The sequence below is a fragment of the Rhinopithecus roxellana genome, chromosome 15, assembly GCF_007565055.1.
Source record: "Rhinopithecus roxellana isolate Shanxi Qingling chromosome 15, ASM756505v1, whole genome shotgun sequence".
NCBI lineage: Eukaryota > Metazoa > Chordata > Mammalia > Primates > Cercopithecidae > Rhinopithecus > Rhinopithecus roxellana.
This window is the reverse complement of record NC_044563.1, coordinates 2,978,114-3,118,961: the sequence shown is the minus strand read 5'-3', so window position 1 is coordinate 3,118,961 and position 140,848 is coordinate 2,978,114. Positions and strand designations below refer to the sequence as shown.

At 50.9% G+C, this 140,848-nt stretch overlaps 2 protein-coding genes and 2 long non-coding RNA genes across 7 annotated transcripts; 2 read left to right on the top strand and 2 right to left on the bottom strand.

The window, feature by feature from the left end:
- Nucleotides 1-46,758: 46,758 nt before the first annotated feature.
- On the bottom strand, nucleotides 46,759-64,438 carry LOC104677123. Its single transcript, XR_750008.2, has 3 exons — nucleotides 64,418-64,438; nucleotides 63,016-63,119; nucleotides 46,759-48,767 (listed from the first exon to the last, which is right to left on the bottom strand). It is a non-coding gene; the product is annotated as an uncharacterized LOC104677123 (long non-coding RNA).
- Nucleotides 64,439-76,519: 12,081 nt separating this feature from the next.
- On the bottom strand, nucleotides 76,520-90,917 carry DHCR7 (7-dehydrocholesterol reductase). Of its 3 annotated transcripts, none has more exons than XM_010382093.2 (9): nucleotides 90,756-90,917; nucleotides 90,047-90,171; nucleotides 87,306-87,409; nucleotides 86,447-86,669; nucleotides 84,482-84,572; nucleotides 83,443-83,656; nucleotides 81,031-81,235; nucleotides 79,982-80,113; nucleotides 76,520-77,978 (listed from the first exon to the last, which is right to left on the bottom strand). In XM_010382093.2, exons 3-9 carry the CDS (start codon nucleotides 87,401-87,403, stop codon nucleotides 77,514-77,516), a joined length of 1,428 nt encoding a protein of 475 aa, XP_010380395.2. In that variant the 5' UTR covers nucleotides 87,404-87,409; nucleotides 90,047-90,171; nucleotides 90,756-90,917; the 3' UTR covers nucleotides 76,520-77,513. The 3 variants fall into 3 exon arrangements, with proteins under 3 accessions (XP_010380395.2, XP_010380397.2, XP_010380396.2); XM_010382095.2 differs by having other exon boundaries at nucleotides 76,527-77,978; nucleotides 90,805-90,907; XM_010382094.2 differs by having other exon boundaries at nucleotides 76,527-77,978; nucleotides 90,733-90,869.
- Nucleotides 90,918-91,095: 178 nt separating this feature from the next.
- On the top strand, nucleotides 91,096-94,553 carry LOC115893591. Its single transcript, XR_004053649.1, has 3 exons — nucleotides 91,096-91,351; nucleotides 93,515-93,602; nucleotides 94,135-94,553. It is a non-coding gene; the product is annotated as an uncharacterized LOC115893591 (long non-coding RNA).
- A 964-nt stretch (nucleotides 94,554-95,517) lies between these two features.
- Nucleotides 95,518-140,616, top strand: NADSYN1 (NAD synthetase 1). 2 transcript variants are annotated; one of them, XM_010382092.2, is made up of 21 exons: nucleotides 95,518-95,781; nucleotides 97,469-97,529; nucleotides 100,758-100,874; nucleotides 106,311-106,364; nucleotides 106,913-107,002; nucleotides 112,574-112,625; nucleotides 113,405-113,493; nucleotides 113,681-113,798; nucleotides 114,511-114,642; nucleotides 118,403-118,477; nucleotides 120,735-120,859; nucleotides 121,332-121,380; nucleotides 121,905-122,007; nucleotides 122,688-122,856; nucleotides 124,153-124,288; nucleotides 125,520-125,626; nucleotides 130,869-131,000; nucleotides 131,854-131,923; nucleotides 137,418-137,546; nucleotides 138,655-138,831; nucleotides 140,384-140,616. In XM_010382092.2, exons 1-21 carry the CDS (start codon nucleotides 95,544-95,546, stop codon nucleotides 140,432-140,434), a joined length of 2,274 nt encoding a protein of 757 aa, XP_010380394.2. In that variant the 5' UTR covers nucleotides 95,518-95,543; the 3' UTR covers nucleotides 140,435-140,616. The 2 variants fall into 2 exon arrangements, with proteins under 2 accessions (XP_010380394.2, XP_030773719.1); XM_030917859.1 differs by lacking the exons at nucleotides 95,518-95,781; nucleotides 97,469-97,529; nucleotides 100,758-100,874 and having other exon boundaries at nucleotides 106,846-107,002.
- Nucleotides 140,617-140,848: the final 232 nt, after the last annotated feature.

Sequence of the window (140,848 nt, the reverse complement as noted above, 5' to 3'; positions counted from 1 at the left end):
GTGAGTAGTTGAATGGATGAATGGATGATTGGTTGAATATATGAGTGGTTGATTATATGAATGGATGAGTGGATGACTCCACACATGAAAGCTAAGTCAGTGTCCACTAACTTCTCATCATCTTCCCAAGATACTACAGAGCTTGTGCCTCACCCCAGGAGACTTTGGCTTTACCTGGAGAGCCCAGATGTCTCTACATTTACTTGGAAGAAGGTCATAGAGTAGAAAGTGAGGCCACTTGCCCAGGCAGGTGGAGACCCTGATGTCTGGACTGTAAAGAATAGTGACCTTAATGAAGGGGATATAAACACACCCAAGCTGCTGTTCCCAGAAAAGTGTGCTCAGGGAGCCTTAGAAGTGTGTTTCCATGGGTTATCTAAGTCGAACCCAGAGAATGAAAAGGAACCTGATTCTGTGCGCAGGTTTGGACGCTGTCCCTTGATGGGCACTCTTCCTCCATGAACCCACTGAGTGGGTTTTACAGGAGATTGTCCCTCTGCCTCTATTTCCACACTTGTGCCTGCATCACCTGCCAAGGAGAGGAACTGCCTGAGCCAGTCATTGTGGGGGGGCCGTTCTAAGGTCACCAAGGCCTCAGAGACTGCAGAGCCCAACCTGAGATGCCACTCAGCTGACGCAACCTGGGTTCCTCACTGGCTCAAGTCCTCCAGTCCTGGGAGACCCAAAGCTCTTCACCTTCCAGCCAGGCTCAGTGGGCCAGGAAGGGGCTCTTGCAGGCCCTGGGTCTCTCCATCCTAGCCCAGAGGGACTGCTCTGGCTGTCAGCCCAGGGAATAGGAAGGAGCCTTGGCCTCTGATGTCCTGAGTGAGGCCCAGCTGTAAGATGAGGGCAGATGACGGCGCATATCGAAGGACTAGGCCGACCAGCCAAGGGGACATGGCCTGGCCCCGGTCCTTCCCCAGGGACCCTGTCCCTTCCTCACTCCAGCCTTCCTGGTTTTTCTCTCTGGAAAAGGCAGAAAGAAGAAAGGGCGGAAGGATAGGTTGAGCGAGGAAGGCGGCTTTAAAAGAGCAGAAAGGCGGTATGGGTCGCGGTGGCTCAAGCCTGTAATCCAGCACTTTGGGAGGCTTGGTGTGAGACGGGCGGATCACGAGGTCCGGAGATCGAGACCATCCTGACTAACACGCGTGAAAACCCCGTCTCTACTAAAAAATACAAAAAAAACTAGCTGGGCGACGAGGGGTGCGCGGGCGCCTGTAGGCCAGCTACTAGGGAGGTGAGGCAGGAGAATGGTGGAAACCCAGGAGGCGGAGCTTGCAGTGAGATGAGAAGGCCACTGCAGTCCACCTGGGAGGGACAGAGCTAGACTCTGTCTCAAAAAAAAAAAAAAAAAAAAGATAGACATACAGTCTGTGCAATGCACATGGGCACTGCTGTCACCTGGCTTTGATGAGGAGCGTGTCCCAGCAGGCAGGAGTCCAGCATCTTCAAGGGTACCACTTTCTAATGTGAGTGGTGACACCTTGTCCTGCCTTCATCTCACTGCAGATTCTGTTTTCCTGCCAACAGCTGCTTTAGTCACATTGTCTCATTCATTCATTCATCCATCCATCTGCTAAATATTTAAGATAACCATGGTTTGGCCTCCGTAGGTCTCATCTGCCCTGCATTGATATGCTCTGGGCCAGCCCTCACTGAATAGGACTTGTGTCCTTTTTCACATTTTATTTCTTAATTTAAAAAGTTCTCTAGACAGGGGTCTCTTAGAACTTGTGGAAAAAGGCAAAAATAAAATAAAATATAAAAATAAAATAAAATATAAAATAAAATAAAATAAAATAAAATACAGGGTCTCACTCTGTCACCCAGGCTGGAGTGCAATGGTGCAATCACAGCTCACTGCAGCCTTGGCCTCCCAGGCTCAAGTGATCCTCCTGCCTCAGCCTCCCAGAGTGCTGGGACTAAAGGCGCATGCCACTGTGCCCAGCTGGGCTAGTGTTCTTAATGGCAAGGGCTAGACCTGTCCTCAGGACCAGACGCCCTGCTGGTGATTTGAGAGCCTTGATTTCTACACACTGTCCCCAACTTGCAGATGAGGACACTGAGCCCTTTCAAGGCTCAGGTGCCTAAGTACCTGGCCCTCAGCACAGGAGGCCATGATTCAAATGCAGGGAGCTGGGTTCAAGGCCTCTGCTTCTCCTGCCCATGACAGAGAACATGCTTCCTCTATTTGGAAAGGGCTCCTGACTTTGGATTGTCGCATCAGACTGGAAGTATCTGTGCTCCAGACTGCAGAGTGACCCAGGCTTTGTCACTGGATGGCCAGACGTGGCTACCAGGATGCTTCAGAGCTCAGCCTTTCTTGCTGGGCAAGGGTGAGCCCTCCTGGCTGTAGTGCCTGGCTCCTTGCACCGTGATGGCCAGGGCTCCCAAGAGAGCAACCAGCTGCTGAGTCCAGGGCAGTTTCTGCGGGGTAGAGGTGAGAGGCCTGCAGCAGGTCCAGGGCCAGCAGAAGGGCATGTGGTGTAGGGGCACACCTGTTCCCGAGGTCCCCGACTGTCTTGGGATTTCCTATTAGAAAATGAATTATGTCAAGCATTTGGTGAACAAGCAACTGACCTCTGCTTTCTTTAGGGAGAGACTCTGAGCTGCAGGAACATTCTAGGCAGCAAAACGTGCTGAGCTTGCTGGTGTGTTTCCTTCCTGGGTTCTAAAAATGTTGACCAGACCGGGCGCGGTGGCTCACACCTGTCATCCCAGCACTTTGGGAGGCCGAGGCAGTCGGATCACCTGAGGTCAGGAGTTCGAGACCAGTCTGGTCAACATGGCGAAACCCCATCTCTACTAAAAATACAAAAAATTGACCGGGTGTGGTGGCTCACACTTGTAATCCCAGCTACTCACAAGGATGAGGCAGGAGAACCCCTGGAACTTGAGAGGCAGAGTTATAGGTTTAAGTGAGCCAAAGATATGCCCAATGCACTCCAGGCTGGGCGAAAGAGGGCGACCAGGCTGGAGTTCAAAACATGGTTGAAACCCCTGTTTTCTACTAAAACATACAAAAAAAATGCCAGGCATTGATGGTGCGGCCCTGTAATCCCAGCTACTTGAGAGGCGAGGCAGAAGAATCGCTCAAACCCAGGAGGCAGAGGTTGCAGTGAGCTGAGATCACGCCGTTGCACTCCAGCTTGGGCAACAAGAGCAAAACTCCATCTCAAAAAAAAATGTTGACCAGACCCACAAAGTGGGACAAACACACTCCAGGGCTTCTGCCCAGGCCCTGCACTGCTCAGGGTGGCTGCCCAGCTTGCTGCACCCGTCTCCAGACCCTTGTTTTCCGACCTCCGTCGTGCCCGCAACACGTCCTCCAAACTGTTGCTGCTGGGGAAGTTGTTCTAAAGTGCAAATTAGACAATTACCTGCCACCTCTCTCAGGGCCCTCAAAGGAAACAGAATTGACCCTGAAATGGTTCACCCTCCTATAAGGAGTGTGGGTGTGAATTCTTACACCCTCTGTGGGGTAAAAAAATTCACAACCCCACTCCCAACAGGAAGGCTCTGAGCAGGGCACGAGTCTGGAGAAACACCCAGGACTGCTAACAGGGCTTGCTGTCACCACGCCAGCGGGTGTCTGGTAAAGTCTGAGCCCCTGGAGTCTGGAATGCCTTCCCAGAGCCCCCAAGTTGCCGCCCCAGCCTCTTGCTTCCCTGCTGCTGCACTGAGCCTCTTCCCTGCTCACCCACGCTCAGCACCAGGGCCAGCGTCAGTCTCCAACTCCGCACCCCACAGAGCGCCTGGAGCTTCAGAGGTGCTCACTGAAGTTTGCTGAATGTCAGATGCCAGCAGCAGCAGAACCACCAGAATTCGTGAGCACCACCCAGGCTCCCCAGGGCGATGCCAACGCTCCAATGCATCCTTCCCAGCTGGTCCGCATGGCGCTGTGATGGGGCCACAGCCCCTGCCCGGGCGAGGTGAGGAAACCAGGCATTAACAGGGCGGTGCCTCCCATCCAAGCACGTGGCTAGCAGCCCAGGTCACAACGTGTGCTGAGTCTGTCTTGGGAATCCTAGCTCAGCACTCGCTCCTCTCGGTGGCCCTCTCCTGTGCTCTCTGACCTCAGGACGTTCGTCGGGGATGGCCTTGAGTAGCTCCATTCGCCCTAAATGCTCAAACACACACAGACCCACCCTCTTCCCGCTCAGGACCAGATGATCCCCAGGCAGGCAGCCGAGCACACCTGCCACCCTTCTCCAGCTGTGCAGCCAGGATGAGGAGACTGGTCTGCCACCTGCACCAGGACAACATCTACTGGTCAGCGCCAAAACACGGGAACTCTCCCCAATGGTGCCAAGGGTGGGCAGGGTCCCTGAGGCTGATCATGACGCATCCCGGCCCCTCCCAAAGGAGTCCCCAGTGGCAGGGTGAGCACGGGGCCAAGAATCTGCCTTTCTGACAATCCCAGGGAACGTTGATACTGCTGGCCTGGGACCCCCTGCTGATCTCAATGGACATTCAGCAAGCACGAAGATTTGCCTGGAGACCACTCAGAGCCAGGCACAGGTCTAGGGACAGGGACCACAACAGGAGGCCTCACAGTGTCTGCAGGGCTATGGACAGCAAGGGTGCGGGTTGGGTGGGAGTGCCGCCGGGAGGAGAGTGGTCCCAGGTGCAGCCCCAGCTTGTTCACCTTCGCAGCATCCCAAGCAGCAGGCCTCAGAGCCCTGTTTCATTGTCTGAAAGTGAAGAGTGGGAGGCATGGAATACATCCGCCGTTCTAGTCCCGATAGGTAAGCAGTGGGAGCTCTGAATTCAGATCTGTAGGCACCAAAGCCTGTGCTCTGTAGACCTCACCTAACCACCCCCAGAGCTGGGGACCGCAGCGAGACCACCATGGAGTGCAAACTCCCGGGGCAGCATGTGGTGGCCACTCTTTGAATACTTGTGAATGAAGAGTGGCAGGGCAGCCAAGAGCATTGGCTGATGCGGCTTGGCGGGGGAAGCCCTGGTGGCAGGCTGCTGCTCCAGGGCTCATCCGTAAGGTTAAGTGGGGCATCTGGCAAGCAGGTGTTTCAGCAGGAGCTGTAACACAGCCTTTCCTGATGTCCGAGGCAGGGGGGCCTTCCACAGCCAAGCGCTATGGATGCACTGACCGAAAAGTGTCCCCACGGAGGCCAGGGAGCAGGGTGGGTGCCCGGGGCCCTCTGTGGTGTGAAAGAATTCACAACCACACTCCTCAGCGTTCTTGCTTGAGCAGGAGGGCCCGACTGTAAAAGTGGCCCCCAGGGGAGGCTCCTGCTGTGGGATCAGATCCCTGCAAGGGCACAGGTGCCAGAGAGCACACAGAGCCACAGCAGCCAGAGGTGGGAGTGGACATGCACTCTACTCATCTACCCCTGCATCCACCGTGGTGTACAGGCAACAACTAGCCTCTCACATCCACTGCTGCACAGGCCCTTACCAAAGGGACCCTCCTGCCCACTTTACAGATGAGGAAGGTGAGATTCAGAGGATAAGCATGAGGCAGAGCCAGGAGTGGAAACCAGTCCTTCAGAGCCTAGACCAGGTGCTGGGTGGTTTGTGGTCTACACCAGAGCTGGCTCCTGAAGGGCCACAGTGAGACCACAGCTGGGCAGCGACCACGTGGTGCCTGTTGCAGGCACTGAGGGTAAAGACAGAGGACTCCCCCGAACTGCCCTTGTGTGGGGTACTCCCAGGAGGCTTCCTGGAGGAGGGGAGCATGAGCAGGTCTGCGATCTAGGCAGGTCCACTGCTGGAACACACAATCCCCACGTCTCAATTCTCAGACACATTTCTCTGTCATGTCCAATCTGATGCCAGCTGACTGCCTTCTGAGTGATGCTTTGAGTTCTGTCCACTGGTGCCTCTAGCCTTCAGGGCTGGGAATCTGTTCAGGAGAGACCCTGGGCCAGAACTGGGACTAATAGATGTTTGTTGTCTTAAGCTGCTAAGATTTGGGGCAATTTGTTATGTAGCAATACCTCCCATAGCCAAGACAGACCGGTGTGGGATACCAGCAGTCTCTCCACCATATCTGCTCTGAACTCTGCACTCTGAAAACAAAAGACAGTGGCAGCAGCACAGACGGAGGGGCCTGTGGAGCTGTGCTGTTGCAGGAGCCACAGTGGTGCAGAGCAGGGCGGGAAACACTATTAGCCTCTCATCGCTAGCCAGCCTGGACAGGGGCATCAGCTGGAGCTGCAGCTTCTGGCAGGACCAGAGCTTCCTAGGCTGCTCACTAGCCTCTCTGATGGTGGGCTCAGGCCCAAAAATGACTGAGGAGACCCAGACCAAGCACTGCAAGGTGAAGCAGCAGGCCTGGCTGCAAGAAGGTCTGCTGGGCAGAGCCCTGACCTTGCAGACAACCCTAAGTGCACTCCAGCACAGTGCTCCTTGGCTCAGTACTCCTTAGTGCAGTACTCCTTGGCTCAGTACTCCTTGGCACAGTACTCTTTGGTGCAGTACTCTTTGGCACAGTACTTTTTGGCTCAGTACTTCTTGGCTCAGTACTCCTTGGCAGAGTGCTCCTGGCCCGGCACTCTTCACCTGGTGCTCCCAGGAACAGTAAGTGCCTCTAGCGTGGAGCTCCCTGTATTGATGGCCCTGGCCTGATGTTCCTTAGCCCAGTGCTCCCTGTCTGGTGCTCTTTGCACAGTGCTTCCTGCCTGGTGCTTCCTGGTCTGCTGCTCCCCAGAGGGGTTCCCCATCTTGCCACTGTCCTCTAGGTTCACTTATGTGTTTTGCAGGTCTCACTGCCCAGTCTCCCCACTCACTCGGCAGCCCCCAGCCCTGGCTGGAGGAGGGAGAAGTTTCCATGTCACAGAAAAATCAAGGAAAAGCACGGAGGGGAAACAAGCTGGTGGTCTGCAACCACTGCCCTTGATATGATGCACCTGAATTTTGCATCAGCTTCTCTGGGAGGCTGCTGCACCCTCCTTCAGGGTCGAATCAGCCTCTTGCAAAAGGGAAAAGGAAAATATCTCCAGACGGGTCTGTCGGCCAGCGGTCAGCTCGCACTCAGCCCTGGCACGGGTGCTGGCAAGATGAACCTGCACACGAGGCCTCTGAGTGGCCGCTTCGTCCTTCCAAGCAGAGCCACCTGCTGCATTCAGATCAATCGCAGGCCTACAAAAACATGACCTTGAGAACTTCTGTTTTCTCCAACCATGCAGCAGGGGCGAGCCTGCTTCCCGAGCCCAGCCACATTCTCAGACGAGAAGAGAAGTGAGAAGAAACACAGTGACCATGAAAAACACACTCCCCACACTGCAGGCCATTCACGTTTCCAATCCTCTGCCCAAACAAACAAAAAATTCCTACAATTCCAGAGACGTCACCTAGTCTCTCTCTGATACCTGCACCAGCACAAAACTCTCTGCTTGACATTGGTTTTGAAAAACATACACTCAGCACAACTTAGACGCGGCTATTGTGTGTCTGAGTTGGATGGGCCATTCGGGGCTGCTCTCCTGCTGCTCTAAGATGGAAGACCTCTGACCTGGGCATACCTGGCAGGGGCCTGAACTTGCAGGACACTGGGGCATAGCTGCCCATATGTCAATTTCCTCCAACTCTTCTTTTAGAGGAAGAGTTAGATAATTTAATCGGTAAGTAACTTAAAACATTTAACCATAAAACCAACAGCTCTGCTATAGAGAGGAGTATCAACCTGCAAACATTTTAAAGAGAGGACAAGAGATCTAAAAGACACGTCTATGCTGTAGCAGCTGCTTTGTGCTCTCTGCTCTCAGATCCCATGGAGGGGAGCAAGGCCTCCCGCTCTGCCATTTGTGTCCTGACCCCATAGGGCAGCTCGTGGAACAGCAGGAGCTGTGTTCCCAGTGTGAGTGTGGGTCCTAGAATGGCCCAGCACCAGCAAGCTGGGTACAGAATTCAGGTCTCTTGGTTCCTGGTTCTCTGTCCTATACCCTGCACTACCCTGCTGGCCTCATTAGGGGTGGCTTTGCAGAGCTTCCCATCCCCCCTGAGTTTGCTGCTTCACCGGAGGGAGATCCAGCTATTTCCAGTAGGCTGAGCCCCATCCTGCAACCATCAGCTTGTAAGAGAGGGAAGCTGCTTGCCCCAGAGCTCTGGCCTTTACTGGCCTCATTTGGCCGGCTCTGTCCCAACCCTACTAGTGGGGCCCCGCTAGACTCGGTGGGGGCTGGGATGAGAGTGTGGCATTGCAAGGAGGCCCAGGGCCCCAGGCGAGCAGGACACTCTCCCCAGAAGCAGTGAAGACAGGCACAAATGAAGGAGGATGAGAGGAGTCTACGAGGAGACCCAGGGGATCAAGAGGAGGGAGGTTGGAGCCTGATGGGGAGAGAGCCAGGCCTCGCAGGCACCAAACGATCCACTCTGACTGAACCTTCCAGTTACCAGAGCTGTCTGCGGCATAAATGACCACTGGGGTTATGAGGAGTCTAGGGCCACTTCCCTGCCCTTTTGCAGGGTCAGTGAGAGAGCAGAGGCAGTGGGTGTGCACGTGCTGAACCCTCCACTCATGTCTACACATCTGCCCCTCCAACACCCTGGGATTTGGTGTTGTCAGCCCACGTGGCTGAAGAGGAAACAGGTCCTGGAGGGCGAAGTGATTTGCCTAAGAGCTTGTCCATACTGAGTGGAGTTGAAATTCACACCCGGGCTACCTAACAAATAGCCAGCGTCCTTTCAATCCCCAGCCTCAGCCACACTGGCAAGAAGGACAATGGGGATTGCTGCTACCGGCATAGCTGCCTCATTGCCATAGTCTCTTACCACCATCCTCGTTCCTTGACCATGATGGAAAAGTTGATTCTCAACCTCCTTTGGAGAATGGATTTTTAAACCAAAAGCACTTGGAGCATTAGCAACTACTGACCTCTTCTGGACTGAGAAGGCAGACCCAGAAGCCTGATACCATGTCGTAGTCAGTCCCCTATGCCAAAGGCACATTTCAGATGTGAAGCCTTAGTTCCTTGAAAACAGGGAATATTTCTTCTATATCTCCTGAAACCCTGCCTGGAGGCCGAGTAGAAATCTAGGCACAGAGTAGGTGTATCAGTCCCACCAGTTGGTGGCTTAAAAGAACAATTATTTATCAGGTAATGATTCTGTGGCCCAGTGACTTGGGCTGGGCCTCGCTGGTCCCTCTGCTCGTTTTGGCTGGGTTCACTCCTTCATGTGTGGGCAGCTGGTGGTCAGGTAGTTTCACACCTGCATTTGGCAGTTGGCTGCTGATTGGCTGAGGGTCAGATAGAGTTAATGGGGGTTACTGGGGTACGTGTCTTTCATGACCCCAAGTACATCCACCAGTTTGCATGGTGGTGGCTGCAGAATTTCCAAGAACAGCAAGAGAGGAACCCCAATGCACAGTTACTTTTTACCCCTTAGTCCATGGAACATTGCATCATGTTTGCTAATGTCCCATTGACTAAAGCTAGTCACATGACCAACCCATATTCTAGGGATGAAGAAGCAGTCTCCAGTTCCTGATGGAAGGGGAAGAATTTGTGGCCCTTTTTGCCATCGCCACAGTTGGTGCTCACAAATGTTTCCTAGGACATTGTTGCCTCATTCTCTCTCCCCTCTCACCACCTAATATATAACTTCTGCTGTGGCCATAATAGGCTTAAAATGCAGAGGTTTTATTTCTAAGCTTTCTCCTCCTTATGCAGCGACTGAGCTGCCCCAGGCAGGAATTACAGCAGGTGTATCTCTTTCCCCATCTCCTAGCCTAGGATCTGGTGAATGCTTACTCATTAAACAAGTCATTGAATTTGTTGAATTGACTATAAAGTGAAAATGGCTTCAGGTGAGCAATGTGTTCATTAGACCCAGGATCTGAAACTCCAGATGGGCAGAACGCAAATTAGCAGAGCTTTTTTGAAGCACTATCTGTACCGCAAGTTCAGCGTGATGTGATTCCCCTCAAGTATTCTAGGACACCTGCGCAAGCCCACCAGAACTTCCTGTGGATCACAAGTGGGTGAGGTTCTTAGCCTCTCTCGGATATTCACCCTTTCAGGAAGCTAGTGGAAATGATGGAGCATCTCCCTAGAATAATGCATACCTGCCCTGTATCACTGGGGCTCAGTCTCAGAGCAGGATGCACTGCAGCTAGTTTAGCCAGGAAGGAATTAGTTCCAGGATACAGCAGGGCAAATAGAATCACTGGAGAGGCTGAAGAAATGGATGTGGAGCTGAATGTTCAGGAACGACTTTGAAAACAAAACTGAGCCAGCAAAGGAGCTGCTTCCTCTTTGCCAACGGGAAGCCACCTGCTCAACTGGGAAGCGGTAGCTCCTCCTTCAGCTCCAGAGTCAGGCTGCCATGAGAGTCAGGAGACAGCCACTGCAGACGCCACCCAGATAGGGAAGCTGCTGGAGGAAGGGCAACACCTCTGTGCAGGGGCTTGCCTGCAGGAACGCCAGGCAGCGCTGGCGGAGCCTCCGTCTTGCAGGAGCGTTCAATTCGATGCAGGTGCGTTCAATTCGATGCAGGTGCGTTCAATTCGATGCAGGTGCGTTCAATTCGATGCAGGTGCGTTCAATTCGATGCAGGTGCGTTCAATTCGATGCAGGTGCTTCCGTTTGGCGCTTGCTGCAAGGGATTCTGGGAAATGCAGAACAGGAAGACACTGGGAAGGTTAGGATAGAAGGTGAGTACCCTGATCTCCACCCTCGCTCACCCACAATTTCCCAATCTTGGCCCCCCACTATCCATTACAGTACATGGTATTCCCTTCATGAACCCCAAGTTAACAACTTTTAGTTTTAGATATGTGGCAGAAAAATAACTTTTTCAAATACTTATGTATTCCTAGTGAGAACATTTAAAATCTCTGTTAACAATGTTCAAGTGTATAAGACATTGTTATTAACTGTAGTCATTGTGTTGTACAGTAGATCTCTTGAACTCATTCCTCCTAACTGAAACGCGTCCTTTGACCAACGTCTCCCGAATCCTCCTCCCCTACCCTAGCTCCTGGTAACTACCATTTTCCTCTCTATTTCGATGCGTTTGACATTTTTAGATATCACATCCAGTATTTGGCTTTCTGTGCCCGTTTATTTCACTGAATGTAGTGTCATTCAGGTTTGGTCATGTTGCAAATGACAAGACTTCTTTCTTAGGGCTGAATAGTACTCCATTATTTATGTCTATACCACATTCATCTGTTGATTGACACTGACGTTTACTTCATAATTTGGCTACTGTGAACAGTGGAGCAATGAGCGTGGGAGTGCAGACATCTCTTTGCCAAGTTGACAACTTCATTAGTTCTTATGAGTTAAAAATCAATTTGAAATATTTTGTTAGAGAAAAACAGGCAGTATAGTGAGAATATGATCATTTATTCTGAATTACGGAACTTGGTAGTGCATTAAAGAGAATGGAGTCAGGATTATGATTTCTGTTGTTTGTTTGTTTTGAGAAACAAGTTCCAGTTATCTTTCCATAGCGTCCCCTCCTGCAGATGCCTGGGCTCCTGTTCACAGCCTTGGCGGAGAACATGGCATACAATGTGAATTATAGCAGATGCCAGTATTTGTATTTGTCCAAATTTACCCAGGAGGAGGGAGGCAGCAGGAAGAGACGGAACGAGGGCCCACTTTCAGACAAGTGTCAGGGATACTAATCAGGGTGCAGCCACAGGGCTTTTGCAAACAGGGACTTGCCAAGGCTTGCCGCTGGCCAAGGATCACTGTGGTAGGGTTCAAACAGAGATAGGGCATGCTCCCAAGGGAGCCCCTGGTTTGGGTCAGTTCTTGGGAAAGACCAGGTTGGAGGAAGGCAGTTCTAGAACTTTCTACCCTATCTCTGAGCACCTTAAAAATATTTTTACTCAGGTTCATCGGTTAAATAAATACAGTACCTTTTTCGTAGCATAATCATGATGATTAATAAACACATCTTTAAAAAACCTGTAGGTCCTAACAAAGTATATCCTACTTTTGTGGTGGAGAGTACCAGAAAGTATTTGCCTGTCCCAGTATAACCTATAAAGACCACCTTAGAGATCCACAAGAAATGCTGGTCCCCTGATCAGCAGTGGCACCAACACCTGAGAGCTTATTAGAAATAAATTCTTGCTGATTGAAAAATGCTGCGGTGGGGCCCAGCCAACTGCTTTCAATCACCCTCCAGGTGATTCTGATGCACATTAAGTTTGGGAACCATTGGTTTATGCCAACACCCCCCTCCCTGAGTTTGCTGAGAACTTGACAAACACAAGACAAGCTTACAAAGTGTCTTGTGTTTGCTGTTTCACGCTCATATGTGTAACAGCCCTGCTGATAGAAATTAAGATAAGGATAGAGAGAGATAGAGATAGAGATAGAGATAGAGATAGAGATAGAGATAGAGGTAAGGATACAGACAGAGACAGGGAGAGGGATAGGGTTAGTGATGGGTATAGGAATGAGATGAGGATAGAGTTAGGGATAAGATAGAAATAGGGATAGGGATTATCTTAGTCCATTTTCTGCTGCTATAACAGAATACCACAGACTGGGCAATTTATTATATGAAGAACAAAGGTTTATTTGGCTCATGATTCTGGAGGCTGAGCAGTCTGAGAGCATGGTGCTTGGATCTGGTGAGTGTCATCCCATGATGTAAGAGTGAAGGCAGGAAACAAGCACACAAAACAGAGAGAGCAAATGGGGGATGAACTTATCCTGTATCAGGAGCCTACTCCCACAATAACTAACCCACTTCCAAGATAACAGCATTAACCCATTTATGAGGACAGAGCCCTGATGACCTAATCACTTCTTAAAGGCTCCACCTCTTAATGCTACTATTACAATGGAAATTACATTTCAACATGAATTTTAGCAAGGGCATTCAGACCACAACAGGAATAAAGATAGAAATAGGAATACGGTTCAAGATAGATGTAGAGATAGGTGTGGACATAGAGATAGAGACTGGGATAGGGATAGAGAGCAAATTGTCACCTCATGACTGATGAGCAGAGGGGGCCTCAGAGTGGTGGTGTGACCTGCCTGAAATCACACATCACATAATGAGCCAGGACTGGCAGTTCCCCTTTCCCCATTATTTCAACCTCAGGAAGATAGAAATTGTTTGAAAGGAGGATTAAACCAATGGCTTCTCTGTGTTGTACAGAATTTTAAATGAAAATACAGGCTTCCATCCCACAATGAGTGCAGCAAAGTGGCTGCCATGAGCCTGAGATCATAACTTCCACCATAACTGTGATGACTGGCTGCTCCCTGCTCAGGGTGGACCAGCACTTCCTTCTCCTCCTCTCTTCTGGCTGCTGAGTTCCATGGCCAGAGCCAACCATGTGGGTTGGCAGACAACAAACTTGAGGGCTTCAATACTACTTACTAAGTCAGTTCACCCATTACATTGGATCATTTTAATTTGTAAATGATCATTTTTCCTCTTAAGCTATGCCCCTCTTTCTAAAGAACACACACAGTGGATTCAGTCATAGATTCAATAATCTTCTATACATAAGCAAGCTCTGATACTGGAAAGATGTGCATGCAGAATAACTTTGGCCAGAGTTGGAAGCCATCTTGAAGATTATCTGGACTGATTCTTTTTGGAGACATAAAAATTGAGAGTTGGGTTGTTCACTAACTTTCAGGAAATCAATAGGTTTTGTATTGAAGCTTTCAATACGAAACTTCAACTAAAGAAGTCGTCTTATCTAAGACTTCTTTAGTTTAACATTGTGTCATGCTTTGTTTAAAAAAATTACCAAGTCTAAGCAATGACTTGAACAGAAATTAAATATATGGGTAAGATCACAGTATTGTCCTTATTTTTAAGTAGTATTTTAAGAAAGATTCCTCTGGAAATGTTTAATTACCAGGTTCCAAAGTTAAGCTCCTCTTCTCCTGAAATCTGAAAAAAAAATTTAGTATTGTATGATCCCTGAACATGCTGCCAGCTCCTTGACACCTTTCCCAATAGCTTCTCTGAATTCCAGAACTTTTTTTATATATTTCTTTAAAACTATACCATCCTGGCTGACAATAAATCTTGGTGAATTTTAATAATTATGATAATGATAACAGTTAACATTTGTTAAGCACTTATTTTTCCCAAAACACTTTTCTAAGCCCCTTACAGGGATTAACTCTTTGACTCCCCCATTTTACAGATTATTATTGTTCCCCCTCATTTTATAGATGAGGAAACTGCACCATATAGAAATATAAGAAACTTGCTTCAGTTGCTCAAACACTGGGCCAATCCCTTTTAAACTTTCAATGCCCTTAATGTTTTAAGGCATACATATTTGAAATCAAATGGGTTGAAATCACATTCATAGAGCTTCAACAAGAACAGTGGATTATTGTTTACGTAAACATGTCATGCATGAGAGTTTAATTGTGTGTCTTCCATACTGATCTTCCAACTCAATTTAGTCAGCACTAGACTCCATTATTCCATGTACCACACAATTGCCAGGAAAAACAATGCCAATGTCACCTTCACAGCAGGCATTTATAGCAGACAACAGATCACTACAGAACTAGAAAACAACACATTTGCAAATAAACACCCTGATAGGCTTTGGATCTGTGTTCCCACCCAAATCTCATGTTCAATTGTAATCCCCTATGTTGGAGATGGGGCTTGGTAGGAAGTGCTTGGATCATGGGGGCGGTTTCTAATGGTTTAGCACAATCCCTCTAGTGTTGCTCTCATGATACAGTTCTCACGAGATATGATTGTTTAAAAGTGTGTAGTACCTCCCCTCTCTCTCCCTCCCCCCTGCTTCAGCCATGTAAGATGTACTTACTTTCCCTTCACCTTCTGCCATGGTTGTAAGTTTCCTGAGGCCTCCCCTGCCATGTTTTCTGTACCTGTGTAGAACTGTGAGCCAAATAAACCTTTTTGTCTTCAAAAATAATTTTTTTTTTTTTTTTTTTTTTTTTTTTGAGGCAGAGTCTCGCTCTGCCGCCCAGGCTGGAGTGTAGTGGCCGGATCTCAGCTCACTGCAAGCTCCGCCTCCCGGGTTCACGCCATTCTCCTGCCTCAGCCTCCCGAGTAGCTGGGACTACAGGTGCCCGCCACCTCACCCGGCTAGTTTTTTGTATTTTTTTTTTTTTTTTTTTTTTTTTTTTTTTTTTTTTTTTTTTTTTTTTTTTTTTTTTTTTTTTTTTTTTTTTGAGACGGAAGTCTCGCTCTGTCGCCCAGGCTGGAGTGCAGTGGCCGGATCTCAGCTCACTGCAAGCTCCGCCTCCCGGGTTCATGCCATTCTCCTGCCTCAGCCTCCCGAGTAGCTGGGACTGACAGGCGCCCGCCACTCGCCCGGCTAGTTTTTTTTTTTTTTTTTTTGTATTTTTTTTTTTTAGTAGAGACGGGGTTTCACCGTGTTAGCAGGATGGTCTCGATCTCCTGACCTCGTGATCCACCTGTCTTGGGCCCCCAAAGTGCTGGGATTACAGGCTTGAGCCACCGCGCCCGGCCAGTTTTTTGTATTTTTTAGTAGAGACGGGGTTTCACCGTGTTAGCCAGGATGGTCTCGATCTCCTGACCTCGTGATCCGCCCGTCTCGGCCTCCCAAAGTGCTGGGATTACAGGCAAAAATAAATTTTTTAAAAAAGAAACTTGCTGGAGGTCACACACAGTTAATTAATAATAGAACTAGACTTCAAGTACAGATGATTTGACTAAAAAGAACCTGTTCACTTAATGCAGTATAACCTTGGTATTTAATGAATGAGTGAGGAATGGATGAAGGAGTGAATTGTTGGTTGGTTGGATGGATGGATGGATGGATGCATGAATAGATGGGTGGGTGGGTGGATGGATGGATGGATGGATGGACTGATGGATAGCTGAATGGATGGATGTTTATATGTATGGTTGGATGGATGGATGGATAGTTGTAGAGTTGTATGTATAGTTGGATGCATAGTTGAAGAGATGATGGAAGGATGGATGGGGCGATGGATGGATGAATGATGGAGGGCTGAGCAAATGGAGAGATGGACATGGATGAATGGTAAAAATAAAGAACAGAAAGCAGTACACTTGAGTCATCTCTAGCCTGGCCTCTATGTTCCTGAGCAGCCAGCACTGAAGTGCATGGATACAGGCTGGGCTTGCACAAGGGGTTGTACCCAGAGCTGCATCCTGTGTGGGTTGGAGAGGATTGCTGCAGTTGAACCAACAATTGCAGGATTGACCTGGGGATGACAGAATGGCCGCAGCTGACCCTTTTACCACCCCCTCTACTGCTGTTGTGTAGGGTTGGGGGATAATGAGTCCCATAATTTGAGACATGAGAACAAAATGGCCTCTTGAGGAATGATTATCCCTGAGGTCTGAGCTGCCCGTAGGCTGCTACACCTTGGACTGGGATTGAAACTCAGCCAAGGGTAAGAACCAACTCTCCAGGAACAGAGAGATCATCTGGGGGCTGGGTTTACAGTTATTCACCCCAGTCTCTCAACTGGCTTTTAATGGAGTGATTTTCAGCATCAGATTAAGTGTAATGGACTATTATGATCACTAATTGTTGTGTTTTTAATAGGAGAAACTCACTCTGGAGTAGTTAGTATAAATCACTTGCTGAATGCTGGTAATTACACTCCTTTGGAGAAACCAGGCAAGCCAGGTTTCTGCGTGCATGTGTGTGGGCCCCAGTTATTGAGTACTCTTGATTTACTGGGATATAAACATGGATGCTTTTCTCAATTGCTTCTAGTTGTGCTGACCCCTTCTCTCACCCCTGCTCTTCTCATCAGGCAGCAGGCAACCTGAGTGATAGCTGATGGTTCACTCTGATTCTGTCACTGTTTACAGATTTCTGGTTCTACTGGGAAGCAGGCTAAGGTCTATACCTGCCTGGGGTTGAGACCCAGCCCCCCACTTTCTTAACTGTGTGATGATGGGTGCTTCCACTTGTGTTCTCTAGAATGGGGATAACCATAGCCCCTACTTTTACCATCCTTGTGGTGAGGAATGAGGTAGGTAACCTATGCACACCACTTAGAACAGGGCTGGTGTAAGGCAAGTTGTGCTTTTGTTAGGGGTGGGGCAGTCTCATTAATATTTTCTACAGCTTGGTCCTATTTGTTTTAAAATGTTAATGTCATATTTGATTCAAGGACTTTCTCCTTCTACGCTTCCCCCCACCACCACTGCTCTAGCCTTGACTTCTGCTCTGGAAAAGTGAGGAACGGATGGATGGATGAGTGAGTGGGTGGGTGGGTGGATGGAAGGAAGAATGGATGGGTGGAGATACGGTTGGATGGATGGAGGAGAGGGTGGATGGGTGATGGGTGGATGAGTAGATGGATGGATGAATGGATTGTTGAATGAGTGGGTGGGTGGATAGATGAATAAATTTTGTATTTGATGAAAGGTCTTTCTTTCTCTCTATTTCCCTCCTACTGCCCCAGCCCTGACTCCTGCAGCTGAGTGAGGAGTGCTGGAGTGCCTGTTCATCTCGGGTCTCTCCCTCTTCCCTTCACTGGGTGCTCCAGTGTGGGTAGGGAGGAAAGAGGAAGAAAAGACAGCTCCTCACCTGACTGTCTAGAGTGAGGACACCATCCTTTCCTTGGTCGTCCTTGCTGCTGTGGTCTGTGGCCTGCATGTGGGCAGGTGTGACTTCTCTGAGCTCCCACCCTCAAGAGCTCCCTGCCAGGCAGCTCCCCTGGGACCCAGAGGTCCCTTATGAGACTCCACATTCCATCACCCCTTGTTCCGAGTGACATCCAACTAGAGAAACAAAACGATACCTCCAAATCATGTATGGTTTGAGGGTGCAAGGGTCCCTGGCTTCAGGGAGGAGAAGAGCTCCCTGTCCCTGGGGGTGAAAAGGGAGGTTGGCCTCTCCTCTCCTACACCGCTCTCCTGAGTGGGTGACCCCATGCCCAGCTGGAGTCAGGGAGGCTGGGGTGGGGGAGGTCTTAGTCTTTCCTGGAGCCCCCTGCCCATGGTAGTCCAGCAGCCTGGAACTTAGCTCCTTTCCCTCTCAATCATCTTAGTTCAGGCCCTGAGACCCCCAACTCCTGCCCACTATAAACAGAGTCATTGTCTAGACACTGCTGGGGAAAATACCTTCCACCACCCCACTACAACCCCTAAACGATTCTAGCATCACCACTGGAAATCGAGCTGAGAAGTGCCGCTGCAAAATCCAGAGGCAGGCAATGGTGCCATTGCCCAGGGGGATGGCAGTCACTTGGAGACAGGTAGCTGGATTCTAGATGTAGTTTGAAGGTATATTCCATCAGATTTGCTAAAATTGTATGTGGGCCATGAAGTAGAGGGTCAAGAATCACCTTCAGGATTTTGGCTGAGCAATGGAGTGAGTGGCCTTGCCCTGTACTGAGACTGCAGGTGTGTACTTGTGGGAGGGGCCCACAGGAAGAGTTTGATTTGGGCATGTTCACCCAGACTTGAAGGAGTTCCTGGTATGTTCTATATATTATACCCTTGGCTGATATGTTTGGAAGCAACATGCACCTTAAAGAGGTAAAAAGATTTGACACATTCTTGATGGTTGTCATCTCCCCTTGGTAAATGAATCTCTCTCATTTTAACTTTTTTGCTTTGATTCTTATTTATGTCACATCTACTTATTTTTGTTCTTGTTTTTCTGGCATATCCTCTTCTGCTACTTTGTTTCAAACTTTGCTTTCTAATTTCACTTTATATACGTCCCACTTACTGCTTTTTTCCCATTGGTTACTGGTATGGTTTGGATCTGTGTCCTCACCCGGATCTCATGTTGAATTTTAATCCCCAGTGTTGGAGGAGGGGCCTGGTGGGAGGTGATCAGATCATGGGAGTGGATTTCCCCCTTGCTGTTCTCATGATACTGAGTGAGTTCTCGCGATATCTAATGGTTTAAAAGTGTGTGGCACCTCCCCCTTCACTCTCTTTCCTGTCGCCATGTGAAGAAGGCACTTGCTTCCCCTTTGCCTTCTGCCATGATTGAAAGCTTCCTGAGGCCTCCCAGCCATGCTTCCTGTACAGCCTGCAGAACTGTGAGTCAATTAAACCTCTTTTCTTCATAAATTACCAAGTCTCAGGTAGTTCTTTACAGCACTGTGAAAACAGACTAGTACAGTTATCTTTAAGTTATTTTAAAAAAAAAAATTCTTTAGAGATGGGGTCTCACTTTGTCACCCAGGCTGGAGTGCAGTAGCACAATCATAGCTCACAGCCACCTCAAATTCCTGGACTCAAGTGATCTTCCCACCTCAACCTTCAGAGTAGCTGGGATTATAGCTGTACACCACCACACTCAGCTAATTTCAATTTTTTTTGTACAGATGGGCCCTCACTGTGTTTCCCAGGCTAGTCTCAAATTCCTGGGCTCAAGCAATCCTCCTGCCTTAGCCTCCTATAGTGCTGGGATTACAGGCATGAGCCACCAAGCCTGGCCTCCTTAAGTTATTCTTAAAAAATTACTTAAAGTTCAATGCATGTAGGACAAAACTCAGAATATTAACTCTTTAGATTAGGCTCATCTAATTTAAATTTCAATGCCCACCTATAAGTAATTGCTATAGTTTGGATGTTTGTCATACCTCATGTTGAAATCTGATCCCTGATGTTGGAGGTGTGGTCTGATGGGAGGTATTTGCATCCTGGGGATGGATCCCTCATGAATGGTTTGATGCCATCCTTGTGGTAATGAGTGAGTTCTCACTCTATTAATTCCTGCTGGAGCTGGCTGTTCAAAAGAGCCTGACGCCTCCACTGCACCTTGCCCCTTCTCTCCCCATGGGATCTCGGCACACACTGGCTCTCCTTCACCTTCTTCCATGAGTAGGAGCTTCCTGAGGCCCTCCCCAGCAGCAGATGCTGGTGTCATGCTTCTTGTATAGCCTGCAGAACTGTGAGCCAAATAAACCTCTTTTCTTTATAAATTACCCAGTCTCAGGTATTCCTTTATAGCCACACAGACTAAGACAGTAATAAAAGCATTAGAGGTTTACTACCTTAAAATAATCCTGATTTACATGTTTGACTACTGCCACCCTGATACAGATTGGCTCTGTGTCCCCACCCAAATCTCATCTTGAATTGTAATTCCCATGTGTTGAAGGAGGTACCTGTAATCCCCAAAGTGTCAAGGGGAAAAGGTGATTGGATCATGGGGGCAGTTCCCCCATGCTGTTCTCATGATAGTGAATGAGTTCTCGTGAGATCTGATGGTTCTATAAGTGTTTGACCATTCCACCTTCACATGCTCTCTCTCCTGCCACCTTGTGAAGAAGGTGCCTGGTTGTCCTTCTGTCATGATTATAAGTTTCCTGAGGCCTCTCCAGACATGTGGAACTATGATTCAATTAAACCTCTTTCTGTTATAAATTACCCAGTCTCAGGGAAGTTCTTAATAGCAGTGTGAGAATGGACCAATACCCACCCAGGGTGAAACTATACCTCCAGAATCTGCATGTCTGCATGGTTTTCAGCCTGCAGATCCATGGGTGCCATTGCTTGCTGGCTGCATCATACCATGTTGCCAATGTAAAGACAATGGCAAGCAACCAACTTTTCCAAATGTATTGGAATAAAAATACTTGTTCTCAGGCCAGAAAAAAGTTAGAACTATCTGATAACTGAAGGAAAACAATCCCAATGTTTGACATCTGAAATGACAACCCATTGATTAAAATGTTACTTTTAAATACAGCCAGAGCTGCTAGAATTGTATCTTTCACCTACCCAAATCACCTGGGCCAGGTAGAGGGTTGGGGGAGAACTGTACAGGCCAACAATACATGCTGAGGACAGTAAACAAACCTGGAAGATGTGGACTAGGTCTGTGTGTGCAGTCTCCTGCTATTCTCAAATTAGAAACATACATGCCTAAATTTAATATCTTCTATCAATCTCTAGAGTTAATGAACACCCATATAACACACATATTTTCCACAATTTCACTTTCTGCTTACCCCTCGTTTTGAGATCATCTTAGATTTTTGTTCCATACTGTTATTAATTTTTTAAAAATCTATAATAATAATTATTTAGATTTAACTCTAAGTTTGGTCTGCTTTCTTAACTCACCACTGTTTCTTTTTCTTGGTTTATTTGTTTATCCATCTTGTAGATAATCTTTGATTCTGTTTTTAGAGAGAGCATATAGGTGGTAAATTTTCAGAGTGTTTGCCTGTCCCCAAGTTATTTTTTATCATTTCCACCTATTGGAAAAGGTATGAGATGTTAGGTTCAAAATAATCCTTCCTCTTCACTTGATAGTTTTCTTCTCTTGTCTTCTACAACAGTTTGCAGTCAAGAACTCTGATAATAATAACTGGAGTCACTTTCCCTTGTGATGGTGGTACCAGATTTAGCAAGTTGAGATAATACACAACATTTGGGATGTGCTTATACTAAAAATTTGTTACATTTCTGAAATTCAAAATTTAACTGGGTAACCTGGGTTTTTTTCCAGTCACCCCACTTTAAGTTAACCTGCACTTGTTTATTTCTCTCAAAGCCTCTAAATGTCATTATTTTTGATATTCTGAAATTCCACTAGTGTCTGCATTCAGGACCCTTCCTTGGGTCTGTGCAGCCCTCCATGGCCCCTCTACACTGAAAATATATGTCTTCTATTTGTTTGGTTGGTTTCTTCCTCTCCTTAGTTCTCTCTGTTCTCCCCTGACACTCTTACTAGATGCTATTTGCTGATTTAAACTGCCTGTTACTATCTAAATAACCTTGATCTAGTTAATTGACCTCTCTTAGCACCAGTTTCTGCTTCATGAAATCAACTTTAATGAAACCAACCTCACAGTAACGACATGAGGATTAAGTTCATTGGAGGATGTAATGCCCCTTGCATGGTGAGTGCTATGGGTACTGCCCCAATCGTGCCTTCATGAGGCAAGAGCATCCATGCTGTTCTGCTCATGTGGGTACATCAGGCCTGTGGTAGGATGACACTTCCTGCCTCTTGTGGTTGGGTAGGGCCATGTGACTTGTTGTGGTTAATTAATCATGACTGTGTGCCCTGTGATTTTTCTGAATTGATGGATTTAGTTGCCAATGTAAGACCTAGCAGCACACTCTTCTGCTCATCCACAATGAATGACAGTGTCTCTGATGCTCTACTCTGTCACTGGATTCTGAGTGAGGATGATGTAGGAGGCAGCCCCTGTTGACCTTCAGTGGACATGCATGAGCGAGATACTGACTTTAGTTTCATGGCACTGAGATTTGGGGGATGCTTGTTACTGCAGCACAACTTCACCATCCTGACTGATACACAGAAAGAGCCAGGATTTCCCTCTCCTCAACTACTCTGCATTCATGCAGCTGGTGTCCTGTGACACTGCGTAGTGTCCCGTGCTGTTGCCAGCCCAGCCTAGACAAAAAGACAGAGTCCATCCTTTATTGACATTCTTTATTGAAGTCTGGGGGAGGAAGTGCCTTTGCCCTTGAGCTGGTTCTAAGCTCTGATCAATTCAGCCACAAGGCTCATCCTGCAGTTGGTATCGAAGGCACAGGCGACATGATCCTGAAAGCCATACATCAGAAGCTTTTTCTACTGATGACGGAAGAGCCCATCTCCTTGTACTCCTTGCCGGTGACCCACATGTCCTTGAATGTGGAGAGTGAGCACAAGATGGAGCCACCTACCCAAGCTCCATAGATGGAATATGGACAGGTGGCCACCTGGATGGGGTTAAGGAGGCAGAGGAGAGTGGAGGGCAAAGGAGGGAAGGGGAGGTGGGGAGAGGGCAGGAGAAAAGAGAAGAAAGCAAAATCAAAATACTACTCTAAAGTGGGGACACAAAACGTCCGCCCCTGAGAGAACTTCATGGACAGTCATCTCTCTCTCCTGGCAAATACTATCTATGATTTGCCATTAAAGATATCGAACAGTTCATGCCTGCTTCCTGTAGCTTTATTTTTTATTTTTATTTGAGACAGGGTCTCGCTCTGTTGCCCAGGTTGGAGTACAGTAGCACAATCACAGTTCACTGCAACCTTCACCTCCCAGGATCAAGCAATCTTCCAACCTCAGCCTCCCAAGTAGCTGAGTCCACAGGTGCACAGTACCACGCCTGGCTAATATTTTAATTTTTTTGTAGAGATGAGGTCTTGCTATGTTGCCCATGCTGGCCTCAAATTCATGGCCTCAAGTGATCCTTCTGCCTCAGCCTCCCAAAATGCTGAGATTACAGGTGTGAGTCACCATGCCCGGCTTGTAGCTTTAAACTATTAGATAAAATGAATAAGAGCACAGAGGACTCGTGCCCTTGGCATTTTAAAACATGTAACACATTTTATCCATATAGAATGACAGTGCCTAAGGCATAGGTATTTTGTAGAAAAAACTGGAAAATACAGATAAGCAAAATCAACCAATCACCAGTCACCGAACCCCCTAGAGAAATCCTTCTGGACTGCGATGGGGAGATTTCAAGACTTCCTCTCACTCTTGCTAGGCTCCTCTTTTCATGACAACACCTATAAAGTGTATATTTCTTTCCATTTCTGTTTTAGGAGAGAGAGTAATGTTTCTTATACCCAGTCAGGTCACCTCTGGGCTGGGAAGAAGTGAAGGGCTCTATAGCCATTTGTCACTGATCCAGGTGACAGCCCTTCAGTGGAAGAGGCTCCTGGGTGCCTGGCGTTGGACCTTTCTCTGCCTGATGCAGGGGGCTAGGCATGGTGGTGTGCACCCGTGGACCCAGCTTCTTGAGAGGCTGAGGCTGGAGGATTGCTTGATCCTGGGAGGTCGAGGCTGCAATGAACTGTGATTGTGCCACTGTACTCCAGCCTGGGCAACACAGTGAGAACCTGTCTCAAAAAATGAAAATAAAGGCCAGGCATGGTGGCTCACACCTGTAATCCCAGCACTTTGGGAAGCCGAGGTGGGCAGATCACCTGAGGTCGGGAGTTTGAGACCACCCTGGCCAACATGGTGAAACCCCGTCTCTACTAAAAATACAAAAAATTAGCCAGGCATGGTGGTGCGTGCCTGTAGTCCCAGCTACTCGGGAGGCTGAGGCAGGAGAATAGCTTGAGTCTGGGAGGTGGAGGTTGCAGTGAGCTGAGATGGCACCATTGCACTCCAGCCTGGGTGACAAGAGTGAAACTCCATCTCTAAATAAATAAATAATAAATAAATAAAAACTAAAAAGAGGCCCCTGGGGCTCAGGAAGGTTAAGGTCACTTGCTCCAGGTCAGACACTTGTCATTTTCACACGTTCACTAACTTTCCTTAAGTCACTTAGGTAGATAATAACAGGACATGCTTAGGATTCTAAGACACAGGGAGCAAATGCCTCGCTGCGGGGATCTTCAGGCAGGAAGCGCTGAACAGAGATTTGGGAAACCCGAGGCGTAGGTGAGAGGGAGGGAAGAGGGGTTCCCTGACTCAGCTGCCCAGTGTCTCCCGGCTCTGTCGCACCACAGAACGGCCCTTGGCTTGGAAACCACTTGCTGGCATTGGTTAAGAAAAGATTTATCATAGCTATAACAAGAAAAAGGAAGAGTCAGGAGGGGGAAAAAAAGCGTGATTAGGATCAGGGCATCAGGCAGAGAAAGGGCTGACGCCAGGCACCCGGGAGCCTCTTCCACGGATTCCACGGAGGGGATGTCACCTTGATCAGTTGGTGACCTCATCTGTGTCTTATCTAAACAAACACACAAAAGCAAATGGAGACTGGGATGGTGTGTGTGTTAAGAAGAAAGTAAATTGATCAGAGTGGCTCATGCCTATAATCCCAACACTTTGGGAGGCTGAGGCAGGTGGATCACCTGAGGTCAGGAGTTCTAGACCAGCCTGGCCAACATGGCGAAATTCCATCTCTACTAAAAATACAAAGATTAGCTGGGCGTGGTGGTGGGCGCCTGTAATCCCTGCAACTTGGGAGGCTGAAGCAGGGAGAATCGCCTGAACTGGGAGGCGGAGGTTGCAGTGAGCCAAGATTGTGCCACTGTACTCCAGCCACTGTACTCCTGCCACTGTACTCTCCTCCTGAGACTCTGTCTCAAAAAAATAAATAAATAAAAAGAAAAGAAAAGAAGAAGATAGCAAATCACTAACAGAAGATGGCCAAAGGATTGGATTGAACAATTACGAGAAATATGTTTAAAAAAATTTTTTTAAATAAAACAGAAAAGAACAACAAGCATTTCTTCTCCATCTACCCAGGTGCCCAGGGGTTTTGAGAACAAAGCACCCTGTGCTGGTGTGGACGTGGTCCAGAGCTGGCTCAGCCCTCGCCGGGACAGATGGGAGGCTCAGTGTTTCTGTGGGCAATTGGGTTATCCATTCCAAAAACCTCGAATTGTGCATGATTCTGACTCCAAAATCCACATCTAGAAATGGATCTAAGGGTATGACAACATTCTGAAGAAATGAGGGGAAATATTGGGCAGAGTTTTAGCTCCAGAACATTCATGACAGCAGATGTAGGTTGCTGGGAGAAACAATTATTTGAAAAGTTGGCCCCATGGAAACTAGCTGTTCTCTCAAGGTGGATGATGAGCTTATTTCAGGGAGAGGATTTTCTTTAGGCAACAATGTAAGGAGCTTTATGGATGATTACAGGAGAAGCTACCACGGTACCTCTTTCAGAGATGGCTCAGACAGGACAGAAATGAGGCAGAGAAGAGCTAAATCACAGCCAAGTAATGGGAAATGGGCGATGTCATCACCAAGCTTCATGCAGAGTTTTTGGCGGGAGGAGGCTGTGGAGGGCACCTCGAGGACTCAGAAGGATGAAAGGGCTTGGACCAAATGCAGCCCAGCCACCTGCTGGCAGGACAGAGATGGCCCAAAGATCCCCTTTGCAAATGCGGTCAAGAAACCTATAAATGTATGCCAGGCGTGGTGGCTCACACTTACAATAACAGCACTTTGGGAGGATGAGGTAACTGGATCACTTGAGCCTGGAGTCCAAGACCTGAACCAAAAAAATGAGCCGGGCGTGGAGGCACACGCCTGTAGTCCCAGCTACTTGGGAGGCTGAGTGGGAGGTCACCTGAGCCTGCAGTGAGCCGTGACCATGCCACTGTACTCCAGCCTGGGTGACAGTGAGACCTTGTCTTATTTAAAAAAAAAAAAAAAAAAAAAGGAAAGAGAAAAAAAGTTATAAAAGTATGACATTCAATTTTAATGTGTTTTCCACGCTGGGCTAAGCAGTAGACTTCTGTTCTGATTCAGTCAAAGTTAATTACACACGAGCCTGGAGTGGTCCAGAAAGCTGAGAGGAGGGAGACCAGAAACAGGCTATGAAGTGAGAGCCAAGGGCTTTGGAGTGAGAAGGTGGGAGGGGTGATGGTTTTAACAGAATGTAAATGCCTGTGATCTAACATAAGATGGTCTGACGAGAGCTGCAGACTTAGGGCGGAAGGAAACCAATAACAGTTTTACAGCATCCCATGAATGTTTATGATGTTTATGGCCTGTAGGAAGAGGGCTGAAGACTTGGGAAGTGGCAAGGCAGTGGGAAGATATTTCTGTGTAATCCTGGCTGATGCATTTGTAATTCCTGATGCTTCTCTGTTGCTACGGAGGAAGGATAGGGACCACCTGGGACAGGCATCACTGCTGTGCATTCTCTTTCAAATCTCACCCTGGTCTACAGAGCAAGGACAGGAAGGGTGCAGGGAACACCGTCAGATGTGCAAGGAGAGTCTCAGAGGCAGCCAAAGATGCTCTGAGGACACGTGCCAGACCCTTCCTCTGAGTGCATCTGCCTGCAACCAGACCTGAGGCCCCTAGGGTGGGGGTGAGGGTGATGGGTGATAGGGTGATAGAATCCTCCAGAAAAGTTTGGGTGGCTGGGGGCAAAAGGGAGTAAGTCCATGCCTCCTGCCTCCAGACTCTGGAGGAAATCACCTTGCAGTGTCCTGTTTCAAAGCTGGCAGCTGGAGCGGAGGGGACAAAGGCAGTAAGATAGGTCTAGGGAGGACAAGAAGTGCTGAGATGGCCACTCACGCTCCTGCCCACCCTGGTGTCTGAAAGATCCCGCCCCTGCCCCACCCCCACAGAGCATACAAAGGGTGGCCGTGAACCCTGGTGACAGGCGTGAGTTGGGTGGGGGTATCGCTCTGGTGACAGTCTCCTGTGCACCTGCAGGAGACCCCATCACAGAGTTCCCTACAGTTGGCCAGTGGGATTTGCAGCCAGCTCCAGGGCCAGCTGGTGATATGGGAAGGATTCAGGGCCAGCTTGACAGGGACGCCTTGCAGTGACAGCTCCCAGAGACCCCACAGCAGAGGCTGTGAGGCCAGACGCGGACACAGAGGAAGCCAGAGAAAGTGTCCACTGGGGACAACCCTGGGTGGGGCACCCACGGGGGAAGAGTGCTTTCATTTAACCAAAGGAAGCTGCATTCATGGGGCAGCTGCTGAGCCCAGCTGGAAGTGACTGAGTGACCTTGCCCCTCCTGCCCCAGCCAGGCCAGGTGTGTCCCACATCCCTGCAGTCCCGACATCCTGACAGTCCCACATCCCAACAGTCCCAACATCCTGACAGTCCCAACATCCTGACAGTCCCAACAGCCCAACAGCCCCAACATCCCAACAGTCCCAACATCCTGACAGTCCCAACATCCCAACATTCCTAACATTCCAACAGTCCCAACATCCCAACATTCCTAACATTCTGACAGTCCCCAACATCCCAACATCCCAACATTCCCAACATCCCAACAGTCCCAACATCCCAACATTCCTAACATTCTGACAGTCCCCAACATCCCAACATGCCCAACATCCTGACAGTCCCAACATTCTGATAGCCCCACATCCCAACAGCCCCAATATCCCAACAGTCCCAACATCCTGACAGTCCCAACATTCCTAACATTCCAACAGTCCCAACATCCCAACAGTCCCAGCATCCCAACATTCCTAACATTCTGACAGTCCCCAACATCCCAACATTCCTAACATTCCTAACATTCTGACAGTCCCCAACATCCCAACATTCCCAACTTCCTGACAGTCCCAACATTCTGACAGTCCCACATCCCAACAGCCCCAACATCCCAACAGCCCCAACATCCCAACATCCTGACAGTCCCAACATCCCAACAGCCCCAACATCCCAACAGCCCCAACATCCCAACAGTCCCAACATCCCAACAGTCCCAACATCCCGACAGTCCCAACATCCCAACAGTCCCAACATTCCCAACATCCTGACAGTCCCAACATCCCAACAGTCCCAACATTCTGACAGTCCCCAACATCCCAACAGTCCCAACATCCCAACAGTCCCAACATCCTGACAGTCCCAACATTCCAGTAGTCCCAACATCCCAACAGTCCCTACATTCCAATAGTCCCAACATCCCAACAGTCCCAACATCCCAACAGTCCCAACATTCCAATAGTCCCAACATCCCAACAGTCCCAACATCCCAACAGTCCCAACATTCCAATAGTCCCAACATCCCAACAGTCCCAACATCCTGACAGTCCTGACATCTCAGCAGTCCCCAAATCCTGGCAGTCCCAACATTCCAACAGTCTCAATGTCCTGATAGTCCCGACATCCCAACAGTCCTAATGTCCTGACTGTCCATTTTGTGTCCCTATGACGTCTACTCTCTGCACAGGAGCCTGATCAGTTCTCCAGAGCCTATTTGGACAATGTCACTCCTCGGCTGAACCCGCCGGGGGGTTTCCAGCCCCTCTTGGAGTGGATGTCCTTCTGCGGCATCTCTGACCTCACTTTCCCATTGCCTTTGCTCACTCGGCCCCGGCCAACCCTTCCTTGCCCTTCCTCCAGGAAGCAAGCCTCTGAGCGGCTGCATGGGCTGTTCCACCCTGGCTGAACGGTGCTCCCCAGATATCCACATGGCTCACCCTTACCTCAAGTGCTTACTCAATGTCCCCTTCTTAAGGAGGCCCACTCTGGCCCACCCTGTATTCAGCACCCCCAGCCCTGCCTGCACTCCCTCCCATCCCTTCCTTTGCTGCATTTTCCTGACATGCCACTCATGTCCCCTTCATGTTTATTCATGACGTTTCCTGCCTCCGCCTCCCCGCCAACTAGAGTGAAAGCTCCAAGGACTTCCCAGGTGCCAGGAGCCATGCCCAGCCTATCTGAGGCATTGCAGATACATCTGTGGAATGAATTGGAGGCGCTCCCAGAGGGAATGGGTTGGGGAAGCCTCACCTTCACATAAACTGTAGGGGACACCAGCTCAGATATTTCTCTCTGCATCCGGAATCTCAGGCCGGGGCAGGAGCCCGTCCCTCCCGACAGCAGCATATGGCCGAAGAGGACATTTTGGAGGTCAGGGCTGCAGGAAGTGATGCTCTGGATGGCCATCGTGTGGATGCCAGGGGTGTCTCTCCCTGTCAGGACAGGCAGAGGGAGAAAGAATGTTGGAAGCCAGAGGCTCGGCAGCTGCGCACCTGGGCCCCTGCCTGCCAGCGGAAGGCCTTGGGTGCTGGAAACCTCCCTGAGCCTTAGTTAGCTCCAGTGTGGCGGGCAAACCTTAGCTTAGCTGGGCTCCCACCAGGGAATGCAGGGAGCCACCCGGCCAGACGACAGGACTCAGCTGCTCCTGGTTGAGGAAATAAATAGGAATTCTCTGCTCTCCTCCAGGAGAATTTACATTCAACTGTTATTGACAGTTATTAATATGTAATGCTCTGGTATCAATTGTATAAAAATTCCTGTCGAGGCAGCATCCTTCTTCCGGCAGCCTTTGAGAAATGACACTGATCCCTCCTTTCTTGGCTCATCATTTGGCCACATGAATAAACTCAAATATAATGAGAACCGTCCTGAAGAGATATGTGCCTTGTATTACTAGGTTGGTGCAAATGTCATCGATTACTTTTGCACCGACCTGATATTTTCTGTTCAATATTGTGAGCCCCTGGGAGGAAGAGGTGGTGCCGTCCATGCCTCATGTCTCTTGCCTGGGAGGAAAAGCTGCCGAATAACCTTGGACCCATGAAAAAAGACTAATCTCAGGGGGCATTTAAGAGGGGCCCGGCAGGAAGGCCCTGCTAGCTTCACCGTTCTGGGGTGGTGCTCCCATTCACGGGGACCCAGCCAGACCCCAGGGAGAACTTCCCCACGGTGGGTGAAGAATCTCAATTGCTTCTCCACTTCACATCGGTGGGGCACGTGACCACGCCATCCCCTGCACAGTCTAACAGGGGAACACAGAGACAAACCAACTAACTAACTTACAGGGGATTCTAAACACCAGGTACTCACTGGTCCTCATCCCGGGGAATTGGTTACTTCCCCGCCTTTAATGCCCCTTTGTTCTTTACGAAGGTAACAAATGAAGAATTGGACTCTGGGGAACACCTGCTTTTCCATGTCGACCCGGGAGATTCCATCTTTCCCATCAGGAGGGATTTCACCCTCTGTCATTTTTGCCATTCCATCAGGAACAAAGGTACTAGCCGGAGCATTTAGGCAGCTCCATGCTCACTCCAAGTCTCTAGATCAGCCACATTTGTAAAAAGCTCCCTCCAAATCCAGGGTGATTACACGTCTGTCTTAAATTGTCTTGATTTTTAAATTTCAGATTCTTTTGTAAGTAGGCAGAGTATAAACAGTACATCATTAAAGAGAAGGCCTCTTTGGTGAGTTTCCTTCTCTGTAAATTGGGATGATTTTACAGAGGCAGATTTGGGGGTAGATTCAAGGATATAACACATGCGATGGTCAGCGAAGCGACAGGCAGACTGTAAGTGTTAGCTGGAGTCAGAGGAGCTTTTGGAATAACGTACTTGTTTGCTACTCAAACCAGACTCCCTCCCGGCAGCCCTAGTCCCTCCCTCCCTTTTTTCTTTCTTTTCTTTCTTTTCTTTCTTTCTTTCTTTTTTCAGATGGAGTCTCACTCTGTTGCCCAGGCTGGAGTACAGTGGTGTGATCTCAGCTCACTGCAACCCCCACCTCCCAGGTTCAAGTGATTCCCCTGCCTCAGCCTCCAGAGTAGCTGGGACTACAGGCAATGTGCCACCCTGCCTGGCTAATTTTTGTATTTTTAGTAGAGACGAGGTTTCACCATGTTGGCCAGGCTTGTCTCAAACTCCTGAGCTCAGGTGATCCACCCACCTCAGCTTCCCAAAGTGCTGGGATTACAGGCATAAGCCACTACGCCCGGCCCCTTCTTTCTTACAGGGTGCTCACTTGCTCATGTCCAGGCTAATTTCTATACCCTTCCTGCGGATTCACCTATGAGTTTTGTCTGGAAGAGCGCCTCGGGGCAGAAGAAGCTCTCCTGCCCAATGGTGATCTCCTGGCCATCAGGTAGCTGATATTTCTGATGGTGAGAAGGTGAATCGGTTTTCTCCTTTTCCTTGTCAAAGTCCAAAGCCACATAGCAGCATTTCTCCTTCATGTCCCGGAAGTACTCTCGATCCCCTGTGGGACAAAGGAAAAGTGCCAAACAGAAAAAGGCATGAAAAGGAGATGAGTTCACAGAAGCGCCTTTGGTGAGGTTGAGGCTGCACCACTGGAGCTGCCGTTTCCATTTCCATCTCACACCCCAGGTGCTCTTGTTCATGCTGCACGTTGAGCCTGAATTTGTGGAAGTGTAGAATAAGTATGTCTTGAACTCAGATGAAAGGGGTTAGGAAATTTCAGCTTTTGAGAAGTTGAGATCCTTCTATATGTGGTGTATGTTTGGGAGAGGGTGGGAGGAGCTGGAAAACCAAACCCAACTTTCTTATCTACTGCTATGAGCGGTGCTGTTGGTGCCCCATCCCCCAGCTGCCACCTGCTCACAGTTGCCACCTGCTCACAGCTGCCCTCTTCTTCTCTGGAGAATTGCCCACAGTGGATCAAAGTCCACACCCAGAAATATCTGGAAGCTTACATACATTCCTTCTCTTTCGGGACGACTGACAACAGGTTTTAAACCCAGCTGCGTCTTCTTGTGTTAGGGTTTTATGCTTTGTCTATCACTGCCTTTGAGTTGGATCAGGGAACTCTGCACTGCCCACCTGGAAATGTCACTTGCTCTTCAGCCCCTGACGTCTGCCTTCTACCTTCACTTGCTCCACCTAACCTGCTCTTGCCTGGGTCTGTTCTGTACTCCTAGGTCCGAAAACCTGAGGACATGCTTTGATTCTTTCCTGCCCTCTTTCCCTCGGCAGCTGAGGCTGTTGATAACTCCCTTCTCTTTCCTTGACTCCTGGGATGCTGCACTCTCCTAATATTTGTTCCTTTCTTCACGTAGTTGGGGCTTTGGTGAGGCAAATTTGGGCTCGAATCCCATCTCTGCCATTGACCCAATACCTGGCTTTAGGCAACTTCATCAACCTCTTAAACCTTCCCTTTCCTTATCTGCAAGAATGGGATTAATGGTCACTCGCAGGACTGTTGGAAGGACAAGAGGCAACGATGCTCACCAAGAGCTCACCAAGTGTGAGGCGTCAATAACATGCTATGACTTTGCCCTGCAATCCTTCTCACTTTCCCTCTAATTGCTGTTATTCTTTAGGGTTCCATGCTTTGCATCGCTTTTGACACAGACCTCTTGGTCTGCAAGGAAGACCCTGAGATGCAGGATTATAGACTCACTGGGAATGGGTGTCATGCAGGTTTTACAGGCTGGGAATCTAGTCCAGGAACTGGGTGCAGAGAGGGACAGACACCTTGCCTGGAGCCTTGGGTTCATATCCCAGCTGCTATGCCATTTATCATTTATGGAGTGTTGGGCAAATCTTCTAATAACCTTCCTAAGCCTCTTCCTATTTTTTTTAAGAGATAGGGTGTTGCTTTACTCTGTTACTCAGGCTGGCATGCAGTAGTGCCATCATAGCTCACTATACTTCTGGGTTCAAGTAGTCCTCTTGCCTCAGCCTCCTAAGTAGCTGGGACTACAGGTTGCTTATCACCACACCCTGCTAATTTTTTAATTTTTGTGTAGAGACTGGGTCTTGCCATGTTGCCCAGGCTGATCGCAAACTCCTAGACTCAAGTGGTCCTCCCACCCCAGCCTCCCAAATTGCTGGGATTACAGACATGAGGCATTGCACCCAGCTCCATTGTCTTCTTGTAATGGAAATAATTGTTCCCTGTCATGGGGTTACAGTGAGAAGCAATGAGAAAATGCATGTAAAATGTTTACTTGGCCCAGTGCTTTGCACAGGATAAATTCTCTATAAAGCTTAGCTCACCATCATCATAACAATTGCCAATCATAACTATCATCACCATCACCATCATTACTACCACCACCATCACAATCATTGTTACCATTACTATCACTGTCATCGTCACCATCACCATCATCATCACCATCACCATCATCACCACCATCATCATTGCCATCACCACCAATCACCATATGACCATCACCATCATCACCATCACCATTATCACCATCAATCACCATATGACCATCACCATCACCATCATCAGCATCATCATCATCACCATCACTATCACCATCATCGTCACCACCATAATCATTATCATCATTATCATTGCCCTTATCATCATCATCAATCCACTAAATGTCCCTAAATATAGATAAGGTTGTTTTTTAGAACTTCAATGATGGTCATGAAGTCTTAGCTTTACACACTGAGGGCCGTAGGATGAGCTAGCAAAGAAGGCTATTACACCCCAGAGACTAGTTTACCCAGCCAAGAATAGCAGTTTCCTACCTGTGCCCAACAATAATTGCCCATTGTCTTTCAACAGTTGCAGGAGGTGCAAGGTTAGGTCCTGGCCCGCTATGTCCAGCTGGAAGGTTGACAGATGCAAAGGGCAGCCATCAGCGATGGGCACAAAGTGTGTCATTCCTTCTCCAGATTCAATAGCCAAGCCTAGACAAGAGAACATGCTGGTATCATAATGAAGGGCCAATGACATCCCCTTATAACTGTTATATCTGCAGGGAGAGAAGGCAGAGGGGAGCTAATGGAGGAGAAGACAAAGATTCTCAGGAGCCAGCTTTCTTCCCCTAAAGGGAAGTGCCCAAGGAGGAACAAAAGGACTGGCTGTTTTGGATGGCAGCCCACAAGTTTTCTTATGCCACCACATAGGCAGGTTTCACAGTAGTGGTCCGAAAGGTAAAAGAGGAAAAATTATACCAGGATTTTTTTCCTTTTATTGTTTTAATTGACAAATAATACTTGTACAGTGTTTGTACTGTACACAAATAGCAGCTTTTTTTTTTTTTTCCTGAGACGGAGTCTTGCTCTGTCGCCCAGGCTGGAGTGCAGTGGTGCGATCTCGGCTCACTGCAAACTCCACCTCCTGGGTTCACGCCATTTTCCTGCCTCAGCCTCCTGAGTAGCTGGGACTACAAGCGCCCGCCACCACGCCCGGCTAATTTTTTGTACTTTTAGTAGAAACAGGGTTTCACCGTGTTAACCAGGATGGTCTCGATCTCCTGACCTCGTGATCTGCCCGCCTCGGCCTCCCAAAGTGCTGGGATTACAGGCGTGAGCCACCGCGCCCAGCCCATAACAGCTTTATTTACAATAGCCCCAAACTGACTACTCAAATATTCGTTCACAAGTGGATAAAGTACAATGTATTCATATGATGGGCTACTATCCAGCAATGGGAAGACATGAACTCTCAACCCACACACAAGGATAAATCTTCAAGTAATTATGCTGTGTGAAAAAAAAAAAAATAAAGAATCCCAAAAAAGAGTGCTGCCCTCCCAGTCCATTCACACAAAATTCTAGAAAATGCAAACCTCAAGGCAGCTGGTGGCTGTCTGGGGACAGACTGGAGGGGCAGAGTGTGCGGTGCCAGGGAAGTGATTAGGGGTGACAGATACATTCATTATCTGGTTCTGAAGGCTTCAAGAGCGGACCCATGTGTCAAAACTTAGCAAATTCTACACTTTAAACATGTGCAGTTTATTGTATATATACACCTCAAGAAATCTATTAAGAAAAAAAAGTGAACAAACTGTTAAAACCTGGGAGTGAATCGTTTAACCAGGAGGGATGAAAGGGGCTGGAGAGTGCGAGCTGTGTGGGTCTTTGTTTTTCATTACCGGTCAGGGAGGGAGTGGGCTGTGCACAGTGGTGAGCGTCTCAGCCGGAGGGATGGGGAGGGTGTGGGGGGCTCCCACAGGGTCACTCACCAGAGGTCTGGCCAGAGGCGTACAGAGAAAGGACTCCTTGGTTAGCTAAATACAGGGCAGGTATGTTGAAAGTCTCAAACAGCACCTGGGGAGAAACATCAGCCACTCCTGGCAGCCAGGTCCGCAGATGAGGAGGCGGCGGGCTTCTCCTTAACTACTCAGGCAGCATGAGTCCCGCCTGCAAGAGGCACTTGGTTCCCCGCACCACCCAAGAGAGAGCCAGACCACGGGCACAGAAACACGTTCCTCCTTATCCCAGCTTTGCTCCAATGAGCTCTGGGACACTCAGTTTCCCAGTCTGTAAAATGGGCTCACATCCATCCCAGACACCTCTTAGGACTGTGGGGAGACTTGGATTAGATGGTGGACTCCCTACAGATGGGCTCCTGGGCATAGGGGCTGTCCGTTGATGTCTGGTACCTGGCTCAGGGTGGATTAGGACAGGTGCACAGTGGCCCCAGGGTGTGAAGTGTTGGGGTGTGGACACTGGGAGCAGCCCAGAGTTCAGGGCAGGGCCTGGTCTGGCATTGGGACCCCTGGGTTCTAGGCCTGGCTCTTCCAGCATGTGTGACCTTGGGAGATGACTGCTCCTCACTGTGCCTCAGTTTCTTCATCAGAAGGATAATAGTGGTACCTCCCTGGGGATGGTGCTGAGGACATGAGTTAACACCCGTAAAGCCCATGCCATAGTGCTTAGTGTATACTGGGCATTCTGCAAATGCCATCACTTGCTGGTCCCAGGCCTCAGTTTTCTCATCTGTAAAATGGGAAGTGGACCACAGGGAAGGACCCTGAAGACCATGTGGGCTCTGTAACCTTACGGCCCCACAGCAGGCCAGTGGGAGCCAAGGCCGGCTTTTGTCTTTGTGGGGAGTTTTTGAGGCCTGCTGGGGCTGGGTGCAGGATGGAGAGGTCAAAATAGAGCCCACAGATGTGGAAGTATCCCTTTGCCAACAGCGAGGAGAAGCCCCACACGGGTGGGCTGGCGGTTGCCTGTGGCCTGCAGAAGCCCCCACCTTCCTCGTGATGTCTGCCCTGGGCTCCTCTTTCTTGGGTCGCCCATCAGGTTCTGCCCACAGGGCTCCAGAAGGAGACCCAGGGAGGGGAGGAGAAGGGTTTGCTGGTGTCCCAGCTCCCTCCCTGCTGGGTCCCTCTTCTGAAGGCCACAGTGCCTGGGCGGCAGCCCTCCCTAGGAGCTGATAACCATCCACTGCTCTTTCAGGCAAAGGTGTGGTAGCAGCTGCCCTGGGACAGCCCCGGATACTGCAGCCCCTCATGGGACTTTTTTCTAACACTCACGCTCACCTTTGTGTATAATCTCTTTGTGACACTCCCACTAAATATGCCCCATGTGAGTGTACCTTTGACTTCCTGCTGGGTCCCTGATACAGTTAGAGGGTGAATTTGGAGAGGACCAGGGCAGAAAGGCAGGCAGTGTACCTAGCGGGTGGGAAGCTGCAGAGGCAGGCTGGAGGCCAAACCCACAGCTGGAGCCCTGGCTCATCTCACAGGCCAACTGAACTGGGCCGCAGGGCACCTGGGCTTTGGCCAAGTGTTCTTCAGTGTGTGTCTGAGGGGTGTCACTGAGTGAGACCAACACGTGGATCAGGGGCTACGTAAAGCAGACGGCCCTCCTGGGTGTGGGTGGGCCTCATCCAGTCAGTCGCAGACTTGATTCGATCAAAAGAACGGAGTAAGAGGTAGCCCCTCCAGCCTGACTGCCTGCACCCAGACGCCAACCCTTTCCTGCCTTCAGACTGGGAGTGAACGTTGGCTCTTCCTGGGACTAGAGCCCGCCAGCCTCCGAACTGGAGCCACAGCATGGGCCCTCCTGGGGCTCCAGCTTCCCGACGGCAGAGCCTGGAACTCGCTGGCCTCTGTCACTGTGTGAACCAGGCCCTCATCCTGAACCCCTCTCCGTGTCTACGCTCATCCCTCTGTTCTGTGTCTCTGGAGAATTCTGCCGCCCCCGCCGGGAAGCGAGATGGCCCCTGCGGAGGGGGCTGTCCTGCTCCTTCTCCAGCTCCCCACCGCTTCATGGGCACTCGACAGTCTGAAAGTGGGAGTCTGCTGCACCCCGTCCAGGCAGCCCAGCTGTGGCCCACTCCTGTGATCCACCTGTCCACAAGCTAAGGAGGACTCAAGGGTGTGCTCAGGGCTTTGGCTTAAATGAGGCAGCAGCTTATGCCTGCACCGTGACAGATGGAGCTGCCGTTTCTGGGCTGCCGTGTGTGCCTCTGCAGCAAGCAAGTGGTGCCTCGAGCCCTGGCCCTGTCTGTGGGTCATGGCTCACCTCGGGAGAAACCGCTGGGCTCCAGGGACTCTGGGCCAGGTGGTGGAACCATGCTGCTTGCTTAATGAGCTCACCGATGTCCTCATTAGGAGCAGCTAATGATGTGATGGGAGCACGGTGGCCAGTGGCGGCCCTGCAGCCCCCACCCCAGCCTTAAGGAGAGTGCCACACCTTCCTCTCTTCTCTAGCCCAGGCCCCTGCCGGGCCCCACTGCCCAGTCCCATCAGGGCCACCCTGTCAGCACACACCAGCACTTCCTCTCTGGTGGGCAGGCCCAAAAGGAAGCTCAGATAAGAGACCTGGGAGGTTTTAAACCAGAATCAGAGGCCGGAGTCAGACCTGCACATAGGACAATTGAATTGTGGCTGAGAGTAGAGTTGCAGGGCAAGACCACCGGGGTCTAGATAAGCCCACCGGCGACACTCCGCATGACCTTAGCCAAATTGCTTAAGCTCCCTGCTGCCTCAGGCTCTTCATATGTACAAAGGGGAGGATGGTCAACTGCCCCGTGGCTGGTTGGAAGGCCTGCATGAAGTCACGTGTATGCAGTGCCTGGCCCCTAGCCAGCGCCCTGGTGGAGGCCAGCGTGCTTGGCATGAGTGTTGAGGGGGCGTCTCCTGCCCAGCGTCCTCCTCTTGCCAAGCAAGGGGCAGGTGAGGCTGAGGTTGCCCCCAGCTCGGGGGAGACCAGACGCTGACCCCGCCCTGAGGCCCTCACCCCCACTGGCCCTGGTACCTGTGTGACTTTCTGTTTGCTGGGTGTTGGGTTCAAAGGCGGCTCCGTCACCAACACGGGGTGCTGCTCTGGGGCGACGTGGAGCACCTGGTAGAAGGAGTGATGCCAAATCTAGGAGGAGACAGGATGCAGTCAGTGGCTTCCTGGGGCCAAGGCCAGGCTTCTGCAAACGGGGCAGGGCACGGCTGCAGGACCAGGCAGGGCTTCATGTTTTGTTATTTCATGTTATGTTATGTTATGTTATTTGACAAAGCAGTGTTTTATTTTTATTTTATTATTTCTACTTTTTGAGACAGTGTCTTGCTCTGTCATCCAGGCTGGAGTGCAGTGGTGCAATCTCGGCTCACTGCAACCTCCACCTCCCGGGTTGCAGTGATTCTCCTGCCTCAGCCTCCCGAGTAGCTGGGACTACAGGCGCCCACCACCACGCCTGTAGAGACAGGGTTTTGCCATGTTGGCCAGGCTGGTCTTGAACTCCTGACCTCAGGTGATCCACCCACCTCAGCCTCCCAAAGTGCTGGGATTACAGGTGTGAGCCACTGCGCCCGGCCATCAAAGCAGCATTTTAAATAGCACTTGCGATGGCTGAGTGACAGCGAGGTCAACCTGATCTGAGGGAGCAGCAGGGAGACAGCATGGCTTCAGCAAGACGCAGAACCTCTGCTCAGTCACCAGGCCTGGGGCTAGGAGGTGGGGCTGAGACCAGTGAGGCCTGGAGATTGGCTAGAGCATCTTGTGGTCTGATGAGGACAGATACCACCACCAGGACTTCAAGGGTGTGACACAGACTGGGACTCAGATGGGTGGATGCCACACAGGGACAGAGCGCAGGTGTGAGCCCAGCACGAACGGTAGCTCCACCACACACCAGGCCAGCCCTGGACAAGCGACCTGACTCTGTGAACCTCATTCCTCATGCTCCAAACAGGAAATGTTCCCTGCCTCACAGAGGAGTATAACAGTGAAATCGTGACCTCACCGTGAAGCTTGGAGCATTCATGTCCCACAGTTGCCATCACAGAGCTCCAGAGACGGGGTGCCTCGCACCGCAGACACTCATTGTCTCCCATTCTGGAGGCTGGAGTCCCAGATGAAGGCACTGCAGGGCGGGTTCCTCCCCAGGCCTCATTCCTCGGCTTGCAGCAGGCACTGACTTCTCCTGGTGGCGTCCTCACGGGTCCTCCACTGTGTGTCTGCATCTAACCTCCTCTTCTGATAAGGCCTCAATCACATTGGATTAGAGCCCACTCTAATCATCTCTTCTTAACCTAGTTGCCCGCTTTAAAGCTGCTATCTCCAAGCACGGTCACACTCCGAGGCATTGGAGGCTAGCGTTTCACATGTAAATGTTGGGGACACAGTTCAGCCCCTCACATCTGGTACAGTAGGTTCAGCCCCTCACATCCGGTAGAGTAGGTTCAGCCCTTCACATCCAGTACAGTAGGCTCAGCCCTTCACATCCGGTACAGTAGGCTCAGCCCCTCACATCCGGTACAGTAGGTTCAGCCCCTCACAGCTGGTACAGTAGGCTCAGCCCTTCACATCCGGTACAGTAGGCTCAGCCCCTCACATCCGGTACAGTAGGCTCAGCCCCTCACATCCGGTACAGTAGGCTCAGCCCCTCACATCCAGTACAGTAGGTTCAGCCCCTCACATCCAGTACAGTAGGCTCAGCCCTTCACATCCAGTACAGTAGGCTCAGCCCCTCACATCCGGTACAGTAGGCTCAGCCCTTCACATCCGGTACAGTCGGCTCAGCCCCTCACATCCAGTACAGTAGGCTCAGCCCTTCACATCCGGTACAGTAGGTTCAGCCCCTCACATCCAGTACAGTAGGCTTAGCCCTTCACATCCGGTACAGTCGGCTCAGCCCCTCACATCCAGTACAGTAGGCTCAGCCCCTCACATCCAGTACAGTAGGCTTAGCCCTTCACATCCGGTACAGTCGGCTCAGCCCCTCACATCCAGTACAGTAGGCTCAGCCCCTCACATCCGGTACAGTCGGCTCAGCCCTTCACATCCGGTACAGTAGGCTTAGCCCTTCACATCCGGTACAGTCGGCTCAGCCCCTCACATCCGGTACAGTAGGCTCAGCCCTTCACATCCGGTACAGTCGGCTCAGCCCCTCACATCCAGTACAGTAGGCTCAGCCCTTCACATCCGTACAGTCGGCTCAGCCCCTCACATCCAGTACAGTAGGCTCAGCCCCTCACATCTGGTACAGTCGGCTCAGCCCTTCACATCCGGTACAGTAGGCTTAGCCCTTCACATCCGGTACAGTCGGCTCAGCCCCTCACATCCGGTACAGTAGGCTCAGCCCTTCACATCCGGTACAGTCGGCTCAGCCCCTCACATCCGGTACAGTAGGCTTAGCCCTTCACATCCGGTACAGTCGGCTCAGCCCCTCACATCCAGTACAGTAGGCTCAGCCCCTCACATCCGGTACAGTAGGCTCACCTTCACATCCGGTACAGTCGGCTCAGCCCCTCAATCCAGTACAGTAGGCTCAGCCCTTCACATCGGTACAGTAGGTTCAGCCCCTCACATCCGTAACAGTAGGCTTAGCCCTTCACATCCGGTACAGTCGGCTCAGCCCCTCACATCCAGTACAGTAGGCTCAGCCCTCACATCAGTACAGTAGGCTCAGCCCCTACAGTAGGCTCAGCCCTTCACATCCGGTACAGTCGGCTCAGCCCCTCACATCCAGTACAGTAGGCTCAGCCCCTCACATCCGGTACAGTCGGCTCAGCCCTTCACATCCGGTACAGTAGGCTTAGCCCTTCACATCCGGTACAGTCGGCTCAGCCCCTCACATCCGGTACAGTAGGCTCAGCCCTTCACATCCGGTACAGTCGGCTCAGCCCCTCACATCCGGTACAGTAGGCTCAGCCCTTCACATCCGGTACAGTCGGCTCAGCCCCTCACATCCAGTACAGTAGGCTCAGCCCCTCACATCCGGTACAGTCGGCTCAGCCCTTCACATCCGGTACAGTAGGCTTAGCCCTTCACATCCGGTACAGTCGGCTCAGCCCCTCACATCCGGTACAGTAGGCTCAGCCCTTCACATCCGGTACAGTCGGCTCAGCCCCTCACATCCGGTACAGTAGGCTTAGCCCTTCACATCCGGTACAGTCGGCTCAGCCCCTCACATCCGGTACAGTAGGCTCAGCCCTTCACATCCGGTACAGTAGGCTCAGCCCTTCACATCCAGTACAGTAGGCTCAGCCCCTCACATCCGGTACAGTAGGCTCAGCCCCTCACATCCGGTACAGTAGGCTCAGCCCCTCACATCCGGTACAGTAGGCTCAGCCCTTCACATCCGGTACAGTAGGCTCAGCCCTTCACATCCAGTACAGTAGGCTCAGCCCTTCACATCCAGTACAGTAGGCTCAGCCCTTCACATCCGGTACAGTAGGCTCAGCCCTTCACATCCGGTACAGTAGGCTCAGCCCTTCACATCCGGTACAGTCGGCTCAGCCCCTCACATCCGGTACAGTAGGCTCAGCCCTTCACATCCGGTACAGTAGGCTCAGCCCTTCACATCCGGTACAGTCGGCTCAGCCCCTCACATCCGGTACAGTAGGCTCAGCCCCTCACATCCGGTACAGTCGGCTCAGCCCTTCACATCCGGTACAGTCGGCTCAGCCCCTCACATCCGGTACAGTAGGCTCAGCCCTTCACATCCGGTACAGTCGGCTCAGCCCCTCACATCCGGTACAGTAGGCTCAGCCCCTCACATCCGGTACAGTAGGCTCAGCCCCTCACATCCGGTACAGTAGGCTCAGCCCTTCACATCCGGTACAGTAGGCTCAGCCCTTCACATCCGGTACAGTAGGCTCAGCCCTTCACATCCGGTACAGTAGGCTCAGCCCTTCACATCCGGTACAGTAGGTTTAGCCCTTCACATCCGGTACAGTAGGCTCAGCCCCTCACAGCTGATACAGTAGGCTCAGCCCCTCACATCCAGTACAGTAGGTTCAGCCCCTCACATCCAGTACAGTAGGCTCAGCCCCTCACAGCCAGTACAGTAGGGGCTCAGTACACCACGGTTGGTTACCAGGTGTGAATCTGCTACCTGTCCCCATGTGGGGACGTGCCCCTGGGGAAGGGCAGTGTGGAGGGGCAGCCTCCTGCAGGCAGGCACAGAACCCAGAAGCATGAGGCCACGATCCCCATGAAAGAGTAAGAGCCAGGTGTCAGCGGCAGGTGTGGCCCATCGCGGATGACCAGCCTGAGGCAGGGAAGGGACACAGCCAGATATGAGCTTGGAAGAGTCTCCTGAAGATGGGGCGGGGTGATGAGAGGGAGGAGGTGGGAGGCCTGGGCACAGCGGAGGGTCACTGCGTGACACTGGCAATTCAGGGAAGATGGTGAAGCCAAGAGCCAGGACCCCTGAAGCCACGCAGAAGTCAGTGCCTTGGGCTCCCTCAGGCAGGTGAGCTCCACCCAAGGCAGCAGAGGGTGGGGGGCTGCTGGGGCCCATAGCTGAAGCCGTGCTCTCCAAGACCTGTCTACACGGCCCGTGTTTCTGCATTCCCTGTCACACCGGGAGCCACTTGTGAACAGTGCTCCCCTCAGCCCTCAGAGCAGAGTCTGGGTTAGGAAGGCCTGCACCCCCGTCTCATAGCCGGGCATGGCGAGGGAGGCCTATGAACACGTCCCGCCTGGCAGAAGCTGTGCCCACCTTCTCCATGTTGTCCCAGTTGGTCACCGTTGCTCGAGAAACGGGATACTGCAGGATGAGTTTCCCTCGTTTTTTCTGAACCTCCTCTCCGATGAACCAGTCTTCCTCTTCCATCCCCACCAATACGTTCTGAAAGACACAGGCAAAGATAGATCAGCTTCTAGGGGTGACTGGGGTTGGACTCCCCTGTGGCTGGCTTTCGTTTGTGGAGACCCAGTGAGCCGTGGCTGGGAGGCCACAGTGGCCTTCGTGGGAGACTCCAACTCACAGCACCGGCATCCACGACCTCCCCAAGCCCTGTGAGCTGTTTCAGAAACGGCCGCTAAGAGGTTTTAGCAAAGTACCTGCAAGGTAAGAGTGCACCCGGGGAGTCATTCCTAGGAACTTCATCCTGTCCAATTTGTAGATGAGGAAACCGGGGACAGCAAGGTGAGAGGCTGCTGAGGAAGGAGAGGTGTGGGGAGATGCACCAGAATGCCACGGTACTGCTGGAGGGTCAAGTCGATGAAGCCCACTGGCAGGAATGCATTTCATAAGCTGACATCGTGGTAGGAGGGATCATCACTGCTTCCACATTTGCTTTGGAAGGTTGACCGGGAAAGGGTCTGTGATGTAATTCAACTGCTGTTATTTTTTAGGAAGATAAACTTGGCTACTTTCATGGCAGATTAAGCTATCCATTCCATCATTCAGAGGTGATTTTACTCGATGGCCCATGTGTTCATCTGGATCCACTGAGAAACCGACACCAGGATGGAATGAAAGGTGCAAGGATGTGATTGGGGAATGCGCACACAAGGGGGACAGTGGGGTGAGAGCAGGATGAAGATCGAAGAGACAACAGGCTGCTGTCCAAGTCTGAGCCTGGGTGCAGGAAACAGGGAAGCAGATTGGGTGGGTGACCTTAGCCACCATGCTGTCTAAGGGAAGGCTTTGCAAGGTTGTTGGAGAGTTCTTGAGCCAGGCTTATTTATCACAGGAGTGCTGGGTTTCCCAGAAATGGGCTTGACCTGCCTTGGTGTCACTGCCGTCCTCAGTTGTTGGCTGGGAGCAGCAAGTAGGAAGGATGGCCTTAGTGCAATGGTGCTGTGCCACAGTGACATAATGGTGCCATGCTGCAATGACCTCATGGTGCCACGGTGCAGTGACATCATAGTGCCATGGTGCAATGATATCATGGTGCCACGGTGCAATGGTGCATGCAGTGGAACAACCATGCCATGGTGCAGTGGGTCAGTGGTGCCATGATGCCGGGTGCAAGAGTGCAATGGTGCAGAGATGCAATGGAGCAGTGATTTCAGAGTGAGGCCCCGTCTCCAGGCTGCCACAGCTCACCTGCACAGAGCTTTTCTGTCTTAGGAATTTGTCTCTTCAGCAGAAGAGGTTTGGACTTGGGATGAGAATCACCAGCTATGAGACCTGGGTAAAGTCGTGTCCCTTCTCTGAGTCTCCATCTTCTTGGAGCCTCCATCTCCTTCTCTGAGCCTCCCTCTTCTTCTCTGAGCCTCCATCTCCTTCTCTGAGCCTCCATCTCCTTCTCTGAGCCTCTACCTCCTTCTCTGAGTCTCCATCTTCTTCTCAGAGCCTCCATCTCCTTCTCTGAGCCTCCATCTTCTTCTCAGAGCCTCCATCTTCTTCTCTGAGCCTCCATCCCCTTCTCTGAGCCTCCATCTCCTTCTCTGAGCCTCCAACTTCTTCTCTGAGCCTCCATCTTCTTCTCAGAGCCTCCATCTCCTTCTCTGAGCCTCCATCTTCTTCTTGGAGCCTCCATCTCCTTCTCTGAGCCTCTACCTCCTTCTCGGAGCCTCCATCTCCTTCTCTGAGCCTCTACCTCCTTCTCTGAGCCTCCATCTCCTTCTCTGAGCCTCCATCTTCTTCTCGGAGCCTCCATCTTCTTCTCTGAGCCTCCATCCCCTTCTCTGAGCCTCCATCTCCTTCTCTGAGCCTCTACCTCCTTCTCTGAGCCGCCATCTTCTTCTCGGAGCCTCCATCTCCTTCTCTGAGCCTCTACCTCCTTCTCTGAGCCTCTATCTCCTTCTCTGAGCCTCCATCTTCTTCTCAGAGCCTCCATCTTCTTCTCAGAGCCTCCATCTCCTTCTCTGAGCCTCCATCTCCTTCTCTGAGCCTCTACCTCCTTCTCTGGGCCTCCATCCCCCTCTCTGAGCCTCCATCTTCTTCTCTGTTCAATGGGAACAATGACCTCTCTTCCTCACACCTCGCCATGGCGCTGCTGGAGGATCAAGTCGATTAAGCCCACCAGCAGGAATGTGTTTCATAAGCTGGCTTCATGGTAGGAGGGATTGTCACTGCGGCCACCTCCTCGAACGTTTCTCAGCCACCCACATCTAAGTGCGGTGGGTGGTGGTGGGGGAGGGACAAAGTCATGGGTGTGCAGAAGGAACAATGTTTTTCCGGTTCGAAGTTGCTGTTTGAAATAAAAGAGGGACAGTGCTGGGCCTCATGTCCTTTCGCCAGGAGGCCTGTGGGTCAGAGCGGCTGCTCTACTCGAAGGGACCCAATGACTTTGGGCAACGCCTTCAGCCTGCCTCTCTGTTCTCACAAGTCCTCCTACGAGGGGCCTCACTGCCATCTTGGCTGCCAGACTCAAGCCCTGGAAGGGGCGTGGGGGTGGGGGAGCCCCAGGGGACACCCTGGGTCTCTGTGGCTGTGACTTCTTGACTTGGGAGTTAAGGGCACTGCGTCGAGCTTGTGGGAAGGACCATGGAGCTTACATCTAGGACGAAAGGTGACCCCTCTCGGAGATAGAAACTTACTCCCACCTGCCCATGAAAATAAATCCAGATCAAGAGCCAGTCTGCTGTGGTTCCGCAGAGCAGTCTGCTGCTCCATAATTCATCTTGGTCACTCATTCTGTTTTGGCGAAGAATCTTCCTCTTGCTGTGATCTTGTTTCGCCATCTAGGTCAGCGTTCCCCAACCTTTTTGGCACCAGGGACCAGTTTCATGGAAGACAATTTTTGCACTGAGCAGGGCAGGGGATGGTTTTGGGATGATTCAAGTGTGTTACATTTATTGTGTGCTTTATTTCTACTATTATTACATTGTAACATACAACGAAATAATTATATAACTCACCACAACATAGAATCAGCGGGATCCCTGAGCTTGTTTTCCTGCAACTAGGACAGTCTCATCCGGGGGTGATGGGAGACAGTGACCGTGCCTACAGCCTAGCTGGGTTGGATTCGGAGGGGAGAGCCTCGCTCTCAGCAGACGCTCCCTAATGCACCCCCTCTAAGTCAATTCATATCCCAAGGTTCATACCCCAAGGATAAGGCCCCTTCCCTGGAGGAGGGGCTGAGAGCTGAGATGAAATTCCACATTGTAACTGCAGTGGGTTGAATGATGCCCCCCCTCCCCCGCCACCATTATGTCCACCTGGAGTCTCAGGTGACCTTATCTGGATAAAGCGACTTTGCAGAAGTGATAGTTAAGAATCTCAAGATGAGCATCGCCTTGGATTACCTGGATGGGCCCCAAATCCAATGACAAGTGTCCTTCTAAGAGAGAGGCAGGAGGAGATTTGAGACAGAAAAGGAAAAAGAGAAGGAGGCCATGTGAAGACAGAGGCAGCCAAGGGATGCCTGGAGCCCCCAGGAGCTGGAAGAGGCAGGAAAGATCCCCCAGCTAGAGCCTTGGGAGGAAGCCAGCCCTACTGACACCTTGCTTTCAGACTCCAGGTCCCAGAACTATAAGAAAATACATTTCTGTTGTTCTTTTTTTTTTTTTTTTTTTTTTTGAGACGGAGTCTCACTCTGCCGCCCAGGCTGGAGTGCAGTGGCCGGATCTCAGCTCACTGCAAGCTCCGCCTCCCGGGTTTACACCATTCTCCTGCCTCGGCCTCCCAAGTAGCTGGGACTACAGGCGCCCGCCACCTCGCCTGGCTAGTTTTTTTGTATTTTTTTTAGTAGAGACGGGGTTTCACAGTGTTAGCCAGGATGGTCTCGATCTCCTGACCTCGTGATCCGCCCGTCTCGGCCTCCCAAAGTGCTGGGATTACAGGCTTGAGCCACCGCACCCGGCCTTTTTTTTTTTTTTAGATGAATTCTCACTCTGCCGCCCAGGCTGGAGTGCAGTGGTGTGATCTCAGCTCACTGCAGCCTCTGCCTCCCGGGTTCAAGCGATTCTCCTGCCTCAGCCTCCAGAGTAGCTGGAATTACAGGTGCACACCACCACGCCCAGCTAATTTTTGTATTTTCAGTAGAGACAGGGTTTTGCCATGTTGGCCAGGCTGGTCTCAAACTCCTGACCTCAGGTGATCCACCCACCTCAGCCTCCCAAAGTGCTGGGATTACAGGCGTGACCCACTGCGTCTGGCCACATTTCTGTTGTTCTAAGCAAATACACGAATATGCTAGTCATTATTCTCATCACTGCCATCGTTGTCATTGCTAAACCTTCCCCATGGGCCAGAAACTGCGCCAAACATGTATTCACTCATCTCATTTAACCTTCAGGCTGAATCTAGGAGATACATCTATGAGGACAATCATATTATGCAAAAGAGATGCCTCTGCCACAGCAGCACCGTTGCCCTGAGTATGCATGTGCTGAGGACAGGACTGAGATTGGAGCCTTAGTCTCCCCGGCCCTGCAGCCCCAGCTCTTAACCACTGAGCACCACAATCTCCAAGCGGTAAGCTGGTTGTCTAGCTCGAGTGCAGGCACCTGCGATTTGCCAGGGCGGTCGCTGCTATGATGCCTGCCACTTGGACAGCAAGGAGGAAATCCACTGGTTCCCAGGAGCCATGTGCATTTCATCCTCTTAGAGAGGGAGATGGGATTTTCTCCTCTGTCACAGCTCTGGGAGCCAGTGCATCTTGGATAATTAGAAACATTGCCAATAATTTGCTCCAAGTGCTCCAAAATGCAAGAGTGATCGCCATGAGGTCCTGTGACATCTGAGATCTTCCGTGTCATGACGCTCCTCCCTAGCACGGACGACGGGATCTTCCGGAGGATGAGCTCCATGATCCAGAGCATGGGCTGGGAACGCAGGTGCACTGGGGGTCTTGTCACCACCACTTTGTCACCACGTGGATTCCAGAAGTCACCTCTCGGAGCAAGCGGTTCCTCTTCGGGGAGAAGGGGCATCTCCCTCCCTACCGGGAATGTGGCCAGGCTCAGGCCCATTCGCCGAGTTTCGTTTACGATGCGACTGTGTTGTCTGGGGAAGGGGATGAGCAGCTGGTTTTTAATGGGGCCAGAGCTTCTGTTTGGGAGGATGAGAACGTTCTGGAGATAGATGGTGGTGAATGTTCTTGATGCCACTGAACTGTGCAGTTAACACATCTTTACATTGTGTTTACTTTACCACAATAGAAACACCTGGCATTTCTAAATTCCCTTGAAACGCAGGAAGATCTGGCAATGTCAGACACGGACCTCTTGGAGGGCGTGTACCCCGGTCCCCACCCGCCCTCCTACTGCCTTCCTGTCGCAGAGGCTGAGTGTCCATTGCCGCTCACCCTAATGGACTCCCATTTATCCTAAAGGCGAATTGCTCCTTCTCTGCGTCCATACCTCTCTGAAGGTGGGAAGAGCCAGAGATGGGAGACGGGCAGTAAGACTGATTTTTCACAACGTGTCCACTTTACTGATTTACACATCACTGCTCCCTCTAAGCCTGTGGTTCTCAGAGCGGGCCGCATGCTGGGAGCCGTGAGAGGGGCAAGGCCTTTCCCACCCCATCCCCAACCCCGGACCGGCTGAGGTAGAGACCCTAGGTGGCCCGGCCATCTGTGTGGTACCAAGCCTGGTGCTCCCAACTTGGATTCGTGGAGGCACGTTCGCACCCACCATGCCCTGCTCAGGGGATTGCCTTGGCCACCCTGTGGGAGAGGCGATGGGACCGACCGGGCCGGCAGGCCACCTCTGGATGAGCAGCACCCCACAGGGAGGAGACCCCGACATCACTCACATCGTGCCGAAGTTTCCCGAGGACAGTGGGGAACACGCCCATTGGGCTTTCCATTCCTGCGAATCCCACCTTGCTGAAGCCAGAGCCGTAGTCACAGACGAGGGGCACGCGGTCCATGGCGGTGAGGCTGTGGAAGAGAACACATGGTTACCCACGCCACTGCATGTCACTGGTCCCTGGGGCAGGCGCTGTGCTGGGCGTTAGGCTCAGGGTTCATAGCGCCCGGGGGCCCAGGGCAGTGTGGGTGGCCCCCCACACCCAGAGCTGGGCCCTGGGCGGGCAAGAGCCACTTCCAGGATGCTGTGTGCACTTTGCTGGAAGGGGGTCCTTTCCGATGACCATTTGCACATGGCTGCCCTGGAGAAGGGAGGATTGGGGGGCCCTGCACTAAGGCTTTGGCCTCCACCTGTTTCTAGCAAACTCTGAGACCTGTTTCGCAGCCACTTCTCTGAAGCAGCCCTTCTCCCCTTCGTGGGAGGGGAGACCCCAAGGGGAGAAGGGCCCCGGGTGGTCTGCAAGCTGTGGTCCCAGCCAGATTCCTGACTTCCAGCTTCAACACCACCTCATCCCGGAGGCTTCACTGGCCTCCTGGCCCTGGTTGAGACCATTCTCTCCCTCTGCTTTGCTTCTAGAGAACGTTCTCCATATTTTTGCAAGTTTAGAAAACATGCAGAAAGGTACAGAGCATCAGAACTCACCTGAGGTCCCTGCCCGTGGTCACCCCTCTGATATTTTGGCATTTCTGTTTTCAACCTACTTTTCCTTAGACAAAGTCTCCCTCTGTCGCCCAGGCTGGAGTGCAGTGGCATGATCTTGGCTCACTGTAACCTCCGCCTCTCAAGTTCAAGGGATTCTCCTGCTTCAGCCTCCTGAGTAGCTGGGATTACAAGTGTGAGCCACCACACTGGGTCAATTTTTTGTATTTTTAGTAGAGACAGGGTTTCGCCATGTTGACCAGCCTGGTCTCAAACTCCTGACCTCAGGTGATCCGCCCACCTCAGCCTCCCAAAGTTCCAGGATTACAGGCGTGAGTCACTGTGCCCAGCCTGTTTTCAACCTACTTTTATGCAGTGTATAGGTTTTTAAAAAATCGACTACCCTCAAAAATGAATGAGTCAATTTTCTTTTTTGAATATTGCATTGTGACTAAATATTTGTCATGACAAATGTTTTCTTCATTTTATAAGTGACTTTTGGATCTTTTCTTGATAAACAAAGAATACAGGCTCATTGTAGAAAATAGAGAAAACCATGAAGAAAAACAAAACCCTTTCTAAATCCTGCTAATCAGAGGTAACCTTTATCAATATTCAGCTATCTACCCTGATAGTTGGCACAGAAAACAGAGGGGTCTCCCTTCATCTAGTGCCTCTGTGAACAGCTGTGTGAGGTACAACTCAGTGGGGCACCAGGGCGTCTCTCACTAAGTTGCTAAGGTATACACACTACATATATTACAGTATATATGATTTTGTGTTAGACTTTTCAGTGGAACCTTATAGCCATTTGCGTGTTATGGAGTATTCGATGGAAACGTTTTCCTTCTAATATCATCTGCCACACCTGCTATGAATCCTCTGTGGAGTCTGTAGGTCCTATTATTTTTGGCACCATCAGCAACCCTGGGATAATCTCCTTCGTCATCCCTCTTTTTCCTGCATTTTGGATCAGCCCCTTTCCATCACCTCCTTCGAATGACTAGTTGGAAGAGCAAGAATTTTTAAAGGCTCCTTAAACATTTTGCCAAATTGCTGTCCAGAAACGTCAGTCAGTTTGCCGCACCATGTCAGGCCCTCGTCACATGGAGCTGCCGTCATCTCTGCAGGCCCCTGTTTCACGTCTCCACGTCAGGCCCACACTCCCCCTCTGAGTACTGCATGCTCAGCTGATATGGCTGGATGGCTTTTGAACCCACCTGCTCTCTCATGTGGGGGGCTTCATAACCTTCCTCCCTGGAATATTTGCTGGTGTCCCGTCTGTCTGCATGCTGACTGTGTATCTGCAGCCAGCCTGTTACTTCTGGAAGTCCAGGCATCAGCTGCCTGTTCATTTCTGTTCATCCTCGACATGCAGGGATGGAAGAGGCGCTGGTTACTACAGTTTTGTAGTATATTTTGAAGTGTCATAATGCCAGCTTTGTGCTTTTGCTCAGGATTGTTTTGGCTATTCAGAGTTTTTTCTGGTTCTGTACAAAATTAAAGATTTTTCTAATTCTGTGAAGAATGTCCTTGGTATTTTGGTAGAGGTTGTGTTTAATCTATAGATTACTTTAGGTACTATGATCATTTTAACAATATTTTTGGATCCATGAGTATGGGATGTCATTCCATTTGTTTTTCTCCTCTTCAATTTTTTGTCAGTCACTTCTTACATTTATTCCTAGGTATTTCATTTTCTGTAGCTATTGTAAATGGCATTATCTTCTTGATTTCCCTTTTAGCTATTTCATTGTTCATGTATAGCAATGCTACTGATCTTATATGTTAATTTTTTATCTTTACTAAATTCATACATCAATTCTAAAAGATTTTTGGTAGAGTCTTTAGGATTTTCTGTATATAAGATCATATTGTCTGTAAATAAGAATAATTTGACTTTTTACTTTCTAATTTGCAACAGAGCCTGAGACATGAGGGGCACTTGACAGCACAGGAAACCCTTGGGTGCATTTCCTGACCTGACCCTCACTGTGGTGACAGGTGTGATGGCCTCGATGATGTTGATGATAGTGATGATGATGACAATGATGACGATGGCTATGACAATGATGATGACAACAATGGTGATGATGATGACTATAACAATGATGATGACATTGACAATGATGACAATAACAATGATGATAATGACAACAATGACAATGATGATGAAAATAATGACAATAATGACTATGACAATGATGATGATGACATTGACAATGATGACAACAATGATGATGATGTCAATGATGATAACAGTAATGACAACAATGACAATGGTGATGATGCAAATAATGATAACAATGACAATTATGATGACTATGACAATGATGATGACAACAATGACAGATAATGATGATGACAATGACAATGATGGTGACAATGATGACATTGATGATGACAATGATAATGATAACAATGATGACACTGATAATGATGACGATAATGATAACAATGACAGTGACGACGACGATGATGATGGATTGTCTTGATATGCAAGGCATTTCCCCCACGTAAATCAGCAAATAGCCACTGTGGGAGCAGACATCCAAATACCTTGCTCTTTCTACCAAGTGCTATGCATTGGGGGCACAGAAATAAATTAATTCCAGGGCTGGTCAATCTGTTTTCATTTTTTCTTTGGTACAATAGCATTTACATTCAGGGAAATTAGCCCTGATGTCAAAAATGTGGTTTTTCCTTTGCTTTGTTTTAAATCATCTGATGTTGCCTTCCACTCCCACAGAAGGAGGGAAATGAGGCCATGAGTAATTGCACTGCTCTCCTGAGCCAAAATATTTTCATCTGGGGTGTGTTGAGTGGAATAAAAACTGGTTCAGTGCAGGGAAGGCTTTTGCCTCCAATGGGCTAAATCCCTGAGCTTGCCCCAGAATGATGTGGCCAACCAAGCAGCACGTTTCTACTTTACTCCAAATCCTCATTGATCTGAAACTTACTTGTGAATCCACGTATTGACTATCAATGCACAGAAGTAAAAACCTGAAGAAAGCATAACAGAAATTGGGAGAGGCCAGCTGCAGTGGCTCACACCTATAATTCCAGCACTTCAGGAGGCCAAGGCAGGAGGATTGCCTGAGCCCAGGAGTTCGAAACCAACCTGGGCAACATAGAAAGACCCTATCTCTGCAAAAAATTTACAAATTAGTCAGGCATGGTGGTGGCACACATCTGTAGTCCCAGCTACTTGAGAGGCAGAGGCAGGAGGATTGCTCGAACACAGTTCGAGGCTGCTGTGAGCCAACATCGCACCACTGCACTCCAGCCTAGGCAACAGAGCAAAACCCTGTCCTAAAAAAAAAAAAAAAAAAAAAAAAAAAAAAAAAAAAAAAAAGAAAAGAAATCAGAAAAGAGTGTTCAGCTACTGAGAAAAGAAACTGTTGGTTCACATCACTGATATGCAGAAGGAAGGGAAAGAAGGCATTGTCCTGTTTCAGGTGCTGTGTTGGGCACATAACTAATACCAGGGAGAGAACTGGTGACAAACAGTTGCAGAGAGGTAAGAGGTAGAGCCCACCCATAGTCCAGGCAGGGTCCCTCTGTGTCATTGCTTCTGCATGAGGCCACTGTGAAATGCCTAGCAGACGTCATGGCCTCTTGACCTAGTTGGGGCTTCTGGAAGCTAGCCCAGCAGCCTCCTAGAGTCTCTACCTCTATTTCCACTCTAATCCTGCTCCAGTCTTAAGATTTGGATGAGGTGGGCCCTAAGGGCTCACAGGACCCATGCTGACCATTAAGATTATTCCACTCCTTGGCTACTGCAGTTTGGCTAAATAATGGTCGCTATCCTCATGCCACATCCTAGTGTCCAGAACCTGTGTATATGTGAACTTCCATGGCAAAAGGGACTTTGCAGGTATAGTTAAGTTACAGATCTTGAGATGAGGAGATTGCCCTGGATCATCTGGATGGATGCCAGGTAATCACGAGGGTCCTTATAAGAGGAAGCAGGAGGTCAGAGTCAGAGAGATTGGAAGATTATATACTCCTGGCTTGGAAGATGGAGAAGTGGCAGCGAGTCAAGGCATGTAAGCACCTCCAGGAGCTAGAAAGGGCAAAGAAATAGGTTCTCCCAGTTCCTAGAGCCCCCCCAGGGGGAAAATGGCCCTGAAGACACCTTGATTTTGGCCCAGTGAAATCCATTTCAGACTTCTGACCTCCAAACTGTCAGAATACATTTCAATTGTCTTAGGTCAAAATTTGCGTTGATTTGTGACGGCTACCCTTGACCAGGGTGGGCATGTGATGCCAGCCATGGTTTCTTCCTGGGATCTTGGTCAACTCTCAGGAAGGATACTCTCTTCCCTTGGATTCAGGATCTGGGAGAACCTGAAGTGAGCCTGGAGTTGCCCTGCAGCTGTCCTGTAGCCCCACAACCAGAGCTTCCCTGAGGAGGAAGTCAGCCCGCAGGAAGCAGAGGAGAGACACGAGGAACAGAATTTTTACGATATCATTGGAGCACAAACCTCAGCCTGCCCTGCGCTGTTCAGCACAGGGAGCCAACAGAATTTTTTCCTGCCAAATGGGTCTAAGTTGGGTTTCTGTCACTTGCAACCAAGACAGTCCTGACTGACTGATTTTTTGCAATTGGGCCCCTTGGTCCTGGGCATTAGAGCTTCATTGGATGGAATGCCCAGAAAATCATTGAAAATTAGAGATACACGATTATCCTCTGAAAATGCCCTTGTAGATTTAGCTTAAGGTAGATTCACTCAGAGGGTTATCAGTATTCATTCGGCAAATACTTACCAACTGCCTCCCAGGGGCACGGTGCTGTTCTAGAGTGAGGAGACAGTGAGGAGGATTCGGACAAATTTCTTTCCCCATGGGCATGCTGGTCTCCCTGGGAAGCCAGATATTATATGGAATTTATTTATTTATTTATTTATTTATTTATCTATCTATCTATCTATCTGAGATGGAGTTTCGCTCGTCACCCAGGCCAGAGTGCAATGGCGCCATCTCAGCTCACTGCAACCTCCGCCTCCCGGGTTCAAGCAATTCTCCTACCTCAGCTTCCTGAGTAGCTGGGATTATGGGCATGCACCACCACGCCCAGCTAATTTTTGTATTTTTAGTAGAGACAGGGTTTCACCATGTTGGCCAACCTGGTCTCAAACTCCTGACCTCAGGTGATCCACCTGCCTCGGCCTCCCAAAGTGCTGGGACTACAGGTATGAGCCACTGCACCTGGCCCAGAATTTATTTTTAAATTAAAAAGTCATTAATAATTTTTCAATTGTGATCCGTGCCATCGAGGCTACCTGTGCATGTCTTGTGATGTCACTTGTCCTGCCTGGAGCACTGAGCTATGACTGCAGTGTGCAAATGTCACAGAATAGCAGTCACACAGACGGGGGAGGTGACAGAAACTTCTGGGCCAAAGTGGGTCAGGGCCCACCAGCTCTGTTTGGAAGGCCACGCGTCGCCAAGCCACACACCCGCAGTCCTCTGGAGATGTTGGTCTTGATCGTTTTCTGCTGTGGGCTGTCCTGTGCCTTGTAGGATGTGTAGCCATCCCCCAGCTTCTACCCACTAGATCCCTGTAACACCTTCCAAGTTATGACAACCCAAAATGTCCAGGCTCTGCCAAGTGTGCCTGCAGAGGGAGTGGGAGGTGGACAAAACAGTCCTGGCTGAAAGGGAAGGGCCTTCATGACGCAGACCTGTGGAAGCCAGGTGGGAAGACAATTCCAAGAGGTGAACCAGTTAGAACCAGATTTTCCAAGCTTATGAGATACTTTCCTCACCAGGGAAACCATCACAACAGATCTGATCCTATCATTGTTTCTCTCCATCTTCATCCAAAATCATTTCTTCCATCACAAGAAGACAAAAATCAGAAAGTTCAATATATCCGGGGCATCCCTGACATCATCGTGTCCTGCTGCACCATCGGGCATGTCATGCCTGACTCCCCCCATGGCTGCAACAGGAGACGTTCTTCCTGCTCATGACTCTGGTGTTCCCAGTGGGTCCTGTGATTGCTTGAGTCATGTGGCTGCAGAGAAGAGGATTGATGTGAAGACTTGTGTTTAGTAAACTGTAAAGTGCTGTACATACCTCAGGGGTGATCACAATAATAACATCAAGGAGTTATCTCTATTATATTATTATATTTTGGGCAATTTGAATTTCCCAAAAGGGGTTAGTTGGGGAGGGGCAGAGAGAGAGAGAGAGAGAGAGAGAGAGAGAGAGAGAGGGAGGGAGAGAGAGAGATTGTGAGAAGGGGATGTTGGAGTGTTGGAGAGGGTTATTATTGGAAAATAAGTTGGTAGACTGAAGTATTTGCAAAGCATTGTGTGAGCTCCAGGATGGATGGATAGATGAGTGGATGGATGGGTGGGTAGATGAATGAATGAATGTTGAACGGATAGATAGATGAATGGATGGATGGATGGATGGGTGGGTGGGTGGATGGATGGGTAGATGGATGATGGATGGATGGATAGGTAGATGGATGGATGAATGGGTGGATGAATGGGTGGATGGGTGGGTGGGTGAGTGAGTGGATGGATGGATGAGTGGATGGGTGGGTGGACAGATGAAGGGATGAGTGGATAGATGGATGGATGAGAGGATGAGAGGATGGGTGAATGGATGGATGATGGGTGGTAAGTCCATGGATGGATAGATGGATACATAATGTAGTCATTTTGATCCTTGCATCTCTTATACCTCTCTAAGTTCAGACAGCCGTGTCTTCACCTAGTCCATTTGTTAGAAAGAAATCTTTCAAAACAGGCCTTATAGAAAGAGAAATGATGTATCTGTCTACTCCCTACACAAACTTTCTACTATCTTGGCATCCCTTTATAACAAAGCATAGTTCAACCCTACAAGTGTGCATTGAATACTAACTTATTACATTACTTTAGCAAGTTCTTGGATCTCTCCAAGTGCACAGAGATGCCCTTGGGAAACCCACCTTTGTCCTCTCTTCTGAAAAAGCCTGAACATCCCTGATGCCCTGAGGATGAGATCTGTTCTTCTCATGGGAAACAGATAGGATTGACAGAACTTGGCTACTGTGTTTTTCTTAAGCAAATTATACTAAGATCCATATGGCAATGTCCCAGAAGAGAGACCACATAGACCTGCAAGGGAGCAGAATGTGTACTGCTTACATCCTTCCTCTCCTGAGAAGTGCTGGCTGGCTTCCAATGTTTCTGATGGAAAATAGGGCGAAGCAAACCCCAGATGATTTAAAGGGGCTGGGAGAGGATGTTCCCCAAGGCACTACCATGGGCTCTGGGCAAGACCCTGTTTCTGCTCTCAAGAAGCTCCCAGCTCATAGGAGAAAGATATTTGTAAAAAAGAAATTATGCAATGCAACAAGGGCTGTAAAAGGAGGCTACAATGTGAGTTGATCTTTGAAGGCTTGAACAGATTCTAGGCAGGGAAACAGATAAGAAAAAGCCCAGAGCTGGGCAGGGAGTCCTTGGGTACGTATGTGAAGGGACATTCCAATGGTCTTGGGTGTCCTCAATTCTTTACGCCTCCAGTGATGTCACATCTGTAGGGGTTCACTGAGACATTAATAACAGCAGCCACACGGAGAGGACTTGCTTGTGCCAGACACTCTTCCAGATTAATCCAGCTAGCCTCTCAGCAACCTTCTGAGGCTAGGTAGCATCAGTCTCATTTTTTTGTTGGGGACGGGGGCGGATCAGGCTCAGGGGGATGAAGTGAGACCTCCAGCTATGAGAGCTGGAGTTAAAATTCAATGCCAAGCAGCTTCATTCCCTATCCTTTCATTCCATCTGAATGGTAAATCGCAAACAGCCAAAGATTCCTTGCAGCTGCTCTTGTTACAAGGTGGAGCCTATTTTCGCATGCTTAACTCTGGACTGGCCTTGTGACTCCTTTGATGGATACAGTGTGATGAAAGTGACATTGTGTGATCTCCAAACATAGTCATCAGAGGAAGTGCAGCTTCCTCCCTTGCTATGTTCAGACCCCTGGTGTGGGAGCTGGAGTTAGCCTCTTGGAGGAGGAGAGGCCACGTGGAAGAGAACCAAGGTGCCCAGACAACAGTCTACCACCTGCTAGACATGTGGCTGAGGCCACCTTGGATAATCCACCATCAGATGACCTGTGAGGTGACCCCCAACCCCAGGTGCACAAGACAGCTCAGAGAGACCAGCCAAACCAGCTCAGACCAGAAGAACCCCCAGCTGACCCACAGACTGGTGAGTATAATATGATGGTTGTTGAAAGCTATAAAGCCTTGGTATGGTTGTGCTACACTGCCCTGCATCTATACTCTAAACAAACGGTCCTTCCCAGACCTCCATGGTCTGCTTTCAACTGGCTCAAAGTCATCCACACACCAATACAAAGATGGAAAACACAGAGAAGCTAAGGGGATCATTGAAAATCACACTGTAATGGTCTGAACCAGAGGCTGGCAAACCAAAGCCCAGAGGCTAATTCTGGCCCACTGACTGTCTTTGTAAATAAAGTTTTATTGGAACTCAGTCACGTTCATTTGCACTCTAGCTGCTCCTGGGTTACCATGGCAGAGTTGAGTAGTTGAGAACATGTGGCCCACTAGACTAGTCCGTTCTCGCACTGCTATAAAAAAATGCCTAAGGCTGGGTAATTTATAAAGAAAAGAGGTTTAGGGCTGGGTGCAGTGGCTCACGCCTATAATCCCAGCACTTTGGGAGGCTGAGTGGGCGGATCACAAAGTCAGGAGATCAAGACCATCCTGACTAACACGGTGAAACTCATCTCTACTAAAAATACAAAAAATTAGCCAGGTGTGATGGCACGCGCCTGTAGTCCCAGCTACTTGGGAGGCTGAGGCAAAAGAATTGCTTGAACCCTGGAAGCGGAGGTTGCAGTGAGCCAAGATTGCACCATTGCACTCCAGCCTGGGCGACTGAGACTGTCTCAAAAAAAAAAAAAAAAAGAAAGAAAGAAAGAAAAGAAAAGAAAAGAAAAGAAAAAAGAAAAGAAAAGAGGTTTAATTGGCTTGCGGTTCTGTGGGCTGTACAGGAAGTGTGGTGCTGGCTTCCAGGTAGGCCACAGGAAAGTTACAATCATGGTAGAAGGCGCAGGGGAAGCAGGATCATCCTACATGGCCAGAACAGGAGGGAGAGAGAGGAAGGAGACGCCACACACTTTTAAACAACCAGATCTCATGAGAACTCTATCAGGAATAGCAACAAAGGGGAGAATTCCACCCCCAGGATCCAATCACCTCCCAGCAGGCCCCACCTCCAGCATTGGGGATTACAATTCCACATGAGATTTGGGTGGGGACACAGATCCAAACCATATCACCCACAAAGCCTAAAATATTTCTTACAGGTGCTAGAATGCAGAGCTGGAAGCAGCCCAGTGCTCAGGGAGCCAAGGCATGGCTGGGTAAATACAAAGGTAGCTACCACCCAGTGTGGGGCATCGCCAGTGGCATTCCCAGGAGTCCCGGGAGCTGCAGGAGTCACAGGGGCATCTGAGCCAGTGGTGCAGTGGCACCTGGGCATCAGCCTGGATCCTGTGCCCCTTATAGAAAAAGTCTGACAACCCCTCATCCAGACTTTATCCCTTAACACTGTGACAACAGTTCTCAAAGTGTGGACCCCAGACCATCAGAATTAGCTTCATTTGTTAGAAATGCAGTCCTCAGTCCTCATCCCAGATCCCCTGAATGAGAAACGCTAGGTGGGGGCCCAGCAATCTCAGGCTAAGAAGACCCCGCCAGGCGGGTGATAAGGTGAGGTGAGGGTGATAAGGTGAGGGCAGGTGAGTCTGATGCCCGCCAGTTGAAGACAAGACAACAAGAAAAACCACCACCTTCAGTTACAGAAATCTGCTGTGATTGTTGACTCCCCACTCTGAAAAGCATGTTCCTGTGTCCTCACTCCAGCCTTTCAGGGAGGAATAATTGCTCTCAAGTCTCATTTTACTAGTTTAATCTGCCCTTAGCAAGATTGGAGGCAGCTGAGAGTCACTCAGTAAAACGCTGGCAGCCCCCAGGAGCTGCCAGTGGGAGATGCGGGATGACTGTTCCTTCCGAAATCAATGGAGGGTTTCCAGAAGGCGTGCAGGATATATGGAGTGCTCCTGTGACACAAAATCAGTCCTGGCTGAACCAAGTCCTTATATTTGAGTACCAAAGTCTGGGTGAAATAACCAACTCATCCTGGCTTGGTTTTTTCCAGTTTCAACATTGAGAGAAACCATCTCCCCCAAAAACTTCTCAGTTGTGGTCAAACTGGGACAGGTCCTAGGCCTGGGATTTAAAAGGCCAGGCTTTCCTGCAAAGAGCAGGTAATATGGCGGCTGATCCCACCCACCAGCATCCACAGATGCGTCCTACAGGTGCTAGAATGCAGAGCTGGAAGCAGCCCAGTGCTCAGGGAGCCAAGGCATGGCTGGGTAAATACAAAGGTAGCTACCACCCAGTGTGGGGCATCGCCAGTGGCATTCCCAGGAGTCCCGGGAGCTGCAGGAGTCACAGGGGCATCTGAGCCAGTGGTGCAGTGGCACCTGGGCATCAGCCTGGATCCTGTGCCTTGGGACAGTTCTCTGCCTTGAGTCACTGTGTTCCAGACCTGACGTCTCTCACTACAGCTTGTCATGCCTCCCATTCTACCACGAAGCCTGATTTCCACACCAGCTGCAGTTCTCTGGGTTGGGCTGAGCATCTGCAGTTCATTCAACCTTACAGCTTCTAGAAAGCCACACTGCAAACCCTAACGGCCAAATGAAAAGCTTCCCCAGATCTAAGCTTCTCTGTCTCCCCAGGGTTGCACCCTGAGATACACATGCAGAAGGGATTATTTCTATTTTTATTTTATACTGTGTTATTATGATATATTGTAAAACAAGGTATATGTAATGTAATACACATTAGGGATGACTTTTTTTTTTTTTTTTTTTTTTTGAGACAGCGTCTGGCTCTGTTGCCCAGGCTGGAGTGCAGTGGAACCAGCATAGCTCACCGCAGCCTCGACCTTCTTGGCTCCAGTAATCCTCCCACCTTAGCGTCCCGAGTAGCTGGAACTACAAGCATGCACTTGCACACCTGGCTAATATTTTGTATTTTTAGTAGAAACAGGATTTTGCCATGTTGCCCCAGCTGGTCTCAAACCTCAGCCTTAGCTTCCCACAGTGCTGGGATTACAGGCCTGAGCCATCGTACCTGGCCTTTTTTTTTTTTCCTAACAAGACAGAGCCTTGCTCTGTCACTAGGCTGGACTAGACTGCAATGGCATGATCATAGCCCACTGCAGCTTCCACATCCTGGGGGCTCACATGATCCTCCCATCTCACCTCCCGAGTAGTTGAGACTACAGGTGCACTTTTTTTTTTTTTTTTTTTTTTTTTTTTTTTTTTTGTAGAGACAGGGACTTGCTATGTTACTAAGGCTCGTCCTGAACTCCTGGTCTCAACCTAACCTCCCACCTCAGCCTCCCAAATGCTGAGATTATAGGTGTGAGCCACCTCACCTGGCCTTGTTTTAACAAATAAGTTAATAACCTGCTACCCAGCATAAGACATCACGTATTCTCCACACTTCTTGTTTAGTTCTTCCTCCCGAAGATATCCAGCGCCCTAAGGTTTTGCTTAATGATTCTCTTGCTCTTTTTAGCACTTTTGCCACACCTGGATATATCCCCAGAGAAGAGATTGGTTTTGCCTGATTTGGGGCTTTCTGCAAATAAAATAACCACCTCGTACGTTTTTTCCTGTGGCCTGTTTATTGTATTCATCCTCTGCTGGTGCCTCCATGTTGATGTGTGTAGCTGTGGTTTGTTTTTCCCTGCTGTATAGTATTCCTGGTTTCACTGGATGAAAATGTGGTCATCTGGGCCAAGGGATATGTTTGGATAGCAACAGAAAGCTGGAAAACGGTCCTGTGTGGATGATACCATGCTTTGCCTGGAAGCCTTGCAGGTGGAGCCTGAACTGAATTTTGGGGGATCCGATTGAAGCTGAACTCCCTCTGCTCCCCCTCATAGCACTCAGCCCCTTCCCTAAACACAGATCAGTCAGTTATGTAAGTAATTTGGGCTGAAGCTTGTTCCCCTGGGTGCCATGCATCTTGGTCTAGTCCTGATGACATCACACGTACAATACTTACGCATATATTTGCAGGAGTAATACGTGCACAAATCAAAACCACAAAACCTTTGGAAGGGTAGAGTGTGAGAAAACAGTGTCTTGCTCCCTCGTTTGCGCCCAGAATCCCAGCTCCCGTACCCCAAGTGAGCACACAGCATATCCCAGGAACAGCCTGCACCTTTGAGCCTCCAGATTTCACCCCTGGTTTCTTGGTGCAAAGCAGGTTACTTCTGTGTGCATTGCGCTCCCCCTGGTGGCTGTTCCCTAGAGCACAATTCTCACGCCTCTCAGTCCCAAATCCAAGTTTCAGGAAGGAAATGGCTTCACACACTATTTCCTCTGAAGCAAGGCTGGTACTTTCAGCCTTTCAACCTACCCCTCACATAATACCTAAGAATTTTGCAACATTTTTTAAAGTTCTTAAAACAGAATCATAAAAGGGAGAGGCAGTTTTAATACATCTGTACTTAATTAAAACATCCAGTTCTGGATCCTAAGGGGATGGCGGACGCAGTCTCTGTCCTGTAGGAACGGTGAGTGTGTGTAGTGCAGGGGTTGGCAAACCATGGCGCGCAGGCCACATCTGGCCCACCGACTGCTTTAGTAAATAAAGTGGTGTTGGAACATGCTGATTTGATTCTGTGTTTATTGTCTGCGGTTGCTTTCTCGCTGCAATGGCAGAGGTGAGTAATCGCAGCAGAGACCTTATGGCCTACAAAGCCCCAAATATTTACTCCCTTGCCTTTTCCAGAATCAGTTTGCCCACTCCTGGGTGAGCGTTTCAATGGAGACACCTATGACAAGGACGTACGACCAGCCTGGAAGGAAGCTTCCTCTTAGGATTTGATTTTCCATTCATCCATCCCAAAACTGTTGCATACCTACTATGTGCCAGACATTATTCTGGCCAGAAAAGATTCTTGATGTTATTTTCAAACTTGGGGAGCTGCAGTATTTTCAGTGAGAACAGGAAGTCATACCAGTTACCAAGGTTGGTCATTTGGGCACAGACGCCCGCTCTATGCTGAACTGAACTGTATCTCAGGCCCCGTCACCCCCTTTGCCTGCATCCCCTGATGCTGTTGGAAGCCAACTGTGTCTTCTATGGAGGATATTGACAGTGAATTCCAGCCTGGTAGGATGGGGGAGGAAGGAGTGTGTTGGTAAGATCTGGATCTGGCTACACTTTCGCTGTTAGTCCGGGCAGAGTCTAAATCGAGCAGTGGGAGTGGAGCCAGATCAAGCCAGGTCAAGTCCCTAGACCTTGACTGGAGGCCACCTCACTTCCAGCAGTGGTAACCGGCTGGTGAGAAATGCAAATGTTTGTGAATTTCAAATATATATATACAATTTATATATTTTTTATTAAAATATATAATATATAATTAAAATATATAAATATATTTTTTCAAATATATATTTCAAATATATATATTTCAAATATTTTTGAAATATATTTTGAAATATATTTGAAATATATATATTTGGAAAAATATATATATTTTATTATTATAAATTATAAAGGGAGCACACCCCCATATGATTCTCCAAACACCGGGAGGCACTTGCCTTCCCTCTTACCTTTGCAATCCCCAGGTGAAGAGCCAGCACCTATTGGCGTGATTCTCAAGGGGGTTTGTGTTTATTCAGCAATCGTTGGTCTTGCTCGGGGATATTCTCACTTCCTATTTAAAAATTAAAAAAAAAAAAAAGATTCTGAAAGACTTAAAACATCTAGGCCAAACCAGAGCTACTGAAACATGTATATGTGTGTGTGTGTGTGTATATATGTGTGTATATGTGTGTATGTGTGTGTGTGTATGTATATGCAGGAACAGAAAGTCAAATACCACATGTTCTCACTTATAAGTGAGAGCTAAGCACTGAGTACACACGGACACACAGGAGAACAGAGGATGGGGCCCCCTTGAGGGTGGAGGATGGGAGGAGGGTGAGGCTCAAAAAACTACCGATTGAGTACTATGCTTACTACCCGGATGATGGAAAAATCTGTACCCCAAGCCCCTGCGACATGCAATTTACCCATGTACATATATATATACACACACACACATATACACACACACACACACATATATATACACACACATACACATACCCATATATATATTTGGAAGAAAATCCCAACCTACTTTTCATTTACCAGGTGGCCACACACAATGCATGGTTGGGTCTTCCCCTTAATAAACATACCCAGATAAAGAAAATGTGGTACATACACACCGTGGAGTACTACGCAGCCATAAAAAGGAATTAGATCAGGTCCTTTGCAGGGACATGGATGGAGCTGGAAGCCATTATCCTCAGCAAACTAACACAGGAACAGAAAACCAAACACCACATGTTCTCACTTATCAGGGGGAGCTGAACAACAAGAACACACGGACACAAGGAGGGGAACATCACACCCTGGAGCCTATCGGGGGTGGGGTGGGGGAAGGGAGAGCATCAGGACAAATAGCTAATGCATGTGGGGCTTAATAACAAGGTGATGGGTTGATAGGTGCAACAAACCACCATGGCACACGTTTACCTACGTAACAAACCTGCACGTCCTGCACACGTACCCAGGAGTTTAAAATTAAAATTTAAATTAAAAAAAAAAAACCTTGGTTTAAATGTGGCCTTGCTGGTCTGTGTTAGCCACGTTACAGAAACCCAGCCCTCTCCTGAGGGTTCTGCCAGGACCCCCGACTCCAGGACTTCGCACCTGCTTTTGAGCACAAGCCCACAGAAATTACTGAATTCCAGGTGCTTTTAGAATGGAACAAGATCACAGAACTAATTTGGTTCCATTTTCACCTACAAAGAAACCCTTCTTAGTAGACGGAGGAAGAGGCAAAAAGTAGCATCAAGAGAAAACCTAAAGCGGCGAACTTTCACTCACGAGAAACTTAAAACTCCCAGAGCACACCCTCATATGATTCTCCAAACACCAGGAGGCACTCACCTCCCCTCTCACCTTTGCAATCCCCAGGTGAAGAGGCAGCACCTGTCGGAGTGATTCTCAAGGGGGTTTGTGTTTATTCAGCAATTGTTGGTCTTGCTCGGGGATGTTCTCATTGCCTATTTAAAAAAAAAAAAAAAAAAGATTCTGAAAGACTTGAACAGTGAAAACATCCAGGCCAAACCAGAGCTACTGAAACAAAGAACTGTTTGAAAATCATCTATAATGCAACCCACCCACAACCCTTCTGCTCTTTTCATTAGAGAATGGATTGTTCCATATAACTGAATAATCTGGTTAACAAAAAACTAGGTAGAGCAGGATGTTTGTTTGTTTGTTGAGATGGTGGAGTCTTGCTTTGTCACCCAGGCTGGAGCGCAATAGCGAGATCTCGGCTCACTGCAAGCTCCGCCTCCCGGGTTCACGCGCGATCTCGGCTCATTGCAAGCTCCACCTCCGCCTCCGGGGTTCAGGCCATTCTCCTGCCTCAGGCTATTGAGTAGCTCGGACTACAGACGCCTGCCACCACACCCAGCTATGTGTGTATGTGTGTGTGTGTGTGTGTGTGTGTGTGTGTGTGTGTGTGTGTGTGTGTGTGTGTGTTTTCAGTAGAGACAGGGTTTCACCATGTCAGCCAGGATGGTCTCGATCTCCTGACCTCAGGATCCGCCCACCTCGGCCTCCCAAAGTGCTGGGATTACAGGCTTGAGCCACCGCACATGGCTGAGCAGGATGTTTTTAAATGCACCGAGATCTCTAAAGGGCGTTACAAACCTTCCTGCCTTCCTGAGCAGGGATGCTGAGTGTCAGGTGGCCTCTTCTGGGTGGCTCAGGCCATCATCATGCACAATAATGGCTCTGTGCTGCAACACAGCCATGACCTCAGGGTCCCCGCCCTGTGCGGGCATCAGCCCCTGGCAGCAGTGGCCCCAGAATATTACCTTTTTGCTTTTATGCTCATGTTTCTACTTTATCTATATCCATCCTTTTGGTTGTTTTGGAGTGTGTGACCTTCCAGGGATCTATCCTGCCAAGGACAACAGAGGCCCTAAGACGTTTGCTGGGATGGTTGAGAAACTGGGAGGCTGAAGAGAGAGCTCAAAGTATGGGGCATCCCTGCCCTCTCTGAGCAGGGGAGGCCTGGGGAGGTCTCTTGGGGATACAGGAGCTGTAGCCGCACACGTGGAGCAGGCAGGAGGGTCCAGGTCTTCTGGCTGGAAGGAGGCAAGGGCAGAGGAAGGTGCAGCTCACTTATGTGGGTGGGACATTCACCTGGGCTGAAACCACAGTACCAGGCAGCTGTGGAAGGACACGGGGCAGTTCAGCGTGGAGATGCTGCGCATTTCAAAGAGAGGATTGAGGCTGTGCAAACAGAAGGTAGTCAGGACTGCTGAAGCCCGACGGACAGGCATGATGGCACGGTCTCTGCCCATTGGGAGGTGAACGCAGGGGGCCTCCATGGAGTTGTTCACTTGAAAACGAATTTGAGATGGAATTTTGCTACGTTGCCCAGGCCGCACACAAACTCCTGGCCTCAAGTGATTCTCCTGCCTCAGCCTTCCCAGTAGCTGGGCCTATGGGTGCCCGCCACCACAACCTGCTGGAGTAGTGGACTTGAACATCCTCACTTCCATATGTCAGGGGCCAGTTCCTAATGCCACCTCCATAAACACCACATGATGGCCAACCAGATGTTGACTGTTATCACCGGGACTTAACTGGGAAACCCTCTTTTTCCTCCAAATGTGCTGCTCTAGATTCTAAGGGTCTGGAGGACAGAGCTCTGGGACTGTTAGAATTCTATCAGAAAAAAAGAGACAGAAGGCTATAAGCACCAGTGTGGGCTGGGTGCTGTGGTTCACTTCTGTAATCCCAGCATTTTGGGAGGCCAAGGCAGGAGAATCCCTTGAAGCCAGGAATTCAAAACCAGCCTGGGCAACATAGCAAAACCCTGATTCTACAAAAAATTAAAAAGTTATCTGAGTGTGGTGGCACACACCTGTAGTCCAAGCTACTCAGGAGGCTGAGGCAGGAGGATCCCTTGAGCCCAGGAGTTTGAGGCCAAGGCTGAGGCGGGCAGATTACCTGAGGTCAGGAGTTCAAGACCAGCCTGGCCAACATGGAGAAACTCCATCTCTACTAAAAAATAAAAATAAAAATAATAACCTGGTGTGGTGGCGTGCACCTGTAGTCCCACCTACTCGGGAGGCTGAGGCAGGAGAATCACCTGAACCAGGGAGGTGGAGGTTGCAGTGAGCCAAGATCATGCCATTGCACTCCAGCCTGGGTGACAGAGTAAGACTCCATCTCAAAAATAAAAAGGAAAGAGTGTGGTGGGAGACAGAACTTACAGCTTCGTGCTTAAGCATGAGGACCCTAGTGCTGGGCAATAAGGATGTTGTTGGCTCTGCGCTTGCTGTGAACTGCACAAAATTGAGACCTGGCACTGCTGTTCCCCCCTTGTTAAGTGGGAGCAATGTCAAGCGTGACGCCTACCTAGCTCAGGGAGTCTGAGTCACTGTACAGCAAGGACTGAGATGAGGGCCTTGCCCTTGGTCAGGGGGAAGTAAATGCTGGTCATCACCAGGGGCCTGGGTTTCCAAGCTCCCACTTTTGTCGTTTGCTCAGGGGCTCTGTCCCCCATCAGCTCCTTCTGCATCCACAGGGTCTCTATAAAAAGCCACTGTAGCCACTGCCCTCCCAACAGCACCTCCCTCCAGGACACCCCCTTACAGCTTTCCTGTTGCAGGCCCCTATCCACACCTGTGTTTCTGGTCCCAGCCCAGCCTCATCCTCTGCAGGTGCATTTGCATGAGCTGCCTGGCTTTCTTCCCTTCCTAGTGAAAAGATACCATCTACAGACATGAAATGCATTCATTTCAGGTGCAGAGGGATGACTCACATTTGCCTACTCCTGAGTAACTGGACCAAAGCCTGGAATATTTCATGTGTCCTCAAGGCAGCACCCTGTTCCCTTCCAGCTAGGTTACCCCACCCAGCTCCATGGTCCCTGGAGGTAACCATGCTTCTGTCTTTAATTATAATAGTAAGTCCTTCCTGCCCTTGGCTACCATATAGAGGGACTCACGTGGTACAGTCTCGGGTCTGCTTCCTTCACTCAAAGTCCCGTATGCAGACTCAGCCATGCTGCTGGACGTAGCCATTGCTGCTTTCTTGGTTTCTTTCCGTTGCCATGCATTTTTCCATTGTGTGGCTGTACTTCAAATTATTCATTCTACTGATGACTGATAATTTGGGCTGTTGCCAACTATTTCTTTTTTTAGCTATTTACAAATAATGCCACTATGAACGTTCTTGCCTATGTCTTCTGGTGAGCATGAAGGTTGCATCCCTGGGAACACTCCCAGGAGTAGGGTTGTTGGCTCACAGGGTACATGAACACTTGGCTTTAAGAGATGCTGCCAAACAATCTCCCCAACGGGTTGTTCCCATGTGCACCCCATCAGCAACTGGAAAACACATCTCTAGAACAGATAGGCTTCTCAGCCTTTTCTTTGCCATTCTGGTGAAGATGCAGTAGCTCCCGGTGGTTTTAATTTGCATTTACCCGGTAACTAATGACGTTGAGCGTATTTTCACTTACATTGGTCATTTTGTCAAAGCCTCTTTCTCATCTTAAAAGCATCAGCGTGCCAGTCATTTTCTCCATGATTTGTAAGAACCTCTTATATTAAGTTGGTGACAAAGTAGCTGCAGTTTTGTCACTGAAATAGCAAAAGCCACAATTACTTTTGCACCATCATAATATAATGTGGATGTGAGTCCTCCAGGGGACGGAAGTGTCATTGCAAATAACTTCCCCCTCTTGGTGAATTGCCTTTTCATTCTCATAGCATTTTCTTCTGATGAAGAGAAGTTCTAATTTCATCAATGTCCACTTTTTTTCCTTTTCTTTTGTGGTTAGTGCTTTTTATCATCCTGTTTAAAAATCTTTGCCTAACCAAGATCCTTTTCTTACATATATATATATATATATATATATATTTTTTTTTTTTTTTTTTTTTTTTTTTTTTGAGACAGAGTCTGGCTCTGTCGCCCAGGCTGGAGTGCAGTGGCCAGATCTCAGCTCACTGCAAGCTCCGCCTCCTGGGTTCACGCCATTCTCCTGCCTCAGCCTTCCCGGTAGCTGGGACTACAGGTGCCCGCCACCTCGCCCGGCTAGTTTTATTTTTGTTTTTGTTTTTGTTTTTTTTGTATTTTTTAGTAGAGACGGGGTTTCACCATGTTAGCCAGGATGGTCTCGATCTCCTGACCTTGTGATCCGCCCGTCTCGGCCTCTCAAAGTGCTGGGATTACAGGCTTGAGCCGCCACGCCTGGCCTTTACATATTTTTTTTAAACGATTTTATGGGTTTGCTTTTTCCATTAAGATTAATAATCCATTTCAGTTTTGTAAATGATACGAGTTGGAGTCAAAATTCATTTTTCTCCATTTGGGTATCTATATGACTCAAAAATTTTTATTGGTTTTTTAACTGCTAATTTTTTCATTGAAAATATTCTTCATTTCTCACTTGGTTGAAATGGTGCTGTATCACCAGTCTGATATGTAACCAGTAAGTAAACACATCACCAATATGTAAATGTGGCACACCCATTTATTTAGCTCTTCTTTAATTTCTCTCAGAAATAATTTGTGGTTTCCAAAATACAGTAAGTCTTCCAGATTTTTAATTAAAATTTCATTCTAAGTCTGCTGTGTTTTTGACACAATAAATGTTATCGAAAAATTGATATGTTTCCTTTTTTGCAAGATTAGAAATAAACTAGATTTTTGATATCAATCTTGTATCCTGCAACCTCACTAAATTCACTTATTAGTTCTAGTGGCTTTTTTGTAGACTTCTTAGGATTTTCTGCACAACTATTGTGGGGGACTGTCAAGACCACCCTCAGGTCTGATGATTCCCTAAGAAGGCTCAGAAAACTACAGCTTCCAGGGAAAGAACAAAAGTCAACATCAGCAGAGGGAAAAGGTGCATGTGAGTGGAGTCTGAGGGACACCAGGCATAAGCTTCAAAGGGTCTCTCCCAGTGGGGTCATGGAGGACATGCTTAATTTTCCCAGCAACAAGTTGTGACAATATGTGTGACATGTTATCGATGAGGGAAGCTCATTTGAGATTAAGCAGCCAGGACTTTTCAGGAGTGCTGGACTTATACCGTATCCAGCCTCTGCTTGGCATGGTCAAAATTCCAGAGTTCCAGAAGGAAAGCAAGTGAACCAAAAGGCATACTATTTGTATCAACAGTTTAGGCACAGTAAGCTACTCATATCAATTACAGTGGTGAGAACCCTATCCACATCTAAATTCCCAGGTGCTACTTAAGGGCCTACCTTGCAGGCAGACCTTTCCAAACAGAGTAGTTAGGGCCTGTGGTGTTAACTCTTTCCTACATAACAATCTTGTGAGTTGTGCTAATTTACTTATTTCTTCCTAATCTATGTCTTTTTAATTTTTTTCTTGCCTTATTACAATCTCTATGATCTCTAATATCATTTGGAAGACATGACAGTGAACATTCTTGCCATGTTCTTGATCTTATGGGGAGAGAATCCAATATCTCACCATTAAATATGAAGCGAGCTGTGGGTTTTCTATGGATGTCTTTGATCAGATTAAGAAAGTTTGATTCCCTATGTATGAGAGTTTTTATCATGAATTAGTGTCCTTTTTCCTCCATCTATTTGATTTAATAAAATGGTTTTTCTTCCTTATTAAGTTAATGTGATTCATCATCAGTTGACTGCCCTGTTCTTTTTGAGAGCTTCATAATATTCTGCCATGTGGATGCACTTAATAAACCAATCACTATTGATTTGCATAACTCGTTCCCAGTCTTTTCACGGTTTTTTGCACAGGACACTGCAATGCGCAGCCTTGAACTTGCAGCCATTTTGCACATGGCTGTGATACAACTGTGAGGACACTCCTAACAGTGGGATATGTGGGCATCTGCACACATCACACCAGGACCCACCACACCCTGGAGATCTTAGTGTATTCCAAGGTACGGAGGGCCATGGTGACCCTCCCTGCAGCTCCCTGCATTCCTTTCCAGGGGGAACAGCCAAGATTGTTCTGCAGATGCTTTTGCTGCCCTCTCCAGGGTCATCTCCAAGTCTTAAAGGGAAGACAGCTGTTCCTGCCTCTACTCAGCCTCCACAGCAGCATTTCTTATCTGCAAGGCAAGTCAAGAATTCTTTCTCAAGACAGAGTGGAGTTCACTCCCAGTTAAAGAAAAAAATAATAACCATGTAATTCAAAAGACTCCCGCCTCCTCCTCACTTATCTAAGTCTGTAGCCTTCCAAGTGTGCTCAGGGGTAAGAAGAAGTGAGCCAACAACACGGAAACCAGTTCCAGAATTGGCACTTCCATTGCAGCTAAGTGTTGCAAACAGTTCTGCAGCTGAAATCCCTGGCCAGAAAGCTTGGCGGTCGATGTCTTGATGATCTTGGCCATGAGGATTTGCATCAATAATTCTAACTGGGCTTTGACTGGGGTGGAGCAGTGCGGGAGGCCCAGGGAGGTGGTGGGCATGGCTGTTGCTGTGTCAATGTGGGAGGAAGCAGCAGGAGAGGTCTGAGAGTCCACAGGGCTGCTGAGGCCCTCAGAACGACCCTGGCTTTTATTCTGAGCAACACTAGAAGACCTTGGAAAGTTCTGAGTGGTGGAGTGACAGGACTTGACTCACGTTTTGATGGGATAGTCTGGCTGTTGAGCCAAGAACAGACTGGGGGCAGGGGGCAAGAGGCAGGGAGACATGTGCTGGGGGCTGAGAGACGCTGGGACGGGGGCACCTGGTAGATGGAAAGCGATCAGATCCTGGACATTTTACAGGTACAGCCACAGGCTTGCCCTCTGATGGAACGTGGGGTGAGAGAGGGGAGTCAGGGATGATACCAGGTTTTGGGTTAGAGCAACTGACATTTATGGGGAAAGGTCAGGACTGATTGAGGTGTGAAGTCGAGTCACCTTTCAGATGCTGAGTGAGGTGCAGAGGGGACATGTGGACTCATGAGCAGAGTTCAGGACAAAGGTGTGGCTGGAGGTGGAACCTTGGAGTCACCAAGCTGTGGAGGTGTTTAAAGCTATGAGCCAGGTGGGCTCGCCTGGTACTTGCCTCTTGCTAACATCCATCTTGCAGCTTCCCTGTGTGTCCAGGTGACCACACTGACCCTGTGCAAACCCCCACCCCTGCCCACTTCCTGGGACAACAAAGAGCTGGCCCACGTCTGTGGGTCATTGCTGAATGTGGGGCATTGAGTTTCCAGAAGCCAGACCCATCCCCTCCCCAGCTCCCAGTCACTGCAGTCTTGGTCTTCCCAGGTAACATCCAGATTTCCTAACAGATTTGGAGACCAAGCTTTGGTAAAGGGGCAGGAGTGGATCGGTGAGCTAAGGAGGCACTCGGGGAGAATAATCTGCCCATCCTGATGAAAAAAACACACAGAAGGGATTTAGACCTCAAGTCCACATGGGCTTGAGGCCTCTTGACCTCAATGAGGCCTCTTGACCAGAAAATCTGGCCAGGCCATGGCCTGGCGTTCCCTCTCCTAATAATGCAAGGTTTTTCTTGGTCCTTTCACGGGACTCACAGAAGGGGCGCCTCGTCTACTCAGCTCTCTGTGCTCAACCCCTTGCAGGAGGGAGCACGTGAGCGAGCGAGTGTGGGATCTGGCCGGCCACTCCGGGTGGAGACACAGGAGCAGGCTCCATGTAGGACCTGCGGCCAGACTAGGCGTGTTGCAGCACCCAGGTGAGGGTGCCTGTGACCCCAAAGCCCCAGAGGCAGCGTTACAGTGCCCCTTTAGTTCTGCCGTTTGTGGATGGAGGTGTGTTAGCAGCTCACTTGTCCCCCTGCCTTGTCACGTGGGGTGGCTGCCCTCCACTGGCAAGGGCAAAGGGCCAGTGTGACAGCCTTTCTGGGTACTCACACTAGGTGGGTCCCACTCTTGTGCGGCATCCAAGAGGAATGAAGTCACATGGACAGTTGAAGGATGGTGATGGCTGAGAATTCTGTTGAGCAACGAAAACAGCTCTCAGTGGAAAGGGGAGCTAGAGAGGGGCTGGGAAGGGCAGGTCATCTTCCCTGAAGTCAGGCCCTCTCCCCTCTACTGACTGAGTCTGGAGTCTTTATAGGCACAGGATGGGGAGTGCATGCTGATTGGTTTGTGAGTATGCAAAAAAAAAGATTGAAACTAGGCTGGGCACAGTGGCTCACGCCTATAATCCCAGCACTTCGGGAGGCCAAGGTGGGCAGATCACCTGAGGTTAGGAGTTCGAGACCAGCCTGACCAACATGGAGAAACCCAGTCTCTACTAAAAATACAAAAATTAGCTGGGCATGGTGGCGGGCACCTGTAATCCCAGCTACTCAGGAGGCTGAGGCAGGAGAATCATTTGAACCCGGGAGGCAGAGGTTGCAGTAAGCCGAGATTGCACCACTGCACTCCAGCCTGGGTGACAGAGCAAGACTCTGTCTCAACAACAAACAAACAAACAAACAAAAAATGGTTAAAGCAAAGATGCCACTCAAAGGTGGACACGACAGTGTAGAAAACCAATTAGGAAAAGGTAGGTATATGTAAAACAGGTGAAGGGTGGGGATCCATCAGAGGGAAGTGCACCAAACAGCAAGACAACTTCTCAGTCCGGTCCAAGGATAACTTGGCTTTCAGGCTTTAAACTGTCTTCCGCTTGGAGGTGGGGCTTCACCGGGGACCCGCCTCTGTCTGCTGGGCATTTGGCTGCCTCCTGTCGCTATCACTGACACCCGCCTCTGACAGTCCTCCAGACAGAGCTCTGAGCAGAAGCGAATTGCACACAGCTGACTCCTGCTCCGGAAACAGCCCTCCCTGCAGGCAACGCGGTGAAGCCAACCCCAGTCCGCCCTCAGTGGCACCAGTGCCTGCGAGGAAATACCCCTCCTGGCCAGAAGTCCTCCTCCTCCTCCTTGGCCTGCTTAGGGCAGGAAGGTCTAGTTTATTAAAAACAAATGCATCGTATCTGTCCAGGTGCAAGCAGCCTTCCTCATCTCTACTATAATCCTGCAGAAGTGTTACTGAAAAATAACATTTATCAAAAATACAGAAAAAAAACACAATTACCTCCACTGTGCAGCTATGAAGAGCATTAATGTTTATGTTTTGGTCTATATCCTTTTATGTGTATATTTCATATGAAAACTTTATTAACTTTTTTTGAGACAGGGTCTTGCTCTGTTGCCCAGGCTGGAGTGTGATGGCGCAATCACGGCCTGCTACAGCCTCAACCTCCCCAGGCTCAGATGATCCTCCCGCCTTGGCCTCCTGAATAGCTGGGACTACAAGCATGTGTCACCATGCCCAACTAATGTTTTCATTGTTTTTACAGAGATGGGGTTTTGCCATGTTGCCCAGGATGGTTTCAAACTCCTGAAACTCAAGTGATCGGCCCACGCTGGCCTCCCAAAGTGCTGGGATTACAGGTGTGAGCCACTGCACCCAGCAGAAAACTTTATTATCAACCGTACTTGCACGAACATTGTTATCGAAACATATTCCTCCTCCCTTGATTTCTTCAGGGTAAATGTCTTGACCTGAATGAATGGGTCACAGAACTCCTACATGCTGTTTAGGAGAACACTTTCTTGTTGAACAACCTTCTTGTTGACCTCGGTGATGCCGGGAGTTACTGTTGCGATAAAGTTTGCCAATGTGATAAAGTTTGCCAAAGGATCACATGATGTGAATTTTCCTCTCTCTAGTTACTAGGGAAATTGAACATTTGTATTTTTTAATGGTATTATCAATTGACAATAATTGCTTATTATATATATATATATATATATATATATATTTTTTTTTTTTTTTTTTTTTTTTGAGACAGAGTCTCACTCTGTCGCCCAGGCTGGAGTGCAGTGGCCGGATCTCGGCTCACTGCAAGCTCCGCCTCCCGGGTTTACGCCATTCTCCTGCCTCAGCCCCCCGAGTAGCTGGGACTACAGGCGCCCGCCACCTTGCCCGGCTAGTTTTTTTGTATTTTTTTAGTAGAGACGGGGTTTCACCATGTTAGCCAGGATGGTCTCAATCTCCTGACCTCGTGATCTGCCCGTCTCGGCCTCCCAAAGTGCTGGGATTACAGGCTTGAGCCACCGCGCCCGGCCAATTGCTTATATTTATGAGGTACAATGTGATGTTTTGATACCTGTGTAAATTGTAGAATGAGTCAATTAAGCTAATTAACATATCCATAACATCACCTGTGTGTTTTTGTGGGTGTGGTGAGAACCCTGAAAGTTTATTCTTGGCAATTTTGAAATATATAATACATTCCTAACTATGGTCACCCACCATGCTGTGCCACAGATGGCAGAAACTCACCCTCCTGTCTAACCCAAACTTTGTACCCTGTGACCTACACTGCCCCTTTACCTCTCCTCCTGAGGTTTAAATTTGGCCTCTACCAGTTGCTACTTCTGTCATTTGGGATGAGTTGCTTCAAACCCCAGGCCTCAGTTTCCCAAGAAGTCAGCTCTGCCATCAAAGACAGTGCCCGCAATCTGCCCAGCTCCTCCCAGGACAGAGGTATGTGCTGAGTTTGTTAAGATTGTTAAACATGGACCAGAAAGCAGATCTGCTGGAGCCAACAGCAAGCAGGGTGGTTTCTGACAAAGGCCTCGCCTCGCTTTCCAAGGCTGAGGTGGGGGAGGGTGGGGTGTGTCAGGATTAAATCTACTCAAGGGAAAATAGTCTCTCTGAATGTGCCCACTGGATTCCTGCACTGACCCTGTCCTAGGGTACCGGATGCCTGTCCCTTATCAGTGGGCAGTGCCATGCCCCGTACAGCACAGGTCAGATGGCCCTGGCAGTCGATCTGAGCTGCCCTTCACTCTGGAAGGGGACAAAAGCCAGGCCAGCTTCCCAGGGAGCAGGCACTGTGGCTTCACTGGGAACAGAATGCACTTTGTACCTGGAGAATGGTAGAGGCTGGCACCGTCTAATCTGAGCTCTTGGGTCACCCTGTTCTTGCCCAGAGAGAAGCTGGTTCCATCTGAGGACGAGTGAGGGCAGACGTGTCTGGTGGGACAGAGCCTGGGTCACAGCCTTGCATCTGCAGAACCCACTGTGCAAACACACGGCGTATGGAAGAGGAACCTGCAGCCCAGCGCAAAGCTGCTCAAACAGAAACCAAACCAAAAGCAACTCTCGGCCAATTGAGACAGGTCCACATCTGAACCGAGAGCTCGCCCGCCAGGTTGGCCTGGGAAGCCCTTCTCACATCAAGGCAGGAAGATAATAATGACCCTCATCCTTCAAAAGAGGAAGCTGAGACACAGAAAGGGTAGGTCCGCTCAAGGTCATGCAGCTCTTAAATGCTGGGGCCAGGATTCCAATGCAGGCAAGGAGGCCCAGATCTGAGCTCACAGCGACCACACCCCAGCCTCTGTGAAATGAATTTACTCAACGTCTGGGAAAAAAAGGCAGGGTCTACTCCGCTCAGAGCCACGCAGGGCAGTGTGCTCCCATCTCCCCGGCATTTGAGTCACTCTCGTGGTGTGTGTCCAGCACAGACGCCCGGGACCCCTGAGGCCCATATCCTCCAACAGGTAGCGGTGGGGCCCGGTGCACGAACGCTGGGGCTCCGCAGTCAGCCTGGGTCACAGTTCCAATGCCCTCCAGGCTGTCTGGGAGGCCGCCTAGCTGTGGGATCAGTTCTCATGCGAAGCAATGAAGCCACTCTGAGCTTGGCCCTCTGCCCTGGCATGGGCACTGGGCTGCCTGTGTGAAACTCTCGTTTCTCCAGGTGCAAGACAAACCTGGCACTTTCTTTCTGGCTTCTCCGTTCACTTGCTGGGGACAGGGGGCCAAGCCTGGTTTCATCTCCTTGGGGAACGGAACACTCTCCACATCCAACCTGAAAACAGCCCCAGCAAAGGGCTGAGGCAGGAGAGAGAGGGGCAGGGTGGCGCCATGCACCCATGGGCACCCAACGCTTTGATGCTGCACCCAAGCGTCTCTCTCGGACACCCCTTCTCATACCGGAAACAGAGCCCGCATATACCAGTCAGACCTGCGGTCAGGCCCATTCACGAGTCAGAAACCACACAGCCATTTATTCGAACAGGGAAAGTTTAATATAAAGATGAACTCTACTCAGAGCACAAAGTTTAAAAAGAGCTTCACACAACACCCTAGGGATGAGGGAGAATGCCCCAGGTAACAAAGCACAGAAAAGGAGGTGCCCTGCCGAGGCCGGGACTGAGACCTCCTCGCTGAAGAAGGTGTGGGAGGCCCCCGAAGGTGAAGTTCCCTGGGTTGCTCAAGCCAGAGTCCGTGCACAGTCACCGGGCAAGCAGAAAATTCTTTCGAGAAGGTGGGCGCTCACAGGGAATCGGGGAGCAGAGCCCACTCGCCTTACACCTGAAAGGCCACAGTCGGTGCTGGGACCTCTCTGAGGTCTGCAGACTCCAGGCAGAGCGCCCCTGGATGTCTGCCGAGCACCCCTGGTAGCTGTGCAGCAGGAGCAAGAAGGAAATGACATGAAAGCCCCTTTCTCCCCAGCGCCCCAGTTCAACACCATGCACGCTACCAAGGAGAAACGGTGCACGGGCCCCGCCCACGACTGCAGAGCAGGCAGGGGAGGGGGGATCTGCAGCTGAAAGACAATACATGGATAACCCACACACCCCACTCCCACTGTTATTTAGCAAGAATAAATGCAGCCTAATGACAGGGCATGGGAAGACCTGCTCAGCAGCAGACACCAGCGTGGGCAGAGTGTAGTGCGGCCTGGGCTCCTAATACAGGTAAATTGTCTCCAAAGGACTACTAAAGGTGACCGGGTAATCCTCCTGCCCTAGAGACACTGATGAGGGAAAATCCGTCTGTGCTGGCAATATGGCAGTGGTGGACACTCGGAATTCCCTTGAAGGCAAAAGCAAGGAACAGAGCGTTATGCACTGCACACCTGCCAAGTGCCGGGCTCTCTCCAGTTTACAGATGAAGAAACTGAGGCTCCTACAGTTGGAGCTGGGATGCCAGCCCCCATGGACCTGGCAGAACATGCTTTTGACAGCCCCGCAGGGCTTCTCCCTAGGGCGCTCCCTTAGAAGATTCCAGGCAGCAGGCGGTAAGGCACGGCCGCGGTGTAACGCTCCCAGTCCCGGCCGTACTTGTTGGCGCAGCGGTGCTCATCCCGGAGGCAGCGATGGGTCAGCAGGATGGCCATGTAGATGATGTAGAAGTAGGGCAGCAGGTGGCCGCCGCCGCAGGCCAGGCAGTAGGCCAGGCTGCCCATCAGGTCGCCGACATAGTTGAAGTGGCGGGCCACGCCCCAGAAGCCTGACACCAGCAGCTTGCTGTGGTGCCTCTGCCCATCTGCAGACATGTAGGAGCACTCGATGACCTTTGGCTTCTTGCCCCAGATGAGGCAGCGCCCATCCGTGCGGCGGAAGAGGTCCTTCTGGTGGTTGGCCACCCGGAAGATGTAGTAACCCACCAGGCCCAGCAGCAGGACGCCCATGGCATGCGGGGTGGACAGCTGTACGGGGTGGTACACCAAGTACAGACCCTGGGGGATGAGGGGGAAGGGGTCAAGCGGTGCTTTGCCCAGGGAGAGGACAGGAGTGTGGGCTCGGGGGCCCGGCTGCCTGGGGTCGAACCGCAGCTCTGCCTCTGACACGCCTTGCCTCAATGTTCTCTTCTGTGAATAAAAGCACTTACCTCGAGGGCTATTGTGGGTATTAAATGAGTAACTCTACCTGCCTTCTACCTGTCTATGTGTGTGTATGTGTGTGTATATACACCCCCTATATATGACATATAGTATAAATATCAAACATATAACCGTATTAAAAATATAATCTGAATTTAATATTGTGATGGTCAATTTAACGTGTCCACTTGGCCAGGCCACTGTTCCCAGATATTTCATCAAACACTAGTCTGGTTGTAAAGGCATTTTTCAGATGAGATTCACAAATCAGTCGACCAGGCAGAGCGCATGACCCTTCACAATGGGGGTGGGCCTCATCCAGTCAGTTGAAGGCCTTAAGAAACAGAAGATCCACCTTCCCCAAAGAAGAGGGAATCTGCTAAAAAGTGGCCTTCTGACCACCCACAGTGGCTCACTCCGGCCACACACAGTGGCTCACGCCTGTAATCCCAGCACTTTGGGAGGCTGAGGCAGGTGGATCACAAGGTCAGGAGTTTGAGACCAGCCTGACTAACATGGTAAAATCCCATCTCCACTAAAAATACAAAAATTAGCCAGGCGTGGTGGCGTGCACCTGTAATCCAGGCTACTTGGGAGGCTGAGGCAGGAGAATCGCTTGAACCCAGGAGGTGGAGGTTGCAGTGAGCCAAGATCACACCACTGCAGTCTAGCCTGGGTGACAGAACGAGACTCCGTTTCCAAAAAAAAAAAAAAAAAAAAAAGTGGCCTTCTATTTAAGTGTAGCATCAACTCCTCTGGGCCTCCAGGCTGCCCTGAAGCCACCCTTCAATCACGTGAGTTGAAAAATACATCCCTTTCTTACACGTATACCCTCCACCCTTCCATTGATTCTGTTTCTCCGGAGAAGACTAATACAAATGCAGTATAAAAAATGTACATACATCTCAAGACACACACACAGGCTAAAGCAAGTAAGCGCTATTATATAGTGGGACCTATTGCTACGTTTTCACATCCCTGGAAAATGGAGTTTATAAAACCAGGGAACCAGCAGGCCTGCAGACAGCCATGTGGAGAAATGGGGCCGGGTGGGCCATGCGGAGACTCCAAGGACCTGGTATGAGCACGGGGCCAGCTGGGGCTCTGCACCCTCCACCTGGTACTGGCCCTCTCTGCTGTGAGCGTCTCCAGGACACCCACACCTCCATCCCACAGGACTGGCTGTCACAGGTGAGGCCGGGCCTGTCACATCCTGAACAGGTGACAGCCTTTCCACGTTGGTTCTCTCCACTTGTGCACAGCCTCCTGGGGCAGGGGCTGCTAAGCAAGTGCCCTGGGGTGAGTTATTTCTGTCCCTAGGGGGCCTCTTGCTCTTGAAATGGGCAGATGGCATCCTGCATAGGATGCGGGACCAGATGCCACCTGGTATCCCTTACCTGGGAGCCCAGCATTTCTCCCAAATCAGAGCAGGGCTGCTCTCGTTGAGCTGGGAGGGAAGTGGGGGGCTTGATGCTAATGACAAGGCCACTCGCTGTCCCCCACTGTCTTGGAACCCCCAGGGCAGCCCTGCCCCAGTGCCCAGCACATCCTAGGAGGCAGGAATAAAGAGGACACCTGCTGCCAGCACCCGCACTGACCCACCTCCACCTCAGCTGCCCCATCTAGCCCTAAGCCGGCATCTGCCCTACTTTGCAGATGTTGGGGACATGCTCAAGGTCACCTCCCTGGCTGGTGGCCCAAGGCGGCCAAGCTGGCTAATACACGAGGCCTTCCCTTCTTCCTAGAAACAGAAAGCAGCTTTGGCACCCCCAAGGACAGATGCTTCTGCAAGGAGAAAGCTTAGCATGTGTCTGCCAAATGCCCCGCTGAGCCGGCCCCCGCCCTGCCCACCTCCTCACCTGCAGCGTGTAAAGGTAAGGCAGCCAGACACAGTCACCCCAGCCCAGGTACCACCCGAAGTGGTCATGGCAGATGTCAATGGTCTTTAGGTACCAGGTTTCGTTCCAGAAGAAGTCAATCACGTAGATGGCCTGCAAGACAGAAGCAGCCGCTGACTGCCCCCCGCCCTCCTGGGGCCCAGATGGGCCTCGGGGAAATCACACTCAACACAGATGCAGGAAGGGGCGCTTGGGGAGCGGCTGAGCAGCTTCCTCACTGTGTAGCTGGGGCTGTTCCTGCCTGGGACATGGGCAGGGGTAAGGGTGTCCTTGTCCTCAGAGCCACCCCAAGCCCATGGCCCTGGCATCTCTTCCAGCCCAGGTTCTCAGGGCCTGCAACGGCGCATGCCAAGGGGAAGGGATACATTCATCCCAACCAGGTCAACCTCCTGCCTGAGCAATGTCAGCAGATCCTGACCAGCCTCCTTCACCCTCTAGGGCCCTCCTAGCCAGCTCCCACCAGCTCGCTGGGTGACGCTTTTAAACACACCTGATCCCTGCCACCCTGCACCCCAGCTCAGCACACACTTTCCGGGTCTTGCTGCTTTTAAGATAAAGAAGACGATTTCCATAAGGCCTCCAGCCTCACCTGCCTCCGAGCTCCTGAACGCTCCCTGCACAGGATGCGGGACGTTCCTGAGTGTCCCAGACTTGCCACCCTCTCTCCCTACAGGGGGTGCCTGGAGCACGCCATCTTGCCTCCACTCTACCAGGTTAACTCCCACGCACCCCCAGATTCTACCCAGGTGTAATCCCCAAGGGAGACCTTCCCGGACCATGCCTGGCTGCGTAGAACCTGCCTCCTCCCCTCCCAGGGCTGGCAGAGACAGGCACCCAGGATGGCTTCCTTCACCACATGCTCTCCGGCCGCTTCCTGGTGACACCTGGGGAGGGCGGCTGACTCTCTTTTACAAGCGGTAGATTAAGGTCATGGAAACACGCTCCGGCTCTTGGGTTTCCCCAGAGCCCGCCACTATCAGCGTTCCACCCTCTCCAGCCATGACAGGCACCTGCAGGACGTTGACCAGGACCATGGCGTTGGTCACGTGGCCGTGGAGCTCCCGCTGCTTTGCTGCGAAGGACAGGTTGATGAGCGTCCAGGCGACGATCCCAGGGCGCCCATTGAAGAACAGCTTGAAGTCAAACCACTTCCCGATCCGAGGGTTAAACTCGACGCCCATCATGTAGTTGTAAAAGAAGTTGCCTGTGAATTTGCTTGAAAATATAAATAAAAGATACATTTAGTGAATGAGCATATCTCACAAGAGGGGACCACCTTGCTGGGTGAGAGACCAGCACTGGCCCAGGGTCCTAAAGGGTAACATGAGACGGCAGAGGCTGGCCACGAGCCGCCGGGACCCCCACGGCTGGAATGCCTCAGTTGGCTGGTTCCGGGCACCTCGTTCATTCTCCTTTGTGTTCAGCTGCTGCTCAGCAGAGCCATCCTTAGCAGAAGCCCCTGGGCACCTGCTCCGCGCCCGGGAGGGTGGGAGACTGGCTCTGGGCTGGTACCTGGGCTTCTCTCTACCCTTCTCCAGATGCCCTTAATGCATGGCACAGGTGAGCCAAAGAACTGGCTCAACTGCACTGAGATTACGTTCTGGGGCCCAAGCACGTGGTTTGAAGTAGACTCAGAGCATGTGGGTCCTCATGGGTGAGTGACATGATAAATCACGCCAACGTAGAGAATGACAAACGCACCCTGGGCCCGGCTTCCAGCATGTGCAGGACAAGTTCTTTGACCAGTTACCTGAATCCCCCAATCCCTGGAGGGCCAGAGCATCAGCTGAGATAACCCCTGTGGAGACCCTGGCTCGGTCTAGCTGGCTGCGGACACAGAGCAATTTCTGTGTTAACTAGAAAATCCTATTTTCACGTCCAGTTCCCTCAGGTAGGGTTAAGTAGCAAAAAAGTCCACAGCCATTGACATGACTATAAGGTGGCAAGGATGATCTAAAGGAGCCATTGAAGGCCAGGCTCATTATCTGATAACACACAAGCTACAAAGTGTCATCCTCCAGAAACACTTCCCAAAAGCCTAGGCATAAACCACACTGTGGTTTTTTGGATCCCCGAAACTGAACTGTAAGTCCCACTGCCTACAAGTGTCCACAAGAGAATCCCACCAAACATTGGTTTATGATAGATGGATGGATGGATGGATGGATGGATGGATGGATGGATAAGAGGGTGAGTGGGTGGAAGGATGGATGAATGGGATGGGAAGAGGAGCAGGTGAATGGATAAATGATAGGCAGGGTTGAGCTGGGGCACAGGGTGGCAGGGATCAGGTGTGTTCAGAAGCGTCACCCAGGGAACCGGAGGGAGCCAGCTAGGAGGGCCTGAGATGGTAAGGGAGGCCGGTCAGGAGCTGCAGACATTGCTCAGGCAGGAGGTTGACCTGGATGGGATGAATGCATCCCTTCCCCTCAGCACATGCCATTACAGGCCCTGATAGAGTGGATGGATGGGTAGGTGGATGGATGACGGGCAGGCGGATGGGTGGGTGGCTAGATGTGTAGGTGTATGGGTAGGTGGATGGACAAATGGATGACAGGTGGGTAGACGGATGGGGTGGAGGGTGGATGGGCAGGTGGATGAGACGGATGATGGATGGTTGGGTGGGTAGGTGGATGGATGGGGAGATGGGCAGGTGGATGGGTGGGTGGCTAGATGTGTAGGTGGGTGGGTAGGTGGATGGGCAGATGGATGAATGGATGATGGGAGGGTAGACGGATGGATGATGGGTGGGTGATGGATAGGTGGATGGATGAGGGTAGGTGGATGATGCATTGGTAGGCAGGTGAATGGGATGAGATGATGGGTAGATGTGGATGGGTGAGTGGGTGAATGGGATGGGGTGATGGGTGGGTGGATGATGGGTGAGTATGTAGGTGAACCGGTGGATGGGTGGGTGGGTGGGGAGATGGGCAGGTGAATGGATGAGTGGACAGACAGATGACTGGCTGACCGCTGTCCAGCCAAGGCTTCCATGAGAATGGGTACAAGCCAGCAGGGCTCTCCTGGGAAGCTGTTACATTAAAGCCACAGGGACAACAAGACTCTTCACGAAGCTTGTTCTGGGCCTCACTAGCTAATCCAAAGAAAGAGGCAATGGGCTGCCAGTGCCCCCAGCCAGAAGTTCTTCCTGGCTTCCCTACCCCCACGCCAGCCCTAAAGACAATGACTTGGTCACCACATCTGACCTGGCCATCTTCAGCTGCATTCTTGCCAAGTCTGGAGAAGCCAGTAAACATTCAGAAAGGATGTTCCCCAGGGTGAAGCAAGTTCCATCCCCTCCTCCTCTTCCATGGATTCTCAGTGCTCAGGGCTTTACAACTACCTGCCCCAGGCAGCAAGAAAGGCCAGGGGTGGAAGTTTCCACTTTCCACATCAGGCTGGACCCGCTGCTAAGAACGTACCAGTCTCTGGCGCTGGTGGGGAAGAAGTAGCCCTTGACCATGGCGAAGGTGGAGACGGCATAGCCAAGGATGTTGGCACACCACAGCAATGGGATCCAGTTGTCGAAGATGATGGTGGGCGAGAACCAGGACAGGAGATGAGCGTTTGCAAACCAGAGCAGGTGCGTGAGGAGCCAGGCTTGCAGGCCGTTGATCTGATACTTGTTCACAACCCCTGCAGACGAAGGATTCAGAAATCAAGGTGCTTTGCCAGCCTGTAGTGAGGAGCTTGGCTGGGCTGAAGCATGCCTGGCGGGGGCTCTGGTCACTTTCTGGGCCTCTACTGCTGCAGACCCTCGTCTGGAGCCCCAGGCACCATCTCTGAGGCCCCTACACCCTTGGCCAAGGAACTGTCTGCTCCTCCTAATTCCTGGGAAGAGGGAGAGGAGGCTGAGTCCATCCTTTGGTTCTACATCATGCTAACTGACCATAGGCTGAGTGACAGGTGCACAGTCTGACAGGGAGGTCAGGGCCGAGGGGCAGAAGCAAGTGAGGATGCCCCTGTGGTGTCCCTGGTCCCATCTGTAATTGTTGGGGAGCGCCTCAGCCCACCCCCCACCCCAAAAACAGGGAGTCTCTCAGGGCAGAGTCGGGGTGAGGTTCCAGTCTGCACCCACATGGGAGGCATGAAGCCAGGCTCCTCATGGGTTCTCAATGATGGCGAGGAATGAACAGACAAGGTCTCCCACGGACAGCCCAGAGGAAGGCACGGTGGTCTCTGCAGGAAGCTCCATGGGCCCAGCGCATCCCCTGCTATGGGGCTGGAAAGAAGCTGGACCCATCCATTCCCTCCTTACCCAGGAAAGTGATTTCTAATCTGGGTGTGGGATGGCCCCAGCTGCCCTCAATGGTTTTGAGGACTGCTGCTGTGAAAAATCCAAGCAAAATGGATTTCTATCCTGTGACAAGTCTTAGTGATGAAGCAGTGTGGGGAAGGACAGGTCCCTGAGAGGAAGGGCCAGGAACGGGAGCCTGGGGAGGGTGAAGGGGAGGCGGCTACCTGCAGGGGTCACAGCCCCCTCCTGGATGCCTCCTACGTAGCCGGGTAGAAACTTATGGCAGAAGTCAGGGAGAGACGTGTACAGAAGCACCTGAAACACACAAGCAGCCTGATCACCCCCTGCAAAGGGGGACACATAGCAGGAACATGAGAATCACAATCATAGTCTTTTTCTTCCCAAAGCATTTATGGCTCCTGGAAGCTCACACTGCTGGGCTGTGGGTTTTGAAGGGGGTTCTGAGACAATAAACTCATCAACCAGGGAAGGTGCCAATGTGTTCTCCCCCAGGGCTCCATTCGCCCCTCAGGAGAGGGCACAGATCCCTCCCAGTCACCTCTAAAAATGGAGAATCCCACAAAATTCACCTTTTTTTTGATACATAAATCTATTTTTTGAGATGACGTCTTGCTCTACCACCCAGGCTGGAGTGCAGTGGTGCAGTCATAGCTCACTGCAGCGTTGACCTCCTGAGCTCAAGTGATCCTTCCACCTCAGCCTCCCAAGTAGCCAGGATTACAGGTGTGCACCACCACACCTGGCTAAAATTCACCCTTTTAAAGTGCACAATTGGCCGGGCGCGGTGGCTCAAGCCTGTAATCCCAGCACTTTGGGAGGCCGAGACGGGCGGATCACGAGGTCAGGAGATCGAGACCATCCTGGCTAACACTGTGAAACCCCGTCTCTACTAAAAAATAGAAAAAACTAGCCGGGCGAGGTGGCGGGCGCCTGTAATCCCAGCTACTCCAGAGGCTGAGGCAGGAGAATGGCGTAAACCCGGGAGGCGGAGCTTGCAGTGAGCTGAGATCCGGCCACTGCACTCCAGACTGGGCGACAGAGCAAGACTCCGTCTCAAAAAAATAAAATAAAATAAAATAAAGTGCACAATTCAGCAGCAGTTAGCACATTTACATCACTGGTTGTACACCCATCACTGCTAATTCCAGAATTTTTCATCACCATAAAAGAAAATGTTGTTCCCCTCCACAGTCATTCTGAGTTCCCTGTCCCTGCCGCCCCGGCTGCCACTGAGCTTTCTGCCTCTGTGGATTTGCCTGTGCTGGGCATTGCATATACATGGAACCACATGGTATGCGGCCTCTGACTGGCTTCTCTCGCTCAGCGCTGTCTTCAACAGTCATCCGCCTAGTGGCATCAGAGCTTCATTCCCTTCCACTGCCAAATAGTGTCCCACAGTGGGCACAGTGTTCTCTGTCCTGTGTGTCCATTCATCTACTGATGGACAGGTGGGTTCCTGCTCTGTGTCTATTTGTGATTCACACTGCCCTTGTTCATTCAAAGGGACCAAGAGATCTGAACTGAGAAGTATTCTGGAGCCCAAAAGCTTGGACCCTGCGGAGAAACAGCTAATCAGAATCTGAGCCTTCCTCCCTCCCAGGAGGGAAAACCCAGGCCTGTCTCTTTCTAGCACCGTTTCCCTGGAAACCTTTTCCTGGGTTCAGGCAATCAGCGCCACCCCTGTGTGTGCCAGGTTTACAACAATTCCTTCCTGGAACTCCCTCTGGACCGGGAAGCCAGTGGGGACACCACAGAGCTGAGAACATCCTGGATCTCGACTGCCTGTGGGGAAACACAGCCCTGCCTCGTGAGTGGCATCTCATGACTGAGAGCGTCCCTTTGGGGACTGAGATGCTCCTTTCCAGACCTGGTGCAAGACATGACTCCTGCCGACTATGGGGCTTCCTCGGGCCAGCCCTGCCCTCCCACCGGATTTTGCTCCTATCCTCAGTTTGTCCCTGCAGAGCTGGGTGTGCCCAGCAACTGCATGCAGGCATGCCGTGAAGGTGTATCGAACACTGCTGTGACAGGTGCCTTCTGCCTGACATCTGAGGATGAATCTGAACACACCAGGGAATGCCCTGCTGGGTCCCGGGAACCCAGATGTCAACCTGAGTGGGCACACTCCCCACCTGCTGTGCCCCGACCCCAGGGCAGGGGCTGCTGACCTGGAAGGTGACCCACAAGGTATAGAGCTGGGCGGCTTTCCTCGTTATAGGTGGAGTCTTGGCCCAGATGTCTGACAGCCGAGCACGCCCGGTAGCGATGTCCACCACGGGGCCGGTCAGGGCGCAGCTGTACTGGTCACACGCCATGATGAAGTAGTAGACGATGAAGGGTGCGCACAGCAGTAGGAAGATGATGCTCCCCAGTGAAAACCAGTCCACCTCCCTGCGAGGACAGATGCAGGCAGTCACACGGGGGCCCATCCGCCCCGGGCCCCACCAGGACCCTAAGAGGCTCTTGTGTGGAGGACCTGTTACTCAAACCCACCAGCACCCCATGAGAAAAGGCATCAGCTCCTAGCATGGGCCCTCCTTGCGGGCAAGGAAGCCACTCAACATGCCTGCTTTACTGTGGTTGATTAACTGGTGGCACAACCTGTGGCCCCCACGGAAGGCCCAGAGCTCAGAATATGAGTGCAGGTAGGTTTTTCACAACCACCAAGGCCAGTGGTTTCCCTAGTTTCAGGCCGGAGAGGACACTCGCCCCACACGAAGTCCCCATGGCTCCATGGCGAAATGGGAGCTGTGACAACAGGTCATACTCCAGGGTGGTGGGAAGGCCCCAGCTGCTCTTTAAGCCCATATCTTTTTTTCTACGTTGTTGGCTGACCATGATTTCTAGTTTCTTTTTCTAATTCCTTACTTTATAAAGTGGGAAACTGCTTACCTTTCATTAGTCTTGACAAAAAAAAATTTGTTTTCTTTTAAATAGGTCTTTCATTCCTTTGGGTCCATTCCAAAGGCTGGAAAGTTCTGAGACCACACTTTACATTCTAGCTGGGAGAACAGGCAAGATCCTTACCAGGCACGGCCCCACTGCCCTTGAGATGCAGTTCTGTCATTGGTGACGCTGTCTAGACTCTTGGCTTTGGGAATGTTGGGTTGTGATTTTGCAGCCATTGGGCCCTGCAAGAAGGAGAACCTTGCTAACATTGTCCCTCAAATAACAGACACCACCTTTCCCTGTTGCATACACCACTGCTCCTGGGCCTGGCAGGGCTGGCCTCCTGTGCACACCTTCCCGGTACCTTGTCCCTGACAGCAGATTCCATGCAGGGAAAAGATCATCTTGTCTTAGACTCTCTCCTCTGGACCCTGCAATCACCTCCCACCTGACCTTCCTATGGCTGCTCTTGCTAGTCTCAGTTCATTCTCCAAACATGGCACAATGCCCCTCCCTCTTACAGCACAAATTGGCTCCCGCCTCCCTCCTACATACCACTCTCCCCTATTCCTCTTGGCTCCAGGAACACAGGAGTCTTCACTCATCCTTAAACACAGTTAACTTCAACACAGTAAACTTAAACACAGTTTAAGTCGCCCGTGGCACTGACTTCCTCTGCTTAGAGCACATTTGCAGGTGTCCTTATTCAGGGCTCATGTAAAATGTCCCCTCCTTGGGAGATCTTCTCTCCCAGCCAATCTGAAGCAGCTGCTCCCCAGGTTCCCTGCCAAGGCCCTCCACTGGGTACTTACTTTTCTTAGTAACTCTCCCCATCGCCTAGAGTATTCATTTGTGTGTGTGTATCGTCTGTCTCCCCTCACTAGAGTGTAAGTTTCCCAAGGGCAGAAATTGTGTGTCCTCCTCATTGTTCTACTACCAGAGCCTAGAACAGCTGCCCATATGGGGCCCTCAATAATCACCCTACAAAAAAAGGCGGAGAGAACACAGAATGTCTCTAGGTACCCACAGCTGCTCTACATGGTTATAATTTGGAGGAAGCAGTGACATCCCCACTTCCAGAACAAGTTCATAACTGTGAAACTTTAAAATATCAGAGATTTTTTTAAAAGATGCTCTTGAAAGCTTTTAGAGAAAAACCAGGAGTAAAAATCATGGTAGCCTTAGATTTCTCGACAGCAAGCTGGATTCTAGAAGACAATGATGAAAAACTTCAAAATTCTGAGGAAAACTTTTTTGCAACCTAGAATTCTATTCCTATGAGAACTATTACTCAAAGACAAAAACAAAGGATCCAAGAAACTGGAGAACCAAGAGAGTTGCTGAAGCGATGTCCACAAAAGGGCATGGGCAAGTCCCAAGAGGAGAGCTATGCAGCAGGACTAGCCAGAAACCAGACCACATTAGTACAAGATGAATGTCTAGGAAACAGAGGAAATGAAAATGATGAATTTTGTTGCATCCGAATGTGTAGGAAAATTATTGATATATGCGACAGCTCAGTTACAGCATCCAGAAAAAAAAAAAAAATGAATGACAGATGCATAGAAACCTTACCAAATTAAAAAAAAAAGCAAGGCAACTGTTAACTCCAGGAAAAATAAAAAGTCCATTATTATAGGACCTTACTTGGCTCAACAATGAATAATGGTAACTTTGTCATAACAATGTATTCTCTATTGATTATTGTACGTGCAGAAGGAAATTTGCAAAGTTAGGGGTGCTAAAAGTAAATTACTTAGAAATAAGTAGGTACATACAACAACACAAAAGTAGCTAAAAGAATGAAAAGTGTTTGCTGCTGGCAAGCAAGACTGTCTACGTGGGATGTGGTAGAGACTATTTCTTTGGAAGCCTTTTAACATTGATTATTTTAAAAATGTGAGCATGAACTACTTTAATAAAAATTTACACTCATTTAAAAAATTTCAATGATGAAAGACATTTTCCTTATGCAGTGTGAGAACTGCAGTAGCAGCACTTAATTCAATTTACACAAGTTAGTTTCTGAAGTTCCTATGATGTACAAAGCAGGACGAAGAGTTCTTGATGGGAAGAGACGGTGTCTCTCTACGGCCCCAAATACTGAATACAGAGCCTGGTGAGTGCCAGTCACTCTCCTTATATCTGTAAAATCAAAGTGGATGAAAGAAAACTGCTTCTGAGAAAAACTGACGTGCTAGTGAGTCTGATCTCAAGATCAGAGCCACCCGGACAAGCCAGCTTGTTTTAGACAGTTCCTCTCCCACAGGCTCTCATCAAGGTAAGATACAAGTTTAGTTTCTTCCCAACCAAAACTTACCAGCTCAGTGCCCCCACTCCCTCAGATCCCTAGTTTCCACACTGACTAGTGTTAATCCAGACCACCCACATGCACACTTGCCTTACAGGAAGGCTAAGTAGAATGGGGTGGCATTCTTCCTGCCCCAAGTCATGGATAAGCTACGAAGGAACAATGCCTGGTACCAACATTATCAATTATGCAAAATACCAGAAAATTGCAAAGGGTCAGAGGATGTGTAACCTCAGAACCAAAGTGTGAAAAAGCCACTGGGAGAATGTTGTCAAAAGGAATTAAAACAAGACCTAAGAAGTACTTTTAGCTTACTACAGAGTTCAGTCACCCAGGAGTCAGCTCTTTAGTCATAAGCATTGAGTTTTGCAACAAATATCTAAGTAACATCCTTCCCAATAGATGGCTGGGAACAGACAAAGGGGAGGTGCCCTGGTATGTTGTACTTTACTCATAAGAGGCACAGACAGTCTGGGCATTCGAGAGCTGGTGGACCAGTCTGTCTGTACTTTCAACGCTGTGAAGCCATAGCCTGCGCCCAGAATCCAGGGCACTGAGACACACTTACCTCCAGCCTCTTGCCAAATAGTTTCACAGCAGAAGGGAAGTTTTCCTTCTTGAACTGGCCCCTTAAAAGTTTCTAGACACCTGTGCCCCAAATGCCTGCTTGATCCTTCTCAACCGGCTAAAGTCCTGCAGGGAACACAAAGATGAATAAGACCCCAAGGGAGCTGACATTTCAGGAGAGGGCAGACGCTCAAGGTCCACAGTTGGAGTCAGGCAAGAGGCACAAGGTGAGCGCTCAGGGCTTCAACAGCCGCATGTCAGGTAGGGCGGCGGACAAGCCAGTCCCATCGCAGAGCTGCTGTGCCTGGCTCAGCACTGACAAAGAGAGAGGCGAACAACAGGTGGGGCAGGAGAAAGCGCCGCCGCGGAGCGCAGCACGGGGCCAGGAGCCGACCCCGGAGCCAGGCAGCCTTCGCCCGGGGAAGCTCCAGACCGCGCGGGGATAGAGCATCCCTCAGGGGCCGGCTCGTGGGGGAGGGGGGGGACTATCCACGCCTCCGCCCCGCCTCCCCGGAGCCCCAGTTGCCCCTAGCCTGTGAGCCGGACCCTGTCCCCACTAGCGCGCGCAGGTCCCCGTCCCCACCTGCGCGCACGTCCCCTGCCCCTGACCCCACCCTCGCCCTGTGAGTGGGCACCTGCTCACCTGGGCACGCGCCCCTCACTGCGCACCCCTTCCCCTGGTCTCACCTGCGCACACCTCGGCCCCTCACCTGCGACCACCTCGGCACCTCACCTGCGACCACCTTCCCCTGGCCTCACCTGCGCACGCGCCCCTTAGCCTGCTCGCGCTGCTCCTCGCCGCCTACCCTCTAGCCAGGGGCCGGAGTCACCGGCAGGGCAGGGGTGCCCGCCCCCGGATGACGTCGGCGATTGCCCGCCAATCGAAGGCGAACCCCGGACGCCCGTCGGTCCCGCGCCCCGCGATTGGCCGAGACGCCTGAGCTGACTCCGGGCCCACCGCGCCCGCCACTCGGCAGCGGCCAGACTCGAGATTGACGGCCCAGGCCCCGCCCCGCCGCCCCTCCCCGGCCCCCGCGGGTGGGCGCAGCTTCCCGCGCTTGGTCTGGATCCGCTAGGACCAGCCGGGTGTGGGGCGGGGCGGGGAGGCCACGTGGGCCGCGTGGAGAACGTGCCAGGCTCATCACCTGGATGATCGTGCCTCAATTTCCTCCTCGGCAAATGGGGCTTCAGCGGCTCGCGATGCACATTGATGGAGCCTATGTCCAGGCGCCGGTGCACCGCCAGGAGCGAAATAGACACAGTCCTTGCTCCTAGGGCTTAAGTCCCGGGCGAAGAAAACGATCAGGTAAACACATGGATGTCGGGGAAGGCTCGCCGCTGGGAGACCGCCAAAGTGACCCGAGATGGAGTCCGGGTGGCCTGCTTATTAAGGGGCACACCTGTGCTAGGACGGAACGGGAGGGAGCAGCAGAACTGGGCAGAGGAAGAAGCTGAGCCACAGTGCGAGCCGGACGTACGGGCCGCGTTGCGAGGGCATGACCTGGGGCGAGGCAGACCTGGAGGTGGGGGCAGCTGAAGGTGTCTGCTGACCCCACACCCAACAGCTCGGGTAACAGACCTTACTTACCAGCAGAGCGATCTGGTTACCACGTCTCTGTGGCCCTCAGAGAGACATCATGTTCTATTTTTTCCCTGCACCTTTTTGTTTTGAAAAATGTTCAGCATACAAACAAGTTGAACGTAAAGGGAACACGCAGATTCCTGGATTCACCAGGGTTGAGCAGGTGGCCACGTTTCATTTCTCTCCCTCTCTCTTTATATATGTGTATTTTTCTTTTTTCTCCCCACTCAGTCCCCACCATTAACTGCAGATACCGTGATAACCCCCTCCCAAATACTTCGGTGTCCAACTCCGTAAGAATGAGAACCTTCTCCTATATTACCAAAATACAGTGACCACATCAGTTCGATGCTGTTATCTGTTCTCCATCTCCAGTTTCCCCGGGTTGTCCCAATAATGCCCTTTACAGCCCTTTTGTTATTGTTGTTTTGTTTTGCTTTTTTGCGACGGGGTCTCTGTCACACAGGCTGGAGTGTAGTGGCACAATCGATCGCAGCTCACTGCAGCCTTGAACTGCTGGGCTCAAGCGATTATCTTCCCTCGCCCTTCTGAGTAGCTAGGACTACAGGAGCACACCACCGCACGCTATTTTTTTTTTTTTTTTTTTTTTTTTTTTTTTTTTGTAGAGACGTGGGTCTCACTATGTTACCCAAGCTGGGCTCGAACTCCTGGGCTCAAGCGATCCGCCCATCTTGGCCTCCCACAATGCTGGGACAACAGGTGTGAAGCCCTACCCTACAGCTCTTTTTGAAACCCCAGGATCTAATCAGGGAGCCACACTGTGCATTCAGGCTATGCACTTTTTTTGGCAGGACAATATACTAGAGCATGTTTTATCTTGTCAGAACGCTGTCAACCTGAAATAACCAAACGGGTCAGAATTTAGCTTAAAGAGAGTTTAAGTGTATAAAGTTTGAGGACAGGCTGCCTGGGAAGCACAGATTTTAAAGAATGGAAATCAGTGTTTCAAAGTGTAGATGTTTGGGATCATTTATGTAGACAAATTTCAGGGAAGTTTAACAGAATTTTAACTTTTTATGCATAAAGTTATAATCTGACAAATTGACGTGGTCTTTTTTGGAGAGAAGGTATATTTAACATTTTACACTGAAGATGTAGGAGTCTGGTCTGAGTTAAGTATGGGATAATAAGAGACAATATAATAAAGATCAGTAATTAAAAGGGGAGGAGGCCTGGTCTGTGGTCTCTCCTAGTCATTTATAAAACATAAATGATAAAGAAAAATATTAGTCTCTAATCTAAAAGACAAAATTACAAACATGCTACGTGACTCAGTTTCTAGGACTTCCCTCTTGACATAATTTATTTTTATTTATTTAAAGACAAGATCTTGCTCTGTTGCCCAGGTTGACAATAAATTTCGAGAGTCCTAAACTTTTCTTTTTTAAGACAACACATCACTGTGCTCCATGATTGATAGTGGGGTTCAGTGGTTTCTGCCAGAAGTCTCCATTTTTCCTTTTGTTATTTATGAGTAATTGGAGCAGTGATACTTTGAGACTGTAAATATGCTGTTCCCAAATTACCTTTCACCCTAGCATTTAATGAGGACTCTTGCCTGAATCCCTTATTTCTTGGGACAAAGTGTTAATTTTCTAATTTTATTCCCTCAACATTGATTAATAAATTATTTATTAGCAAGCATTCTTCTGTAGAGATTTCCTCTTTATTTTTTTTTTTTATCAGTATGCCCTAATGGATTTAACTGACTGAGTTATGATCCTTACTGTATTGTCCTGTCTTTGGCTAATGGGAGCCCCTTCAAATTGGCTTCTTTTATCAAATGACATGTCCCTACCATCCTTTGAGTACTTACTATTTTCTGGGACAACCAGATATTCAAGGATCCTCCCCTTCTCTGCCCAGGCCTGGTGTCAGCCATTGTTGGCAGGAGATCATCTGAGCAGATTGTGTGGATTTCAGAGGCATGAAAACTACTGTGAGGATTAAATAAGTTAGTATGTATAACATTCTTGTGCTTTTGTGGAGTTTCCAAATTGTCATGAACAAGCATTACTTTATAGGAAGTGAAAAAGTGATTAAAAATGTGAAAACGAGTATATGTACATAAGGTAAAAATAAAATCCTAAGCCCCCCATTGACCAAAGGGACCTTCTCTTGACCAAGGGGACACCAGAAAAACCTTAACACTGAGTTCCCAGACATGACGGGATGGGAGGTCGGACGTGCCTGGTAATAGCCCCCTGTTTTAGAGTTTGGACAGCACAACTAGCCAGCATTCATGTTAAAACAGAGATGGTAAGACTGATAGAGCGGACTCTGTGGCAATATGATACCAAATTATGAACAGGACCTGAAGCCATGCTAGGCAAGGGTAAGTCAGGCACCCCACACTTAGAGGATAAACTATGTTCTAACGGCCACAAGGCTTTCTGTGTCTCTATTAGCCAAACACTGGCCTTGGGATAGGCAATATTAAAACAATTGCAGCTCCACGTGCTGACTGACTGACCCTGTTTCATCAGCCATAACAGCTGTGATTGGACAAGAGACTGATTTCAGTGACTTTCTCCTGATAAGAGACCACCGACCAGCTGACCCCACCGACCAGCTGACCCGTTTATAGAGCTGATGCACCTGCATGCCTTTGTGTCCTGAAAAGACCTTTTTTCCATAAAGGCCTTAACTGTAAGACAGGTAAATGTTAAGTCTCCACCCCAAAGTGAATATGGGTCATTTATTACATGCTTTGCTCAAAAACAAGGCATGTGTCAGGACCATCTTCATGAATGTTCATAGCTCCTCCTCTAACCTGTTAAATATGTATGCTTAGTCAATCCCTTCAGCATAGAGCTCCTGCCCCAACCCCTCCTCCTTGGAAGTGCCCGTCTCTGGCCTTGGCTGAAGACAGATTCCCGGCCTGAGACAGATGGCTGCCACCTTGCAGGCTACAACGCTTTACAACAAATAAAGCTTCCTCTTTTTCCAAATCTGTAAATTGTGTGTTTTTAAACTAACATGAATGACAGAAGGAAGGATGGCCTCTTCGAACAAGGATGGTGAGGCAGTTATTTATATGGGGGAAAAATGGATTCTACCCTGGGTGGACTAAAGAGGAAATGTGAAAAAATAAAAAGTGAGAAACTGCTGATAGTGAATCGGTGCAAGCGCCCTGGAGAAGAAACTTGGCAATATTTAGGAAAGTCCAACAGCACGAACCCTACTACTCCGCAAAGCTGCTGCAGGAACTGGCGGAAAGAGGCCACTAAGGAAACCTCGCGGGAAAGGAAACTGCAGCAGTGCGTGTGTGCGTGCGTCTGTTGGCACAACGCTGCTAACAACTTCAATGCCCATCCGCTACTGAAAAAACCTGCTTTGTTCCTACAATGGAATACCAAACTGCAGAAAAATAATTAAAAGAACGTATCTCATGTTACAAGGGGAAAAAATCAAGTTGCAGAAGCACATTCAAGTGCAGTTCCTGTAGTTTCAGAAAAGGCAAGCAGCGCGCTACCTGCGCTACTTACACACGTGGTACAGGAGTGGAAGGGGCAGGAGAGGGTTCCCAGGAATTCAGTGCCATCCGCCCAGGGAGGCGGGATTCCCAGCACAGAGAAACGATTGCTGTGGTCTGCTATCCCGCGGGCACGAGGGAGCGCTCCTACCGTACTCTCTAGTGTTGGTGTATTTGGAACGGTTCACGCCGTATTAAAATAAAACATGGCTAAGCTGGTTGTGGGGTGGCGGTCTGGGATAAAATGGAGGGGAGCTGCAGCTGGGCGGGGAGCCCCCTGCACCTGTGCGACTGGACAGGTTTGCCCGCGAGGGCGGGGGCGGGGCCCTTCACGGGGCAACGAACTCGGCGGCCACCTCGCTGCGCAGGCGCGGTCGTGAGCGTCGCGGACGGGGCGGAGCGATCCGTAGGCAGGGCCTGATGCCGCAGTTCTCCTTGGCCGGAGCCTCAACGGATGGGCGGGGGGGGCGGGGCCGGGGAACCCGGAAGGTGCGGCGCCCGAGCCGCGTATCTCTCTGGGCCCCGGGTGTTGCTGTCTCCCGCTGGTCTCCTGCCCAGGAGACTGCAGCCAGGATGGGCCGGAAGGTGACCGTGGCCACCTGCGCACTTAACCAGTGGGCCCTGGACTTCGAGGGCAATTTGCAAAGGATTTTAAAGAGTGAGTCTGGGGCGGCGCGGGCACTGTGGCAGCCTTGCCCTGGGCAACTCGCGGCCCTGGGCATGGGATCAGATGAGATAATGGGTAATGACCCCGCCAGTGGTACGTACTCAGGTCCTCCTCGGGAAGTGTTTATGGTTCGTGAGGACAAGCGATATACAAGGCACGGTTAAGAAAAGTCTGGCGGTTTAGGCGGGAGGCCTGGGGATGGACCCGTGTTCTGGTATCTCTGGGGTCCGGTGGCTGGGTCTGAGCTGCCCATCCTCGGAGATATCTAAGTTGGACGGAATGGCTGCCGCCTGGCGGGTATGGTGTGCAGAGACCAGAGATTGACGGTCTGGGTCCCCGTGGGCCGTCCTAGTGGGTGGGCATTGGGAGAAGGCGTCCCAGAAAGGGAAGCAGAAAAAGACGCCTGTCATCCCAGCACTTTGGGCGGGGAGGGGGCGGGGAATCACCTGAGGTCAGGAGTTCAAGACCAGCCTGGCCAACACGGTGAAACCCCGCCTCTACTAAAATACAAAAATCAGCCGGGCCTGGTGGCCTGGAAGACAGGGTGTGGTTGTTGAAAGGTCACCATCTAATTTTCGTTCATTTGGACGCACCGTGGAGGATGAAAAGTTAAACTCTTAACACCTGCACCTAAATGGGCAAGCCTGCAGGTGTAGTCAGGTTGCAGGTTGTCTTGCACTGGTCTGCTGACTGCGAGAGCCTTTGCCAGGAGCAATAGAAACAGAATGTTTCAAGAGCTGGCATCTTATCAGCATGTACCCTGGATTATTATTATTATTATTATTATTATTATTATTATTATTATTATTATTTTGGACAGAGACTCTCACTCTGTTGCCCAGGCTGAAGTGCAGTGGTGCCATCTTGGCTCACTGCAGTCTCTGCCTCCTGGACTCAAGCAATTCTCCTGCCTTAGCCTCCTGAGTAGCTGGGATTGCGGGCGTCTGCCACCATGCATGGCCAATTTCTGTATTTTTAGTAGAGACGAGGTTTCACCATGTTGGCCAGGCCGGTCTTGAACTTCTGTCATCAAGTGATCCACCTGCCTTGGCCTCCCAAAGTGCTGGGATTCCAGGCATGAGCCACCGCAGCCAGTGTTGTTGTTGTTGTTTTTAAATAGCAACCTGCTTTCGCCTCATTTGCTCAGAGCAAATCCAGTTGGACTGAAGAAGGCTGGGTGACTAGAGCTAAGTCTACGCTCTGCCAGCCTCTCCTCCCTAGATGCTTGTTGGAAGCTGCTGCCCAAGACCAGTAAGCCGATGGTGCCTGACAGTGGCACCACTCCTGGATCGTAATCCTTCAAGTCCTTTTTCCTCTAGGTGGTGTTGGGCATTTCCTTGTTGATAAACTACCAGGGTGTGACTTCTTCCTCTTCCTCCGCCTCCTCCGTGGTGCTAAGGGTCAGGCCTGCAAACCCTCCCTGTTTCTCATTTTCTGCAGGTATAAGCAGACATATGCAAGTATAGGCAGGTGCAGGTGTATACAGGTGTATGCTGCCCTCTGCTGCCAGGCTGTGAACAGGAAGCCTGACTGCATCCGGTCTGGGAAGGCACAGAGCATTTTTGTTTGTTATTTGTATTTTGTTTTTATCCTACCTACTGCAGCAGGTTATTTCATCTGTCTCTGAATGTATAGGTGCTGAAATTGCCCCATTTTCTTTTTCTGTCTGTACTTATAGGTATTGAAATTGCCAGAAACAGAGGAGCAAGATACAGGCTTGGCCCAGAGCTGGAAATATGGTGAGAACAGACACAGACACCCTGGGGTGGTCAGCTAGCGATGCCGCATCAGCTCTCCCCAGCTGAGAAGGCAAGGAAGGAGCAGGGACAGTCCTGGGAGCTGTGGACACGCCACACCTGCTGTTGGACCTGGTTAATGCCATTGAACACCTGAGCAAGAGCAGGCCCAGGGAGGCTGAATAAGTCTAGATTCCCATGTTGAGTAATTAAAGGAACTGACTTTTACGGGATTAAGGCCAATTTCAAAGTTGGGCTGCTTCTGTGTTACCACTGCCCTTTTGCTGTGGTCTGCATGTTTGCATCCCCCCAAAATTCATATGTTAAAACCTAACCCCCAGGTGATGGTATTAAGAGATGAAGCCTTTGGCAGGTGATTAGGTCATGAGGGTGGAACCTTCATGAATGGGATTAGTGCCCTTACAAGAGAGGCCCAAAGGAGCTCGTTGGCCCCTTCTACCACGTGAGGACACAGAGAAGGAGAGAACCAGCCCTCACCAGGTACCAAATCTGCCAGCACCTTGATCATGGGCCTCCCAGCCTCCAGAGCTGTGAGCAATACATTTCTGTTGCTTATAAATGACCCAGTCCAAGGTGTTTTGTTATAACAGCTGAGGACCAAGATACCTTCAGTTTTCATTCCATGATCTCAGAACAAGCATAAATCATCATTTCTTATATGCCTTTTTGTAAAAATCAGGAAAACGCATTGCTTATTTCCCTTCTTGTCCCTTCTTTAAAAAAAAAAAAAAACAAAAATGAGTAGCCACATTGTAGGTCTCTTGTAAGCGATAGTCCGTTCTCATTTTGGATGTCTGCTGCCAACTGTGCTCAGCTAGTTTCCCGTTGGTCTTTAGGCCCCTGACCCGTTGTGGAATCTGGAAGTCCCTCTTCAGTCTTTGTCTCCTGCCTTAGTGTGTGTTCTTGCTTCTGGACTTAGAGTAAGCAGGAACTGTCTTCTCTTAGGTTTTGTGTGAGTCCAGAGGCGTCTTTCTCTAAGTGCTTCCAAGTTCCTTTATTAGGTCGATTTCTCTCCTTAGAATCCCACCTTCAAATAGGGCTGTTTCTCCCATAATATCCAAGAATGTTTACTTTGTTCTTTAATTTGTCTTCATTTGATTGATTCTTTAAGAAATTCTTCACCTAAGTGCCAAGGGATCTAGGATTCTGGGTTGTCTGAGGTCACAAAGCTTCAATCCTCTCCTGGGCCCGTGGCCGGATCCTCTCCTGGGCCATACTCAAGGCCTGATCATCTCGTGAGCCTGACGTCTCCTGGGCTGGTCCAGGAGCCTGATCCTCATGTCCTGTCTGCTGCTTGCCCTGGAAGAGCTGCAGTAGTGACAGCCCAGTCCCCCTGGCCTGATGTGGCCCAGATGCTTAGAGTTTAAGTCTTTTCTTTCTTCGTCCTAGTCTCTCTCTTCTATAAAAGTTACATTCACCTCTCTCCTCCAAATATGGACCTGTTTCATTTTGAAAATGGGAGGATGTCTAACTGAAGGCCCCTGGGATGGAATATTTGCATCCCGCAGGGACAGGAGCCCAGCTGAGCAGGGCTCTACATAGCTCACAACCTGCTGAGCAGGCTCCTATGAAATATTCCAACAGTTTACAAAGAGGAAACCGAGGCAGGAGAGGAGGGACGTCACTTCACTGAGCACACCGCCTCTTGTTCTTACTGGTTAGGGGTCCAGCACCTGATACACAGTGAGGGCCTAGTGGCTCTAGAGCAGGCTGACTCGTGGACCAGAGACCCTCTCACCTAGAAAGGTCAGCTGTTTCCTTTGAGTCGGTGCTGGAGGCTTTGGAAAGGCATGGCTGCCACCCAAATAGTCCCAGGCACGGATTGACCAGCCCTGCTCCTCCAGCTGCTGACCCGTCGAAGGGGTGAGAGGCCTCTGGTTGCTGGACGCCATGCAGAGGGACGTGTGGTGTTACAGTGTTATTTGGTTTCACATGTGGGCCAAGATGCCAACAGGGCATGAAAACCCACGAAACACGGATCCGTTGGAGGAGAACGGACATCTCAGGACTCCGTTCCCTACTGGGGCATCTCCTGGATACCTTTTCTATCTGAGAACTGGGCTTTTCCTCTTAGCAGAGCCAGGGCAGAGAGCAGTGCTTTCCCAGATACTGAAAATCACAGTTGCCGGTTTTGGGGTTTATGCGAGCGTGTGTGAGGTTTGCTGGGCATTTGAAGTGTGCCTTCCAGGCTGGTGCGTAGTAGAAAGGAGAATTTCTTGAAGAGTTATAAGTGTTCTACAAATGCTCTATATTGTATTATGGGAACCCCAGTAGTAAGCAGCCCAGCCTTCACATTTAATGACACCACGGATTATTGAATTAATTCCTGCAGCTGCCGAAACAGGAGCAAACTAGAGGCTTAAAGCCACAGAAATGTATTCTCTCACGGTTCAGGAAGCCGGAAGTCCAAAATCAGGATGGCAGCAAGGCCTGCCTCCCTCTGAAGGCTCTTGGGGAGGGTCCCTGCTGCCTTTCCCAGCTCCTGGTGGTTCCAGGTGCTCCTTGGCTTATGGCCTCCGTGCTCCCATCTCTGCCTCCGTCCTCACGTGACCTCCTCCTGTAGTCTCCCTGTCTCTCGTTTCCTTTCTCTTACAAGGACACTTGTCATTGGATTTAGGCCCACCTGCAAAAGCCAGGGTGATGTCATCTTGGGATACTTAATTTCATGACATCAGCGACTCTTTTTCTAAAATAAGGTCACATTTGCCGGTTTCTGAGGTTGGGATGTGGACAGACCTGTTTGGGGTCCTCCATTCAGCTGACTACAAGCATCTATAGCAAGAAACTCGGGGTAGCTTTGTGGGTGGCTTTTCTGAATGGTCATTAGTGATCTTTGCCAAAGATTGGATTTCTGTGGGTCCAGCTTTGTTTCTTTGGGGTTCCTCTCTTGTCGATCAGTATCATTTGGGCCACATTAATGGTTAAAAGGAAACCCACGGACAGCCACTTCCTGATATGAGAGGTTTTTTTTTGTAGTAACTTAAAACTCAGAGAGAGAAGCAGGGGCCATGCTCTATCACGTTCAGTAAAGCACATCGTGCTGGGGCAGTGGGGCTTACGCTGGCTGCTCACTGGAATCACCTGGAAGGCTTTGAGAAAACAGCTGAGCCCCGGCCCCCAGACACGTTCAGACTGGACGGGCCCACAGGCCCTGCCCCTCCCCGCTCACCTGAGTTGTTTCTGGAGCTCACCTTCTCACTCTCTCTGCAGCGGCTACGGATGCTGGGATCATTATTACGAGTCGGACACCCTCTTGCACTCGTTTCAAGTCCTAGCGGCCCTTCTGGAGTCTCCCGTCACTCAGGACATCATCTGCGACGTGGGGATGTAAGTGCCAGTGTGAGTGTGGAAGGGCAAGCCCGGGACAAAGGCAAGCTCAAGGGCATGACCCACCCAACCGGCCTCCATCCAGGGTGTGGAACGTCCACATGTCCAGGGATACCAAAGGCCTTATGCTTGAAAAGTGGGTTTTGTTCCTATCTCAGCCCCGTAAGCCACCTCATTTCCCCTGCAAGGAGGTAGCTCCTGGAAGCAGGATGTGTCAGTTCTTCCAGAAAGTCCTGTGCACACATCAGCAGACTCCACACAAAGGGGAATGCAGCGTTCACCCCATTGCCTGCAGAGAGCTTGACTCACATCATGGGGAGTCCTGGGGCTCGTTTCATGTCCACATGTCGCCACGTGGTTCCCATGGCCTAGGCTGTATATGTGTAGCTCCACAAGGAAGGCCTCTGCATGCGCTGTGCTGGTGTCTGTGCTGTGCCCTGCATAGCCGGTCCGTATGGAGGCCTCTGCACTCTCCATGCTGGTGTCTGTGCTGTGCCCTGCATAGCCGGTCCCTATGGAGGCCTCTGCACTCTCCATGCTGGTGTCTGTGCTGTGCCCTGCAGAGCCGGTCCCTATGGAGGCCTCTGCACTCTCCATGCTGGTGTCTGTGCTGTGCCCTGCATAGCCGGTCCCTATGGAGGCCTCTGCACATGCTGTGCTAGTGTCTGAGCCCTGCTTTGCATAACTGGTTCCCCATGGAGTATGCTGTACTGGTGTCTGTGCTGCACTCCGCATAGCTGGTACCCTGTGGAGGCCTCTGCATGCACTGTGCTGGTGTCTGTGCTGTGCCCTGCGTAGCCAGTCCCTATGGAGGATGCTGTGCTGGTGTCTGTGCTGTGCTCTGCATAGCTGTCCCCTGTGGTGGCCTCTGTGTGCACTGTGCTGGTGTCTGTACTGTGCCCTGCATAACCGTCTCCTATGGAGGCCTCTGCACGTGCTTTGCTGGTGTCTGTGCTGTGCTCTGCACAGCTGGTCCGCTATGGAGGCCTGTGTGTGTGCTGTGCTGGTGTCTGTGCCGTACTCTGCACAGCTGGTCCCCTATGGAGGCCTCTGCACACTTTGTGCTGGTGTCTGTGCCTGCAGTCTGCATAGCTGTCCCCTGTGGAGGCCTCTGTGTGCGCTGTGCTGGTGTCTGTGCCGCACTCTGTACAGCTGGTCCCCTATGGAGGCCTCTGCACTCACTGTGCTGGTGTCTGTGCCGCACACTGCATAGTTGTCCCCTGTGGAGGCCTCTGCACATGCTCTGTTGGTGTCTGCTGCGCTCTGCATTGCTGTCCCCCATCACCGGGCCTTGCATTGAGTCCTTTACATCTCCTTCAGCACCGCCTCATCTGGCATGGAGGTGGCACCTTAGCTCGCTTCTTTTTTTTTTTTTTTTTTTTTTTTGAGACGGAGTCTCGCTCTGTCGCCCAGGCTGGAGTGCAGTGGCGTGATCTCCACTCACTGCAAGCTCCGCCTCCTGGGTTTACGCCATTCTCCTGCCTCAGCCTCCCGAGTAGCTGGGACTATAGGCGCCCGCCACCTCGCCCGGCTAGTTTTTTGTATTTTTTTTTTTTTTTAGTAGAGACAGGGTTTCACCGTGTTAGCCAGGATGGTCTCGATCTCCTGACCTAGTGATCTGCCCATCTCGGCCTCCTAAAGTGCTGGGATTACAGGCTTGAGCCACCGCGCCCGGCCAGCTCGCTTCTTTCTTGGCATCTGTCTGGCGCATACTCTCCCGCCACTCGCATCCAGCCCTCACCATGACATTTATGGAGTGGGGCCTCTTCTAAGCAGCACATGGATGGGAATTTTAGGCTCTGTTCATATGGATGATGCTAATTGGTCCTGTGGACTCTCTTAGTTGCCTTTTGCTGCTGTGGTGAATTACCATGGACACAAAACACACAAGCAACACCAGTCTTTTATCTAATGGTTTTGAAGGTCAGAAGTCAAGGGGTCAGTGGGTCAGCAGCAAGCCTGGTTCCTTCCGGAGACTCTCCAGGAGGATCTGTGTTCCTGCCTTCTCTAGCTTCCCTGGCCTGTGGCCCCTTCCAGCTGTGACGTCACCCCGACCCCCACTTCTGTTGTCACAGCTCCTCCTCTGACTCTCCTTCTTATGGGGACCCTTGCCATTATGCTAGCTGGCCCAGATTGTCCAGAATCATCTCCCATCTCAAGGCCTGTCACCTCATCACCCCTGCAACGTCTCAGGTAACAAAACACAGTCGCAGGCTCCAGCAGTTAGGATGGGGACATGTTTGAAGGGTTGAGAGTCAGCCGACCACATGGACTTACTCTTGTCACTTCACCAAGTTTTCTACTCATTAGGTTTTCTTTTTTTTGTTTTTGTTTGTTTGTTTGAGACAGATTCTCACTCTGTTGTCCTGGCTGGAGTGCCATGGTGCAATCCTGGCTCACTGCAGCCTTGACCTCCTGGGCTCAAGTGATCCGTCCACCTCAGCCTCCTGAGTACCTGTGACTACAGTTGCACGCTAGCACACCTGGCTAGTGTTTTTTTTGTTTTTTTTTTTCTTTAATTTTTTGTAGAGACAGGGTCTCGCTCTATTGCCCAGGCTGGTTCTTTTTGGGTTTTGTCTTTTGTTGGTTCATTTTTGCTCAGACTTTTCCTCTGCTGACTTTGAATTTATAATCCTCTTTACATTTTTCTACTTTTTACACTTAAAAATTGTAACCATCATATTTGAAGGTATTTTTTTCTTTTGAAATCTAGCGTTTTACTGGATTGGAGGCTCCCATGAACAAAACAAGAGTTTTATCATAATGTCATTGATAACCTCCACCTTGCACTGTTTCTTCAAATGGTCCTCCAGGAAGAGGGTGCTGATTTGGGTTCCCGCCCTCCGTGGTTGCAGGTGCACCATCCTTAGTTCTGCACTACAAGGGGTTCGCCTTTATAAACAAAATAAAGAAACAGAGTGGTGAATACTTTTTTAAATATGACTCTTATTTATTTGCTTTGCTCACTTACGGAGCTGAACTTTTTTTGTTTGTTGGTTGTTTGTAACACTCTTCGAGAGTTACCTGTTTTTTTGCCTGCAACTGCTTGTGTCTCATTTATTTTGAGTCCTTGACACGTGAAACATGTCAGTCCGTTCGCACGTAAGGTAAAAATCCTTCTCCTGGTGCGTCGTTTGGTGTGTAACTTTGTTTTCTGTGTCCGGTGTTTTATGTTCACGTGGTGAAAGCGCCGCCCTGATCTGCTTTATTTGTTTCTGAGTTTGTCCTGGTGACTTACTCCACTTAGAGATCAGATATTCACGGAGGGCTCGTATTTTATTTAAAACATCTATTTCTCTCACACTCTGGGCACACTTTGTCTAAGTGAGAAGAAGTTTGTGTTCGTCAGGCATCTTCCATGGCAAGAACAAGAGCAAGAGAGAGAGAGGCGAGGTGCTACACACTTTTTTATTTTTATTTATTTATTTCTTTTTGAGACAGAGTCTCACTCTGTCGCGCAGACTGGAGTGCAGTGGTGCAATCTCAGCTCACTGCAACCTGTGCCTCCCGGGTTCAAGTGATCCTCCTGCCTCAGCCTCCCAAGTAGCTGGGACTACAGGTGCACGCCACCACACCAGGCTAATTTTTGTATTTTTAGTAGAGACGGGGTTTCATCAGATTGGTCAAGCTGGTCTTGAACTCCTGACCTTGTAATCTGCCTGCCTCAGCCTCCCAAAGTGCTGGGATTACAGGCGTGAGCCACTGCACCCAGTTGCTACACACTCTTAAAACGACCAGATCTCACGAGAACCCACTCACTCACTGTCAGAACAACACGGAGGGGATGGTGCCAACCCATTCATGAGAACTCCGCCCACACCAGGCCCCCTCTCTAATGCTGGGGATTACAGTTGGACGTGAGATCTGGTGGGGTCCTGGGTCCAGAACACGTCGGAGAGGAACAGAAGCCATGATGGAGTGAGTCGCTCATGGTGGCTGCAGCCAGGACGGGGGCCGCAGCCAGGACAGGGACAGGCAGTGGTGCCCCTGCATGCATCTTACCCTTTCATCCCCATTTTTGGGAGGAAGAGTCGAGGCTGGTGTCAACCAGAAATAAAATCCTAAGGCCCTCCCAACCCTCTGAATGAACTGCTTCTCTCAGAGGGGCCCTCCAGGGTTAACCTGAAAGCCTGGTTCAGGCCATGAATGACGGGGAGTCGGGGGTGATGGGGGATCAGACAGGCCTCATTTCCCCTCCTCCGTTTTGGAAGAGCCGACCAGCATGAACATCAACACAGACTTTAATTCTCATAGGAAACATTTACAGTCTGTTCTCTCTGAAGCCCACTACTCGGAGGTTTCATCTACATCATAAAACTTTGGTCTTCACAACCCACCATCATAACCCAGACGTTCCTTTCTATTGATAATAACTCAACCAATTGCTGATCAGAACCATTTAAATCCACCTATGGCTTGGAAGCCCATCCGTGGCCCCCTCGAGTTGGTCCTGCCTTTCCAGTTCGAGCAGTGCCCATCCCACATGTATTGAGTGACATCTTCTGTCTCCCTGAAATGTGGACAAGCAGGCTGTGCCCCGACCACCTGCAGGCACGTGTAGTTAGGACCTCCTCGGGCTGTGTCAGGTGTGCGTCCTTCACCTTCACAAAATAAATGTTCTAAATGGACTGAGACCTGTTTCAGATACTTTTGGGTTCACACCGGTTGCTTAGCCAGTGGCAAGGCTGGAATCGGAACTCCACACCATCCACGTTTGGTTTTTCTTCCCCCGAAACACTTTTGCGGTCGGATCACACCCCTGGCAGGCGCCTGTGCTTCTCTCCGACACTGCGTCCTCTCAGCGCCCCTGTCCGGATCATCTTTCCCTTGTGCTGCCCTGCTCTGGCCAGAGCCTCTTGTCGGGTCACTCTGGTTCCCATGCGAGTGTCCCCAGCCAGGTCGCCCTCTCCTGCTGTGATCCCCTCATCTGCAGTGGGAGATGACAGGGTGTCAGCAAGGTGATGGGAGCGTGAAGCCAAGGCCCAGTCCTGAGAAAGGGCCGGCCCCGAGTGGCGAATGGAGGGGTTCCACATGTCCCAGGTGGTGGGTGGAAATGAGCTCAGGGCGGACAAGTGCTGGAAAGTGGATCCCTCAGGTTAGCACAAGGCAATTTGGAGGGGGAAGGGGAGGAGGCAGCAGAGGCTGGAACATTCCAGGAGGAGAGGGAAGAACCCTGTGGTGGAAAGAAGTTGCCGTTCATTGAGAAGAAGCTCCTCTAGGCCTAGAGTCGGTGCTGCCTGGTGGCAGAACCATCTCGGCTCATTTTAGCTTTGATTTGAGGGTGCCAACAGAAGAGCCTTGCAGTTCTCTGAAGGGATCGGACGGAGCTTCATATTAAAGTAAAATGCATGATTCCAGAGCTGCAGCCGCTGCCTTTGTGTGCTCTGTGTTTTCATAACTGGGCAGACATGCGTGTACCTTTCCTCTCTCCTGCAGGCCTGTAATGCACCGAAACGTCCGCTACAACTGCAGAGTGATATTCCTCAACAGGTAGGCCCCCGCCCCCGGGAGGGTGACAGGGGCCTCTCCCTGGCTCTCAGCCAAGGGTGCTGCCCTGGGGACCCATTGCTGGGAGGCTGCTTCTGTAAGTGCCCGGGTTAGTCAGGGCCGATGCACCAGGCAGGTGACCCAGGTGCCTTTGCTTCTCTTGAGTCTCAGCCACCACCAAGACAGGCATCATCAGATATCAGAAAGAGAAGAGACGCAGAGGGTGGGGGTGTGGGGACACAGGTCCTTGTGGCCTGGAAGCCAGTCCTGCTGAGCGAGTTCCCTGGAGCACCCGGTCACTAGCTGCTGGTGAGGTGCACACCTGCTGGGGCTTAGCTGCTTCACTGTGAGGGTCAGGAATGGATGCAGCCGTGGAGACCTGAGTCATAGACAGAAAGTGGAAGCCCAGAGAAGGAGAGAGATTTGCTCAGGGCCCCATTCTTGAGCCAACTCTACATGGCATCACCTTGTCCCCCGGTGGCAGTGGCCACCGCCAGTGGCACGTTCGTCTCAGGAGCCCGGTGTGCACGGCTTTGTTCCCCTGCCTGCAGGAAGATCCTGCTCATCAGACCCAAGATGGCCTTGGCCAACGAAGGCAACTACCGCGAGCTACGCTGGTTCACCCCGTGGTCGAGGAGTCGGTAAGTCGGGTGCTGGACCGCTCCTGGGATGTGTGTTAAGCACCTTCGCTGTGTGTAGCCTTGGGTCCAGATCATGGGAGTGTTACTGGTGGAGGGTGTCCAGGTTCTTGACATTTTGAACAAAGGATTGGACAAAAAGCACAAACAAAGCAAATAAAGAATGAAGTAACCAAAGCAGAGACTGAATGAAAATAAAAGCCCACTCCACAGGGCGGGAGCGGCCCCAGCAAGCCGCTCAGGGGCCCGGTTATGCAATGTTCTGGGGTTTAAATATCCTCTAGAGGCTTCCCATTGGTTACTTGGTGTGGGCCCCATGTCAATAAAGAGGCTGAAGGGAAGTTACAAGGTTATTTACTTGGCTACACACTATGCAAATAAAGAGGTGTTTCCTGTCTGAATTAGTTACAAAGTTATTTACTTGGTCTTACTTAGAACGCTGGGGTTTTTCCTTTGATTTAGTTCTAGGAAGTGCTTAGGTTCCCTGCCCCCAGACCCTATTCTACCTCAGCAGTGTCAGGGGTATCGATCGACTAGCTGGGACCGATGGTGCAGGCAATTTACCAAGACAGGAATTTACCAAGACAGGAATTTACCAAGACAGGAATTTACCAAGACAGTTGTAGGTGAAGACAGGCAGATTTATTAGAGAAAGTGTGAAGATATTTTGCAAGATTGCAACAGGCAGCACAGGAGAGAAGGGACTGTCTACAGAGAGGCAGGGGCTGGAGGGAGGTTTTATAGGGTTGTGCTGGAGGGGGCTACATTGGGGATGAGGTAGAACTGTGGGAGCCACTGCGGAAGGAGGTCGTTGTGCTTGTGGAGGTCATCGTGCCCTCAGAACAATTGTTCGTTGTTCTCCACATCTGGGGCCCCATATTCATTGTTTCCTCATCTGATCAGCAACTCCTGCTTCGTAGTGGCGAAGCCTGGAGCCAGGAGACGGTGGCTGGAAAAAATCCGAGGAGGGAGTCACCGGCAGCTGGGAGTTAGAATCAGCAAATGCATCCTTTAAGAACAAGGACAGGCCGGGCGCGGTGGCTCAAGCCTGTAATCCCAGCACTTTGGGAGGCCGAGACGGGCGGATCACAAGGTCAGGAGATCGAGACCATCCTGGCTAACCCGGTGAAACCCCGTCTCTACTAAAAAATACAAAAAACTAGCCGGGCGAGGTGGTGGGCGCCTGTAGTCCCAGCTACTCGGGAGGCTGAGGCAGGAGAATGGTGTAAACCCGGGAGACGGAGCTTGCAGTGCGCGGAGATCCAGCCACTGCACTCCAGCCTGGGTGACAGAGCAAGACTCCGTCTCAAAAAAAAAAAAAAAAAAAGAACAAGGACAAAAATCAAGACATTTTTACAAAAGCAAAAGCAGTTTATCGTTAAAAGACTCAGTGGAAATTCTGAACGTGTATGTTAAGCAGAAGGAAAATTATTCTAGCAGAAGCCTCGAAATTTCAAAAGGATTGGTGAAAAAGGATATTGATAAATTTGTGGATATGTGTAAACAAACGGGACTGTACGAAACATGTCTAGTATGTAGTAGAAAATAGGCCAGCCCTAAATCGCTGCACAGCTGTGCATGTAAATTAGGGCAATGCTCTGTAGGAGGGTAAAGATACTGATTAATTTTTGACTTTAGGTGAAATACACATAAAATTTCTAGGGTAACCACTAAAAGGAAAGATACAGAACATATGATTGTCAAAGTAGCAGGCAGAAGAAAAGAAGAATAAAAAGAAAAAAATGAAATAATTCCAAATGAAGCATAAAAGGAAGTGAGTTCTTTAAAAGTCCAGTAGAAAAAGTGGGACTCAGAGATAGCACGTAAGAGAGAATAAATCTGTCAGTAATCACTACAAATAAAAATGGATACAATAATTTGATTAAAGGACAGAGGTCATTATTCTGGATCAAATGAAAATCCAGGAATAGACTGAAACCGTATTGTAATTAACAATACATTTTGGCAAGTTTGCTGGATGATAAAACCAATCAAAAGTCAGGTTTCTTTCATTTACCAGCAACGTTCAGTCAGAACGTGTAACTTTAAGGAAGATACCGTTTATTCCAGCAGCCAAAGTGCTTATGGATAACTATAATCAGAGATGTGTAAGCCCCGTATGGGAAAATGATAAAATTTTATGGGAGGGCGTTAACAACTACTGAGCTAAATGGAGATTGCCTGCGTATGTGAAAAGGAAGGCACAGTGTGAAACGCATTCATCTCCCCTAAGTTGATCTGTGGATTCAGTGTAGTTTCCATAAGAATCTGAACAGGAAATTCAATAAACCGGCTCCAGTATTTCCATGGAAGAGCAAAAGCCCACGAATAGCTAAGATACTCATGAAGACCAAAAGAAAGGCCAGGCGTGGTGGCTCATGCCTGTAATCCCAGCACTTTGGGAGGCTAAGGCAGTCAGAAGTTCAGGATTCGAGACCAGCTCAGAAGTTCAAGACCAGCCTGGGCAACATGGTGAAACCCCCTTTCTACCAAAGAAAATACAAAAATCAGCTGGGCGTTGAAGTGTGCACCTGTGGTCCCAGCAGTCGAGATCAGCTGGGTTATGGAGACCCTAACCCAGCGGCACTAGAGGAATTAAAGACACACACACACAGAAATATAGAGTGTGGAGTGGGAGTTGGGGCTGACAGCCTTCAGAGTGGAGAGCCACGAATGAGTGTTACCCACATATTTATTGACAGGAAGCCAGTGATAAGCATTGTTTCTATAGATTATTGATTAACTAAAACAGGAAACAAAGGAATGGGCTCTGGCTACGTATCTGCAGCAGGAACATGTCCTTAAGGCACAGATCGCTCATGCTATTGTTTGTGGTTGCGGACCACCTTAAGCGGTTTTCCGACCTGGGTGGACCAGGTGTTCCTTGCCCTCATTCTGGTAAACCCACAACCTTCAGCCTGGGTGTCATAGCCATCACGAGCATGTCACAGTGCTGCAGAGATTTTGTTTATGGCCAGATTTGGGGACCTGTTCCCAACACCAGCTACCTGAGATGCTGAAGTGGGAGGATCACTTGAGCCCATGAGACTGAGCCTGCAGCAAACCCTGATCGTGCCACTACACTCTAGCCCGGATGACAGAATGAGACCCTGTTAGTCCGTTTTCATGCTGCTGATAAAGACATACCCAAGACTGGGTAATTTATAAAGAAAAAGAGCTTTAATAAACTCGCAGTTCCATGTGGCTGGGGAGGCCTCACAATCACACCAGAAGGTGAAAGGCACATCCTACATAGCGGCAGACAAGAGAGAATGAGACCCAAGCAAAGGAAAACCCAATATAAAAGCATCAGCTCTCCTGAGACTCACTACCATGAGAACAGTATGGGGGAAACCATCCCGTGGTTAATTTATCTCCCACCGGGTCCCTCCCACAACATGTGGGAATTATAGGAGCTACGATTCAAGGTGAGATTTGGGTGGGGACAGAGCCAGACCATATCAGCGTGCCTGGGTTGAAGTACAAAGATAGGCGAGATTTGTTGCGGGGAGCACTTCCAAGGAGAGAGCATCACGTGCTGGAGGCTCAGAGGTCCAGGCGATGCTCTGCTCCTTCACCTGGGTACTGCGTGCACTGGACTTATTTTAATATCCTTTAATTACACGTGTGTGCCTTTGTACTCTTTTGCGTAACATATTTTGCAATAAAACGAATCCATAAAGGAAATCTGTGGCCAACCAGATTTTAGCGCTGTTTCTGCAGGAACCAGCTTTTCCTGCCGAGGTGCCTGTGGGATGTCTCTATGACTCTGGAGGTCCAGTAGCTCCAGCAAATGGCTTGGGGGTTCTCATCATTTTTTATTATACCCTGTAAGGTTTTTCGACCTCACATTCAGGTCTTCTTATTTCGGGAAAGTTGACCTATTTTCTGCTTCCAAAGGCTTTTGTTCTTTTGCGTCCGTTCTGTTCTTCAGGAACCTCGATGGCTGGCAAGGGACATGTCTGTGTCTGCCTGCCTTATCTTTCCTCTTCTTTCTAACCATCACTGTCTTCGTGTATTTGCATTTTTTTCTGGCAGTTTTATTCCCCTGAATTTGTCTGCTCTGCAGTGCACTTCACAGGGCTCTATCCTGTGCTTTGTTTTTCGTATCTGCAAGCATTTTAAGACTTTTCAAATTCTTTTCTTAGTTGTCAACTTATCTCCCGTCATTTATTTGTGCTTTTGTTGAGATCTTTTATCAGTTGATGTTGTCTCTAGGATTTCAGAGCGTAAGTGTGGGGCTCCTGTTCCTCCTTCCCCGTTTGTCTCATGAACACCTCGGTGTCAGGTGTCACACTGGGCCCTCTGGGATGGTATTCCTTTCATCCCTGTGGAAGGGGTGGCAGGAAGGTGAGGCTGGAGCCCACCAGAAGCAACTGCACATTTTCGTTGGCTTAGAGAAAGCTGAGGTTTCCAATCCTCTGGGAGCTGTGCCAGATGATGACAAGAAATGGTCGTGTTCACCGTGCCCCTGCTTTAGTAAAGAGTATTTGGCAGGCTCAAGGTGCCATTCCAGGTTCCAGGTCCTCTTAGGAAAACATAACTAAGACCTGGTCTTTGCCTGCAGAGAGCCATCCTCAAGGTGTGCGCTGGCCGCGGAGCACAGCTGCAGTGAGGGGCAAGGCTGGGTGTGTGCCCGTCCTGCTGGGTCTTTGGTCTGGTGCCTGTGGGGTCTTTGCATGAGTCGAGGGAAAGGTGCAGATGAAGGGAGAGATGTTTGGACGGTTCCTGCGTTTAAAATGCATTTTGGTGCAGCAGCATCACCATCAACAGGCTATAGAGGGTGAACTGAGTGCTCAATATGGGATGGCAAGGCAGCCTGGAGCTCTGTAGGGTATCTTCATGTCCCCGTTCCCTACGTGAATGAGGGGGAAAGACATCATTGACTCAGTTTCTCAACTTTTTACATTTCTTAAGTAAAGAGAGCTACTAAAACCATGCCCAGAAGGCTCCTGGGAATTCTAAGAAAGCAAAAAGGAAACGGAGTTCCTTGCAGGTCTGAGTGGCTCATCTCGTAACAGCCTGTTGGAAGTCAAATACGTGAACCGTCTATTTTGAAGATTCCGCCTCTTGGTGGAGCTTCTTGGGACACCTTGCACTAAAGTTGGTATTAAACCCTCCTCCCCATCTCTCGAATTGAGAGCATCATTTTATTCCAGGGATGATACAGGTTTGTCACTGTGTTTCGGGTTTATGCCACATGATTTTTCTGATTCAGTAACAGCAATCAGGAATTCCACCCGGATTTCTCCATGGGGCAGCGTGGCCAGTTCTCAGCGAATCCCCTGTGACACATCTCTCCGTAAAGATGAACATGAGCATGTGGGGAAACTGAGACAGCCCGATGCTCGGAGAGCCCAGCCCACCACGATGTCATGTAGTCTCCTCAAGCCACCTTCATACTCTTCTTTTTACCTTCACGCGATTGTTTATTGCACTGGGGGGAACACTTGGCAGTTCCTTTGCCGGTTCATCAGTTCAGAGGGTTCCGTTTGAGTTTTGTTTAAATGTAGCTGCCCTTCCTCATTTGTCCTGAGATGCTCATCCTCAGATCCTTGGTGTTTTCCTCTCCAGGCACACGGAGGAGTACCTTCTGCCTCGGATGATACAGGACCTGACAAAGCAGGCAAGTCCCTGGGTGTGGAGCCCATTTTTCAGTCGGTTGTCGCTATTCTCAGCCAACAGTGGACTGGGTGGGGCGGGAACCCTTTGGGATCCAGGTAATGGAAGGCCCCACAGTGCGCACAGGTCTAAAACAGACAAAGGAGGCAGATTCTTATAGCCAGGGGGGCTGCGGGGCCAGGCAGCAGCCAGGGCGGCTCCTCCTGGCCTTGGAGCTGCCTTTCCTCCCTTTCCCTGCTCACACTGGCTTCCTCCTCTTTGTGTCCTCCCTGTGGCAGAAGTCAGCCTTCTCCACCCCCAGGGGCTATGTTCCTACATTTAAGTGTTTATCTAGACCGACAGCAAACTGCCCTGTTCTCAATTTTGAATTCTAAGGGAAGGCACCCTGGTGTCCCCTCTCAGCTGCTGCCCTGTGGCTGGGAGTGGGGGCCGGGTTCCGTCAACACAGGGCAGCAGCTGCTTCAGTGTGATCACAGAACAGGGTCACTTCAGAAGCCACTGGCCCCGATTGGCAACCCCATCGGTGACCCTGACATTCTGCCCCTTGGCTGCTCAGAGTGCAGACATCCCTTATTCCACACATAGGCTCCTAAAGGCTCCTCTTCTTGGCACCACCCAGTGTCCCATGTGCAGCCGCAGGGCACCCACCTCTTTGGAATGTGCGAGAGCCCAGAGCCAACTCCAGCTCTTGTGGCTGTAGGATGTGTGTGGCCCTGGGTAGTGTTTGTGGCCCAGACAGGACGTGACCAATGAATCTTACGCACTCTTCTCTTCCAACGGCAGGAAACTGCGCCCTTCGGAGATGCGGTGCTGGCGACGTGGGACACCTGCATTGGAAGTGAGATCTGTGAGGAGCTCTGGACACCCCACAGGTCAGCCCCATGCCCCTGTGCTGTCTGATTGCCCACCTCACATGCGCCAGCTGGGAGGACCTGGGACTGCAGACCTCCTGGGGCCATGACCGTCGGCCGGGAGCTGCCATGGGAAAGTGTGAGGGCCGCCTGGGAGGCTGGGTTGGAGGAGTCTGGTGGCCTCTTCTTCACCTGCCTCTGCCCGCAGCCCGCACATCGACATGGGCCTGGATGGAGTGGAGATCATCACCAATGCCTCGGGCAGTCACCACGTGCTGCGCAAAGGCAACACCAGGGTGGATCTCGTGACTATGGCCACCAGCAAGGTAGGGGTTGGGCCAGGGAGCGTGCACCACGGGGCAGACGCTGTTATCTCAAGCACTGCTATATCCTCAGTGCCCATTGCAGGGCTGGGCCCACACAAGATGGACGTTCTGGGCTTGTAATTACAGCCTGGACTCAACAAGTGTGCCCTGCCGCCCCCTGGGGCTTCACTGGCACAGCCCATCTCACCCGCGCAGCTACCCCAGGAAGCCGACCCTGTCACCCTCCCTGCCGTGACCAGGAACCGGGACATGCTCCTTGTTCGTTGGCATGATGGCAGGGCATAGGGAACGCCTATACGTTTGCTGCTTCTGCTCTTGGGCAGTGAGACGTGCAGCGGGCGGTGCTGGTTCGTTCTTCACGTTGCAGGTGTGGGTTTAGCTGAGCCGTGTTTGAATCTTGGCTTCGTCACACGGAGCTTCCTTTGGCTTGTCTGAACCTCATCATGCCTAAGAGAGATGACGGGGTCTGCCTTGTAGGGTTGTTATGAAGCAAAAACAAATGTTTTACGAAGAGCCTGGCGCCTAGCAAGGCTGGGCTCGCCGCAGCTTCGTGGGTCCATGCTTCCCTACATATGCGCGTTATCTCGGCGGTGGTGGGGCCACTCATGATGACCCTCGTGGGACTCGGTGGAAGTTCCTGTCCATGGGCAGGTGGCAGGCGAGGGCGGTGGACCACAGCTGACCACTCCACTGTGGGCTCTGCCTTTTCCAGAACGGTGGGATTTACTTGCTGGCCAACCAGAAGGGCTGTGACGGGGACCGCCTCTACTATGACGGCTGCGCCATGATCGCCATGAACGGAAGCGTCTTTGCTCAAGGATCCCAGTTTTCTCTGGATGACGTGGTAATGAACGGGCCTGGATGTGACTGGGGGAGGGTTCCCTGTGCAGTGGCCGAGCTCCTGGCCCTCCCCTGTAAGCCGGGTGCTTAGTGAGGGTCCCTGTGGAGAAGCCCCTGGGGGTCCCGCCTGCTCTGATGGCCTCTGATTTACCTGGTTGGTGAGGGGGGACCTCCCACCCTCGGGTCTGAGGACAGCTGAACCCCGACACACGGCACATGGTACTGGATGGTTGAGGTTGTGGGCAGCTTACGAGTCCTGCGTACCCACAGTGCGGGAGGAGGGCTCCATGCCCCGCAGGGCCAGGTGGGAGTGCACTCAGGAACCAAGGGGACGGCCCCCGCTGTGGGAGGCAGGCTCTGTGGTGACGAGAGGACGGGTGCCGCCTGGCCCCTGCGGGAGGGTGGCGTTGGTTTGTTTGAATTCCAAGGGCTGGCAGGGAACCAGAGCCGCTCCTTTGAAAGGAACAGACTCCATGGCCCCCGAGACAGGTCTAGGGATCCCGTGTTTGGTGAGGAGGCCTTATCCTCAGGAGAAGAGCCGTCAGGGGAGCTCATGGTGAGGCCGTTCAAGGCCCTGCCTTTCTTCCCCGGGTGTTGAGGCCACATATACTCATCTAAGGCCTTACGCCACGCTGTCCCTGAGTCCGGGGAAGCAGGAGTGGAGACCCCAGGACACTCTGGTCAGGGAGGCTTTGTTCTGTGGGGCTCTCTGAGCACACAGTGGCCAGCTGCGTGAGGGACAGCCCTGGGGGAGCTGTGAGTTACAGGTTGGAAGTGCGATTGCTATCCTGAAGTGACACAGATATGTGGGTGCTCAGAGGAAGGAGATGACAGAGAACAAAGCTAAGAACTCTGCCTGGCACAGTCCTCACCAGCAACAGAGCTGCTGCTTGGAATGCAGTTCAGGACCTTGTTGGAGCCCCAGATTCCTTTGGGAAGCTGATGAAAGCTCTGCACGTTATGCATCTAAAGATGTGCATTAGCGTGGGGCAAGGCTTCCCAGGTGATCCTTACCGCAATCGGCGTGAACTTCCTCCACAGAGAAGGGACCACAGGTGGAAAGTCCTGGGAGAGGTTTGGGCCACTCTTCCTTTCAGTTTTTTGTTTGTTTGTTTGTTTTTGAGATGGAGTCTCGCTCTGTCGCCCAGGCTGGAGTACAGTGGCACGATCTTGTCTCACTGCAACCTCCGCCCCCCGGGTTAAAGCAATTCTGCCTCAGCCTCCTGAGTAGCTGGGACTACAGGCGCCTGCCACCACGCCCAGCTAATTTTTTGTATTTTAGTAGAGACAGGGTTTCACCGTGTTGCCCAGGCTGGTCGCAAGCTCCTGAGCTCAGGCAATCCACCCACCTCAGCCTCCCAAAGTGCTGGGATTACAGGTGTGAGCCACTGCACCCGGCCTCCCTTTCGGTTTTTGAAGCAAATGAGAAAAAACAGGCTGTTATTGCCAAAAATGGAAATCAATCCCAAGTGCACAAATACAACAACAAATAACTTTTAGTTCTGCCCCAAGCCGGCGTAGCTGGGAGCATCCCCACTCTCGGGCTCAGACCCTGCGTGGGTCCCCAGCACTCCCTCCCGCACACTAGCGTCGCCGGACTCGCCTTTGGACCTGACGGCGTTCCGCTCTGCTCTTGTTGGGGACGGGCATTAAAGCGTCGGATTCAGCGAGGCCGGCGGTAGCACAGGAGACAAGTTCTGCAGCTGGCTTTACAGGAGCAGGGCGAGCCTGTGTCCTGGCATCACCGACTCTGAGAGGCTGTCTGAGCGGTTTCGTTGCTTTGCTGCCCCTGCGTTCCCATCCTCACGATTCTGTCTGGTGCTTTCTGCACAGCATAGGCGCGGTCAGCACGGAGGTGGTTACGAAACCAAACCAGTTTCAAAGTGGACCGAGTGAACTTCACCCTGAAAAAGAATTCCACAGTCTTTTCAGGGGTTTCTTGCACAGGGGGCAGGCAAGGGTGTGGCCGTCTCAACTCTAGGCCCTGCTTTCCACGTGACAGCGTCCCTGGAGGCCTCCTTGCTCTTCATCGTTAACCACGACAGAGCTGGAAGGGCTTTGAAGAGAAGGACTAAGCTCTTGCTGATGGGAAGTGTGGTCCTCTCCCCATTCCCCATGTCACAGCCACAAGCACGTTGGCGGTCGTGTTCATTGGCAGGTGTGTTGGGAATCACCTGCCCCAGGACCCCTGCAGGTTCCTGGCCCCACATCAAGCCCCCGAACCGGAGTCTTCGGGGGTCTGCATTTTTAGTGAGCACCAGGCAGTTGTTCCATGCCCTAGAATCCAGGAGCTGTTGTCTCTAGAATTCCTGATGTTGCCCGAGATCTCCGTCCTAGGCTGCAGCCACATGTCTGCTGCATTGAGAGTGGCAGTGCTGTCCTCAGGCTCAGGACACCGCCCTCTGCCAGGTCCTCCGTGGTGCACCTGAAATCATCAACAGAAGTCTTGTGACGTGTGGAATCATTTGAGAGTCTCCCCTTCTGCCTCTCGCTCGAGCAACAGACCTGCCGATCCCCCTCGTCGGGCCCGTGTTTCTTAGGGTCTTCCTAATCCCCTGGGCTTTCCGCTTGTTGTGTGCCTGGAGTCAGGCTGCAATATGGAAGGCGGTTAACCTAGCCTTGGGGAGAGTGGGATGGAGCCACCTTCTCATGGAACAATCCTCCCCCCCCCATCTCCATTGTTTTATGGCTTCACACTTACCACGGCTTTCTGCATGGAAGCTTGGTGGCCACAGTGCCATCACTTGGGAAAGCAGCCAGAGAACCACAGGATGCGTGAATCGGTCTACTTGCCTTCATGGGCATCTCCAGCCAGGTCTGGCCCCCGGTTACAGCGGTAGGAGCGAGGGGCGCGCAAGGTGGCCACGGCCATCCTGTGAACCGCCGCAGTGGTACAGGTGCTGTTCCCGCTGTCCCATGCTTGTGTTTAGCAAGGCAACACTCAGGAACACAATTTGATAAAGATATTTTTTCATGAAGGAATAACCCCTGAGTTAAAACCTCATTTCTGCATACACTGCAATTGGCAGAACCCCTACCATAGCCAGGTTCAAAGGCAAGGCAGTGACACCCCCTGTGACACAGGCAGCACATCCGGGCCAGGACCCTGGTGTGGATGCCGGGCCTGTGGCTCTGCCTCTGCCCTCCCCCAGCTCCACCTTTCTCTGTGTTTGGCCTCATTCTCAGGTTGTCCTCCAGCTCTGCCCTCCTCTGTGTTGGGCTCAGTCTCAGGTTGCCTCTCCTCTTGGGCACAGGATGTTTGCAGCAGCTCCAGCCATCCCATCTTCACACAGCCACATGCAGAGGCAGCAAAGGGGCCCTGGCTCCCTGTGTGTCTTTTTGATGAGAGGGGCATTCCCAGAAGTCCCCTGCAGAGGCTTACTGACAGGGGACTGTCTTACTGACGGGGGGCTGTCTTACTGACGGGGGGCTGTCTTACTGATGGGGGGGTGTCTTACTGACAGGGGTGTCTTACTGACTGGGGGGTGTCCTACTGACGGGGGGTGTCTTATAGGGTGGTGTCTTGTGCTGTGATTAGTGGGTCACTGGCAAGTGTCTGAATGCAGTGGAGGTTCTGGTGGCAACAGTGAGGGGGAAGGGCTGTGGGTTGGCCTCAATGTCATCTGTCCCATCCCTGAGGCCCCCATCCAGGGGTCTCAGCCCCTGCTTTAGAAGGTGTGACATACCTTTGACAGCGGCCAAATTACACATGGGAGTGGAACAAACGGGAAATCACGGGTTCTCTTTGAAATTTCCTTCCCCAGGAAGTCCTGACGGCCACGCTGGATCTGGAGGACGTCCGGAGCTATAGGGCGGAGATTTCATCTCGAAACCTGGCAGTGAGTGCTCCAGTAGACAACTGTGTGGGATGCTCATCAAAGATGTGGAAAGTGGCCCCATTCGTGTAGGCCTGGTGGCGGCCATGAGGGTGCAGTGCCTGAAAAGTCCGACAGGGAAGTTCTAGACTTCCCAAGTGTGGAAAGGGCTGGTGCTGTAGACGGAACCTGCTTCCATCTCTTCCCCATCGTCCTCTGCTTGAGCCAGGCCCTGAGCTGGGGTGAGCTGGGGACAGGCAGGCAGAGAGGCCGACGAGACGGTCAGTGTGCTAGGGGCTGCCACACAAGGAAGACCCAAGCAGCCTTGGAGGCCAGGAAGGCCTCAAGGTGGGGGGTGGCAAGCGCAGTAGGAACAGGCACACAGTGTGCAGCCAAGGCTGGTCCCCACCTTGGCAGTCGGAGGCAAGGTCCAAGGCACAAGCGAGCCTGTGTCTGAGACCCTGGGATGCAAGTAACGCCCCTCCTGCAGCCCAAGGTCCTGCTGCTGGTAGCCTGGAGCTCTGCGTTTCTGCAGGATGTCATCACAAATAGGATATCCAACTGTGTAGCTGTCGTGAGACAGTGATTTTTGCAGAAAGAAGTGTGATGCTCATAACAGAGCAGACTCTTCTGCTGTTGATTGATTGACACAAGGTCTCATTCTGTCTCCCAGGCTTGAGTGCAGTGGTACCATCACAGCTCACCGCAGGCTGGACCTCTGGGGCTCAAGTGATCCTCCCACCTCAGCCTCCCAAGCAGCAGAGACAACAGACACATGCCACCATGCCCAACTAATTTTTAATTTTTTTCTTTTCTTTTGTAGAGACAGGGTCTCACTATGTTGCCCAGGATGGTCTTGAACTCCTGGGCTCAAGCAATCCTCTCGCCTTGGCCTCCCAAAGTGTTGGAATTACGGGTGTGAACTACCGCGCCCAGCCTTTTTTTTATAGCAGTTTTATTAAGTTGTATTTACCATACCACCCAGTGTATCCATTTAAGCACCTGATTCAGTGCTTTTTCAGGTTCTCATGGAGTTATGTAGCCACAATCTTCGCGCATTTTCATTACCCCAAAAGAAACTCCACCCCGTTCCCCTCCTCTGCCCCTGACAACCACAAGTCTACTCTCTGTCTTCATGAATTTTCCTCTTCTCGACGTTTCATTGGGATGAAATCACATAGCATATGGCTTCCCACACTTTACTGGGCTGTTTTCAAGGTTTATCTATGTGTCGGGTGCAGCCACCCCTCGGTATCCACAGGGGTTGGATCGGGAGCCTCAGCCTCCACTGATCCCCTGCAGGGATGCCTGTGTCCCACAGTGCAGAGCTCACTGATACGGACAGTCGGCCCTCTGTATCCACGGGCTTCAGATCCCGCGATTACTGTATCTTCTCTCTGCGGTTGAATCTGCGGGTGTAGAACCCACAGATACAGGGAGTGACTGTAGTTCATCCCTTTGTATGGTCAGAGCGTGTTCCATAGCGGAGATGGACACGTTGTGTTTATTCACTCATCCACTGATGGGCATCAGGAACGTTTCCACTGTCTATCATGAATAATCCTGCTACAAACATACATGTACTTTTGTTGGAGGGAACACGTGTTTTCATTTCTCTTGGGTGTGGAATTCCAGGAGTGGAATTGTCTGGGTCTTATGGTAACTCTGTTAGCCATTTTTTGTGTTTTGTTGTTGTTGTTGTTGTTGTTGTTTGAGATGGAGTTTCACCCTTGTCGCCCAGGCTGGAGTACAATGGTGCCATCCCGGCTCACCACAACCTGTGCCTCGTAGGTTCAAGCGATTCTCCTGCTTCAGCCTCCCAAGTAGCTGGGATTACAGGTGCCCACCACCATGCCTGGCTAATTTTTGTATTTTTAGTAGAGATGGGGTTTCATCATATTGGTCTGTCTGGTCTCGAACTCCTGGCCTCAGGTGATCCACCTGCCTCACCCTCCCAAAGTGCTGGGATTACAGGTGTGAGCCACCACCCCTGGCTCTGTTGAGCCTTTTGGCAAGGCTCCTTTTGAGGAGCTGCCAGAGTGTTTGCCACACGGCTGCACCATGGTGGGTTCCAGGCAGCCGGGTATGAGAACCCGGTTTCTCGCCCCTCACCAACACTTGTTGCCATTGGTTGTTTTGCTCCTCTCCATCCTCATGGCAGTGAGGGTGGCCTCGCTGTGGTTTTGACATGGCTGATGGAGTCCTGCTTGTCTGTCAGTCCTGGGGACCCAGAGGGTTTCCATGAAGCTGGGAGTCATCCTGTCTGAATCTCCATTGCCAGGCCAGCAGGGCAAGCCCCTACCCCCGAGTGAAGGTGGACTTTGCCCTCTCGTGCCATGAGGACCTCCTGGCACCCGTCTCTGAGCCCATCGAGTGGAAATACCACAGTCCTGAGGAGGAGATAAGGTGTGTGACCCCGACCCCTGGGAGGGACCTGCCGTCCGCATGGCCACACCTCTGGGGTGGGAACTCCTGGAGGTCACGCAGTGGGTTTTCAGAACCTGCCTGGGTGGAGACTTGGCAGGAGGCAGTTGTGCCTTCCCTGGGTTGAGGGCATGGATGCTGGAGCCAGACCTCCTGGGTGTGACCCCCAGTCCTACTCCTTCCCCGTGCTGTGACCTTGGGCCCCAAGGCGCTGTCCTTTCTGTGGCTCAGTGTCCCCATTTTAAAATGAGGATGATGATAATACCCAGGTCCCGGGGCTGTCTTTGGAATCACATGCGTCCCTTCTCACAAGGTGCCTGAAGTAGAGACAGGCATCCTGAGAGCCCAACGTTGACTCTGGCACTGCAGCCTCCTGGGGCCTGCTTGGGTGGGTTGTCGGGTGCTGTGGGCTGGGGCGTCCGCCTCCGGGCTCCATGTTCTGATTGCCCTGCAGCCTTGGACCTGCCTGCTGGCTCTGGGATTTTTTAAGACGAAGCCAACAGGTAAGACTTCCAGTTTCTAGTGAGCCCACTTTGCTTGTTCTACTGGTTGGTCTGGTTTTATTCTGGGGCAGGGTAGGGATTTTTTCTTTTTTTTTTTTTTAATGCAAACGACAAAAAGCATTTCATCGCTCTGCCTCCATGGTGAGCTTAGTCTGCACTAGCCAGAGGCAAGGTGGGCACAGTGGCTGGTGGGTCAGCTCCACCTTTGGAGGCTCGGCAGAACCCAGCCTGTCGGCATGCAGGGTCACGCTCACCATCTTGCCAGCATTGTAACCCCGCGTATCTGCAGTTCATCAGTGGAATCAGCCTCAGACACGCCCCACAGCGAAGCATCTCTTTTCCCTCTGAAAAATCCATTAATCCTGCCACGTGTGGGCATTTGTCCTGACCCCACGGAAAGTGCCGACACCCACGTGCATTTCTGTGGACGCCTCCTTGAGGTCTGTGGGTGGAGCTTGGCTGGTCCGTGGGCATGCCGCTTCTCCGAGGCTCTGCTCACACTGTGTTTGGTTGGTCCGTTCCAGGCGGGGTTTTTGCTGCCCCTGAGTGGCGGGGTGGACAGTGCAGCCACCGCCTGCCTCGTCTACTCCATGTGCTGCCAGGTCTGCAAGTCTGTGAGGAGCGGAAGTAGGTGACATCTATTGGCTTGAGGGAGGCTCCAGGGTCCAGCCCTTGGGCTACCTGGAGTTGGGGACCTTGGAGGGGGCAGAGGAAACACCCATGCCATGGACATCGGGGTGAAGGGGGCTTTGCGGCCACGCACAAATGTCACAGCATCACATCCCGGTCCTGCAGCCAAGGCAGCAGGGCCATCAGCAGCTTCCTGGAGCTTTGGGCCCACGTGGCTGAGTCTCCAGAGCTGCACCCGCCCGCTCTGTGCATGGTGTGGCCTGGTGGAGAGAACACAGGCGTTGGAGGTTCACATCCTCCCCCGTGTGATGTGGTATCAGACATCACCTTAGCATATGCAGCAGAACAGGGGTGACGATGCCCGTCGGATGGGGCTGTGGGCCATAGCGTGGGCTGGCGCTACACAGGCACCTGGGGGTGTAGACCATGGTGGAGCCACACAGTCACCTGGGGGTGTAGACTGGGGTGAAGCTTCACAGGCACCTGGGGGTGTAGACCGGGGTGGAGTTGCACGGGCACCTGGGAGCTGTAGACCGGGGTGGAGTTGCACGGGCACCTGGGAGCTGTAGACGGGTGGAGTTGCACGGGCACCTGGGAGCTGTAGACCTGGGGTGGAACTATGTAGACACCCCACACACTCAGGTGACTTCTACCCATTCTGTCCTGGTGGTTTGCAGATCAGGAAGTGCTGGCTGATGTCCGCACCATCGTGAACCAGATCAGCTACACCCCTCAGGATCCCCGAGACCTCTGTGGACGCATACTGACCACCTGTTACATGGCCAGCAAGAACTCCTCCCAGGAGACGTGCACCCGGGCCAGAGAGCTGGCCCAGCAGATTGGAAGGTGGAGTTGGCCCCTGGTGCTGGGCATGGCAGGCGGCTGACAGAGCTCAGAGCCGCTGGAAGCTCTGCCTGTGAGCGCATTGGTGACTGGCTTCATTCACGCCACATCATGTCATCCACAATGTGGATAAATGTGTCAGTGCTCTGTGCCTTTTTGTGGGTGAATAATATTCCACTGTCTACGGATAGACCAGTTTGTTTCTCCAGTCATCAGCAATTACTTAAATGTGCATCTAGGAGTTTATCAGGGCTCCACTTTCTCTTGGTTTGAGCCAGATTTCAGGGAGACTGTGTATGAGTCCTCCCTATCTGACCCACTCGAGTCTCCAATGGTGCCTGCGATTTCCACCCTTCTGTCCCCTGACTCCTTGCGTTCCCAGTGCAGGTTGCAGGTCGTATGTGCTCACCAGGGTGCACAGCAGGTCCTGGGAGTTGGCTGTGAGCTGGCTCCTACCCCTCCTCCTGTCCCTTCCCCCTGCCCTCACTGCCTCTTCCACAGGCAGTTCTCTACGTGAGGACAGTGGAGGGGGGGCACCTTTCCAGAGAAGAGAGACTGGGTTCCATCTAGAATGTTCCATCCGTAGTGGCTCCTAGGAGAAAATGAGCAGCTCCCCATCCTGTTTGTTGAGCTCAGCTAAAAGCTGTCCCCCTGCCCCCCAACAATTCTCCTCCTAGATATGTACTCAGAGGAATAAAAAGCAGGGACCCAAACAGATACTTGTTCAGGAAAGTCCATAGCAGCACCATTTGCAGAAGCCAACAGGTGGGGACAACTCAAGGTCCATTTCAGATGAACGGAGGAAGAAACTGTGGTCCATTCACACAGTGGAATATTATTCACCCATGAAAAGGAGTGGAGCACCATCACGTGACACAGTGAGGAGAAACCTTGAAGACGTGGTGCGGATGAAAGGAGTGGAGCCAGCCACACCAGGCCACATGGTGTTTGATTCCATTTCCATTCCATTTCCACACAATGTCCAGAACAGGCCACGGCACAGAGAGAGGGCGTCTGTCACTCTCTGCATCTGTCAGTGTCACAGCTGTCAGAGCTGGAGGAGGAGGGAGTGGGGACAGACTGCCAGTGGGATGGGGTTTCCTTCTCTGGTGATGGGAAGTTCTGAGCTGGATGATGGTGATGGCTGCACAGCACTGTGGATTGCTGAACACCACAAATCATACACTTTAAACTGGGTTACAATGGTCAGGTTTAGGTCATCAGGGCTTCACTGCACATGCACACACACATGCACACACGTGCACACGCTGCCTTCAACACCTACCCTTCTCCCTCCAGCCACCACATCAGTCTCAACATTGATCCAGCCGTGAAGGCCGTCATGGGCATCTTCAGCCTGGTGACGGGGAAAAGCCCTCTGTTCGCAGCTCATGGAGGAAGCAGCAGAGAAAACCTGGCGCTGCAAAATGTGCAGGTGCCCCCGCCTGGGCCGGCGTCCCCTGGGGGTGCGGGTGGGGGTGCAGGGAGCCCTGGGACAATCGCTGCAAAATGTGCAGGTGCCCCTGCCTGGGCTGGCGTCCCCTAGGGAGGTGCAAGGAGCCCTGGGATGGCTGGTGCAGGATGTGCAGATGCGCCCGCCTGGGCCTTCATCCCCTGGGGAGGTGCAGGGAGCCCTGGGACAATCACTGCAGGATGTGCCGGTGCCCCGGCCTGGGCCGTCATCTCCATGAAGGTCATGGCACAGGGAGCTCAGGGACAACTAGTGCTGGGGTCACAGCCTGTGTGCCTCACTGAAGACGTTGGTCATGCAGCCTTGTTAACAAGGAGGGTGTCTGTGTGTGTTGGTGCATGAGCCTGTGATGTGTAAGAGCAAGAGCAGGGGTGTAAGGGTGTGCATGCGCGAGTGTGTGCACCAGCGTGAGTGCAAGAGGAGGGTGTGAGCCTGGGTGTGAGCATGAGTGTGAGAGGTTACATGAGTGTGTGAGAGTACAGGCGTGTGAATGTGAGTATGCACAAGTGTGGGTGTGCTTGTGTGTGCACAAGTGTGTGTGGACGTGCGAGTGAGTGTGCACAAACATGAGTCACAAGTTGTGTGCATGAGTGAGTCTGCATGAGTGAGTGCATGAGCATGCCTGTGAGTGTGCGGGTGGGTGGGTGTGCATGATGTGAGAGTGCACGTGACTGTGTGTGAGTGTGTGTCTCTTTAATCCTCAGGGAACAGCCCAGACACTGCCTCCTGGGCTACTGCACTTGACTGGGTGCTCCACGATGGGTGTAGGAGAAGAGAGGCCGAGGGCTCCCGCTGCTGGGATCTGTCCTGTCTCTCCCTGTCCCCTTTCTGCTGTGCCGTGCTGGCCTCTCCCCTCCTGCCAGTGGTAAAGGGATGGAAATGCAGTTGCCAAGCTTTCTCCCAGGGACCCCACAGCTCAGTGCTGCCACTGATGCTCCCTCTGCCCTCTGCCCTCCTGGGCTCCGGGTGCTCCCATCTTTGAAGACAAGCCCCACCGAGCTTGCGTGAGCCCTGTGGAGGTGGGACAACCCTGAGAGGAAGGCCTCGGGACACCATGGGACTCTGAAACTCTGATGTTCCCAGAACACTAGAGAGCCTCTAAGCTATTTTAATTTTCTTGTATTCAAGAGTTTGCGGGTGCGCGTCTCCCCCGTGTTCCTTTGCGAGAGAACCTGTTATTTCCTCTGTTGTCCAGGCTCGAATACGGATGGTCCTCGCCTATCTGTTTGCTCAGCTGAGCCTCTGGTCTCGGGGTGTCCGTGGTGGGCTCCTCGTGCTGGGATCCGCCAACGTGGATGAGAGGTGAGTGTGGTCCAGTGGCACGCGGCGGTGGGCCCCGAACCTCTCAGGACTCTGAGGGTGACACGCTGTGAGATTCTATCATCCTGTGCCTCTCATGGCGGGTTTGGTACCTGGAACGACATCATTCCTCTAGAATTTCACCCAACCTAAGTGGCAGAGCGGGTGAGCATTGTGTACCTGCCGGTAGCTCTGGGTGCTCACCACTTTCATCAGTCTTGTGGTTTCATCTCTCCTGTGCCTCAAATTCATCTTCCCACTGCCCTCTGCCATGGTCAGGCTCCCCTCTTTTTTCTAGGCTATTCCACTGCCTCTTAAGTCATTCCTTTGCAGCTAGTTTTTACCTCCAAACCAGAGTTCATTTTTTTATGTGGACTGAAAATACTCCTCCCCTTCTCATATTGCTTCCTTGTTCAACAAAACTGTTGTTTTCTGGATAAAATTCAAGCTGCCCCTCGAGCCCAGCGGTGGAGGCTGCTAGAAATTCTTTTCCAGCCTTGGTTTCCCCACTTCCCTTAGGGGAGCCTCTGCCCCTCTCAGCTCATCTGTGCTATTCTTAGTTGCTCCTTAGGAGCTGAGGAATTTCCAAAACTATTTATCATGTATTCATTTGTTTGTCTATGCATCCATCTATCCACCCATCCACCCATCTGTCTGTCCACCCACCCACCTATGACCCATCTATTCATCCATCCACCCACCCACTCACCTATCCATTCATTCACCCATCTGTCTGTCTGTGCATTCATCCATCCATCCATCCACCCACCCACCCACCCACCCATCTGTCTGTCCATCCATTCATCCATCCATTCACCCACCCACCCATCTGTCTGTCCATCCATTCATCCATCCATTCACCCATCCACCCATCTGTCTGTCCACCCACCCTCCTATGACCCATCTATTCATCCATCCACCCACCCACTCACCTATCCATTCATTCACCCATCTGTCTGTCTGTGCATTCATCCATCCATCCATGTACCCACACATCCCTCCACCCACCTGTCCATCCACGCATTCATCTACCCACCCACCTATCCATTTATCCACCCATGTGTCTGTCCATCCACCCATCTGTCCGTCTGTCCGCTCATCTATCCATATATTCATTCACCATTTCATCTGTCCACCTACCCATCCATCTGCCCATCTCTCCCTTTGTCCATCCATCCAGCCATCTGTCCACATTTCCTTCCTTCCATCCATCTATCCCTCCCTTTTTTCTATGGTGTGAGTGTCTTTTTTTTTTTTTTTGAGACAGTCTCGCTGTGTCGCCCAGGCTGGAGTGCAGTGGCGCCATCTTGGCTCACTGCAACTCCACCTCCTGGGTTCCCGCCATTCTCCTGTCTCCGCCTCCCTAGTAGCTGGGACTACAGGCATCCACCACCATGCCCGGCTAATTTTTTTGTATTTTTATGAGAGACGGGGTTTCACCATGTTAGTCTCAATGTCCTGACCTCATGATCTGCCTGCCTCGGCCTCCCAAAGGGTATGAGTATCTTAATCACTCTGCATCCTTGCCTGTCTGCAGACATGTTCTCTTTTAAAACTGATTTTTTACTTTTAAATCCTATTTTATTGTTCTAATTACAGACATCTGAAATTAACCTCTGATACTGTGTAAACATTCTCATCCTCCTCATGCTTGTTTTGATCGTTGCTTTTCTGGTGCCTCTGGTGCCTTTGTAAGGGACTGATTTTTCAGGAGGGGTGAATAGCTGGTGTGTATTCTGAGCTCTGGTGTAGTTGAGGAGATTGGCATTTGGTTTGGTTTTGCATTGCTTTTGTCGATGCGGAAGAATTTGATCTGTTATAAAATTGTGTTGTAACAGTTCCCGTCACAACTCTTGTCCATCATTTTCTAGTATTTAAAATGCTAACAAAGAACATGAGTATTTTTTCCAGGGCGGGATTGGGTTCTGAGAGCTGGAAGGTCTCTAGATGCCATTTAGAAAATAAACAAATGGGCCGGGTGTGGTGGCTCACGCCTGTAATCCCAGCACTTTGGGAGGCCGAGGCGGGCGGATCACGAGGTCAGGAGATCGAGACCATCCTGGCTAACACGGTGAAACCCCGTCTCTACCAAAAATACAAAAAATTAGCCAGCCATGGTGGCGGGTGCCTGTAGTCCCAGCTACTCGGGAGGTGGAGGCAGAAGAAGGGCGTAAACCCGGGAGGCGGAGCTGGCAGTGAGCCAAGATGGTGCCACTGCACTCCAACTTGGGCGACAGAGCGAGACTCCGTCTCAAAAAAAAAAAGAAAAAAGAAGCAAACGTAATCCCTCAGCTGCCCCTTTCTGGCTGCGGGACAGAAGGCTCTGTGGCTGCGGACACGCCCCTCATGATGTAGCGAAGCCCTTCTGTCTGTTTCACATGCCGCATCCCCATCTGCTGTCTTCTTCTCACTGGACACAGCCAGTCCTTCTCTTCCTCTGCGTTCTGGCGAGAATCTCAAGTGTGTAGTGTTGGTTTTTGTTTTTAATTTCCCTGTAATTCTGTTGTTGAATTGCTTCTGATTCTAGTTCCGCTGCGTCCCTGTCTGCTCGTCGGGGGCCTGTTGGACACCTGTCCCCCATCAGGCTTTCCTCCCAGTGGTGTGAATGAGTCGGAAACAATTCTTGTTCTCTGCAAGTAGGAGCAGACAGCGATAACCCAGCTGATAACATGTGTATTGTGGGAAACATCTGCCGAGAGCTCAAGCAGGGGAAGGGAGAGCTGGGAGTTCGTAAGCAGCTCGCCCAGGGAGGGCCCTACTGAGAAGCAGTGGGTTTCATAAAGGCCTGTGGGAGGCAAGGGTGGGTGGAGAAGAGCCATGAAGGCCTGAGTCGTGACTGCCCCAGGACTGAGGTTCTGTCATTGTCTCCCTGAAAGGCCTGGTCTTGAGTGGGGACTGGAAGACCCACAGAGCTGGTTTTGGAAAGTGTGCGGTGTGGGGCAGGGGGAGGTGTGAGAAGCCAGAAACAGCTGTTTCCAGAAATTTCACTTCGAAGGGGAGGGGAGGCGCAGGATAAGCGCTGCCGAGATCAGTGGGGACAGGAAAAGGAATTTGCTTTATTATCAGAGACAGGGTCTTGCTCTGTCACCCAGGCTGGAGTGCCGTGGCACCGTCACGGCTCACTGCAGCCTCGACCTCCTGGGCTCAAGCGATCCTCCCACCTTGGCCTCCCAAGTAGCTGGGACTGTAGGCGCACCACCATGCCTAATTTTTTTTTGTTTCCGCTCTGTTGCCCAGACTGGTCTCCATTGGTTTTCTTGCCTTAAGATGCTGTAAAGAAAAGACCAACAGAGAGGGAGCGGACTTGCTGGTGCAGGACAGTGGGGATGTTGCTAGCGAGGAGATGAGAGCAGGTGACCAAGCAGGAGGGTGGCTTTGCTGGGGGCCCGGCCAGCGCATCCACAGCAGCAGGAGGGTTGGGTTCAGAGGCAGGCCCAGGAGAAGGTTCCAGAGGGAGCAGGAGGGGAGGGGAGAGTGAAGCCAGCCCTGCAGGGTTAAGTTGGGGTCAGCATGGGAATGCAGGGCTGAGAGACTGTGTTGAAAGTGGGCATCTAACAACATGATTTTGGCTGATGGAAGTGACCAGCCTGGGGGAAAGCTCCATGCAGAGTGCAAGAGGAGGGGACAGCTGCTGGAACTCGGTGGTCCTGTGTTGAAATTTATGGCCATGCCTGTTGCTGGCTTCAGAGTCTCACCAATCCACCAAATCAGTCTTGATTTCACCAGAAAAAGTCTGCCTCAATTTTCCCCCTGTAACCGTGCCTCCCCATCCCCATGGTCCCCACCTCCCAGCCGGAGTTTCCTTCCGCCAAGACGAGGCCGCCAACCTGGCCCTGTGGGTCTGCAGGTTGAGCTGAGCTCTGCACTGCGGGATTTCCCCTGGCTCTGCTCTCTGAGTCAGCCCAGGCGGATTTCCCCAGTCCTTGGCAGTCACTGGGGATGGAAGAGAAAAAGTGGTAAGATGGAGACTGTCATCTCCCCTGGCCCGTCTGGCCCATATCCCAGCTCCTGCTAAAGGACCCTTGGGCGGGACAGGACAGGGAGTGATGGGGCGACTGGGACAGCCCTCACTGAAGGCAGCACAGGGTCTCACTTGTCCCTCTGTTGGGACCCTGGAGGTCTTACACCCCCCGACATTGCTCCATGGTGAGGGTCTGGAAGGGTGAGAAGGCGTGGAGGTGTGAGATTGAGAGTGTCGAGAAATGCCTCTGGTGGGGTAGGCAGGGGCCAGCCTGGAAGGCCTTGCAAGGTCAAGGGCAGCGTTGAGGGGATTCAGACAGTGGAAGGGCCTGGCCTGGCCTGGTGTGGTAGAGATGGGTGGTCAGCCAGGAGTCCCGTGGAGAACCTGGAGGCCTATGCCAGCGGTGGCAGTGGGGTGGGGTGGAGAAGGGCGGCTGGAACCCAGTACCACTAGGTTAGTGCCTTCAACAACACACATTTATGGTCCCTGAGTTCTGTGGGACACACGTCCAGTATGGGTCCCCCGGCTCAAGTTAAGGTGTGGACATGGTGGGTTCCTTCTGGACGCCCCAGAGAGAATCTGTTTCCTACCATTTCCAGGCTCTGGAGTCCTGCCTTCTTTGGCTCACGACCTCCTCCGTCTTCACCACCAGCGGCCCCACGTTTCTGCCTTTCCCCTGTAGTCAGGGCTCCCCCGAGTCTCACTTTCACCCCCTTCTTTTAAGGACCCCTGTGATTGCCTTTCGGGCCCACCCTGCAATCCAGCATCACCCCCGCATCTCCAGTCCCCACCTGAGTCCATCTGCAAAGACCCCTTTGCCCTGTGTGGTGACAGAGTCACAGGTTCTAAGGATTAGGACGTGGGCATCTTAGTGAGGGATGGATTCTTCTGCCCACCACAGGCCTCAGAGTTGACAGGCAGGGGAGGGGCCCGGCCGCACGGGCAGCAGAGTGTCCGTCCATGTGTGTCGAGTCCCTGCTCACTCCCGACACCCCAAGACCTCTGTCCCTCAGCTCTGTTCAGACGGCTGCTCCCAGCTCCGTGCTGGTGACCCCCAAAACCTGCCTGCCATCCCCATTGTCTCCTCTGTTGCGCTCAAAGGCCCTCCTGGGTCATCTGCAGCCTCTGCCACCTTTGCGGGTTGCTCTGGGACTTCTCCAGGACGCTTGAATTTGCCACGCTTCTGGCTTCAGGGCCCCTGGAAGAAGCAGCTCCATGGATGGCTGCGGTTGGTGGAGTCTGCGGCCCCTCGGGAACCCGCACTCTCTCTCCCTCTCCCTGCAGTCTCCTGGGCTACCTGACCAAGTATGACTGCTCCAGTGCAGACATCAACCCCATAGGCGGAATCAGCAAGACGGACCTGAGAGCCTTCGTCCAGTTCTGCATCGAGCGCTTCCAGCTTCCTGCCCTGCAGAGGTGAGCGTGCTCATGGGCTGTGGCTCCATAGCCACGGGGCTCCTCTCCCAGCACGGGCCCGGCCACCCTGGCCCACACTCAGGCTCCTTCGTAGCTCCTGTTGCCTGCTGAATAGTCCTGCCCTTGAGCTGGCACTTGAGGCCTGTGACCAAGCCTCCCTTTCTTCCTGTGGGTGCCTCCACAGCTCCCAGGCTCTGGCCAGATCACGGAGCTGCGGCCTCCTGCCTTCCCCGCCTGCCCTGTCTCCCTTCCCCATGCCAAGGCTTGGTGGACCGAGGCTCGCCACATCTGAGCAGAGCACCTGTGCTTTAGAAGTGACAGAAGACGGATCAGTGCCCAGACCTTTCCTCGGCCTTTGCCAAGGTTCCCTGCCACGGGAATGTGTTTTCTTCTCTGCTTATTCTCACTGGGGTGACTGTGCCCCCCAGGGGACAGCAGGCAATGTCTGCAGACATGCTTAGTTAGCTTCGCCACACGGGGTGTGCTGAGCATTAGCAGGTAGAGGCCAGGGGTACTCCTCAACATCGTGCAGTGCACAGGCCATTGACATTCCCTACAGCAGAGTCCCCTCGACCCAGGTGTGGACGGTGCCCGGTGGACTGGCCCTGCACTGTGCCTCCATCTCTGCCTCTCCTCCTGGGGTCGGGAGGCCACAGCAGTGCCCACGCTCCTCAGCCCAGGGTGCTCACGCCTGCTGGGAAGCCCAGCATCGCAAGCCTTGGTGATGTCCTGCCCAGGGTGAATGGAGTGACTAGGGCCAGCATACTCGGGAAACTTAGTTTGGGGATTCTCTCCCAGAGTTCACACCACCCTCGCAGCTGCACTGACCCACCTCTGTGTGTTTTGGCTGCAGCATCCTGTCGGCACCGGCCACCGCAGAGCTGGAGCCCTTGGCTGATGGACAGGTGTCCCAGACCGACGAGGTAATGGCAGTGGCTTTGCCATGGCGCTTCCTGCCCTCCTCCCCACCTCCTGCATGGTGGTGCTGGTTTTTCCCACCTCCTACCTGACCCCAGGAGCTGTGCTCCATCACTGTCACTGGGTCCCTGGCCTGGGTGCCCAGAGCTCAGTGTCAGTCACATTGCTGGCCTTTGACACTTCAATTCACTTCCTCATGGTTGGGGCCCCAGAACGGGGATAACATGGTGGGAGGGGAGGGAGAGCAGATGGCGGGCGGAGGAACACAAGTCCCTTGCAGGCAGGAGGGGTGTCTCTGCTTGTGCTTTAGAGTGACCTAGGAGGAGAATCGCCCTTGACTCCTCCACTGCACGCTGGACCCTTCATGATGAGGCCCAGGTTGTGGTTTGTAGCTTAATGGATGCTGGGAGAAGTGGCTGTGGGCTTTTTATGATAGGATCCATGACACTCTAGCCTCTTAGGTCACAAGAACTTGCTGCTATAATTTCTTCCAAGCTTTTTCTAGTTTTCATCCTTACATTTAGGTCTGTGATCTAGTTGAGTTACTTTTGTGTGTGGTGTGAGGAAGGGGTTCAGTTTCATCCCTTTGCATGTGGATATCCAGTGGTCCCAGCACCATTTGCTGAAAGGATGATTCTTTCCCCCATTGATTTAGCTTGGCACCCTTGTTGTAAATGTAGGATTTATTTCTGGACACTTAATTCTGTTCCACAGATCTTTTCTGTTTTTCCTTATGCTGGTCCCACACTGTCCTGATTATTATAACTTTGTAGGAAGGATTTTGGCTACTCTGAGCCTCTTGAATATCCATATGAATTTTGAGATCAGGTTGTCAATCTCTGGAGAAAAAAAAAGCTTGCATTTTGATGGAGATTGCATTGACACTGTAGGTCAGTTTGGGGAGTTCTGCCATCATAATCATAAGAACTCTTCTGATCCATGAACATGGGACATGGAATGTCTTACTTATTTAAGTTGTCCCTAATTTTTTTTTTTTTTTAGACAGTGTCTCACTCTGTTGCCCAGGCTGGAGTTGCAGTGGCACAATCTCAGCTTACTGCAACCTCCACCTCCCTGACCCAAGCAGTTCTCCTGCCTCAGCCCCCTGAGTAGCTGGGATTATGCGTGTGCATCACCACGCCTTGCTAATTTTTTTGTATTTGTAGTAGAGATGGGCTTACACCATGTTGGCCAAAACATGAGGCCTCAAACTCCTGGCCTCAAGTAATCCTCCCGCCTTGGCCTCCCAACGTGCTAGGATTACAGGGGTGAGCCAGTGTGCCCGGCCTCTAATGTCTTTCAACATGTTTTTTCTAGTTTTCAGAATTTAAGGTTGCACTTCTTTTGCCAAATGTATTTCAAAATATTTTATCGTTTTTGGTACTCTGGTGAATGGAGTTGTTTTAATAATTTCATGTGTAGATTGTTCATTGCTAGTTTATAGAGAAACACTGTTGATTTTTGCATATTGACCATATACCCTGCACCTTGTTGAGCTCATGTAAAAGTGCTCAGAGCTTTTTAGTAACCTCAAGATTCCGATTTACAGGGTCATGCTGTCGCAGCTAGAGAGAATTTCTGCCAAGCCTGATGATCCTAACCCAGGGCAGGCCCAGGCTGATCGATGTGTTTGTGTTACTAGTTTTTAACAACAAATGTTAAAAAGCAAAATAAAAAATCTTTTTTTAATAGAAAGAAGCTTATAGAATAAGAAAAAATATTTTTACAATTAGATCCATGACCCTCCAACTTCCTTAGGTCACAAAGATTTGCTCCTATAATTTCTTCCAACAGTTTTATTGTTAAAGTCCTTATGTTTAGGTCTGTGAGCCAGTTGAGTTAATTTTTGTGTGTGGCAGCTGACAGTGTATTTGTGTTTTAAGCTGTTATTATAAGAGTCCAATTTTTTTTTAATTAAAAAGTTTATAAGGTAAGGCTGAGCGCAGTGGCTCACAGCTGTAATCCCAGCACTTTGGGAGGCTGAGGTGGGCAAATCACTGAGGTCAGGTGTTCAAGACCAGCCTGGCCAACATGGTGAAACCCCATCTCTACCAAAGAAATACAAGCAAAACAAAACAACACAAACAAAAAAAGTTTATAAGGTATAAAGGTTACAATAAGCTAAGGTTAATGTATTATTGAAGGAAGAAAAATATATTTGTATTAATTGACTGTAGCCTAAGTTTACAGTGCTTAGAAAGCCCACAGTAGCACAGTAGCATCCCAGGCTTTCCCGTTCACCCACCACTCACTCCCTGACTCACCCAGAGCGGCTTCCAGTCCTGCAAGCTCCAGTCCTGGGAAGTGCCCTACGCAGGTGCCCCATCTTTTATCCTTTCTACTGTATTTTTACTGTCCCTTTTCTACATTTAGATACATAAATACTTAGAATTGTGTTAGACTGGCCCAGAGTATTCAGTACAGCAACATACTGTGCCCGTGTGTAGCCAAGGAGCTCAGGCTGTACCATGGAGCACAGGCGTGTAGGAGGCTAGACTATCTGGATGTGTGTAAGTGCCTTGAGGATGTTCACAAGATGCAGTGGCCTGGCCGTGTGTTTCTCAGACTGTATCCCTGTCATTAAGTGATGCACGCCTATCTTTCTTGATGATCCATTGATTTCTTTTGTTTTGTTGTGTTTTTGAGATGAAGTTTTGCTCTTGTTGCCCAGGCTGGCTGGAGTGCAGTGGCGCAATCTCGGCTCACCGCAACCTCCGCCTCCCGGGTTCAAGAAAGCAGTTCTCCTGCCTCAGCCTCCCAAGTAGCTGGGATTTACAGGCATGCGCCTCCACGCCCAGCTAATTTTGTATTTTTAGTAGAGACGGGGTTTCTCCATGTTGGTCAGGCTGGTCTCGAACTCCTGACCTCAGGTGATGCGCCTGCCCTCGGCCTCCCAAAGTGCTGGGTCTGCAGACCCACCGCACCCGGCCTCGCCATTGATTTCTGTAAGGTCACTAAGGTGTCTCTTTCATTACAGATTTTAGTTGAGTCTTCATTCTTTTTTCTTGGTCATTTTAGCTGAAGGTTTGTCAATTTTTTTTTTTTTTTTTTGTCTTTCCAAGCATAACTTTTTGTTTTGTTGGTTTTCTCTATTGTCTTTCATTAATTTCCCTCCGATCTCTGTCATTTCCTTCCTTGTGCTGGCTTTGGGTTTCATTTGCTCTTCTTTTTCTAGCATCTCAAGGTGGAAAGTTAGGTTATTGATTTGAGATCTTTTTCTTTTTTAAGGTAGGTGTTTACAGCTACAAGTTTCCCTCCTAGCACTGCATTCAGGTGCCTCCCATACGTTTTGGTCTGTTGTGTCTTCATTTCATTTATCCAAGTATTTTCTGATTCCCTTGGTGACTCTTCTTCCTTGATCCATTGATTATTTAGGAATATGCTCTTTAATTTCCACGTATCTGTGAATTTCCAAAATTTTTGTTACTGATTTGTACTTTTATTCCATTGTGGTGAGAAAGCACTTTGTATGACTTCCACATTTAAAGTTGTCTGAGGCTTCTCTGGATGGTCGGGCCTGGGAAGTGTCCCGTGTGCCCTTGGGAGGAAGGTGGGTTCCGCTGCCGCTGGGTGCAGCGCCCGGCAGCCGTATGACAGGCCTCCCTGCTTGACAGAGTTGTCTGTATCTTCCATTTCCTTGCTGATTTTTCATCTTAGTTGTTCTGTCCATTATTGAAAGTGGGGTATTGAAGTCTCCAGCTATTGTTGAATTGAAGGAATTAAATGTTACACTGGAAAATGCTCACTTCATGGGAAAGAAACGTGTCAAGCAGCCATTTGTGCACAACCCGTCAGGTGCTGGGGACTCCGTGGAAAGCAACACAGATGTGGCCACTGCAGTGAAAACACTTAGAGTCCCCTGGAGGGATAGACAAAAAGGCCCCGCAATGGCTGTGGCCCTACTGTCTGATGATGGCCCTGGGGTGTGGTAGGAATCCAGGGAAAATCGGAGCGGGTCTTGAACAATGGAAGGAGCCTGGGTTGTATGAGCCTCAGGGTGAAATCGGCTCCTCTGAGCCTGGCTTGAGGCATTTGTTGCCTGGCGCTGTGATAGTGATACCAGTGGCACCTCGTGGCCTCCAACATGGCCCCGATTTCAGTGAGCCCCCAGCCCTCTTCTCTCAGTCCCCCACACTTCAGGGCATGGGCTCAGGAGGGCAGCAGATAGGCTCCATCTGCTCCGTGTGCCACGCCTTCCTCGGATGATTTGTGGGGCTACTGTCACTAATGACCCGGTGGCTTAAAACAACAGGAATTTCTTCTCTCACAGATCCAGAGGCCAGGGTCTGGAATCAAGGTGTTGGCAGAGTCCTGGTCCCTCCGAAGGCTCTGGGGCAGTGGTCCCCGGTCTTTTTGCACCAGGGTTTCCTGGAAAACAATGTTTTCCACAAACAGAGAGTGGGAGATGGCTTTGGGATGAAACTGTTCCACTTCAGATCACCAGGTGGTAGATTCTCATAAGGGTCGTGCAACCTAGATCCCTCGCTTGTGCAGTTCACAGTAGGGCTCGCGCTCCTGTGAGAATCTATGCCACCGAGGATCTGATGGGAGGCGGAGTTCAGGCGGTAATGCTCACTCACCCCTCCGCTCACCTCCTGCTCTGTGATTGCCCATCCATGGCCTGGGGGTTGGCGACCGCTGTTCTAGGGGGTCCTTTCTTGCCTCTTGCGTCTTCTGGGGACTCCAGGTGTTCCTTGGCTTGTGGCTGCGTCACTCCATCCTTTGCTTCCTTCTTCCTGTGGCCTCCTCCCGTTCTCCACGTGTCCTCCTGGCCCTCATAAGGGATGTCATTGGATGCAGGCCCCACCCCACATTCAGAGTCATGTCACCTTCAGATTCTTTACTTATTTACATCTGCAAAGACTCTTTATCTTTTTCTCTTCTTTTTCTTTTTCTTTTTTTTCTTTCTTTTTTTTTTTTTTTTTAAGAGACAGGGTCTGGCTCTGTCACCCAGGCTGGAGTGCAGAGCCGCAATCTTGGCTCACTGCAGCCTCGATGTCCTAGGCTCAGGTGATCCTCCCACCTCAGCCCCCCAAGTAGCTGGGACTGCAGGTGCACACACCACCACACCCAGCTAGTTTTTTATTTCTTGTAGAGATAAGGTCTTGTCATGTTAAACCCCTGGGCTCAAGCAGTCCTCCCACCTCGGCCTCCCAAAGCGCTGGGATTACAAGTGTGAGCCACCACGCGTGGCCTACGCTCTTTTTCCAAATAAAGTCACATCCCCAGGAACTGGGCCTTCAGACATGAGCACTCTTGGTGAGCCACAGGCCACCCACTGCAGTCCTCCAAACCAAATGCCTGGTTCTTCGTTGCTGTTTTCCAAATGCTACCTCCTTACTGGCTGACCAGCGATGGGGAGTAAAGCCCACCTCTGCTCCTACCTCCCTGGGAGAGTCTCACCTCCTTGGTCTCTGGTCCCCAACTCCAAAAGAAGCTGTAGGCTGTCCTCCCACTGTGACTTGCTGTCACTGTGGAACGGATTTTTGTCGTGCATAGGAAGATATGGGGATGACATACGCGGAGCTCTCGGTCTATGGGAAACTCAGGAAGGTGGCCAAGATGGGACCCTACAGCATGTTCTGCAAACTCCTCGGCATGTGGAGACACATCTGCACCCCAAGACAGGTAAAGCCCGTGGGACGTGTCACAGAGGGAGACCAGTTAGGTAATGTCCCCTTTGCAGAGGCTGGTTTGACCTGTAGGAACAAGTAGACAACGGTGTGAGCCTAACATAATAAAACTGTGTCTCACACAGTAACACTCTCCAGTTGTTTTTACCAACTCTGGTCTTCTGCTGGGCCAAAGTTAATCTGAGTGAGGCTCACCCACAGCCAGGTAAACATGACATGAAACAAGCCCTCCCTTTTCTTTGAGGGCAGAATGTAAACTTCAGGGTCAGAATAGTATTGCTTTTCTGCTAGTTGTGAGTCTTGCCGGGGCTGAAGCCCACAAGCATGGTAGTCCCATGGAACCTTCTGGAAGCCTTGTGAAATAAATCTTCGCGGGATTTATCTCAGATCCCCCGAGTCAGCATGCCATAGCATCAGAGGCAGGGAGACCCCGTTTTCATAGCATCAGAGGCGGGGGACCCTGTTTTCATAGCATCAGAGGCGGGGGACCCCGTTTTCATAGCATCAGAGGCAGGGGGACCCCGTTTTCGTAGCATCAGAGGTAGGGGGACCCTGTATTCATAGCATCAGAGGCGGGGGACCCTGTTTTCATAGCATCAGAGGCAGGGGGACCCTGTTTTCATAGCATCAGAGGCAGGGGGACCCTGTTTTCATAGCATCAGAGGCGGGGGACCCCGTTTTCATAGCATCAGAGGCGGGGGACCCCGTTTTCATAGCATCAGAGGCAGGGGGACCCTGTTTTCATAGCATCAGAGGCAGGGGACCCTGTTTTCATAGCATCAGAGGCAGGGGGACCCCAGTTTCATAGCATCAGAGGCAGGGGGACCCCGGTTTCATAGCATCAGAGGCAGGGGACCCTGTTTTCATGGCATCAGAGGCAGGGGACCCCGTTTTCATAGCATCAGAGGCAGGGGGATGCCGGTTTCATAGCTCGGCCAGCGCCCCCGGCATGAGTGTGGGCATCCCCCATGCCTGCCATTGGGGAAGGTCCTGTGTGGGGAGTAACCCATTCGCCGTTTGCTTGTGTGGTCCAGCATGGGAATTCCAGCCTGGGGTCTCTCCAGCTTTGCTAACATGAAGCTGGTGTGTTGCACGCCAACCAGGTCGCTGACAAAGTGAAGCGGTTTTTCTCCAAGTACTCCATGAACAGACACAAGATGACCACGCTCACGCCCGCGTACCACGCGGAGAACTACAGCCCTGAGGACAACAGGTTTGATCTGCGACCGTTCCTATACAACACAGGCTGGCCTTGGCAGTTTCGATGCATAGAAAATCAGGTAAATCCAGCAGAAATGTTTCTCTCTCCATGTTTCATGTCTGTAGAAGAAACGTGAGGTTATTTCCATGAAGGATTGAAAAACTTTCTTATATTCACAGTGACTTTTTTACTGTCCTCCTTTCTGCAAAGGGACAAGTATGTTTAAAGTGTTTTTTAAATTTACTTTTCTCATGTTGACAAATAAAAGTTCTATATATTGATGGTGTACAACATGACGTTTCGGTATGAGCGTCACGGTGGAACGGCTAAGTCAGGCTCTTTCACTGTGCATGCGTTACCCCACACGCCTATTATTTGTGTGTGGTGAGAGCACTTGAAATCTACTCTCTTAGCAATTTTCCAATATTAACTATAGTCACCATGTTGTGCACTGGATCTGTTGAACTTACTTCTTTTGTGGCCTTTGACCAACATCTTCCCACCCACCAGCCCCTGCTGGTCGCCATCACACACTCTGCTTCCACGAGATCACCTTTTTGAGATTCCACAGATGACTCAGATCATGCAGTATTTGTCTTTCTCTGCCTGGCTTATTTCACTTAAGATGTTCATCTAGGTTCATCCGTATTGTTGCAAATGGCAGAATTTCCTTCTTTCCGAAGGCTGCATAGTTCTCCACTGTGTGTGTGCACATATTAGGGACATTAGGTGATGACCGGAGATGATTTTGGTTATCACGACTGGACTGGGGTCTGTGCTCCCAGCATCCCGTGGGTGAAGCCCAGGGATGCTGCTGAATGTCCTTCCGTGTGCAGGACAGGCCCATCCCAACCCCATGCCTAGCAGAGAATTCTTTGTTCCACATGTTGGTGGTGCCAAGGTTGAGGAATGCTGACATTTGGGGCTGGAAGGTGTTTGGGGCTGCATAGTTGTAAGGAAGAGATACTGTGTCTGGCTGATTTCTGTGGAATGGAACTTGCTGAAAGAGTGACTTAGAGCGTGGAAGGGAGGGCAGGGGTCACAGGGTCTGGAAAGCTGGGACTCAGGCCAGGTGGCTGCTGCCCTATATCCCCTGCTGTGGCTGGACAAGCCCATGCGCCACACCCTGTCTGGGCTGGATGCCAACCTGCTCTGCCATCCTTGAATCCCAGTGTCCCTGGGTCACCGGGCAGTGGAGTAGCCAAGCCTCGGGTGAGGGGCCCTGTCATTCGGCCACCTAGGACAGGAGAGAGAGCTACCCCAGCTCTGGCCTCTGTAGTGGGAGGTGGGGGCTTGGCTTCCACCAAGATGCACTCAGGGGTGAGCTCCCTCAGATCAGGAAGGGGTTCAGACGCTGTGCAGCCAAAAGAGTGACACATGTAGGAACATCAGAGACAGATTCAGGTAAAGGTGGAGACACTGCCCTGCTGCCGTCTGCGGTGACAGCTGTGCGTGTGCTGGACCCGCCCCTCCAGGCTTTTCCAGCGCACACTCCCAGCATCCGGTGGAGACTCTGGTAATTTACTTTTTCACCTCTGGGACTTGTGACCTACTTTTGGTGTGTGCCAGTGTTTCGACAGCCCCACAGTCTGTCCTCGCAGGGCTGTGGTGTCACAGGCCTCTCTTTCCAGGTGCTACAGCTTGAGAGGGCAGCGCCACAGTCCCTGGACAGCGTGGACTGAGGCCAGATCCTTCCTGGAGGCCTGCTGTCCTCGGGGACCCCAGCACCTCGTCACCAGCATTGCTGGAGCCAAGGGTAGGAGCCCAGAACTGCACGGCACATCAGCCGAGAAGGAGGGAACTTTTCAGTCAAATTCCTCAAAAAGAGGCTGGAATAAAGCCTGGGCTTAAAAAGAGGCTGGAATCCAATGCATGTGGTTTTGACCTCCCGCCAGCGTGTGCTTCCCCGTGAACTCTGGCACTCTCTGATGGAAGCCGCCTGGGTAGGAGAGGTCCAACCACCACCCTGTGTGGCATCTTTGCTGCAGGAACAAGAATGGTGGCTCCCGGGCAGGGAGGGGTATCATGAGCAGAAAATGAAGGAGAGAAGACCTCCTCTCCCACCCGTATACACCTTCCTGTCCTGGATTCCAGAA

Bases quoted from the DNA above. Each gene is read 5' to 3' on its own strand.
- NADSYN1 (XM_010382092.2), top strand. From the start codon at position 95,544: ATGCCGCAGTTCTCCTTGGCCGGAGCCTCAACGGATGGGCGGGGGGGG. The intron at 120,860-121,331 runs GTGTGTGACCCC...ATTGCCCTGCAG, and splicing joins AGTCCTGAGGAGGAGATAAG to CCTTGGACCTGCCTGCTGGC. The intron at 124,289-125,519 runs GTGCCCCCGCCT...TCTGTTGTCCAG, and splicing joins TGGCGCTGCAAAATGTGCAG to GCTCGAATACGGATGGTCCT.
- DHCR7 (XM_010382093.2), bottom strand. From the start codon at position 87,403: ATGGCTGCAAAATCACAACCCAACATTCCCAAAGCCAAGAGTCTAGAC. The intron at 83,657-84,481 runs GTAGCCGCCTCC...CTTCGTCTGCAG, and splicing joins GGGGGCTGTGACCCCTGCAG to GGGTTGTGAACAAGTATCAG. The intron at 81,236-83,442 runs GTACGTTCTTAG...TATATTTTCAAG, and splicing joins CCCACCAGCGCCAGAGACTG to CAAATTCACAGGCAACTTCT.